Raw genomic sequence first — 121,905 nt, 5'->3', positions numbered from 1 at the left:
ACCGAAGCCGGGAACCGCGTCTGTGTCCAGATGGCACCTGGTTTATCCCCCTCGGCCTCGGAGATCCTCCTTCTAGGGACACCTGAAAACTTCCCAGGCCTGTCGCCGGGTGGGGCTCTGGGAAGGCAGCCCTTCCATCATTCCTCACAGTCCCTGGAAAATTCCAGAATCGTTCCCAGGCCCCGGGGCAGCTGGCTCCTGGCCTGACCTCGGTGGCACATCTCCCCAGCCTCCTGGCCTGTCAGAGGGCTGCTTGCTGCCAGACCAGAGCCAGGGCTGCGTCCTGCCACCCCACTGTGACTCAGAGCTGGCGGCAGGGACGTGGGTGGGGTGGCACACGGGGGCTGCCAGGCAAGATCCCAGAGCCGGAACCCGTCTCATCCTCCGTGCGAGTCAGGCCTGGGGCCGTGAACTGTGGGAGCCCTTCCTCGGCCCCAGCGCAACCCCAGGCTCAGGCAGAGCCTCTGCGGGGGCCCCCTGTCATGCCCCGGTGGGGGTCGGGCTGGGCACTCAGTGGGTCCATCCCGGCACCCTCCACACCCCCGGGAGAGGAGCCGTCGCCAAGCCCTCAGAGGGGCGGTTGAGGAAAATCACCTTCAAAGAGGCCTCTTCAAGTTCGGTTTGGGTTATGTGGCCATAAAAACTCTGATTTCAGAAACATTAGACAACTACTTTTTTCCCTGAAGTTTTTACGGAGATGATGACAGAGTGACGAGCAGTCACAGGACCAGGACGGAGAGGGGCCTCCTGGGAACTGCCCCGTGTTCCCTGAGGAGAGCGGTTTGCCACCGTCCAGCGGCTCCAGCAGGGGTCGGCGGCGATACGGTCCACTGGTCTCTGACCCAGACTTCTTCAGTCGCTTTGCACCCTGTGTGTGTGTGTGTCCAAGTGTGTGTGCGGTGTGTGTGTGTAAGCATGTATGTGTGTGTGTGGTATGGCGTGCGTCTCTCTCTGTGCATGTGTGGTGTGTGTATGTGTGTGTATGTGCGTGGTGTGTGTAAGTGTGTGTGGTATGGTGTGTGTGTGTAAGTGTGTGTCTCTGGGGGTGGTATGGCGTGTGTCCGTGTGTATGTGGTATATACGTGTGTGTGTGGTGTGTGTAACTGTGTATCTGTGCGTCTGTGTATGGGTGTATGTAAGTGCATATGTGTGTGGTATGGTGTGTGTGTATAAGTGTGTGTGTCTGGTGTGTATCACCGTGTGTATCTGTGTGTCTGTGTATAGGGTGTGTGTCACGGCATCTGTGTGTGTGGTGTGACATGTGTGTGATGTCTGTGTTAGTGTGCGTATGTGTGTGTCTGGTGTGTATCACCGTGTGTATCCGTGTGTCTGTGTAGAGTGTCACTGCATCCGTGTGTGTGGTATGGTGTGTGTCTGTGGTGTACGTGTAAGTGTGTATGTGTGTGGTCTGTCTGTCTTACCCCATGTCTGTGTGGTGTGTGTGTAACTGTGCGTGTGTGTGTGCGCACCTCGCCGTGCACTGTGTGCAGAACCTGGGGGCTTGGGTGCCCACCACCACAGGGAAGACACCGAGCACCCCCGGCCTCAGGGATCCCCGTGACCCTTCCAGAACCCTAGTGCGCTCCCTCACGCGTCTGTCACCGGCCCCTTGTTCTCAGTCGCGGCAGACACTGATCTGTTCTCCCGCAGAGCCGTCGTCCAGGGACACCGCGCCATGGCACCATGCGGCCCGTGTTTCTCCTGCGTTGCTGGTGGAGACCATTGGTGCACAGTGAAGCTGTGCTGCTCTCTCCCGCCATTTCCCACCCCCACCGGGAACGGGAGGACCCAGTTTTCCCAGCCACTCGCCAGTGTTGGTGCTGTCACAGCTTCTCCCTTCAGCCCTTCTGATAGGCCAGTAGTGATGCTTCGCTGTGGTTCTGATCTGCGTTTCCCTAATGGCCACCGAGGCTGAACAGCTTTGCTTGTGCTCATATCCGTCCGCATGTCCTCTTGGAGCGATGTCTGTTCATGCGCCTTGCCCATTTTCTAATTGGATGGATTTACTCTGTTGACTTTTGAGAGTTCTTTATCTATTTTGGAAAGAAGCCCTTGGTTGGATACGTAGCTCGCAAGTGCATTCTCCCACCAGGACACTCACAGCAGGAGTTAATTTTAATAAGGTCCGGTTTATGAGTTTTTCTCTCATGTGTAGTGTCCGTGGTGTCAAGTTGAAGACTTTGAGGTCCCAAAGATCTTTACGGTTTTTTCCTAAGAGATTTATAGTTTTATGTTTTACATTTAATTCTACAATGAATTTTGAGTTAATTTGTGTGTGAAGATGTGAGGGTTGGGTCTAGGTTCACTTTTTTCTCCCCTGTGGACATCCAATGATTCCAGCACCATTTCTTGAAAAGCCTGTCTTTTCTCCCTAGAATTGCTTTTACCCCTTTGCCAAAAATCAGTTGGACATAATCACCTCCATCTCTTTCTGGGGTCGCTGTTCTGTTGCTCTCTGTGTCTATCCCTCTGACAGCATCACACTGTCTTGATCACTGTAACTCCATAGTAAGACTTATTATCAGATAGAGGGACTCCTTTCCCTTTGTTGTTTTTTCAAGATTATTTTAACTATACTAGGACTTGTGCCTTTCCATAGAAATTATATTTATTTTGTTTGTCTTTGGTTTAGTTTTCCAAATTTTTATTTAAATTCTAGTTAGTTAACATAGGGTGTAATATTGGTTTCATGAGTGGAATATAGTGATTCATCATTTACATAGAGAGCCCAGTGCTCACCCCAAGTGCCCTGCTTGATACCCATCCCCTATCTAGCCCATCCCATACCCACCTCCGCCCACCAACCCTCAGTTTGTTCTCTATTGTTAAAGCCTCTTATGGTTTGTTTCACTCTTTCCCCACGCCCATACGTTCATCAGTTCTGTTTCTTAAGTTCCACATATGAGTGAAATCATGGGCTATTTGTTTTTCTCCGACTGACTTATTTCTCTTAGTGTAATATACTATAGCTCCATCCATGTCATTGCAAATGGGAAGATTACATTCTTTTTGATGGCTGAGTAGTATTCCATTGTGTATATACACCATATCTTCTTTATCCATTCATCAGTTGATGGGCACTGGGCTCTCTCTATAGTTTGGCTATTGTGGACATCACTGCTATAAACATCAGGGTGCATGTGCCCCTTCAAATATGTATTTTGGTAAACTTCGGTAAATACCTAGTAGTGGAATTGCTGGGTCGTAGGGTAGCTCTATTTTTAACTTTTCAAGGAACCTCCATACTGTTTTCCAGAGTGGGTGCTCTAGTTTACATTCCTACCAACAGGGTAGGAGGGTTCCCCTTACTCTGCATCTTTGTCAACACCCGTTGTTTCATGTGTTGTTAATTGTAGCCATTCTGACTGGTGAAGTGGTATCTCATCGTGGCTTTGATTTGCATTTCCCTCATGATGAATCATGTTGAGCATCCTTTCATGTACCTGTTGACCATCTGTTATGACTTCTTTGGAAAAATGTCTATTCATTCCATACAAATCTCAAAATAAACTTATTTGTTACTACAAAAAAAGTCACTGAGATTTTGATAGGGAGTGCTTAAATCTACAGATCATTTGGAGAGAATAGATATCCTTACTATGTTGAGTCTTTTAATCCATGAACGTGGTATTCCATTCATTAGATCTTTGATTTCTTCCATCCAGCCCACAGATCCTCAATCTGTTAAGTGTATACCTAAGTAGCCCATTTTTGAGTGATTGTAAATGGTATTTAATTTCAGTCTGCAGGCTTACTGACAGTATACAGAAATATAATTGATTTTTGTGGCTGATCTTGCATCCATGGCTTTGCTGAAGTCTTTGATCATTTCTAAGTGTTCAGTTTGTGTTTGGGTGACTATGGGTAGATTCCTTGGGATTTTATTCCTAGGGGATCACACCATCTGCAAACAGATAGTTTCATTTCTTCCCTTCTCATTTGTATGCTATTTATTTCTTTTTCTTTCCCGTTTCAGTGATTAGAACGTCTAGGACTATGTTGAGTAAGAGTGTTGAGTAGACACCCTTGCCTTGCTCCCAGTCAAAGGGGAAAGCATTCAGTCTTTAAGTATGACATCGGCTATGGGTGTTTTCTAGTTGCTTTTTTTCCCCCAAGTTGATGTAACTCCCCATAATTGCTAACTTGCTAATAGTTTTTGTCATGAATAGCTATTGGATTTTGTCAAATATTTTTTTCCACATCAGTTGATAAAATCATACGATTTTTCTTTCTTAGCTTGTTGTTAGGATAGATTACACAGATCGGTTTCTAATGTTGAACCGACCTCACTTAGTTGGAATACACCGACTGGACTGGATCATGGTGCTCAATTCTTTTTTATATATTGTTGAATTAGATGTGCTGCTGTGTTGCATCTAAGTTCGTGAGAGATACTAGCCCCTAGTTTGTGTGTGTGCGTGTGCACGTGTATGTTGTCTTTGACTTTGATATCAGGGTAATACTGGCCTCATAAAATGAGTTGAGAAATGTTCAACCCTCTTTCATGTTCTGGAAAAGATTGTGTAAATTAGCATTAACTTTTCTTTTAAAACTAGGTGGAAATTTCTTTTTCTTTCTTTTTTCTGGGGATTTTAAATTATGAGTTCAAGTTCTCTGATGTTTATAGGGCTATTCCAATTGTCTGTTCCATCTTAGTTGAATTTAGTAGTATGTGGTTTTTGAGAAATTAGACCATTCCTCTAAGTATTCACATATATGAGCATCAAGTTTCTCATGGTGTTCTCTAATTTCTCTAGATGTTTGTAGGGTCTGTAGTTATAGCTGTTTCACTTCTGAGGTTACTTCTGCCTTCCTGCTTTTAATTGTCACTTTTGCTCTAAGTTTTTCAGTTTCATTGGTTTTTCTCAAAGAACTAGCTTTTTGTTTCATTGATTTTATTTCTGCTTCCCTACTTTCAGTTTCACTGATTTCTGCACTTATTTCCTTCCTTCTTTTGCTTTGGGTTTCTCTGGCTCTTATTCTTCTAGCCGTCTGAGGTAGGAACTCAAGTTTTTGATTTGATAACTTTTCTCACAGTTATGGTGTAAGTTAATCCAACAGATCTCCCCCCAAGCACCACCTTGGACGAGCCCCACATGTTTTGATATGTCGTTTGTTCATCTTCACTCAGTTCTATGTACTTTTAAGTTTCTTCTGAAACTTCCTTGTCGGCCTGTGGATTAGTTAGTAGCATGTGATTTAACTTCTGTGTGTTTAGAGATTTTCTTGTCTGATGTTGATTTCTCACTTGATTCCTTTATGGTCAGAGAACATACCATCTGTGGTTTTTTAAAAGAGTTCCTTTAGATTTGTAGGGATTTATTTTATGGGCCAGTCTACGGTCTGTCTTGGTGAAGGTACACAGACCCTTCGAAAACAGTGTGGACCCGCTGTTGTTGGGTGGCATGTCCATAAATACCAGCTGGTCCTGTCACTGGGGTGTGGCCCCAAACCCCCATCTCTGCTGGTTCCTGGACTAGTAGTTCTGTTGGCTGATGGGAGGGGGTCTCGGGGTCCCCGATAGTAATCTATTTCTCCGTTCAGCTCTATCCATTGTGGTTTCATCGACTGAGGTTCTGTTTCTTGGTAAGAAGTAATACTTTTGAAATTTTAATGCCAAATAATGTTTTAAAGCTACGTAATTGCCATAAAATCTTGGAGAATACACACACCAGGTTTTTAATCCTGAACCGCTGTCCACTTCCGCATCCTTCCATCCTCAGTGCCGACTCTGGAAGGAAAGACCGGGTCCACGGGTCTCAGAAACCGACTCTCCTCTTTGACCTGGTTTTGAAATCTTTTTTCATTATGTCCTAATGTGGAAACATGAAGAAGGGGAAGGGCGGCCCCGCGGGGCAACAGTCTAAACTTTCCATTGGAACACTTGAGAACCATGAGGGCTGATTTTCGAAAGCAGGGATTTAAAAACAGAACGTCACAGATGAGCGTGTGGACGAGAAGCCGTCCCCTGCTTCCTGAGCCAGGGGTGAGTTTCACACGAGGGACCGGGGCTGTGTGGGACCCCAGGCTTGATAATTCCACCACTACCTTTCTCCGCTGTTGAAGAAAGCCTCCAAGAATGTGAGGAAGAGACAGAAATAGGAGGAGACCTTCGTCTCCCACTCGCATTTTAAAAATGAAGTCGCTTGTGTTACCACTGCTGCTGAGTGGCCCGAGCCGGCTCGCGCTTGATGTGGTTGTGTTTGCGGGCATGAGTGGCACCTGACGTCAGCATGCTTCCGCGTGACGCCCCCATGCCTGCCGCGGAGCAGTGCCCTCGCAGGGCGCAAATGGTGTGTGAGGCCGGGGTCCAGCCTCCCCTACCGCTGCCCAGCCGCGGGCTTGGGTGTTCTCTTCATCCCACCCCAAACCCCCGGAGCCTTCCCTTACAACCTGCCCCGGCTGAATCTTGGGGCTGCCAGGAAGAGGAAACAGGATCCTTGCTGGGGGAATTGCTTCTGTGGTTTGGTTTTGCATAAGCTTCCAGTAACAACTGTGATATGATAAAAGTGGTGAAACGTTTTCGGTTTTGTCTCCAGCAGGTGTGAGGGGCTCACAGTAGCCGGAACGCTGACAACCAGCCGAGAGGGCTGGCTTACCCCACAAGCCCTCCACCAGGTGCCCGACTATGGTCAGGGCTTCCGTGCCCCACGAGGTCCAGCCCAGCAGGGACACAAGGACCAGGTAAGAGCACAACCGGTGAGCTAGGACTGGGTCCAAGAACCACAATCCTTTAATGCACCATAATCCAGCCATGACTGTGTGATCAGATCTGCCTGCGTTACAGGGCCCGGCCCTTGGTAATCATACGCAGAAGAAGCAAATAGCCACAGGAAGACATGTGTTGAAGGGATAAGATGGAAATGGAGTTTACTGAGGATCTTCAGACCAGCTCCAGGGCGTTTGTCCAGTAAATGGGCCTCCCTGCCAGTCGGTCGTGACTAATCTCTGAACCACGGGACATTCTGGCCCCTTCTTTGCCTTTCCTTCATCTCTGGGACTCTTAAACAGCCTCAGGGCAGAGCAGGGACCAGAACCGCCGTTCGTGGGAAGCTCTGCTCGAGCATTTCACATAGGATCCCTCTCGTTCCTTGCTCAGCAGGAGCGGGACCACTCACCACCAGTCTGGGCCGGGTGGACAATCCTCAAAAAATATACCCACACACCTCAGTCTGGGGAGGGCATGGACTGAAACTGACCAGAGGGCTGTGTCGCAGGGCTCCATCGGGGGCCGGTGGTCATGCTGGTGGGGGATTGGGAGGACGGTGGGAGTGGGGGTCTGTGTGCTGGACCAGCCAGCCTTCATGCTCAGAGAGCACAGAGGCCCGAAGCCGTTTCCTCCTCCTGCAAGAGGTGAGTCAGCAGGGGTGAGTCAGCACCCCAGGAGGGGCTGGGCCAGGCTGCTCACCAAAGGGACCGGGCTGCAGACGAATGGGGGGGATGCTCAGTGCCCACTTAGCCATGCTCCAACCTGGCAGGGCAGCCAGCAGGTGAATTTCAGACCTACCTGCTGGGAGTCTGGAGAGACTGAGCAGGCTTTGTTCAGACCCGATGGGTGCTGAGCTGCGTGGGGGAGGGTCACCTGTGGCTTGGCCAAGTCGGGGAGGCTGGAAGGGGTGACTCAGAAATGACAGACTAGATATCAGCTTCCCCGTCTCTCCCTGCTGGTTTTAAATTCCTAGGCAGCCATGGCTGGGGCTGGGTACTGGCGTTTGGAGCCCTGCTCTGTGGAGGGAGTGCTGCGCCCCAGCCTCATGTCCGTGAGCAGGATGGGGACAGCTGGAGGGGGGCCACGTCAGGGAGTGCCAGTGGGTCAAACCAGTCACGTTACCGAACTTCAGTTTTTAATCAGAAGGTGCGATGCTGCTGGTGGTTGGGTGAATGGACACCTACGTCCAGAGCAAGTGGAGATGGGCGTCACCGTTGTGGAAGGTGATGCTTTGTTTTGAGGATCTCAGAAAGAGGAACGCCTGGGGGGTTCATTCACTGAGCCTCTGCCTTTGGCTCAGGTCGTGGTCTCAGGGTCCTGGGATCGAGCCCCGCATCAGGCTCTCTGCTCAGCGGGGAGTCCGCTTCCCTTCCTCTCTCTCTCTGCCTGCCTCTCTGCCTACTTGTGATCTCTCTCTCTCTCTGTCAAATAAATAAATAAAATCTTAAAAAAAAAAAGACCCTCAGAAAAAGCACCTCTCAGACCTAGTAAATCTACTTCAGGGGAGGCCCCGAAAAAACAGTCCTAAGCATGGAGAGATCATTCTGCACGAAGATACTCGTGGAAGCGATCCTAGTCGTCGTGAAAAGTTGTCAACGACCCAGATTACCCGCAGTGCGCACAAATCATTAACGAGTCGGATATTGCTGTGTGATGTAACATCGTGCGGCCGTCACAGCTTATTTTATTCAATTTATGGAATAACAACACGGGGGATCTTCATGCTGTGACGTTAAGTCAGAAAGAACAAGACAGAAAGGTCTACGAACAACTCAGCCCCAAGAAGGAGGAGAAACAGCAGTGGGTGTCACTGCGCGGTGAGAGGGTGAGTCTCCCTGCCTGGCATTCCGATTTCCTAGTCATTAAAATATATTTTTTAAGATGTATTCATTTATTTGAGAGAGAGAGAGAGAGAGAACGAGCAGCGGGAGAGGGGACGGAAGGAGAGGGAGACTCCCAAGCCGAGTCCAAGCTGAGCGAGGAGCCTGACACGGGGCTCGATCCCACGACCCTGAGATCGTGACCTGAGCCAAAATCAAGAGTCGGATGCTTAACCGACAGCCACCGGGCGCCCCTGAAATGTTTCTACGATGAGCATCCCTGACTATAATCCGAAATCCTTTGTTTTTATGAGTCAACTGGAATGATTTTTTTCTCCCCCCAAAAAAGAAAGAGGAGAGCTCCCCTGGGCCCCTCGGCCGGTGAATCAGTCATGCGGGGTGGGGGGTGTTTGACCTTGGAGTCACAAGGCCACGCCCTGACATGTTTGCCCCGAGGCAGGCTTCCTCGCACCTACCCTGAAGTCAAACACAGACCCGGGGCTGGTGTGGGGTGTCAGTTATCTCGCAGATTTCAACAGTCCACGCAGCGAAGACACACATTCCTCCCCAGTGAGTCCTCGTCCCACCCCACACATCACAGCGCGTGCCAGTGAGATGCCGACTTGCTCGTGCAGGGAGCAGAAACGGCAAGAGTGTGGGGCCTCGGCACGCTGCCCTCCCCCCAGCTGGCCCCACGGCAGGTGCGGCACCCTGATCCCCACCACCCTGAGCCCCGGTGCGGGGCTCCAGACACGTGTCCAGCCCCAACCATGGCCCCCGAGGAATGAAAATGTTACGATCATCGTAAATTATTTCTTTGATGACTAATTATTTTCCGTTCCCTCCTGCAACGTGCAGGCCCTCGCCTGTTGCCTTCGAAGGATGCTGCGTTCGTGCGCTTTGCTCCTTTATCTCGGGCGGCTCCAGAGTTTTAAATTCGACCCATGTGAGAGGTTTCCGTCGTGACGTTCCTAAACCTTTGTTCATCCCCTGTACTCTAAACTTTATATTTTTAAAGTATTTTTGTACCCAAAGTTACAAATATTTTCCGCCGTGGAATTCGCTCTCCACCTGCTGATGTTATATCTCTTCGATGATTTCTCATGACAAGGCTTCGGAATACCTACACCTCCAGACGCTGCTTAAGCGTTTGCTGAGATTTCTCTAATTTGCGTGAGAGGTAGCTGCCGGAGGGAGCTGCTGGGACAGCCGGTCAGGAGGTCAGGGCTGTGCGTCCCAGCGTCCTTCCCACTGCCGCTTCCTACTGCCCGCACCTCAGCTGGACGTGGTTCCTTCCCGGAGAGGGTGACCCGAATCTGGGTCATTGGAGGGAGGAGAGCCTCCGCTCGGTCAGGGCAGAAGGCCGGCCTTACGTACATACACGGCGTCGTTTTTGAAGGGACTCCGCTGTAGAATGAGAGAGAAAAACAGAAACATTAATATAGGTAAATAAGGTGAAATATTCTAAGATGTTTTCCCTTTTTTTTTCTTTTTTCCTTTTTGGGGAGGGGATGCGGAGGAGCAGAGGGACAGAGAACCCCAAGCAGACCCCCCACTGAGTGCAGAGAGCCCGAGTGGGGCTCGATCCCATGACCCTGAGATTACGACCAGAGCCGGAATCAAATGTCGGATGTTTAAGGGATGGAGCCCGCCAGCATCCCCACGCTTGGGTTTTCCATGTCAGTACCAGCGGGAGGGAGAGCCCTTCCCCTCGCCCCTCCAAGTCCGGCCGCCGTGGAAGGCGACCCCGTGAGCCACTGTTGACACAACTGTGCCTTTTGGGGCAGCTCTCCCATGAGTCACCCTTCCGGGAACGTAATGTTGACACCTGCAGGAGGGTCCCCGCTGCGGTTAGCTGTCGGGCCAGGCCTGAGGGACAGGAGAGACCTTGTGAACCTCAAGTCCTTCCTTCAGGATGATTACGTCCCACAGCTCTCGCCCGTATCAGCAACTCGTTTAATCAGTGGAGATTACCTGGAATAGAAGACCGGGGGGGGGGGGGACCCTCCTTATGCAAATGTTAGCCAGCACTCGGCAAACAGAGCCCGCGCATAAAATGCAGGGCCTGCCCGGGGTCCCATCCCTGACGCGTGGTCTCCCCCAGAGCAGAGAGCAAGATCACGGCTGCCATGGAGCCCAGGGTGGTTTGTGTTCTCGTGCTGGTCTGCATGCTGACCCTCAGCTCCCTGGCCCAGGCCGAGCTCGGTAAGCGGCCCCCCCCCCCGAGACGGTGCCCGAGCCACAGTCCCTGTGTTTGAGCCGAGCGCGGTGCTGGGTGCTGGGAGGATTTGGGAGGGTGAAGGCCGGCGGAGAGCACCGCACGGCCACAGCCACGGAAGCTCCGAGCGCCACCGTGAGCATGTGGGTGCCCTGGTCGCCGCAGGCCGTGTCCGGCACCCAGTGCCCCTAGTACCAGCTCTTAAGGGGTGGTCTTGGAGGTGTGGTGGGAGACCAGCTCCCCAGATGTCTGAGTCGGACTCTGGTCCAAGCCACCCAGGTGCTCAAGGGTCCATTCTGTGGACAGGTGTCGCCTGAGGACACCCGCGGGCTCCGTGGTCCCAGCGGGCGGGTTCCAGGGGCGCCACAAGGACGGAGTGTGCCGCCCTCTTGAGCCGCCGTCTCAGCCCCTGGACAGAGGCGCTGGGCTCGGGGGGCTCGGGGTGGGCCGATGTTTTCAGAGAGCGCCTTGCAGGCTACCCTCTGCTCCGCGTTACTTACTTCGTCAAATGCTGTTGTATAATTTCCCGGGTTTTCCAAACCAGGATTTCCACAGAGGTTTGAGGAGAGGAAGCTAAAACCGTGATTTCTGTGCATCTCAGGTGCCTTCCGATGACGCGATGGGTCCCTCAGAAGGTCCCCAAGGCAGGGACAGGCTGAGGCTGAAGGGACACGTGGGCTTCGGGTCAGGAGTGGACGTGGCTGGGAAGTGGAAGATTCTGGGAGTGTGGCCACGTGTCCGCCCGCAGGCCTGGCTGTGGCTCCCTCTCCCCCCACCGCTCGGCGCACCCCTTCTCGGTGGCTCAGGGATCCTGTCACACACGCACAGCCCCGGCAGGGACCGGATCGGTCGAGGTCCGTCCCGTGCGGGGAAAGGGGAGGACAGAGCTCGGAAACCCGGAATTCCTGATCAGCAGCGTGAGCTGGCAGGGGTCTGGCGCTGGCGAGCCCCCGCCGCACCCCGGCTGCAGGACACAGAGCCATGTCTGAGCGTGCACGAGCACACGCACGCCCGGAACACCCGTGTGCACACACAGCTCCTCCTGACTTCACAACAGCCCTGGGGATGGGCAACGCCACCTGCCTTCTGGGGCGGGGGGCAGACACGGGGACACTGACGTCCTGCGGAGGCCACCCAGCCTGTGGGGTAACAGGGTTTGGCCCCTTCAATTCTCCTGGGTAGACCACATGGGAGCCCTGCCTCCCAGCGTGTCCCCCCACTGTGTGTTCCCCACCGTCCTGACTCCCATTGTCTCCCTCCGCCTCCCCCGTTAAAGCTGCTGATTGGCTGAAGACACCCCCCCCCCATCTCTCTGTCTTTCCTGCAAACAGACTACACCTCCTGAAATACACCTGGTTCTCTCTCGACTGCCTGGGAACCCCTGCTCCCTGTGCAGGGTACAGCCATTGCTTCATCCCCTCCTGGTCAACCCCCTCCCACAGGAAGCCCTCCGTGCTTTGTTCTGCCTTGTCCTTGTCCCTCCTGTGTGTGCCTTCAGCTCCCTGGGACGGCCTCCCGGGGCTGTTCTGCACATTCACTCGCTCTCCTCCTCCATTAGACTACTAGCTTCTTAACGACGTCTCTATTTTTAATTTCTGGGTCCGTCCCCTGGCCCGGGGCCACCATGAGCTCGGTCCTTGAGCAACCTTCACTGCCTACTTTTGCTCTGCTAATTTCTGTTTCTAGCACACGCAGATGGTGTTCAATAGATACGTATTGGTCGATAAAAGCTAAATGATTGTTGACGTGAACGAATGTGTGGGTAAACAAGGTAGGGAGGTGTAACGTTTGCAAATCCCGGGCCCCTTGCTCTGGCCCTGAGCTGAAGGGGTTTCGCATCAGAAGATGAGGCTGGGATGTCCCTCTCGTACCTGGAGCCCCAAGTCCCCGTCCGTGGTGCCAGGTGGCTGCTGGCTGCACTGGAGAGGAGAGAGGGACATCGGCCAACGACTTACGTTCCCTCTTGCCCCCGGCACCTCCAGAGACCTGTGTGGTGGCCCCGCACCACAGGACGAACTGTGGCGTCCCAGGAATCACGCCCGACCAGTGCAAAGCCAGAGGCTGCTGCTTCAACAACACTGTTAGAGGCGTCCCCTGGTGCTTCAAGCCCGTGGCTGTGGACAACCCTCCTGACGGTATGGCCACGGTGGCTCCGTGGGGTCCGAAGGTGTAGGGTGTGGGGGGGACCTCATGGGGGCACTGGGCCCTGGTCTGCACGTCCCGCTGTTTGCACTCACCCTGGGGGCTGCGGGTGCGTGTGGGGAGGTGGTCCAGCCTGCATCGGGCTGGTGTCGGGATCGGGACACAGAGACCAGGCTGGGACACCGCTTGACAAGGAGCCCCGTCTGCCCCTGTGTTTCTTCACATCGCTCGCTGCAAGCCCGTGGAGAATCCTGGTAGCTCTTTCCCTGCTTGCGTGGGAGTGGAGGGAGGAACTGAGACAGGAAGGCAGGGTGTGTCTTCTAAGGGATTTTCCTGTTGGTGCCGCCAAGTCGAATCTCCATAGTTATTCCCAAGTGAATGAACTGTGGGGTTTTCATCTCCTCATGTCTCCTTCTCACACCTCACAGAGGAGTGCACCTTCTAGACGCACTTCAGGGGAGCGGCACCAGGAGCCGGAATGGCCTCGCCCAGCAGCCCAGAGCCTGGCCACGTCACCGGCCGGCACTCGGGACCCTCCGCGTCCGCGCCTCGGCGGGCTTCGTGGGCAGATGGCACACACCCCTGGAATCAAAATTGGCTTAACGATTAAAAGAGATGAACGTCACTCATGCTTTCATGGTTGTTTTTTTTAAATTGCCAATGATTGTCCTTTCTTGGATAGGGAGGTACACCATTTCCACATGTGGCCTCTCGTCATGCGTCTTCCGTGGGCTCACCCCATCTTGGGCAGGCATGAAGGTCAGAGGAGGGAATGAGGCCGTTAGATCGTCGTGGGCGGCTCGAGCGTCCCGGGGAGTACAGCTGGTCTAGTCCCCAGCACCAGGCAGGTGGGCTTTCCCCGCTGACGGGGAGCCTCAGGCCTGTTTTTGGGTACCCGCTACTCATTCCTCACATTCTTTCTTACCTGACTTCCAGTCAATAGAAAGGGGGGCACTCTTGCAGCTGGAGGCGTCTCTAGGACTTCGTTCTGACTCATGAGGCGGGAGGGCATCTACTTGGAGGCTCTGGGGAATGACTTTTCCTCCTTGGAAGAAGAGCTCCCTCTTGCTGCCCCGGCCAGCCCCTGCAGCCTGCGTTCAGATATTGTGTGGAGTTGGGGCGCCTGGGTGGCTCAGTGGGTTAAGCCGCTGCCTTCAGCTCAGGTCATGATCTCGGGGTCCTGGGATCGAGTCCCGCATCAGGCTCTCTGCTCAGCAGGGAGCCTGCTTCCCTCTCTCTCTGCCTGCCTCTCTATCTACTTGTGATCTCTCTCTGTCAAATAATAAAAAAAAAAAAAAAGATATTGTGTGGAGTTAGAGTGTGATGCAGTGCTTCGAGCAGCCGTTTTGTGCTAATGAGAAATAGCCATACAACTAGAGCCCTGACTCCCCTGAGCTACTGATTTGACTCACCCACCTTGAGACTTCATGTTGAGTCCACTCAGATGTCCTGATGGGTTAAAGCATGGCCAGCTGGGTTTTCTGTTCCTTGATAACACATTACCAGGGCCCAGCTACCACTGGTGGGGACAAACTCTCACTCAATGTGAAACTGCTTAGGCTGAATCCTCCAGGTTGGCCCCTTGAGCTGGTAAAGGAATGTGGGCAATTCATTTGTTCCCTCCTCTGCACCTGGCAACTTCTCCCTAAGCCACCTGTGCAGCTCAGGCTCTCTCTCAGCTGGAAACCTTGGGCTCAGCATTAGGAACGAGCCAGCAGCAGAGGGAGGTGTTGTTCGGAGAGTCAAAAGGCATGTCTATGTTTTTGAAACCAACTCGCTTCCAAATGCTACTTCATCCTTATCTTCATCACCCCTGCCCGCCCTCGTAACTGGAGAGAACGGGGCCAAAACTGTTAACCTGCTCACCCGCGTGAGCCAACCCACAGCCTGACGGGTTCAGCGCCCCCTCCCAGCATGTGACACAGAGGGAAATCCGGGTCTGCCCTCCGCCATCCATGGACCGTCCAGGTTGTGTGGGTGCGTGATCTCGGCTCCACCATCTGAACCAAAGACCTAGAGAGAGCCTGGGGATTCGTGCCGGGACAGCCCTGCCTCAGGCTGGTGGGGACACAGGTCCTTCTGTCCCTGCCCGGGAGGTGGGGCACAGGGAAAGTTCTATGCCCCTTGGTCCTTGTGGAAAATCATAACCTTCCCCAAGAATCTTCCAGGGGGCTGCAGCCGAGTGGAGGGGGAGAAAACAGTTGGGCAGCCAGGGTGGGGGGCGGACAGAGAGCCGAAGGGTGAGGCGCCCCAATAGCTCCAGGACCTGAGTGCCTCAAGGAGAACTCAGGGAAGGTGTCCCGCATCTGGCCCCTCTCCCTTGGGCCCTCTATTCCTTAGGGGTCCCAGCTCCTGGAAGCTTGGCTGCGCAGGCTGCGGAGCTGGAGGCTGAGGCTGCACGAGTAGGTGCAGAGGCTGGTGATGGGGGCAGGGGCACTGGGGACGCGCGACTTCCTCCAGGTTTCAAGGAGCGAGAGGAGGGTGTCGGCAGGACCAGGAGGTCCAGCGGCAACGTGAGGGGCTGTGTTGTCAGCTGGGGACGAAGAGAAGTCCCCGCAGCCTGTGGGGTGGACCCCTGCACAACCTCCTGCCGCCCCAGGCCCTTCCCAGCCACCCTCTTGACCCCTTCCTGACCACCACCCTCCAGGCCCCCTTTGGTCCCCTGCCAGCTCCCTCCCAGGCCCCTCCTGGCCTGCTCTCTTGCCCCCTTCCAGCCACTCTCCAGGGCCCCTCTCCCAGCCGCGAGAGTCTGGGGTGGCCAGCTGGCGGCTACCTGGGGCCCCTTGAGTCCTTGAGGTGCGGGGTGGGGGGGTGGGAAGCAGGCAGCTGTGACAATAATGCGCCTTCGCAGGAGCAGTTCTGCTGATAAGGCACGAGGAGGGACGTGTCTCTCATACGCATGCACACACGTGCGCGTGTGCGTATGCACACACACACACGCACACACTCGACTCTTAAAGGGCCCAGGGAAATGGGCGGAAGGGGGCCGTGTGGGGGTAAGCCCCGCGCACCTCGCCCCCTGGAAGACAGGAGCCCCGAGAACTGCTCTATTTGAATACACGGCCTGGCGGGAAAGTGTTACATAGTCTCTATGTCTCTATTTTGTATTTAGAAACAGGCTTTCCACCTCAGAGCAACACGATGCCGCGAGGTGCCGGTTTAAAGTCATCTTGGTCTCACTAGGCATGAAGCTGACATGCTGACCTGACCCATTTAACACCGGGCAAAGCTGTCCGTGCCGTCCTGCCCGGCTCCTACCAGCCTGAAAGCGGCAACTCAGGGGACCTTCTAGAATTTTCCATGTCCTTGAAGGACTTCAGACAGAAGTTCAGACGTCTCTCTGGTTGGGGGAGCTCCATGTTCCGGGGGGAGCTGTGGGTCTCCTAGGTAACAGCCGGTGTGGGAGGGAATGGCATCTTGGTCAGCCCTGGGACAGATTCGGAATCTCAGAATGTGTGATCGAGGAGTTTCCAGGAACGGAGCAGAGGGGAGGACAACAGAGAGGGCCCAGGGCAGCATGGGAGCACGTGCTGACCCTGAGGCAGGTGCGCTGGGGCTCCAGATACTAACCCGCTCCCCGCTTTCTCTCTTCTGGTGTGAGTGGGTGTGCTCATCAGCCGGTAACACCACCGGCTGTGAAGGACCACGCCCAGTGTGGCTTCAGCCACAGACATTGATTGTCCCCAAGCTCCAGAGGCTGGAAGTCCAATGTCTATGTGTTGTCAGGGCTGCTTCCGTCCGAGGCCCCCATCCATGGTGTGCGGTCTTCTCCCCACACCCTCTCGCGGGCGTCCTGCCATTCATGTCTGTGTCCCGTATCTCCCTCTTTAGGACACCTGTCTTGCTGGATCAGGGCCCACCCTACTGGCCTCATTTTACCTTCATCACTTTTTGGAAGATCGTATCTCAAGTCAAATCACATTCTGTCTACTGGGGGTCAGGACTTCAACATATGAATTGGGTGGGAACCCAGTTCGGCCCATGACAGCTGGTGTCTCCTCCTTGCTACCGAGGAGCTCTAATCGATGTGGATCACCAAAGAGCAGGGGTCATGATCATCTCCGATAGCTGAGACTCATCAATTTTTCGATAATGCTGGGGAAACAAATGTGATGGGTGAAACTGAATGTGTCAAGTACAGAGAGTGGGAAACTTGTGGCCTGTGACATGTGGGTGACATTCCTAAGATGTCTTACATGTAGAGAGTTGGTCACCTGTAGGATGTTTCACATGATAAAAAGGAAGGAATGAGCAGAAATGGTACTATAGATAGGCAAGGATGGAAAGGCCAAGCCATCAGAAGTGGACCGTGCATGTCCAGGCTGAAAGTTCAGATACTTCTAAACCAGAGACCCATCAGTGATCCCTGTCATGGCCCAAATTAGGCCCCAGAAACACAGACTGTCATGGCTGCCCTGTGGTTTACCATGGGCTACAGCTGGGTCAGCAACGCTTGCCTTGAGTCTCTCCAAGAAAGCTTGAGCATGGTGGTCCCTGGTGCCATCTGTGTCCTAGCCCCTTGCTCAAGCGCCAATGCTGGTCTTAGTTACCAGGGAAGGTTGAGAGCAGGACAGGATGTGACCAAGGATCCAGGTGTGTGGTCCTTCCACCCACCTGTACCCCACACAAAGCATTAACTTGCCACTTCTCCCATGGTTTCCACACGTGATATCCGTGGATTTACCATACTCTGTGGTCTTTCTGTTCTGTGGCTGGTCTTGTACTTGGAGGCTCCATCACTTCTGGATAATTTCCACACAACAGGATTCTGTTCAGAAAATGTTGATCTAAGGATCAGACCAGGAACCGGTTCTTGAAGCCAAGTTGTGATTTAAGATCATATTTGTAAGGTCACTGGGAAGGATACTGTTAGTTTAAGAAAACTCCCTTGACTTTCTTTGTGAGTGTGGGGAGGGGCGGTCAGTGGAAATGTTTAATGCCTGCGACCCTGATAGGAAACATCAACTAGTAAGAGAGAGACACAATTGGCAAATTCAGCACGGAACTTATCGGAAGGTATCAAAGGCTCCTAGGGCACGGTCACCTTTTTAAGGGTCTAAGCAGTTGGAAGTTACAGTTAGTAACAGAAAAAGAAATACTGTTAATTTTTAAAAAGATTTTATTTATTTAGAGAGAGGGAGGAGGAAGAGGATAAAGAGTGTGTGTGCTGGGGGAGGGGCAAAGGGAGAGGGAGAGAGAGAATCCTAAGCAGACTTCCCACTGAGCAGGGAGCCCAATTTGGGGCTTGATCCCACAACCACGAGATCATGGCCTGAGCCGAAATCAAGAGCTAGACACCCAACTGACTGAGCCACCTAGGCACCCCAGAGACAGTATTATTTTTAGAGGTATTTCTCAATTGTTGTTCTTAGTTCTTAACATTGCCCTGAACTGGACATTTTGGGGGTAGCAGATTAAATCGGGCAAAAACTTACATAGCTGCCTATCTGTGTGGTATAAGGAGATCGAGTGAACTAATAAACGGCAATATTTATTCTAAAGGCAAATGCTGGAAGGACTTTTGGTCAGTGTGGAGAACTGGGAAGAATTGATAGTTTACCTTCCTTGCAAGCTGAGAAACTCCCTGATGCTGGCAGAGGACAGGAGACTCCTGGTTCAGAGATAAAGGGCTTCATTACTCATGGCTTAGCCAGTGGCATGGGCAGCAGCCTCTTTGTGTCAGTTCCCTTTGTGTTGGTTCCCTTTGCCTCCAAAGGGGTGACATGGATGGGTCCAGATAGATGCCAGCAGTGGTTTGCAGCACAGGAAAGGAGCCCTGACCTCTTCAGGGGCTCAAATCTTTTAAGGGGGTAGGAAGCTTGCCTGCCTTTGCTCTGGGAGGAGACACCGTATCTATCTTCCAAGGTTGTTTGCTACACAAACACTGGTTAGCTGAGATCAAGAGAAGTTGATGAGTCATATATGCACAGCCTGGGAGTCGGGAAAAGACATTATACCACCTGGGGACAGAAGGAACCAGTAGGGTCGTGGCAGGAAGCTTTGTAGGAACGAGAGGGTGGAGTGCCTTCAGGAGGTTCCCACAGGAGACTGTGGTTGGTCTGTTTGAATCATTCTGGTTGGGGAGTGAAACTCACTGCTCAGAGGTGACCACAACTGTGCCTGGTCCCTTGATAAGGAGGGTTGTTTGACAAGGGGTCATATCTGTGTGAGCAGAGCAGGGAGGGGAATTTGTGGTTAGGTCACTCAAAGCCCTCCGATGTCACCAGACGTCAAGGCAGCACACATCCTTGAACCTTAATTTAACCCCGTGTGGATAGTTAATGCCTCAGTTATATGCACAAATGTGAGAGACTTGAGAATTGTCTCCCAACAACCAAGTACCAAATGTATTGTTTTCAAGACCGGATTACCAAAGAGGAAAGAAAACATGGCGGCATGCTCTCATAACATTTACTTAATAAATAAAATAAAATAAAATACAAGATTTCGCTCCATCTTCGTTTTTTAAATTCACTGTTAGAGAAGTTTAAGACTGTAATACAGGAGTATGCAGATTTTTTGGTAAAGGGCCAGATCTTGTGGGCATAGTTTCTGTCAGAACTACCCAGTTCTTCCATTGTAACTTGAACATAGCCAGAGACAATATGTAAATGAGTGGCTATGACTGTCTTTTAATAAAGTTTTATTTAAAAAACAGGCAATGAGCCTATGGGACATAGTTTGTGAACTTTTATTACACTGTATTATTTTTCCTTGGCGTGTGGTAACTTGAATGGTTCAAACATTTTCACGTTTTAATATCAGCCAGATCATGTCTTGTCTCAAACAAAGCACCCACTCAGACACCAAAGAGACAACTTAAAGTAATTTAAATCTTGATGAAAATCAGAGAAGTTCAACGAGGACGTTGACAACAGAGAAGTTCATCAGCACGACACCCTGAAAAATGTCCTTAAATTTATGTCTGTCCAGTTATACCCCTCAAATATAACTTATCAAAACATCTCCAATGTCATCCCCTCCTGGACTCAATATCAAAATTCCCATCAGCATCTGTTGATTTCCCTATTTCTTCTCCCAGCTTCGGCCACGTTCTTTATTATGTAGATACATTTAGTTGTGGGCTCTAAAAGATTCTGTTATTCTACCTTATTGACCTGCACAACCAAACTGCAGAAACCAAACCAAAAACTTACAATGGAAGGGGATGTGTTGGGGGAGGGAGGCTCTGTTCTTCTGGATTTGGCATGATTATGCATATAAATGTTGGAAATAACACATTTTCTCCCGGTGGTAGCGTAAAAATGAGATATTCTATGACACAGGTTTTAGAAGGCATGTGAGACTTTGAAAAGCACTCAAAATTCCTCATTCCACCTATCTTTTGTCAGAGGACACTAATCAGGAGACAGAGGAGGTTCACCTGCTTTATTTGTATATATCCATATTTAGATATTGTTTTATGAATTACAGAAGGTAATTTGGGTAAGGGGCAACACTAGATGGCAAGTTCAGTTCCCCGGGGTGTAACCCACTTGCCCAAGCCCCTCACCGAGTGTGGCGGTCATGTGCACACACTAGGTCAGTTTCCCGGGATACAGCATGCGGGACGCAAGGTCTCATTCTCACCCTACATGCACTCGCTATGCTACTTGGGCAAATCCTTTTTACGAATCATGAAAAGGGATCATGAAAAGGGGTTGAAATCTTAGCCCTGACTTGGGATTGTTGTAGGAATGAAATGAGACAGAACATGTGAAATCCTTAGATCACCTGGCACAAAGTCAGCCTGTAATGCACGGTAGGGTTCTCTTTAGTACCAACAATAAAGGAACCAGGAACATGGAAATCCACTTCAGGTGCAGGTGTAGGTACGGTTGTGTGGGGTAGTGGTGAAGCGTGCTTGTCTTTACTCTGGTGAAAGGGAATTCTTCTTGGAAGGGGCGGCTCCTGAGTTAGGAGCTGAAGGACTGGTAGGCTGAAGGGTCACAACGCGTCTAGAGAAGCCAAAGTTGCTTATGCAGTCAGGGGAATGAACCCGGCCGGGTGGGAGAGAGCTGCAGCCCCTGGAGGACTCATGCCCTCCGCTAGAAGAACATCCACGAAAATTCTTCAGGCAGCAGGTTTGCAAGTGGCCGATTCTCTTGGCTTTTGTCTAGAAAAAAGAGTATTTTTGAAATCTCTGTGCCTTTTTCTGTTCCATTTTGCTGTGAACCCAGAACTTCTCTGAGATAAAAGCCACATCTTAAAAGAGGATTTTTGCTTTTATCATTGAGGGATACACTCACTGAGTATAAAATCCAGACTTGATAATGGGTGGTTTCTTTTCTTTCGGCACTTAAAAATTGTCCTTCTGTTCCTTCCAGGGGGTACCCTTTTGGCAAGGCGAGAAGTCTGCTGTGTCACCCTGTATGTGGGGACTTCGGGGGTGGTAAGAATTCTTTCCATCACTTATTTTCAACAATATGATCATGCTTGGTCTTGATATGGTTCTTTGTCTTTATCTTGCTTGGAGTTTTATTTATCTTGCTTGGAGAAGCTTGAGCTTCTAAGATATATGGGCTTAAGCATTTCACCAAGTTTCCCCCCAAATTGTCCATTATTTCTTCAAATACTTATTCTCTCCTCTCCTGATGGCACACCAATTACATGTCTGTTAGACCCCTTGATGTCTCCTGGGGCCAGAGGTTCTGTTCATTTTTTTCAGCCCCCTTTCTCTCTCAGCTTCAGTCTGCAGAGTTTATACAGTACTGGCTTCAGATAAATCAGCCATTTCTCCCACTATCTAATCCAAAGCCCGCACAGTGGATTTCATCATTTCAGACACCGTGTTTTCATGTCTGGAATTTCCACTCGGGTCATTTCTAGACTCTATTCTCCATTCAGATTTTAAAATGTGTTCCCTCATTATATTTTTATGTTTCTTTAAATGTTTGAACATTTTAATGCAGCTCCTGGGTCTATTTCTATTCACTGTTTTTTCTCATGACTGTGAGTCCTGTTTTTCTGCTTCTTCACACATCTGGTGATGTCTGGTTTTGTGCTGAACATCATGGATGCAATGTCGTGTGTCTGGGCTTTCTTGTTTTCCTTAATAAAATAATGAGTTTCATCCTGTTAGGCAGTTAATTTACTTGCTGGGTGAATCTGATTCTTTAAAGACTTGTTTTAAAGTTCTGCTAGACTGGACACGGACTGACTTTCCTCTAGAACTAGATCAAGTCTACTTTGATGGCATATTGTGGGCTGAATGCTTGTGTATCCCTAAAAATTCATCTGTTAAGGTCTTGATGCCCAGTATGGTTGTATTTGGGAGGTAATTAGGTGAGGTCATGAGGATGGAATCCTCATGGTGGGACACCAGAGAACTTATTCTCTCCCTCTCTCTCTCTTTCTCTACCGGGTGACGACACAGTGAAAAATTGGCCTCTGCAGACCAGGTGGAGGGCCCTCCCTGAACCAGACCACATGGGGAGACTGATCTTGGAGTTCCAGCCTTTACAAGTATTTAAGGCACCCTGTCTGCGGCATTCTGATGTGGCTCCCCAAGCCACATGACAAGACATGACACGGCCTTCTGCGTCCCTGTTGAATGACCATCGTGGCCAACAAGCCTACTTCCCCATGGCTGCCAGAGCTCAGATGGTTGCTGCCCCACTACTTGTCTCCCCTCCAAAGAGCACGTTCTTTTCTGGAAGCTTTTGCCACCTGCTCTTACCTTCATGGGCAGCTAAGTCTTTGCCTAAAATGCCAGAGAGACCACTATTCATGTTTCTGGAGTGCCCTCCTCTCTGGGACCCTAGCCTGAAAATCCCTTGCCTCCATGGCTTCTAATTCCAGCCTCCGTCCCCACAGCCTGGTGAGCCTGCCTGCTCAGTGTGGTTGCCTCCATGGGCTGTGGTCCAGGTAGAGCACAGGGTGACCGAGGGACTCCCGCACTGCTCCATCCTCTCAGCTGCCTCTGTCTGTTGCTCGGCGTCTGAACATTCTCTGTCCCATGCATAGATCCAGTCACTTAATGCCAAGGAGGGAGAGTCTGGTCCTATTTTCTCCATCATTGTCAGAAGCAGAGGTCCACACGGGTAATGTCTGAGAAAGTTCCCATTTGTGGATTTCTGTCTTCTCTGTGAACTGATAGAAAATATCACCCCCAGAGTTTGCAGAAGGATGGAGGGAGGAAGACACAGGTGTGATGGTGCTCACAGAGGGGAAGAGAGACACCGAGGCAGTGGGGGGCCTTAGCATTTGAAGAACAGGTGTGGCGGGAGTAGCAGAGAAAATGTTGGATGCTTAGGACACCCGGAACAGAAAGAACATTAGCAAGTCTTCTTTCTGAGTAGAGGCTGAGTTCCAAGTGTGGTCATGGGAGACACGCAGCGACTTGGAGAAGGGATGGATGCTTCTAGAGATGAGGAGGAAATGGAAACCCGGGTGACGTGAATTCGGATGAGCCATTCACTGGAATGCAGAAGCCATCCGGGAGATCTCTAAGTTGTGGCGTGACGAGGGACACCGTGAGCTCAGTGCTAAAGTTCTTAACAGAAGTGACAGGCAGAAGGTTGGGAGATGACAGGAGGGCAGGGGCATTGGAAGTGGTCTGGTACACAGCCTGCATCTCCGAGGAGCGTGGCTTTGCATGCACGTGGAGACGTGGGGCACAAGGCCAGCGCCCACCCACCCTGGCCTGAGTCCGGGTGATGGGCGCGTGGCCACCTAGCAGGGCTGCGAAGGTTGTGCTGTGCAAGGCTCCGAATTCAGGGTGGGGGGTCACGGATGTGGGAGACGGTGCATCCGTTATTATGATCCGCCCGCAGCTCCAAGTCACCCATCTTGAAAGAAGCAGCGTGTGGGTGGTGGGGGCCCTGGCTGGGGCCTGAGCGCTGCTCCTGGGAGGAGCACAAGGAAAGCGTGTCTGGGAGGCACAGGTTTCTGCAGGCGCCAGGCGGGGCTGGAGGGAGAGACATCAGGGGCTCAGCGTGGACGAAGAGGTTCTTCAGGTCTCCTGGAAGGGTCAGGATGGGGGCAGCGGGAGGAAGCAGGTGGGGAGACAGTGGTCGCACGGGGCCCTTTGTCTGGCGGGTGACGGAGGGTGGTGGAGACGCGGGATGGGGAAAGTCGACTTTCCAAGGTTTCAAGGAACCTGGTGGCTGCCCAGTGGGTCAGGGACCTGGACTGGAGGGGCCGGAGTGGGTCAGGCAGAAGCTTTCTAGAGCCCGAGAACACTGGGTTCTGGATTCTGTGCCTCTCGGGGTCCCTGGTGGCTCAACCCGTAATTCACAGATGGGGCCCCTCCTTCGAGGCCTCAGGGGCTCACGGCTCCTCCCAGCCCCAAATCTTCCCTCTTCGTCCCTTGGGATGCCCCCCTCTCCCTCCTGTCCCCTTTCCCTCCATCCCGTCCGTGGGCTCTTCCCCGGACCATGGCGCCCCCAGACATGTGGGCAGGCTTAGGTCTTTAGGAAACACACGGGGCTCCTATGGAGGAAAAACAGAGGCGTTTCGGGGTTTGCTGAAAGTAGCTTGTGATTTTTACCCATCAGCCTCAAGCCCTTGGAGCTCAGGGGACACAGAAGACCGGAGGCTCACAGAGGCATCCACACCGACCTTGAAGTATGGTCTTTTCCTCCCTGCGGGCTGGCCTGGTCATTTTCCCCAGTAACCTTGGGTCTACTGTTAAAAAAAAAAATCATGTGATAACATACTTTATCAGGAGACGTACCTGACTTATCCCTTCCTGGGTGTGACCCTGGGGGGGCTGCCCAGTGCCAGACGTGCACGTGGCCTCTTTTCCACGTTGGCACCCTGGCTCGACCTGGCTCCCGGCCCCGGAGCAACGTGGGAGCCCCTGCCGGAAGCCTTGCCTGCAGGCACGGCCGCTCGGTCTCTGCCCAGTGGCCTATCTCAGCTCCTTTTCCCAACAAAGGACCCGAGGGGTTGGTGCCACAGGGGACAGAGAAAAGCTATTTGCACTTGCTGAGCAAACAGAGAGGACGTTATAAAACAGCTGACGGCAGCAGGCGGTGCACATTCTGTAGGTGGCCCCGGCGTGCGGCGCGGACATGGGATCTCCAAGCGTCCAGCTCCTGGCCGTGCTCCTTGTCCTGGGGCTGTGTGCCCTGGCGGGGGCCCAGAAACCTTGTAAGTGACCGCCCACATGTCTCCCTGTGCAGCCCAGCGTCTTGACTGGGCAACGGAGCATTCGGGCCCACGAGCCGGGAGACGCTCCCAATGCGACGGGGGTACGCTAGTCCCCTGCCCTTGGTGGGGCTCCGCTCTTGTTTCCTCAAAGCCACGGGGTGGAATGACGGGCTCACTGGGGTGCAGAAGTAGCGAAAAAGGCATCCTAAGCTCTGCGATGGGGCTGATCGCCCTCGTGCATCCTTCCCTGCCATTGAGGAGGGACTCCCAGGGCTGTGTGAGACCTCCAGAAGGGCCTCCTTCCCAGAAAAGATCAGGGTGACCACAGGTGTTGGGCGGCCGGCTGGGGAGAGGGGCCGGGGCAGGAGGCCCCCAGGGCATCTGGAACCCACCCTGATCACCTTCCATCTTGACTTTTCCGAGGTCCACGGTCCACCGTCTTTCCTGAAGTCTTGTCTTGTCTTGTCTTGTCTTTTCTATCCTTTCCTTCTTCCCCCTTTTTTTTTTTTAAACTAACAATTTCCGCAAAGCCCTGTTTGTCCCTCAGGATGTTGCATAGTTCAAATCCAGGCGAGATGAGACTTTGCGATGCCCGTGTGGCCACAGGACCCAGGGAGGAGTCTGAACACACCCCGAGAGCAGGCAGGGGGCATGGGAGGCTCTCGGTTGACAAGGCTCTCTCCGCAGCCCCCTGCCAGTGCTCTCGGATCTCAGTGGAAAACAGGAAGAACTGCGGCTTCCCGGGCATCAGCCCCGACACGTGCTTCAGCACTGGCTGCTGCTTCGACTCCAAAGTCCCCAATGTCCCCTGGTGTTTCCACCCCCTCCCGAAGCAAGGTAACTGGCCGGGGAGCTGCCCCTCTTCCCGTCCCCAGTCCGGCCAGCCAGAAGGGAAGAGACGGCAGCCCCTGGCCTGCTGTCCATACCTGGAGCCCCAAGTGTGGTTCAGTTAAGACTTCCAGAACTTTCTTCCGAGAATGAGGTTTACGGCCGCGCACATTCACGGGTGGAAGGTCATTCATGCCTAGGTGTGCACAGAAGAAAGTGTGGGTGCACAGCACGCTGTGGGGGTGGGGCTCGGTACCCACGGCCGCCAGCGCTGTGGGTCACAGGCTCCCCGGGCTCCAAAAAGGGGCGAGACAGACGGCCGGTTACTAAGTAGGGCCCTTTCTCTAGTGGAAACATTGCTGGCTTGTTCACGGCACTCACTGCCCCTTCTCATCAGGGTACGGCGATCACCCATTTTGCAGATGGGAATATCGGGTCCAGAGAGGCAAGCTGAGTCTCCCAAAGCCCCAGAACATGGGACCTGTGGCGTCTGTGCAGACCCACGGGCGGCCAGTCCTTAACGGTCCCCAGGGGCTCCCCGACACGGGGAGGCTGACACCCAGTGGCATCCCCGCGGGTGGGCGGGCAGAGACGCCGCCGGCTCCCGAGCTGCCCTCACTGAGTGTCCGCGGTGCTGCTCCCCAGAGTCGGAGCAGTGTGTGATGGAAGTGTCGACCCGGAGGGACTGCGGGTACCCGGGCATCAGCCCCGAGGAGTGTGCATCCCGGAAGTGCTGTTTCTCCGACAACATTGTCGACGTGCCCTGGTGTTTCTTCCCCATCCCCGTGGAAGGTAACGTCCTGCAGGACGGCGGCTGAGAGCCTGGGCTGGGGCCCCTGAGCCCATCTGAGGAGAAGGCAGCTCTGAGGGGTTCTCTCCACGGTGACGGCTGCGCTTGGAGGCGCCGACACGGTGGCTTGTGTGATGGCCGCAGAGAGCAAGTCACCTTAGGCGCCCCCCCGGGATCCCGGCCCAGCTGATGGTACCGCCCAAGGGACTGCCACGCGGTTGGCAGTGCCGCTGAGGGCCACACGCTGTGCTGGGCACTGGGGGCAGACGGGGACTTCTCCCGTTGGCCTCGCTGGGGACCTGGGAGCATGAGGGACAAGTTCTGCCCGGGACGGCCTGCTCAGGGCCCCCCCGTCGGGGTGGTGGTGGGGGGATCTCTGGTTGTCCTCTCCCCCATAGCCACAGTGCGTCTCCTGACTCTGAGTTGTCAACACCAAGGAAAGCTCCAGCACGTCCCCCGAGATGGGCAGCGTGCCCTTGCCCCTGCCGGATGCTTTCCCTTCCCCGTTTCCGAACATCGGGGTGAGCCAAAGAGCTTGGCCTTTTTTTTGGACACTTGCGAGTGATTTTTGTGGGACCTAAAGGTCTCTCTGAACAACTGCCAGTTACACCCCTGAGAAGTGACCCCCCCCAGGAGGGCAGACTCTGGGCCTGTCAGCGCAGGGTCCCTTGGCCCGACGCTGTCACCCATCCGCGGGCATCTCCCACTTCTAGATTGCCATTATTAGGAGGAATGCCTTCTGAGAACCCGCCAGGCTCCCCGGGTGTTTGGAGATGAAGACTTGCCATCGCGTCTCATGTCTGCAGAGTTCCTGGGTTTCCTTAATCTGCTTTTTATCCTGCTTCAACAGACAGGTTCTTCAAATAAAGTTAAAATCTGCTGAGTTTCCTTTCGCCTTCATTGACATGGAGGTGGAGAGACAGAGGGAGAGAGGGAGTGTGTGTGTGTGTGTGTGTGTACAGGTGTGAGTGTGCGAGCGGGGGGAGGGGAGAACTCATGTAGCAGGTGCACACCCCCCGAGCAGCGAGAGGGAACGGAGGACGCACGACCACTCCCATTCCCAACCATTTGTACAGAAACTCAAATGACTTTGCCCCTGAAAACCTCTCGGAGTAACGTCTGGTTTCAGATCGCAGTTACGAAACCGCCTCGCTGTTCCCAAATACAGCCCAGACCACGGCTTCTGCGGGCCCTCGCAGGGGTGGGGCGGGGTGGGCTCCGACACTTCTGTCTTCCACTCGAGAGCAGCTGCGTCGTGCCCAAGTCTGGGCCCAAAGAGAAGGTTGCCGTGTTTTGGAAACGGCCTTTGACACGCACGTTCTGGGATGCATGATGCTTCCATCCCGACACCTCTGGACGGAGAGTTTGGGGTTCTGTTCTTGGCAGTGGTGCCGAGGCCGGCTGGCACGCTGGCTTCGTGCCCTCCTTGGGCATTTTCTGGTCCTCGGCACCACCACCCCCCCCCGCCCGCCATCCTCAGGCCGTGGGGACCCACATCTGCAGGGACAGGCCATTCTTCCTCAGAGTCCTCTCCTCACGCGCCCTCCCCAGTCCTGCTTCCTTGACAGGAGCCTCCCTGGTGCCGAGCGCCCCGGCTCCTGAGCCGAGCCTGCGTCTCCCTTCTGATAACCGAGGGCAGTTTTGGAAGAGCTGCGGTGGCCGTCACCATGGGCCTCGGGGTTGGGCAGATCTACTTCTTGTCGGATACTGACTCCTGTGGGTCATAGGTCGCTGCATGCCACTCCAACACGCCACCCCCTCCTTGAGCTGGGCCACCCAAGCGTCCTCGCTGCCCTGGCAGCCACAGCCGGTGACCTTCACACCCACCCTATCAGAAAAGCCAACCTTCCTTCCTCCTGAATTCCCTGGCCTGCTTCCCTTTCCCTCCGTCTGGTATCCTCCGAGGGAACCCCGCTGGTGGGGGAACAGGGAGACTGGTGTCGGGGGTCTGGCAGCAGTCGCCCCAGACTGGAGCAGGGGCAGGGGAAGGCCAGCTCTGCCCCTCAAGCCCACTGTCCCCGTCTCCTGGATCCCCAAGGTCATGCAGTCCTTGCCTGGCTGGCTCAGGTAGAGAGATGCTCCGAGAAGATTCCTTCTGGAGAGTCTGGGCAGACGTGACTCTGCTCTCCTGCCCCGAGAGGACCGGGCAGGGACGTGTTGAAAATCCCCTTCTGCGTGCAGAGTGGTGCGGCTGCGTCCAGAGTGGGGATGGAGCCCAGGACCCCTGCTCACTCCTTACATTCACCCTCCACGGACGGTGGCGTCTCTGAACAAGGCAGTTGTGTTCTGTAACGTCACCGACACTGAATTAGCAAACTCGGAGCCATCGAGACGGGGGGAAAGGCAAGGTCAGGTTCCCGAGCGCCTCATAACCGAGTTATGGTCAGTAGGTAACCTTGCTGGATGTGCGTTTCTGTTTCGAGACCATTTACGTCATATCCATTATTGATGCACTGACATTGAATTCACGGCCACCAGCACCGTGACGCATGCTGGACGCAGCTCACGCACACGCACGCACAGCACGTCACAGCCTGCTCGCCCTGGGCCACCTAACCCCCCTCCCCCCCGTGCATGGGAACCATCTAAAACAGTAACATCAACAGAAAGCACAAAAACGGGCATAAAACGAGGTACAAACAGGCCACGAAAAGATGCCTGCCTACGCCCTGAGAGCTGAAACAAGAAGGCAGAGCCTCCCCTTGTTGGACTCCGGCTGGCAAAGTCCGTGTGTGTTTGCAAACGGGGATCTGTGGATAACGGAGATCGGCCATGTAATCATCAGACGTATTGTGTGTGTTGTGGGGGCGAGGTGCATACACACAGATACCCCAGCTCTCATTTCGGGGCCCAGGGACCCAGCCTTCCTGTTGACACCCCTCCCTGCCCCCTTTGCCCCAAGAAAGAGAAGGAAAGACCGTGGCACGCTCGCCCCTGGAATCGGGGAGTTGCAATGAGAGGTCACGAATCCCATCTCCAAAACACAGATGCCAAGTTTACGTTCTAAATGCTCTGACTCGAGCTTACTTCCCAGCTGTGTACCCAGAGCAGGTTACTCAGACGTTCTGTGCCTAGTTTACTCATGTGCGGAATGAGGGTATTAACAGGGTCGTTTTCTTAGAGGTTCGTTGTGAGGATTCCATGAGTTAATTTAGGAGCCGAGCCAACAACAGGGTCAGGCACGTAGCGAGTGCATGGTGAGAACGTAGCCAGTCCAGGCCTCACCCGCTGGGGAGAGGAAAGTGTCCCCACTGTCTCGGGACACCATTCTGGGACCACCCACGATCCCGCCTGCTGATGCAGGAGGCCAGTCCCTGCCGAGGCCCCTGCCCAGGGCTCCTCCGGTGGCTCTGGCCGTGCTTTGGTCCCAGAGAGCTGTGGTCCCTGTCCCAGGCTGGCACATTGCTGCTCTCCCTGTCCTCGGGAAGGGCTTGGCCAGAGGTGTTCCAGTGGAGTGGGAACTTGTCAGCCCATTGTGTCCCCCTTTTCCCAGCCCCCTGTCCCTTGCCCAAGGCTTGTCTGCATCTGTGTGAATGGCTCTGGGAGGTTTCCAGGGCATTCCTGGGAGTTTCCTGAGCTTCCGGGAACCCAGATGGATTGGGGGCAGAGGAGTCACCTTAGTGCACGGTACCTGCGAGAGCCTGATCCGCACTCCAGCCCAGCCAGGCCCCCCAGCCACTCAGACAAGGACGTGCCGATCCCGTGGCTCTGGGGCAGTATGACCAGCTTTCCACGAGGTCCCGTGGGTGGCCATTCCATTCGATTTCCTGTCATTCAGAGAGCACGGAACTTCATAAGTTCTCAGACTTCATCTAGCACAGTCAGAAACGTGGCTCCAAGGAGAGGAGGACCCTGTTGAGCGCGTCCTCCTTGGGACCATTGGCTCAGGGATGCGCAGGCCGCTCACACGCCTGTCCTCAAGTGCCCTCTGCTGGCCACGCTGGGAGCGGACCTCCGCAGCCTCCACAGGTTGGGAGCCATGGGTCTCCCCGGGCAGCGAGGGTGCGGTGTCTGACCATACTTCCCCTCCCAAGGTCCAGAGAGTCATCTCAGTAACTACTGTAAGTTACTAAACTGATCATGTAAGTCAGGTGGGGCCAGGTGTATTGATGTGGGCGCAGGAAGCAGAGATTCTGCATTTAATGATGCAGCTTGCGGGGTCAGAAAGGGCTTTCTTCTGGCTGGAACATCTGTGGCTTCACTGGCCTTTGCTTTGTGTGCAAATGGAGACACAGGGAGCACAGGAAGGAGGGGGGTTAGGGGGAGGGAGAGAGGGAAAGAGGAAGGAAGGGAGGAGGACAGAGGAGGACAGAGACCAGTCTCTCTTCCTATGTTGACATTAATCCTCTTGCTTAAGGCAAGGGTTAAGGTATGGGCGGGGAGAGGAGAGGGCCCCTGGCTGGCCTCTTGCAAGCGCCAGAGCGATCAAGAGATAAGGAAACAGCGTGTGTTGGATGTGGAGAAAGGGGAACCCTCTTACACTGTTGGTGGGAATGCAAGTTGGTGCAGCCACTTTGGAGAACAGTGTGGAGATTCCTCAAGAAATTAAAAATAGAGCTTCCCTACGACCCTGCAATTGCACTGCTGGGTATTTACCCCAAAGATACAGATGTAGTGAAAAGAAGGGCCATCTGTACCCCAATGTTCATAGCAGCAATGGCTACGGTCGCCAAACTGTGGAAAGAACCAAGATGCCCTTCAAAGGATGAATGGATAAGGAAGATGTGGTCCATATACACAATGGAGTATTATGCCTCCATCAGAAAGGATGAATACCCAACTTTTGTAGCAACATGGACGGGACTGGAAGAAATTATGCTGAGTGAAATAAGTCAAGCAGAGAGAGTCAAGTATCATATGGTCTCATTTGTGGAGTATAACAAAGAACATGGAGGACATGGGGAGATGGAGAGGAGAGGGAGTTGAGGGAAATTGGAAGAGATGAATCATGAGAGACTATGGACTCTGAAAAAGAACCTGAGAGTTTTGAAGGGGCGGGGGGTGGGAGGTTGGGGAACAAGGTGGTGGGTAATAGGGAGGGCACGTATTGCATGGAGCACTAGGTGTGGTGCAAAAACAATGAACACTGTTATGCTGAAAAGAAATTAAAAAAAAAAACAAAAACGAGAGATAAGGAAGGGGACCCCCTGGCCTCGGCCGGGAATCTTTCTCTTTGGCGGCTACAGTGTATCATAGAAAATGACCAAACTCAAAGAACGAAGTCATTCAGGGGTTATCAAGTGCCCACGCTCAAACCAACACGGCCCCAGAGACTCAAGACCACAAGCTTCCCGGCCAGTTCTCAATAAAACCCCACACCTGGAAGCCCTCCGTGGCAGCCCATTCCGGGCCCTCCCACTCCTCGGAGCTTTTCCTTTCCTTTCTGCTCTCGCCTTATCTTCTGTGTCCGTGAGATTTGTTCTTCCACTCTGCGAGACAAGAACCCTGAGATCCAGCAACACCCAGGTCAGGGTCATACAGTTACGACCTCATTTAAGCTTAATTACATCTGCAGAGTGCCCCCCCTTACCATCAACCTGGGGGTCGGGGTTTCAACATACGGACGGTGGGCGGGTACAACTCATCACAGCATCCTTAACCGGCTCACTGTCTTTACACTGGTAACACTGATAATAGTAACAATTATGTTAAAGCTTTTTCTTAAGTTAGCTCTGCTGAGGGCACTGGGTGGCTCAGAGGGTTAAGCCTCTGCCTTCAGCTCAGGTCATGATCCCAGGGTCCTGGGATCAAGCCCCGCATCAGGCTCTCTGCTCAGCCGGGAGCCTGCTTCCTCCTCTCTCTCTGCCTGCCTCTCTGCCTACTTGTGATCTCTCTCTATGTCAAATAAATAAAATCTTTTTAAAAATTAGCTCTGTTGAAGTATAATTTAATATAATTTTCCCGTTTAAAGTGAATTGGTTTGTTGAGTTTTGAAAAACGTTCCCAGTCATGGAGACTCTACTGCCAAGAAGATGCTGAGTTCCATCTGCCCTTCCAAGGTCACTACGTCCTCCCAACTCCAGCCGCAGGAGGCCAGTGATCCTTTCTTCCTCTACAGTTTTGACCCTCCTGGAATTCCCACAAACGATCCAGCGGCGTGCGCTCCTGGGCCCGTCTTCTTCCACACAGCACCACACTCCCGAGTTGCGGCCTCTGCGTGTACAGGGGATCCCCTCCATCACATCCTGCCTCTCCCCGGTCCCCAGCAGGGACATCTGACGCCGGGACTGCCCGCCACTGATAGACGTCTTGGCAGCTCCCAGATCTTCAGTCTGAACCAAGCTGCGATGGATAATTACGTGCAGGTCTCCCTGGACATTAGGCAAATACTGCCTCTCCTGGAAAAGATCCCGGGTGAGACCTCCGGGTGGCACAGGCGGGTCACGCGTCAGTTTGTAAGAATCTAACGAGTCCTTCTCCCGTCATGGTTCTGCCCTCCCAGTGACATTGTGCGAGAGATCCAAGGGTCTGCACCCTCTCCCGCACTTGGATCACTGGTTTTTCAAGGGTAGCTAGGTTCGCATATGGGACACCATGTTTCGATTTCATTTTAGCTCCTATTTCCCTAGCAGCTGGTGACTTGGGGTATATTTCCATGGGCTTATCTTTGTCTTACGTCTTCCCTGCGAGAGCCTCTGCTCAGTCTTGACATCATTTTACACAGGGGCTTTGTTTTCGTCGCGATGAGCTCTTCGTCTGTTCTGCAAACAAGGCCTTTGTCAGGTGTTCGCTGTGCAAACACCCGCCCCTCCTCCGTGTCTTGCTTTCCCAGTTCCTTAGCGGTACCTTTTGAAGAGCAAACGTGTTTCCCTTCGCGGAAGCCCACCCTCTTTACGACTCACACTTTATGAGTCCCCTGGTTTAAAATAATAATAATAATAATAATAATAATAATAATAATAAAATCTGCCCGATCCAAGGTCACAAGTGTTTTCTCTCACATATTCTTCCAGAAGTTTCATAGCTTCAGCATTAGCACTTTGGGATCATGACCCTTCTCAGGTTAATTTTTCCGTATGAATTGGGATATTTTCCTTTGTTTTTTATTCTCTGGAGCCATCTCTGGAGCCAGGGGAGCACTTGTTGTTTGCGGCTTTGTTATTATTTCCCTGAGAGCCTTTGGGCATGAAGGACAGCACAGGCTTGCGCCTGGATAATGTGTTCTGTTTCTCTTGGGGTTTATTTGAGCTTTTGGTCTCCACTGGGGTAAATTTGGGGGAACCATGCTTTTCCTAGGGACTTATCCATCTCGTCTAGGTTTTCCAAATTGCGCAGAATTGCATAAAGTGTTATAGAGCAGGGTCATACGATTTTTAAAGTTTCCTCTGTTTCCAATAGGTGTTTCCCTTTGTCAGTCCTTATTTTGTATATTGGGGTTTCTCCCTGCCTTGACTAGGTGAGCTGGTGGTTTGAACTTTTAGCCGTTTGTTTGCTCGCTCGTTTTAAGAGCAGACATTCTGATTTATTACTTAATCGGACTCTTTCCCCTTAGCTCCTTCATCGTTTGCTGTATTTGGGCTCATGTTGTCACTTACGCTAGGAGTTCAATCCGCTCTTTCTCGATCCGTGTCGGAAGCTGTCCATTTTACTGTCATCGATATTTTAAACATTCTTTGTAAATTCAGAAATATGGTGTTCTTATTATCATATTCTAAAAAGATTCTGTAATTCTGGTTTGTAGTTTCTCTCTTTGCCATGAATGTTTCTATTTAAAGGATGTAAATATCCACACGCAAACACCTTTTAGAAATGTTGTTCTGATTTCCTAGCTTTGTTGCCTTTGCCCACAGAGTGACTGTAAGACTTCCACTCTGTGGGACGTTGTGATTTCTTGGTGAACTTTGGCGGTTCTTTCCTGTGGCCACTTCATGGGTTGCGTTGTCAGGACTTAAAGCCTGATGTGCCTGTGTCCCTAAGATCCACCCTACTCATTACTTTGCTGGAGTCCCTATTTCCTCCCTTAGTTTTCTGTTCCCATGACTTGTCTTATGCCCAGCATGGTGTCCCCAACATTCCTCAGTTGCGGTTTTTTTTTTTTTAAGATTTTATTTATTTATTTGACAGACAGAGATCACAAGTAGGCAGAGAGGCAGGCAGAGAGAGAGGAGGAAGCAGGCTCCCCCGTGAGCAGAGAGCCCGAAGCGGGACTCAATCCCAGCACCCTGAGACCATGACCTGAGCTGAAGGCAGAGGCTTAACCCACTGAGCCACCCAGGCACCCCCATCAGTGGTGTTTTTATCTGTTTTTGCCTGCGTGATCCATTTTTTCTGGTTTGTAAAGCAGAATACCTTTGCCTAGCCTTTTATGGGTACAAACATGTTCATAACGGTTGTATCCTCATCGTGACTGGTGGCTTGTAAAGTGTCCTTCTTGGTCATGTCTGAGTGCTTGGGCCTGAATTCTATTTTGTGGAATCATTGAGATGGGTTCCCCTACTCAGTGTCCTGTTAGATAAATCCCTTCTGATCATCAGTGTTTTAAAGTTCTATATTTTTAGCAATTTATCGATAAATTCCAATTATTCTGATTTTCAGTCATGACGACTATTGTTTAAAAGCAGAAAGCAGGGGTGCTTGGGTGGCTCAATGGGTTAAAGCTTCTGCCTTCGGCTCAGGTCATGGTCTCAGGGTCCTGGGATCGAGCCCCGCATTGGGTTCTCTGCTCCGCCAGGAGCCTGCTTCCTCCTCTCTCTCTGCCTGCCTCTCTGCCTACTTGTGGTGTCTGTCTGTCAAATAAATAAATAAAATCTTTTAAAAAATTGTAGTAGCAGATGGAATCCTGGGCAAGAAGTATATGAAGTGAATGAGGAAAATCATAATACAATTAATTAGAGTGAAAATCCATCTTTGGACTTCGCCAGATAAGTTAGCTGCTGGATTGACTTAAAAATCTTGTTGAGAGCATCCACATTCCTCCAGAAAGTAAAAACAATATTAAAAAGAAAAAAAAAGAACTGGGGGTGCCTGGGTGGCTCAGTCATTAAGCCTCTGCCTTCGGCTCAGGTCATGATCCCAGGGTCCTGGGATGGAGCCCCACGTCGGGCTCTCTGCTCCACGGGGAGCCTGCTTCTCCCTCTCCCTCTGCCTGCTGCTCCCTCTGCTTGTGCTCTGTTAACTAAATAAAATCTTTAAAAAAAGAAAGAAAAGAAACAAGACCAGAACATAAACTCTTGTGTTTTTAGTGATGCACTTACCAGAAGTAAAATATTTGTCTACCAACTCACTTCACTCTACACCCCACATTGTTACTACCAATTACTTGTTGTAATTCGTACAAAAGGGCTTGAGGCTTTGTTTTCTGTGAGAAGCGTCCACAGAAGGGAGGGTTGGGTAGCGTGGCTCAGCGTCTGCTTTTATGTTGCTAACTGCTCTTGATCCTCAGAACCACGCCTGAGATCTTTATTGGCTCTAGAATCTGAATGCCCACTTTGTGGCTACTGTTTTGCAAAATGACCCTTGGGGCACTGAGTGTGTTGACTTACATCCAAAGGATCCTTATCACAGCAAATGAAACCAGGTGGGTTCCGGTCTGCCCGCTCTCAGTTTGCTTCACCGGGGTCCCTAAAAGTTCAAATGCTCAGCCTCTGCTTTTCATTCATTCAGTAACCTCTGGGGGCTTGTCTAGAATGGTGGTTTGCTCATCACTGACTTCTGGCCTCAGCGGGGAGCTCTGTGTTACAGGCTTCCTCATCTACAAGCCTCAGGCCAGGGTCCACCTGTTTTAGTCCCTTCACTGATCCGTCCTGTGGCCACAGACTCCGGAAAGCAGGGACTACTGTTCTCCTGCAGGACGGAACTGAGCAGCAAGCAGCTCCCAGCTCAAGAGAGGAGCAGGAAGGTCAACTCAAGTCAGGGATCTGCTCCAGGACCGGTCAGCAGCACCTCTGGGCATAAAACTCGGGATTCTGGGTTAGCAAGTTCCAAATCCCACGGGACTGAGTCAGGGGGACCACAGATGGCTATCGTCTGTACCCCAGATCATCACAATCATAATAAAGCCGTCACTGCATAGGTCTCAGTCACGCAGGCAGCAACCCCTGCTTCCGGGAAGGGGGGATGGCACCTGTTAGACTGCTCTGTGTATCAGTGCTTGACTCACACCGCCTTGGAAGGCGTCATGGTTATCCAGCAGGAAACTCCAGCTCAGGAGTCCAGGGACACCTGCTGGAGCTTGAATCCCGGTCCCTGTCTCTAGATCAGCTCAATCGTCCCACCCCACATAAAAGGCCGCAAGGGACCTGGTCATGACCACTCTGCTTGGTTCTTGCCATCTGGAAGCCAAGCACCGGGACCCTCTGTCCCCGGCTGCCCAGGGTATCTTCCACCACATATGCTCTGAGCCTGGGGACGTCTCGCTCTGCCCCGATGCCCAGGAAAGAGGTGCCTTCTTGCTGCCCTCTTCATGTTTAGACAACCCCGCCCCCAGGGACTGGCTGACACCCCGTCCCCCTGCCGGAGCCCACTGCAGAGTCTCCTGTTCCTCCAATACCGCCTCCATTGGAAGAGTGATGGGCTGACGTTGACCCCTGACGCCCCATAGCTTCCTCCCACAGTCTGCGTGTGTCTGTGACCTCGCTTGTGAAACCAACGCATTCGCCTGCCGGATCCTTCTCCGCGTGCCAAGCCACTGGAGGGCAGTCGCCGCAGCGGTAAGGAGGCGGCCGGGATCGCACAACGTGGCTTTGACTTTGAGTTTAGGATGCCCTCTCCATGACCGCGGTTTTCTTATCAGTGTTGACCTCATCATCTTCTTCCTCTAGAACCTCCCACGGGACCTGGGCGGAAGCCTGTGCACACAAAGGATGTTTGGTAAATATTGACCGATCATCCTTTGCTCAGGAACTTATCCACCTGCAGGAGCTCAACAAATATTAACACTTTGGTAAAAGCCCTCAAGACGTTCAAAACAAGATGTCGTAGGGTGCTATGTGGTCCGCATCACCGGCGCACGAGCCACAGTATTAGCTTCTCGCCATTTGACATGCAAAACAAGTTATGGTGGATCTTTGGCAAACCTGCTAAACGTGCCTTCATAACCAAGCACGGCGGGGAGGCATGGGCCCCTGCGGCTGGCGCTTGCCTGTGGTGCTGCCCCTCTGTGTGATCTCACACCTGGTTTTCAGGTTCCTAATGGATTACAGACTCACTGGGGTACACCCGCCACCGCAGGGCAAAAGCATTCTTCGAAACGACGTGATGGCGAGTCCCGAAAGAGCCAATGTGAGAGCTGTACTGGTTTCGAAGCCAACACTTGCCCAGGCGGCTCCTTGAGCAAGAACCACCCAGAATCCCTGAGTGCAGCGGCCCTGGAGAGGTGCCTGCTGTGAGGAATTTCTCCCCTGCTCAGGGGATTCTCCCCGCCTGCATAGACAGATACCAGGAAGCATGTGGAGAATCTGGCCCGGGCCATCTTGAACATTCTCTTGGCAGTTTGGATGGTCCGATGTGGTTTTTTGCTTTTGGCAAACCATGCGTTCCTCAAGGATGGGATCTGCTCTCAATTTCTTTTGAGTTTCCTAAAAACGACCGCAGCTGCACTGAGACTTGTCTGGGGTGGGGTGGAAAGAACCAAGTACAGTACAGGGTTGTGTTTTAGGAGACATAGGATACTTCCAATTCCGATCATTCTTACGCTATGTTTTAGTGAAAAATCCAAGGGGCCATTTTTTTCTAGAAAGTCAGAGTCATGGTCTGTAGCTGGTTCTCTCTGATGGACTTGGGGTGAAGGGGGACCCTTCACCCAGCAGGGGACCCTCCGGCAGCAGCCTTCAGAGGTTGGTAGCGTGAACCCAGGATGGCTCACTCGGCGCTCCCCGCGGGGGTACCAAGTCACGCTCCTGCTCGCTCGTCCTCCCCTCCCGGGACGTAGTCAGGTCTCCATCTCTAGGAGCTTTGGCAAATCTGCTAATATGGAGAGAAAGTTGAGATCGCACAGGAGAGGCCCCAGGAACTGGGCATCAAAATCAGAAAACTCAAAATGACTGGAGACTTTACTAGCCTTTCGGACGGATGCTGGATGGGATTCTGGAGCCGTCCCTCCTGCACCCCAGACCCGGTAAGCCTCTTCGATATGGACCAGGCATCTCCGATGGAGCGTTAACATGTTTCCTCCAAACCAGGACCCCAGGATTCGGACCCCCGAGCCTCAGAGCCGGCTCCTCCCAGTCTTGGCCACTCTCAACGCTTTCCCCCCTTGCTTCCCAAACTGCGTTATGTTACCCAGATTTTTTTAAATGAACAATTTTCAGCAGCCAGATTTCACACCCTTCTCCTTGGATAAACGGTACGTAAGTAGTGCTCTGCTCTACCCAGATTATCCATGCCGGACGTTTGTTTGTTTGGCTCAATACCTCTCATTTTATAAAAAAGGAATAAAACGAAGAAAGCGCCACCTTTACCCATTATTTTCCCTCCATTCCTGGAGGTAACCGCCATTCTGAAGTCAGTGTGTATTATTTCCACATGTGCCCATAAACAGTATGTGGTGTTTTTGTTGTTTTTTATTTATTTTTTATTTTTTTTTATTTCTTTTCAGCATAACAGTGTTCATTGTTTTTGCAACACACCCAGTGCTCCATGCAACAGGTGCCCTCCCTATTACCCACCACCTGGTTCCCCCAACCTCCCACCCCCTGCCCCTTCTAGACCCTCAGGTTGTTTCTCAGAGTCCATAGTCTCAATAATCAGGAACAGTATTATAATAGACAGGCTTTTGATCTTGTATTTTACACTTAACTTCTGAAATTTATCCCTGTTGATAAAAATAACTCGATGCCTTCATTTTAATGTGGAATGCATTCCCCTATTGATAAGCAATCACGCATGTCATTCCCAGTGTCCTCCTATCAAAACAATATTGGGGCGCCTGTGGGGCTCAGTGGGTTAAAGCCTCTGCCTTCGGCTCAGGTCATGATCTCAGGGTCCTGGGATCGAGCCCTGCATCGGGCTCTGCTCAGCAGGGAGCCTGCTTCCCCCTCTCTCTCGGCCTGCCTCTCTGCCTGCTTGTCATCTCTGCCTGTCAAATAAATAAAATCTTTTTAAAAACCCCAATATGCACTGGTTCCATTTATCAGGTTTTGACAAAACGCTTGCCCAAGTAGCTGTACTAATTACACTCGGCAACTCTGAGGAAGAGTTCCTTTCTCTCTGTACCCTTGTCAGTATCTCACAGCATGCGTGTAATCCCTGTGCGCAAAACGGTGTGCAAATGCCAGTTTCTTTTGTCATTCTCAACTATGAGGGAGGTTGGGCCCCTTTCCATCCTTTACCGTCAATTACTTCTGTGTGTATTTTAAAAACCGTGTCTGTCCTTTCCTCACTGGTCTGTAGAAATTCTTTATGTATCCTTGATAGTGATCCTTTGTCAACCGCGTGGGTTTCAAATATCTTTTCCTAGTTTGTGGCTTGGCTTTTTTTATTCACCAGTCCCGTCTGGCTGAGTGGGTAGTTTGAATTTTAACTGAGTCAGACCTATCAAGTGTACCTTCACGACAGGTATGTTTTTTAGAAAATCCCAAGAAGTCTTTAAAACTACAAAATTATAGGATACAAAGTTAATGTGAATTGTGGTTTTACAGCCAGCAGCAAACAGTTGGAAATAAAGTATCCCTGTGAATAAAGGCAATCTTGCTTCTTCTTCTGTGATCTTTATGACCACCCCCCCCCCCCCACTTTATTACATCTATTGGAAGCACTTTTACAACGTCGAATGGAAAGGAGGGTAAGAAACAGGTAAGACTCGGTCCCAGGCTTACGCGGAGAATCTCACCATGAAGAATGGCTCTGGGGTGTTTTTCGCTAGGTGTCGTCTTATTAGCTGTGGAATGCTCCCCTCGATTCCTAGCTGAGTCTTTACAACGTGTGAGTATGAGCTTCATTAAATGCTCCAAACGTGTTTACTAAAATGACACGTTTCTTATTTTCATTTTTTCTACCAATGTCTTGAATGCTCTGACGGATTATCTGACGTTAAACCTACCTTGTCATCATTGGATAGACCCTTGTCATGCATGGTGTGTTACTGCGTACGGGGCTGGGTTCAGCTTGCCAGCGTTTTGTTAAGTTTTCCTGAATCCATGTTCGTGACGGTCTTTCATGCTTCATAATGTTTTCACCCGGCTCCGGCAGTAGATTTCTGTCGGCCCCATAAAGTGCGCCGGGCCGTCCTTCTTCGTCTTCTTTCTTAGTTTGCGTGAGACGGGAGCTCTTTCACAGAACAAAGCCGTGAAACGACCTGAACCTGAAATTTACTTTGCGGGAGGGATTTTGACAGTAACTGCAAATTTTCCATAGAAATCAGGCTGTTTAGATTTTCTATTTATTCTTGTAACCGCTTAGTAAATTGTGTTTTTCAAGGAATTCGTCCATTTTACCTGAGGCCTCAACTTTGTTGGTATAAATATTCTTGAATTTATTCTGCGTTTTACCTGATTTTCCTCTTGGTGCCTGCAGGACTCTAGCCACGGCCCACCTTTCGTTTCCAACATTGGTGATCCGTGTTCCCTCTCACTGTTTTCTTGATGGGTCTGTTAGAAACGTATCGACGGTGTTTTTACATTTTCAAAGATCCAGCGTTGTTAATTTCTTCTTTTTTCCTTTCTTTTTCTATTTCACTTCTGTTAGACCTTGTGCTGCTGCCCCCATCCCGGTCCTGGAAGCTTTGTCTCTTTTCCACCTTCCCCCTCTCCTCCTCCACCATGCGGGTGGAAACGTGTGTGAGCCGGAAGGGAGCCCTCACCGGAAGTCGACCACGCTGGCCCCATAAACCCTGACTTCCGGCCTCCAGAGCTGTGAGAAATAAACCGATTGATAAGCCTCCCAGTCCATGGGCTTCTGCTGGAGCAGCCTGAGCACGCCGAGGGCCGGACACATGCACTCACAGCCGCACAGCAGTGTCCCATCAGCACACAGCGCGTACATCAGACGCGGTGGGTTGTTGTGCGCTCACGTCTCGCCGCAAGCTTGTGTGGGTCCAGAGCTTGGAAGAGTTCCTGTTCCCGTGCTCCGTCAAAACCACACGGACTCGACAATGAGTGCCACGGTCCGGCGGGATGTCTGCTGGGCAGGCAGGCCTCCTCCCATGGGCTCAGGATAATCCCCTTTCACATGTCTCCTCCGGATATAACCAAGACTAGAGCCCTGTAAGCTCTGAAAAGTGTCCCAGTTTAGACAACTCATGACACAGTCCCCTCCCGAAGGGGCCTCCCCCGGCCCCGGCTCAGCTTCGACCAGGATGTGGGAGTCTCACAAGTGCCCCCCGGCCTGTGTTGTCTTAGCCTCCCCTGAGACAAGGAAGTGAGAACAAAGTGCTCCTTGAGGGTTATTTGGGTGAGGTGTGGGAGAGCAGGAGAGGTTTCCACAAACATGGGAGATTGATTACCTATGGCCAGCGGTCTGTAGAGACCAGAGATCGAAGGTGACCAGGGAGGACAAAGGCAGGTGCAGGACAGGGTGGATGCCCGGGGCTGGGGTTGGCAGGATGGACAGGGTCCCAGGTGCAGGGCACCAAGCACTAGGCGGAGGTCCTGGAAAGCCCAGTCAGGGTGGGAAAGGGAAGGTAGGTCCCGGGACACAAGCGCCCCAGGTCTCTGACTGTGTGCTTTCTTCCCCCTTGCGAGAAGATGCAAATGAAGGTTGATCCCAGAGCTAGAGGTCCCTTGAGCGGACCAAGGCCATTGAACTAGGTGGTCCCAGCAGTGAGACCTCTTCCCTCGCAGTCTGGGGGCCAGAAGTCTGAAATGAACGCGGTGTAAGCTGCACCTCTCTCCCCCCAGGACGCCGGGGGAGGGTCCCTCCTCTCTCTAATACCCCCGCGACCGCAGGCAGTCCTTGGCGTTCCTTGGCCCTCTGTGAGTCACCTCAGCCCAGGCCTCCATTATCACATGCTGTCTCCCCGAGTCTCTGCATTTCTGTCCCTACAGGGACACCAGTCAAATTGGATTATGGGCCACCGCATTCCAGTCCAACCTCATCGTCACTTAAATAATCACGCTTGCCGCAGCCCAATTCCAAATAAACTGTGCTCGGCGGTTTCAGGAGAGATAACGACTTTGGGGAGGACACTATCCATTCCAGCACCCTTGGGAAGTCACTCGGTGACAATGGCTGGCTTCATAAGGACGAGCACTGTGGCTGGCTGAGGGCCACCTTCCGCCTTCCCTGGCTGTCCTCCTGGGACACAGCTCAGGGCCGCGCCAAGGGCTGGCAAGTGGCAGGTGCAGGTCGGGGGCGTCTCCGCCTTCTGTATCAGGGCAACTGCCAGAGCCTGGGCTTCCTGCTGGAGCTGGTCCAGCTGCTCCAGAAAGGCCCATCCGGGTCTGAAAGGCGGGGCTGGCCATGCGGGGCCTGGGGCCCCCGGCACATCTGCTCCCCGGCTGTTCGTTCTGTTTAGTTCTGACTTATCTCTCTCGGTGTCCTGGTCATCGGCTCCCTTATTCCTGGGAAACTTTCCCAGCAGCTGGACTGATGCAACAGCCCAGACTCCGAGGAGCTCTGGGGTTAGCGCTCCTGTGGCTGAAACCATCGCCGTAGGCTCCGGGCTAGACACTGGTTCCTCCAGAACACCCAGGGGCTCTCGCGTGCCCCCGGATATAGTAGAACAGACACTGGCCCAGTATTTGTGGGGGGGCGGGAGACACAAGCTCCGTGTCCGTCATGGCCTCTGTTCTGACTCACCCTCTGTCCTCCCCCAGATCAGGTGCGGGACTCATTGGCACAGTTCTACCCTCCCCCAGTGGTCCTTGGCACAAACCCCGCCAAGGACAGGAGCCTCCAGGAAGGCTCTAGAAGCCCCTCTCCAGGAAGCAGGAGGAAACTCTGCGCAGAGCACAGAGGGAGGGGCCCACACCCAGGGCAGCTGCAGAGCGTCTGATTGACGGTCAATAACACCGGGGGTGTGAGCCCGGGGCTAGCCCAGGTGCACGGATTAACCTGACTCTGTATTTCCCCATCCGACTCTCCACTGGCTTGAAGACCCCGGAGTGACCGTCTCAGTGAGCTGAGAGGAGACTCGGAATCTCTCAGCCCGCGTAGGCCACGTTGACTCTTGGGTTTGGCTGAGTCAGCCGTGCCCGCCTGGGACACCCTCGGACCCTCACCCATCTATGAACTCCTACTCCCAACAAGAAGCCTGCTGGCCAGCGTCCCACTGGTCCTCACCATGTCACATCACTGTCCACATGTCAAGACCTGCTCTCCTAGCTGGCCCGTGGGCTCTGAGGCCGGGGCTCTTCCCAGCGTCCTTCGGGTCCCCCAGCAGCGGGCCGAGCATCTCGCTCGTGATCCACGCTCCGTCCGTGCTTGGGGCATATACGTGCCAACGGCCATGCCCTCTGCAGGTCAGAGTTTGCTGCCCCAGCACTCGGGGCCAGACCGCCCAGTGCTCGCAGCCATCCGGGAGAACCTCACCTTCCCTGGGACATGGGCACACAAAGCCCCGGGCAGGCGAGATTCACAGGGGAGGGATCCCAGGACCGTCCAGACACGGGGCCAGGGAGACAGTGGCAAAAGAAGGAGAGGGCCCCCGCAGGAGCCAGAGTGCGCTCGGCCTAGATTCCGGGGCACCAGGGCAGCCCCTCGTCAGGGTAGGGCTGTGGCCAGTCCTGGGGCTGCAGCTCCTGCCCTAGTTTTCTTTCATTCCTGGGAAATGAACGTCCCCCCCGCGCCGCCCAGAGTTGCTGGAGGCTGGGGGAGGCCACAGGCCCATGAGCTCCCGAAGGCAGGGCGGGCTCCTTGGACCCCATCCTTCAGGACAGAGAGGAGGAACGCTCAGGACATCCCCCAGCCCCCACAACATTTACCCAGCGCTGTAGTGCCCAGGACCAACTCAAGCCCGCTGTCCTCTGAGAATCCGTGCTGTCTCCGGCCGGCAGCCCCCACTCTTCTCCCGCTGACCCCAGACCACGGCGGCCCTACCAGACCCAGGGTTCTGGACCCTCTCCGGCCGCAGCTGCTGGCCACCCCCGGCAGATGCCTTACTCAGCTCTGCGTTGCCTGCTCGTACAGCCCTGTGAGTGAGGTGCTCTGGGACAGGCGGGGAAACTGAGGCATGGGAGGTAAAGGGACTCGGGCCAAACCTCTCAGCTTCCCATCAGAATCCCAACATGAACGGGTCTCCTCACGGGGACTCTTCAAGGGCAGGGATCTGTCATCTCGGCGAGAACCCTGGGCTCCGCTGACAACGGCTGAGTTGAACCGAAGCTGAAGGCCTGGCGGTTTTCCCCGTGGCGGTGGCTCTGGGCGCTGGCTTCGCCCGCATTCATTGGAAAGGCCTGCCCAGGCCGGGCGGGCAGGGGCAGCTCCTCAGGGAATTGCAAGATTCCAGCCAGGTGGAAACCAGGGACCTCCAGCAGCCTTCAAAAGGGTGCCCCTTCTGAGCCCGACGCCGGGGCGTCTGCACTTTCCCGGAGCCTGGTTCAGCTCCACAATCTGGCCGGGCCTGAGGATGGTGTGGGGGGCGGGAAGGCAGAGTCTGTCCAGAAATGGCTCCCAGGGATTCTCTCTATGATGACCTTTTCGTAACAGACCTCGCGCCATCGGTTAGCTTGGAGACACGCTGTCCTTCTGGGAGCAAAGCAAAGCCCAGGAAACAGCACAGACATGCCTCTGTCTCAGGCTGAACTTGTCTTGGAAGCGGGGAGCAAAGCGGAGGGTGAGGGTCGCCTGGGGTGGGTTCCCCGTGGGCGAGGGCTGGGCGGTCACAGGTGGGACCCAACCCTCCTTGCCAACGCCTGCACAGCCAGACCCCATCAGTCGCTGGGCGGAGGACAGCTTTGTGGACAATCTGCGGGGTGGTTCGCGACCTCTCCAGCCCTGCAGCCCCACGGGGGGCTGAGGTGACCAGACAGGTGCACCTGCTTCTGGGTCCTACACAGCTTCCAGGATCCTGGCTCTGCCAGACCCACGAGAGGAGACCCCGACAGGCACCTTGCACTGTGAGCCTCAGTTCATTCGTCTGGACGATGGGCATAACTGTTCCCGCCTCGTTGGTAGACTGTTATAAAATAACGTCCAGGATACAGCCTTCATTGAAAAAGAAAAAAAAAAGCAAGCTGCAAAGATGTCTCGTGAGTTCTTGTTTGGGTTAAGAACGTGCTTAGATCTAGAGAGAACGTTTCTGGAAACATAGCTAAGAAAGTATTAGACACACGGACCACACATACCTCTGGACAGGAGAGGGCTTTTTTGGGTTTTCTGATCTTCAAAAACCTACCGTGTGTATTCTCTTTTTATCAAAATATTACAATTTATCACACTCAGTTTTGTTAAAATAGTGAATAAGTGTATCGAATACATTTACGAAAGTGTACTTAATGATAAAAAGAAGTCTTGCCATTAACAACACAAACAGAAAGGACGGGATTTTCCAGAATTACGAGGGAGGAAGGAGATCTGTGCACACAGCGGGCCTTACCCCCGGAGGGGACCCGCCTTTCCAGTCCCCAAGGCCAGTCGGGGATTCTGGGTTCTGCAGTCACTGAGGAGGGAGCCTTCTAGACTGCTCCTGGCTGGGTTTCTGGCTGCCGGCCAGCCCCACGCTGAGCCTCATCCTCTCCCCCAGGCCAGGCTAGCCTGGGACAGACAGCCCTGGCCCCCGGAGAGGAGCATTAATCCAGAGACTGGAATCTGGCCTCCCCGCAGGCGTGCTACCGCGGCGGTGGGGTCAGGCTGCCCGTCCCCCTTCAGGAAGACGAGCCGCTGGGGGCTTCTCAGTCCTGCGCAGGGAAAAGTAGGTGCGGTTCGGAGCTAGAGGGGAGGGCCACCCCCAGGCAAACAGAAGCCAGAGCTCCTGTACAAACACGGGAGTATAAATGCGTCTTCTCGGCTGACGCGGCAGGTTCTCCGAGTAGACGGGTCCCCAGAGCCCACCTGCCCGTGACCATGGAGGCCAGAGCGCTCTGGCTGCTGGTGGTGGTCCTGGTCCTGGGGTCCTCTAACAGGGCAGCGGCGTACCAGGGCCTGTGTGAGTACTGCTCTGACCTCCTCCCCGCGCCGTAGGCAGGAGGGCGCTGGTCGCAGGCAGGGAATGATGAGGATGAGAAGAGACCCAAGATCTAGGCTTGAGGGGCTGTGGGGAGGTTTGAGGAAGGTGACCAGACCCCCACGTTGCTTAGTAATGGCCATTTACCAGACGCACGCGGTTCCTCCCAGTAGCTCCGAAAACTGAGTCTCGCTGTTCCCATTTCACAGATAAGGAAACAGAGACTCAGAAAGTTAGTCGCTGACTGCAGGCGACTCTCCCATTTGGTGCCGGAAGCAGGTTAGAACCCAGGTCTGCCTGGCCTGGCTGGCGGCTGCGGCCGACCCTTCCCACCCCATCGCCTTCTTGGCGCAGGTTTCTGGATTACCAGAAAGGTCTCGGCACACTGTGTCGGTACATTTACCCAACAGAGAGCCGGCGAACCCTCTCTTCTGGAATATTTGCAGCACACACAGCCCGTTTCCACTTGCCCTGGCCCTGCACCTGCTGGAGGGGGTGTGGCTCTCCCGTCCACCCTCGTTTGAAGAAATTAAGGTGCGGTTCTTATCAGGCGCCAAAGGCGGCCTAGGGTTCCCAGCTGGGGTGCCCGCCAGAGTCCCCCAGACGGCTTGGCACGCCCTGCAGCCCGGGACGGGGCCCCCACGCCACAGTGAATCTGGGATCCCGGCGCTAGGGAGGTTCGGGAACCCCTGGAACGAGGACTTAGCGAGTGGCAGGGGCAGAAGAGGATGTCAGGGGTTCCCTGTGGTTTCTGTTTTCCTAAGGAAAATCCCGTTAGGTGACGAGGGAAACACCGCAGAACTTGAGATAACGTAGGCTCGCTTCAAAAGCGAGTGTTGCGGCCGGAAGGATGTGCCGGGAAGACGGGGCATAGCAAGCAGCTGGGGGACAGGGAGCCGCGGGAAGGAGGGAGAACAGCACACGCTGTGGTTTTCCGTTTTGAGTGTGTGTCTCGGATTACACCGTGCGCGTGTTTAGGGGGGCAGTTCCTGCGGATGAAACAGTGACGGGGAACTTCATTTGTGGGTTCAGGGGCCCACAGAGGGTCCCTGGTTCCTGCCAGCGGGAGGGAACCGTGGCCGTGGACCCCTGAGGGGACACTGGGGATGCACAGTGCCAGGGGCCCCCACAGAGGCCAGAGCTCCCGCGGGTAATGTGGGAAGAGCGACCTCCTCGAGCAGGTGTTGGGGGGAGGGCGGGGGTCACGTGCTCTGAGCTCGGAAGCGGGGGAGGCTGCGCGCTGGCCAGCTGGGGTCAGCGGACCCACGGGGCCAGCCAGGGCTCCAGCGCTGACCGGGTGCTGTCTGGGACAGCGACGAACCTGTGCGAGGTGCCACCCAAGGACAGGGTGGACTGCGGCTACCCCGAGATCAGCTCCGAGCAGTGCACCAATCGCGGCTGCTGCTTCGACTCCAGCATCCACGGGGTCCCCTGGTGCTTCAAGCCTCTGCAGGACACAGGTAAGCCGTCCCGCGTGCAGGGCATCCTTCTTGGGTCCCCGGAGGCCACGCACGCCCCTGCAGGACCCCCAGCGCCGTGGCTGTCCACCGGTGGAGGCCTCAGTCGGAGGAGTCACGCCCAGGGACGTCAGCGGCCGGGGGCTGTCCCCTGCTGTCCCTTTGCTAAGGGGTTTGTGCTGATCCTAAAAGCCGTTGTTTGGGAAAAGGTGTTCACAGTCAAGGTGCTACGTGTGTACGTGTTGCTGGTCGAAAAACTGGCCTGGAGAGGAGTGGAAAATGCACAGGTTAGGGAAGCGGGGCCGGTGCTTGAAGCCACATTCAGCAACCGAAGCACCGTCGTCCGTGACGTGCTCCTGGTGGGATACATAGTGGCGGCCCCAGCACCGAGTCGTGGTGCCTCTCCGCACCCCCCCACCTTCCCCCAGCCCGCCTCCTCCCGGGGGGCACCCCCATCCTTCCTCAGCAGTGCAGTGGGGTCAGGACAGCCACCCCGGGGTGTCAGCCGCAAGCAGGTGTTGCCCACGCGGTGGGGGCGGGGGGTGGGCGGCCCTGGCTCTGTCCTTCCAGCCCCACATCCGGGGCGTGAGGTCTGCTGGAAGCCACCTGGCAGTCCAGATGCCAGGTCATCTTCTAGGAAGGACATAGGCGCCTTCCTGAAATCGGCCCGCGCCCTTTGTCCCCCAGTGATGAGGGAGTGGGGCCGCCTTCCAGCTGATGCCAGCTCCCAGATGGGCTGGGGCCCCGCCCACCGCCCCGAGCCTCCTGCCCTTTCCTGGCAAATCCAGGCAGAGGCCCAGATAAGGCTTCGGGACCAGGAGGGAGTCGGCCTCTGCCTCTTTGCTGGCTGTCCCCGTTCTTTGGGGCCCCTCAGCGGAGGCGCGGGGAGGGGCTGCACCTTCTCCTCTGCTGCTGACAGCGGACCCTGCCGAGGCCCGTCCTACCACCTGCCCGACCCCCTAGCTTCTGGTGGGCTCTATTCCCCACAAGGTCAGACACGCAACACTTCCCCAGGGACTTGGGGAGAACCCAGCACGAGGCACTGACCTTGGAGCCTGTCTTGACCTTGAGAAGCCTGGCACCTGGGGGGTGAGGCCGAGGCTGGTCGTGGGGACGCAAATGCCTGTGCTTTGTTTCCAGAATGCCGATTCTGAAGCCGCGTGCGCTGGCCCCGGACACGCCGGGATAAGACCTTCTGCCCTCGGGTCCCCACCGCCTGTGTCCTCTGCCGGCTGCCCCCTGCCCCCTGCTTTTCTCCCACCTGGCTCCCGGCCGCCCTCTCACGGAGAGCTAGAGTCTTAACGAATAAAGATCCCGTGCTCAGCATGAGGGCCGTTCCTCGTTCCCGAGACTCGAGACTCGAGACTTGATGCTCCTGTGTCTTATTTCGGCAGCGGCTCTCCTCTCTCAGCGTCTCCCCGATGGGGGCTGCGGGGACGGTGGGGGGGTGTGAGCGCCTCCAGCCCGGGGCCTCCAAGCCCTCCCCCCACCTGGAGCGGAAAGGTGACCCCAAGGGGCACTGTTTGCATGAGGTCACAGGTCTCAGACCAAGCCCGACACGGCAGGGAGGCCCAGCCCCCTGCTCAGTGGCCGCCACGTGCTGCAAAATCAGAAAAGACATTTCCAATGTCCGTTTCAAAAAACAAACGAGATTAATGTCCTCGCGAAGAGAGCAAAGCACAACAGCCGTCTTGCCCTTGGCACGTTTGCTGTTTATTTGCAAGTCAGGTGTGACCCTTGGGACACCCTCGTGGCCTCCTTTCGCTTTTCCCGCTGAAAACGGACGCAGCGTTGTGATGAAAGGAGCTGGTCTCTCCATGAGGGCTCTGTCTCGGGTCCTCGTGAAGTCCTAACGGCCCCGCGATGCAGGGCGGTTCCTTCCGTCCCTGGCTTTCTAGGACACGTGGCTCCCGACTGACGTCGCGTGGGGCTCCCAGGTGTCCCTCCACTCAGGCCTGGATGTCCCACGAGCTGTTTCTGCCTCCTGTACCCTCTGATGCCCAGAGATTCGACTCCCCGCACGCTCCAGCCGTCAGGAAGGGGTGTAGCTCACAGAAATGAGGTCTCTTGGTCTGAGACATCGTCCTACCGAAAAGAGACACCAGCAGCTCCCATCAGAACTATTGGCTTTGTCTTGGGGCCAGGTCCGCCGAGCTGACAATGTCCCTGCAGGTGAGGTTCCATTACCCTTGCCTTACAGATAAGGAAAGAGAAGGAAAAAGACTTGAAAAATCCCGTGCAGTGGGGTCTGCTCCGAGGGGCCACGACAGGACGCCCAGGCTTCTGGATCCAAAGCCCCGTGTGCTCCTTCTCATGCCCAGCCACGACACCTGCCAGGCCTAGGGAGCGACCCTTTCTGGAAACATCTCAGGCCACGCAGCAGGTGCTGCCCAGAGCAGTGCTCACGGGGACGGACCCCCCTTCTGCCTTTGGGTCCGTTTCTCCTTACACTCCAAGCCCAGCCTTGGAGACCAGGCTGGCTCTTAGCTGGAGGGGTTTGGAGGTCACCCTGGTGACGGGGCCATGTTGTCACTGTCCTCCTTGCTACACACCTGGCTCCTTCCCCCAGGGCCCGGCTCTGCGGCCTCCTGCCACACAGCCCCATCGATGGTGACAGCCCGCGTGTCTCTGCCTGCCTCGGCCGAGCTTCGGCGCCAAGCCGGATGTCCCCTCCCTCTGTGCTCCCCACCTGCCCCGAGACTGCCTGTTTGCTCCTGTGCCCTGGAGGGATAGGGTCCACCCAGAGCCTGCGGCTGGGGACCCCCTTCCTCCCCCCGTCCCTTCCTCAGTTACAACAAGGCTTCGGGAATGTTCCCGATGGGTCAACTTTGGCTCTCGCTGTCCCGTTGGGAGGGGGTTGAGTTTGCTCCCATCATTAGGTGGGCAGACGGGTCCCTCGAGCTCCCAGTGGGAGAGCAAGACCCCGATTGACGCAGCGCATTGTCCCCGCTGAGCCAGTCCTCACGCCCGGCCCGGCCGGCAACCGTCCTCCAGCTGCTGGTCTCCCAGCGCTCGCCACGCCCTCCCGCCAGCGAGGGGACACCTCCCTGTCTTCCCGCTGACGGTGCTGAGTCCGTGTCTGTTCACCGAGGCTCCCCCGACCCGCTCCACGGGTGAGATGAGCACACAGCGCCGAGACTCTGTGGGGCCACCTCACCCCCCGGGCTCTCAGCGCAAGTTCCGTGGCCCTGGGCGCCCTGGACCTGGACCCGGGCCCATGACCGCCAGCTGAGGAATCACTGCCCCGCAGGCCGACGTCCCAGGGGGACTCGCTTAGGGCAGGGGTGCAAAGAGTGGCTGCGTCCTCTGCGTGCGGCCTGCCGGGATCACTGTCCGGTGACCACACAGGCCCTCGGGGACGTGCAGCTTCCAGGCATGGTCACACATCTGCGGAGTGAGGAGAGCGCTGAGGCCTGGCCAGGGACAGGGACAGCCCCCAGCCCCACGGAGGCACGAGAGTCCCCAGGCCTCCGCATCCCGCGCTTCTCGGATGCAGCCATCCCCCCTCACAGACACCGCGCTTGCCACCTGCCACCCCATTCGTGGGCTGGATCGGAGGCCGCCTTCCCCATTCCAGCCCAGACACCACCACGGGGGGCGGTCCTGCCCCCCACCCCAACCCCGGGCGAAGTCTTCTGTCCCCTCCTCGTGCATTGTAGTTTTGAGAGCGTCTTCCCGGGTAAATAGGGAGACCCCAGGCCAGACTCAGACGTGGAAACCACCTCCCCCCAGCACAGGGGCTGGGGGTCTCAATCGTCTCATCCTGGGGCTCAAAGTTTTCTCCCCAAACTTCTCTCTGCAGTTCCGCAGGGGGCACGGGGGATCTTCACATGGGTCACATTTGGACTGTCTGCTCCCTGGGGGTCCCGGGCAGCGTGAATGCTAACCCCCCCCCAAAGCCAATAGCATCACAACGTCTTCAAGGAGGGACTCTAGAGGCTACAGTCGTCTGGGGAGCTTCTGAGGCCTCAGTCTGCAGGGTGGGTCCCAGCCAGGACACGGGCCGGCCGGGCAGAGAGACGGGCAGCTCCCTCTGTGGGGGGCAGACGCCCAACCACGAAAGCACGTGGGCTGTCGGGGAGGAGAGGATGGCCACGTCCGAGGTGCAGATGCTGACCCAGGCCCCAAGCTGACCTCTTCCCCAGCCTGGATCAAAGCCAAAGGAGCAGGCAAAACTGCGTCTCTGGGGGGATCAGACGACCGGGGGACCCTGCCAGGCCACTTTACAAAATCACTCCAGTGAAATACTTTTTACCTTGATCGCTCCGATTCAGGATTTCCCCTTCAACGTCCGGCCTCAGCCTAGCCCTGACCCGAGCCTAAGGGGCGCTGTGGTAAGCTCAGAGACGAATTCACAGACCGCCTGCAACTCGCCAGGCCGCGGACCCCCATGGAGGGAGACACCCAGCCCCAGCCAGGCCTGGACCCCAGGGACCACCAGCCTCCCCCCACTGGCAGGCCCGTGTACGGCAGCTCCGACCCTTCCCAGCCGCCGCCCGGCTTCATTCCTCCCCCTCCCAGACAAGGATTTACTGGGATACCCAGTCTCTCAGCTCCCTCTGCCTCCTGCCGGCACCCAGTCCTGAGCCAAGTCACATAACACACGCCCATCGAGTCTGTCCTCGCTAACGCCGTCTTACCGAGATGCCCCAGTGTGCACGGCGTCCCTGGACGGCTCCTGTGTTCCCGTGGTCTTTGGCAGGTGGGCGTCGCCAGGACTGGGCTGAAGAGCGGGTGGGGTGATGGGGGCCCAGGGACAGGCCAGTGGTTCTCGGCCGGGCCCGGGGCTCCCTGCCTTCCTAGGTGGTGCTCTCGCTGGGGGATGGGGGTGCAGGGTTCTGTGCAGGGGCGAGCGTCCACGCCTCTGACACCTTCCCCCAGGCTGTCATGCAGAGTGCGGGCACACGGAAACATGTGGTGTCCCTCCAGCCGCCATCCCTCTCCCTCTACTTGTCCCATTTTATACGGCGATGTGCGTCGTGATCTTACTTAGTGTGCACACATGTCACTGAGTATAAAATTATTAAGTCTGACTTCCGTTCAGGAGATCCAAAGGGGTCTTGTGAAATAAGGCGGCGGGCTCTGCGGTGAAGAGACTCATCTCCCGGTGAGGTCTCCTGCCTCTTCTCGCCTGGTACCCCCGAGCAGGGCAACCCCAGGACACCCCTGCCCCCCTGGCCTCTGTTTGTTCCCATCCTTTCCATCTCAAACCTGAATCACAGCTTTTGAATTTAAAAAAATCCTAAAGGCTGGCAGATGTGTTCTCTGTTCCCGTCAGGCCATCTCCCGAAAGCCCCCTCCCCCTCCTACCCGGGTCGGGCGGGGGACAGTCACCGGGCCCACAGAAGCGGGGATAACAAGACCTTGGCTCCCCCCTGCCCCAGCGTTCTGCACCCTTACTTCCCGTTTAGGGGCTCTGCTCCTGCTTTCTGGAACAATCCATTTCTCCCCAGTATCCCAGCAGCTCTCGAGGCTCAGGGGATAAAGCCTATAGTGTCAGGCGCTCCCACCCTGGCGAGCCCGGCCCCGCCCAAGGCACAGTGCTGGGGGACCCCAAGGCGGGCACCTGGGAAGGCCAGGTCTGTAGCTGGGTCTGCCCCCCTGCGGGGCTGGGATGAAGCCGGCCAGAGCCCTAAAGCACCGTGGCCCCCCCTTGTGAACAAGGACTGCCTGGTCCCCCTCCTCCCCGCCCTCCCTCTCTCCCCACTGACACCACCAATGTGCCAAAGCACCAGTTCCGATTCCAGAAATCCTGGCGCCGACCTGACCTGCGTGTCAAAGACCAGGATCCCCACAGGGGCGAGCCACACCCCCTCACTGCCGCACTTACAGACCGACCTCGGGTCTCCATCAATTCAGGGAAAACATCTTTGCCAACATTACAGAGTTCTTTCTCATTCTCCTTTTCCTGTGGTTGAGCCGAACTCCGGGTGCGGTCCGCGCCCTCCATTTCCCACCCCCAGAGAGGTCTCCATGCTGCCGGAGAGACCCGGACTGGAAGAGAGGAGGGTCTCCGGGAGCACTGGCTGCCCTGCCCCCTACACATGATAAAGGGGCGGTTCCGGCTCCTCTAAGGAAGGCTCACGGCTGTGGGGCTGTCTTTCACGCGTCTTACGTCGCGGGGCCCCGCAGCAGCCCTGCGAGGTATGGATTACAAGGGAGCGAGGAGAGGCACAGAGCATGAGGTCAGGAGTCCAAGGTCACACAGCAGAGAGGGGGACGGGAGCCGAGAGTCTGGCTGGTTCCAGGGTCTGCAGAACCCGCAGAACCCACCCCCCCATCCCCAGCAGCTCTAGGCTCTCAGAGTGGAGGAGGGGTCGTGCTCAGCTCCTGGTCAGCGCACCGGCAGGATGGGGGAGACTCTGGGGGAAGTGGGGAGAGAGCAGGGGCCCCCGGTGCCCTCAAGTCAGTGAGTAGCCGTGGCCACGTGGCTGCTCGGCGTCCCACCAGAGAGAGCTAGAGGCAGGTCTGTGAACTGCAGGGCCCCCAAGTGTCTGGGACCCCCCCCCCCAGGGTGTGCACTAGCCCAGGGGAAGCTGGAGGGACGAGAACCCATGTTTGGAGGAAGCTTGCAAAAGTCCGGGCCACCCACCCCGGCGGCCTGGACGCACTGAGAAGTGCCCCCAGGGCAGACCAAGCAGGACCCTGTCCCCTGTTAGAAGCCAGGAAGCCCACAAGCCCTCAGCACATGGAGCAGGAGACCCCAGACTGGATTTACCCGCGAATGCCTGGGTGGGGGCTTGAATGCCTGGGTGGGGGCTTTAAGTTCAGCGACAGAGAAAGATCAAGTCACTGTTTTGCACGAGGAATTTTTGAGTGAGGGCGAATCACGTGTTTGCCTCACATTTCGTGTGTCTGCCCGAAGCCTGCAGCTGCCTCTCATTCCTTGGGATCCGTGCGAAGGCTCCCCCGCCCCGGGGCAGGAAGGGGGGCCTGGGGAGGGACGCGGTTCTCGGGGGAGCCCCCTGTCTGCAGCTAGATTGGGGGGTGCTGCCAGCCAGGGGGTGGTGTTGGTGACCCCGATGGGCCGTTCTTCCCACGTGCCACCAGGGGCTTGCTGTCCCTCTGGAAGAGCGTGGTCGGGTGACGGGCCTGCCACGAGGGCCATGCTGCTCTTCTTCGTGCTCCCAGCCGCAACAGACGCAGGGCATGGGGGGAGATTGCCTCGTTCCTGGGGCTCAACCTCGTGTAACGGTCCCACAGTGACCTTTACACACAACGCCGTACCCTAAAGACACAAACGCAGTGATCTGAAGGGGCACGTGCACCCAAATGTTCATAGCAGCAACGTCCACAATAGCCGGACTGTGGAGAGAGCCCGGATGTCCAACCAGAGACGAATGGATTGAGAAGATGTGGTATTTATATACACACTGAAATACTATGCAGTCATCAAAAATCCTGAAATCTTGCCATTTGCAATGACGTGGATGGAACTAGAGGGTATTATGCTGAGTGAAATAAGTCAATCAGAGAAAGACAATTGTCCTATGACCTCCCTGGTATGAGGAATTCGAGAAATAAGACAGAGGATCACAGGGGAAGGGAGGGAAAAATGGAACAAGTTGAAACCGGAGACGGAGACAAACCCTAAGAAACTCTTAATCTCAGGAAACAAACTGAGGGTTGCTGGAGGGGAGGGGTGCGGGGGGACGGGGTGGCTGGGTGAGGGACACTGGGGAGGGCATGTGCTATGGTGAAGGCTGGGAATTGTGTAAGATTGATGATTCACAGACCTGTACCCCTAAAACAAATAATACGTTCTATGTTAATAAAAAAGGAAAACCACAATGCTGAAATACACCAACTAAGTCTGAGCAATTACTTCTAATTACTCGCTTGCCAGGAGCCCCAAGTCCCCCAGCGCCCAGTTCTTTCCCTGAGTCCTGCGGCACTGGCTGGGGGTCTCCCGGGGGGGGGCGGGTCTTCCTCAGGATTTTTAAACAGTGTTCTCGGCGGGGCACCGCCGCTGTCAACGGAGCACCCAAGAAAGCGCTAACCAGTGTTGAAATTGGGGCTAGGACGCGTGGAGACCCGTCTTCCCTTTTACTCAAGCTGCTGTGAGAAATCACGTATTTACTCTTTACCAATGAGGAAGTGGAGAGAAATTTACTCAAGGACACAGCCTTGCTGAGGGTCAGCGCTGGGACGTTCTGGAAGCTTCTGTGGGGCTGTGGGCAGCGTGATGCCGCTCTTGGCCCTCTCGGGCACCCTGGCTGCTCAGCGGACCCCAGAGGGTCCCAAAGGGCGCCCATTACACCTCCACCGGCTGGTCACCCAACAGAGGCTCCGGGTGAGTCACATAATGAATTGGGTTCCACAGGACCCAGGGCTCGTTTTGACACTGAACACCTTCCTCAACAACTTGCACACGGTGCGCGTGTGGAGAAGCTTCCAGAACCCGCAGAACGAGAACGTTGTCTTGCCGGGGGGAAAGCCAGACTTCCTTGCTGCTGGTGGGAAGGGGACATAAATGCTAGGCTCTCCGCTGCCTTACACACACACTGTGGCCACTAAACCTGATTATTACTTCCTGTCGCGTGTACGTGCGCTTCCCCATTCTTCAGTCCAGCTGGGCAGTACGAGTGTGCCTTTAGGAACCCTCTTCCACTGTCGGTGGGAATCCAAGTTGGTGCAGCCACTTTGGAGAACAGTGTGGAGATTCCTGAAGAAATTAAAAACAGAGCTTCCCTATGACCCTGCAATTGCACTGCTGGGTATTTACCCCAAAGATACAGATGTAGTGAAAAGAAGGGCCATCTGTACCCCAATGTTCATAGCAGCAATGGCCACGGTCGCCAAACTGCGGAAAGAACCAAGATGCCCTTCAACGGATGAATGGATAAGGAAGATGTGGTCCATATACACAATGGAGCATTATGCCTCCATCAGAAAGGATGAATACCCAACTTTTGTAGCAACATGGACAGGACTGGAAGAGATTATGCTGAGCGAAACAAGTCAAGCAGAGAGAGTCAAGTATCATATGGTTTCACTTATTTGTGGAGCATAACAAAGAACACGGAGGACATGGGGAGATGGAGAGGAGAGGGAGTTGAGGGAAACTGGAAGGGGAGGTGAACCATGAGAGACTATGGACTCTGAAAAACAACCTGAGGGTTTTGAAGGGGCGGGGGGGTGGGGTGGGAGTTTGGGGAACAGGTGGTGGGTAATAGGGAGGGCACGTACTGCATGGAGCACTGGGTGTGGTGCGAAAACAATGAACACTGTTACACTGAAAAGAACTTTTAAAAAAATTAAATAACTTTTAAAAAGAATAAAATAAATTTTACATTAAAAAATAGAGTGTGCCTTTAACATTTCTTATTTGGCAGTAGTTCCTTCTGTGTGGGCTGCGTGGGTCTGTATCGTCCCAGAATACGTTGGCCGGTCACCGGAATTCACCGCTCCGGTCTAAGAATCCTGAAACTTTCCAGAGAGGAAGGTGGGTGGCCTGTGGCACAGCGACTGCCCCAGAAAAGTCTCCCTCACTGTGTGTTTGCTCTGAGGCCCTTCAGGGTCCTGGGTGGCAGAGGCTGGAAATTCTCCCCTCGGGCCTCTGGTCTTCAGCGGTCACGTTCTGGAAAGAGTTAGACATCCTCTCATCCTCCACGTCCCCATCGGCAAGCTGGGGACAACGGCTATGGCTACATCAGAGGGCGTTTAATGGCTGTGACAGCAAGATGCAGACTCGGGGACACCTGGGAGCTCAGAGCCGGCACACTTCGGGGGGCCATAACCTTTTTGGGGGACGGGGTGTCTCCACCTTTCTGAGCTGGCGCGATGCTTCTCGTGCGTTGTGTGCTGCTCGCCTGTGCCTTCTGCCAAGTGAAGGCGACGTGTACGCGACCGCACCCACATGATGGGCCCAGAACAGGTACACCCAGGGGACAGGAAGTCAGTTTGTGGCTGCGGGGGGCTGGGAGGAAGCAGGTGCGGGGGAGCGACTGGTGACGGGCTCCTTCTGGGGAAGACGAGAATCTTCTGGAGCCAGAGAGTGGTGGCAGCTGCAGGATTCTGCGAGGACGCTGGGAAGCGGTGAATTGTGCACTTCAGCGGGTGCGTTTCCTATGAAACGAGCGCTCTCTCCTTCCATTCTCGGTCTATAAACCCGACTGTGATCGTATGTCTCTGTTGATTTACTGACTTTCTGCTCCAAGAATGGAGCTGCCCTCTGAGACTTTACCGCGGGCCCCATGCGGGGCTGGCTCATCTCGTCTTCAAAGCCACTGGTCCTACCAGATGGCCTCGGAGGGGGCGTTGCCCCTTCCGGGTGTCGGACCCGCCTCTACCTACAGCAGCGCGGGGCACGAGAATGATTAGCCACTTCTCACCCGGCAGCTGCCTTTGCCCCTGTTGGCCTGGATGCTCCAGCCTTTCTCTCCTTGGTTTTGTGGCGTCCAGGTGCCTCCCCCTCCCGCTTCTCCTCCATCCCACAAACCTGCCTCCCTAAGGCTCTGTGCTCCAGGACTCCTGGCCGGCGGTGCGCAGTCCCAGTGCCCGCTAGAGGGAGCCCCTGGACACCGGCTCCTGCCCTCCCCTGGCTTTGGTCCTAGTTCTCACCCGCCCCCAGGAACTTTCTGTCTTGGGATGTGCAGAGATGCCCTCTCCTCCTGCCACCTGCTCTCAAAGATGACAACTGGATGAAGGAATCAGGAGAAACGAGTCAAGTTCTGAGGTCACCGTGCCAGCAGACGAGGCTGCCCGCACGCCTCCTTGTGGCCGGATTAGCGTCTCCCAAGTGCGGCAGCTGACCCGTCAAGAACGGTGTCCCGCTGTAAGGTTTGACCTTATTTCTTATGTCGTCATCTCTCTGGAGAATGAGGTTAACAGGAACACGGACTTGGACTGCCAAGGTCACAGCGATCAGCAAAGATTAGCTCCCGTCGATGGGGTAGGACCCTCTTGGGCTAATCTTCCCTGACAACATCACGAGGCCTGGCAGCTTTGTGAGGGTTTCCCGTCCCCCCACACACCTGCAGCCCCCAAGAGTCACGGTGTCCAGATGTAACGGGAGGCCAGAGGGCTAGGGACAGAGCGTCAGCCACGTGGGACTGTCCTAAAAGCTCCCTCGGGGGCACCATGGGAGTGAGGGGACACACAGGGCCGTTGCCTTCTTCTCTAGGCGCCCGTTTTACTCTTTGGATTTCCTTCCACTTGCGTTTCCAGAAGGGCTTCTGGGATTCAATCGTCGGTGGTCAGGATGTCAGTTTAAGATGTTTTCCAGATTTTCAGATTCGTTTTGAAGCCTGGTGGTTATTGTGGAAACAACCACAGTGTCTATCAGAAGGCAAAGGGCAGCAGGGATTCTGGAACATTCCCACGACGGTGTACCACACACCCCGGTCTGGAGCGCCGTCTGCGACACCGTGCGGGGGAAGGCAAGCGAGGGATGGAGGGCTGGGGAGACGCCGTGTCTGTCTGTCTGGCGGTGACCACGGGAGGGCAAATAAACGGCTGTTTGCTGTCGACTCTGGGAACCTCACGGGGCCTGCCCGGGATGGGCTGGGGACCGGCTTATTCACTTCTGTATTACTCGTTAAAATGAACACGGAGAATTTTTGTAACTTGAAGATTCTAATACAGAAAAATCTGGAAAAAGTGTGGAAGGAAGAGAGATTCCGATGGGGGAAGGTGGCGAGTGGTTTGGGAGCACAGCACAATGTCTGGGGGCGGAGAAGCTTGGGCAGGAAGAAGGGACGGGAAGCGCCGAGTCATGGGACGGTGGCCTTTCTCTCTGTGCGTCCCTGCGCGCACACCTGCGAAGGTAACCCGGTCCTCCCCATCACAGTCATGCCCAGGCGAGGATCCCGGAGTGAAACCTGCACCCAGGCCCAGCCTGAACCCCAGTGCAGACCTATACGGCGTCCCCAGAGCTGACTCCTGGGGATACTCACCCATCATCTTGCCCCTCGGCAAAGCACCTGGAAGAGGTTTCCTCTGGTCGTGGGGGATAGGTTTCCCCTTAGCTGTGACCAGATGGGTTCTCCTCCTTAGCTCTCAGTCCTACAGGGTCTTCTTCCCCTGGCGGGAGGGTGATGAAGGAGCCAGGAGCCCAGCCTAGACCAGCACCCTCTGAAGTCAGCTTCCACCCCTGCCTCAGGCAAGTGGTCTAATCTCTCAGAGCCTCGCTTCCTCGCGGGTGAAATGGGGCAGGCTGCTCTCTGGCCCCGCCCCAGGAGGGCGCTCAGAGACAGTCCGTGAAAATGCACTTGACCCTGTGCTTCCACAGACAAGTGGAGGCTGGCACAGCACCCCGTCACTCTTTTCTTCCCAACTTCATCCAAATCTATTACAACGCTGACCCAAGCAACTGCTCCATTGAGCCTGAGGCTTCCGGGTCGCCCAGGGAGTGTAGTGGGTTAAGCGTCCTGCTCTCGGTTTCAGCTCAGGTCGTGGTCTCAGGGTCCTGGGATCGAGCCCCAGGTCAGGCTCTGCGCTCAGCTCAGAGTCTGCTTTGGAATCTCTCTCTCCCTCTCCCTCTGCCCCTCCCACGGCCTGCTCCTTCTCTCTCAAATAAATAAATATGTAAAATCTTAAAAAAGGAAAAAGCGTGAGTCTCCCCCAGTCCCCAGGCCAAGTTCTCCCGGCGCGTGTGAGGGCTGGCGTTGTGGAAAGCAAGAAGGAGAGAGAAGTAGAAGTCTGAAAATAACAACGCTTTATTTGCTTATTGTCACATTTTTCATAAGTGGCGTCTAATTTCAGAAAACAAAGTTCAAGTTTCTGCAAAAAATGCAAATACAAATCTTCTAAGGAGAGAACTACAGAAATATGTACAACAGGATCTCGGTCTGCAAGGTGCAGTTACAAAGCTCCCATTCTAGGCTCTGCTCGGTCTCTTGTTCCAGCGGAGCGGGACGGCCGATCAACAGGCACCCGAGAGAGAGGGGACGTTATTTTTAAATATATATGTGTATACATGTGGCGTCTCTCTACAACAGTGCAAAACTCTGGCGAGTGCAAGCGACAGGATTCGCTAAGGAACAAGGCAAGATCGCTGTAAATTCGTCCATCCAGGGTTCTAAACAGCGCGGATCATACAGTCACAGCTTAGACAGATACAGGGGTGTGTGCACGCATTTGCATGCGTTTGCACGTTGATTGAAAATGTTACTTGCATTGACTCTTGCTTTGGAATAACCAAGGGATGACACGAAGTAGCGGTTCATCTAATAAAAGGCAACAGTTCCCCCCAGCGTCTCTCTCTCCCATCTGTCTACAAAGGGAGCACAGACAAATGAGAGGGACATTGGTTGGTTATAGAGAGTAACTTCTTAAACAAATTACATTTCACCACTTCTGCAGGGATCATGAGACTCTAAAAACGGAAAGCCCCCTGCCTTCCTCTGGTGGTCCATTTTGTTAGTGATTTGGATGATAGGACACTGGCCATCATTTTTAATTGGCCAAGGACTTCAACAATGAGACATTTATAATTAAACTCAGGCAGCCTGTATTCCAAACGTCACAGGAAAGAGACCTTTGGGGTACATAATGACAGAACTATTTTTTTTAAAATGTGAAACTAGAACAGAAGAGCTACCATGACCATCGAAATACTTCCAGAAAAACTAAGACCCAGCTTGGATCACAGCCTGGGATCTCCAGGAACCTGGGACTATAGGGCTCTCAACCTTGACCCCGTGTTCCCCACGACTCACCTCTCTCTCAGGCCTAATGGATTTGCCCAGCAGGAGAGGGCACCTTCAAGGCCCCCCAGGAGGGGAGGTCGTCTGGGTAACCCGTGTTGCAGAAATAGGCAAGGACTCTTTCTGGAAGCTGCCATGCTACCGCATGGCTGGGCTGGGTCTGCTGCCGGGCCAGCATTGTGGGCAGGGAAGGCTGGAGGAAAACCGTGCACCTGTGTGGGGGGTAGGAGCAAGGACCCTCTACAGTCTCCTTCCTGGGAGACTGGTCTGGGGGCCTTGAGCACCAGGCCCAGGGTCACGACACCCACCCACTTGCCCTCAGCATCTCACCAGCGCCCCCTGCCCTGAGGCATGTGGGAGCGGCTTGGCTCCCGCGTGCAGAGCTCAGGGCAGGAGGCTGACGGTGGACGGAAGGGAAAACCATTTAACTGTGCGCAAAACCAGGGCCACGTTCACATGCACGTGGAAAGCGTGGGCCAAAGGCACCCAAAGGCGAGCAGCGGGATTCCCTCTTCCACTTAAGCAGACGCTCCCAGAGCGAGAGCGAGCTGCTGCTCTGCCGGAAAATCTGAGCTGAATGTAGTAGTTTGGGGTTTTGCTCCTTCTTATTGATGTGGCTTGGGGCACGTGCTATTCCCCAAATTTGATTCCTGCATGGGGGCTGGAAGACCAGCTCTGAAACCACGAGCCCAGGGAGAAACGCTCATGTGCCTGTGGCTGTGTCCTTGGCTTGGGCTGCCAGCCTGGTGGTTGTGGGGTCTTAGGGTGTCTCCCGGGAAGGAGGGGCAGATCCGGGTAAGCCCAGCCCTCCAGCTGTGGGAGGGTCCCCAGGCGGGCTCTGCCACCCCTTCCCTGCAGCCTCAGAAATGGGAGCCCAGACACAGCCGGGGAGCTCTGTCCCCCACCCCAGGCTTGTGATCAAACAGGGACACCCTTATGTCCCTGTTCCCTCCTGTTCAGCTTCACAGTGGTCTTATTGCCCCGGAAAGCCCCTACACTCTGCCCCCAGCCAGGGCAATCCTTCGATCTGTCGTACCTAGTCTGCACCACCGTTTTCTCCTTTTGGACGCCCGGGGACTATTTTGGGGACCAGGGAGGCATTAGGGGCTCTGAGCACAATGGATACAAACCAGCTCGTTTTTATAACGCGGAGCCGGCTTCCTCAGTGGGCCTCTGTGCACTCGCGACATCAACACATCTGTTGGGGGAATGATTCCAAGCTGGCGTGTTCAGAGGTATCGTACAAAATTGGGCTAAGGCTACACCCTTCTGCTTGCACAAAGACGAGGAAAAGGAATGGGAAGAAGGTACAGTAGTTGTGGGGGGAAGCCAGCTACCCCAGCAGAGGGTTTGAGGGTCACCTTCACCCTGCCTTCCTGCCCGGAGGCTTGGGTGTTAGCAAGAGGCTGAGCTGGGCTTGCTAATGCGCACTGGGGTTTGGTCCCCGGCTCTGGCTGCTGCTGACCCCCAGGAGCCTCCGGGTACGGGCTTTGCGGAGGCCGATCATTCCAGAGGCATCTCCCTGACGTGAGAGGTCAAGGACAGTGACCCAGAAGGACGCTGGCATGAATGGCAGCTGGGTCACGGGCCAGCTGGCCAGTCTGCAGGGGCAGGTGTGGAAGGAGCAGCAGAGGGAGCCGGCGGGCACACGGCGCCATTACGAGCGGGTTCCGCACGTGGGATGCCCTCCAGTTTTGCAGACGAGTTTGAAGGCCATGCCCCTAGCACCACTGTTCCTGGAAGTCCTGGGTCCATGGAGCTGAGGCAGCTCATAACACCAGGATCCTTCAAATTCCTGCTCATGTCCACTCTGGGAACCCAACCTCAGGAGGACCTGTTTTCTCCATCACAGCCGTCTCTGCAGAGACCAGGCCAGTGAAGAGGGTTTCCAGGAGCATGAGAACAATGAGCGAGGGATGTCCCATCCCTCTGAGGAGTCACTGCCGGTGCCCGTGTCCCCCGAGCCCCCTCGAAGGCAGAAGGGACAGGAAGGGACAGAAAGGGAAGGCTCTGGCCTCAGCACATGGGGGTCTTGGCAATTTCCAATGTTGTGACCAACATTAACAAGGCAGGAGGAAGCGGGTGGGGAGAGGGAACGCACAAAACTTGAAGACAGTCCCTCGTAGCACATGAAGGTGTCCCAGAAAGAAAGGTGATTGTACAATTGGGGGGTGCCAGACCAGGACACTAAGTAATAACGTGGAACTCTCACTAGACGTACAACAAATATGTTCAAAATGCAAACTAAAGGCCCATTTTGCCCAGTAACAGTTAAGCAAATAACTTTGACTTTGAAGCATTTGACACTGAACACAAGTCAAAAGTTTTATATAAAATATTTATTAGGGGTCTTTATTTTGTTGAAGTGTCTAAGTTTATAGTCTCACACTCCGCACCTCTCCGTCTTGGGGGTTTGGTTTCGCCCTTTGTCACATTCTACTTTCCCCAGCGTTGGACGAAAGCCTCAGTGGGGTTTGACTAGCGCAGCAGGCAGGAAGGGAGAGATTTTGTCTTTCCTTCTGGGAGTAAAGGATGATGGAGCACTTAGAGACAAAGCAAAGACCACAGAACTATGGGAGCCCAAACCTGGATCGAGCCTGCATGTGTGTGCACGTGTACACACACACACACATGCACGCACACACACACCAGCCCTCTCTAGACCGACCTAGTCCTCATGTGTGCTGTGTTGAGAAGCCAGGACCGGGCAAGGGCAGAGGATGGCTGCTCTCCACCAGGCAGGAGTCAGCGCAGCCTTGAGGCCGGTAGGGGGCGGGTGGGGACGTGGGCCACCCTCCCATCTCAGCTTTCCGTGTGGTGACAGCAAGTCCACGAGTCGCCACTAAAATAGCTTTGTGCCTCACGCTTAACCAAGAATTTTCATGTGTATTTGCGCATTACCAACAGGAGGCAATATGGCAAAACAAAACCGAAGGTCCCGGGGTCAGACCGTGGCTCGAATGTCGACTGTGCTCTTCCCTGGCGTGAGACCTGGGACCTGGGGCTTCGCCCGCCCTCCCCCAGCCCCATGCTCTGCAGCTGCAGAAGGAATGTGACCCCCCCCACCCCCGCTACACTGGCCACTGTGGCCAGGCCACATCTGGGACAGTCCCAAGCTTGTCAGGACCGCCAATGGCCACGTTTGCTGAATTAGGGGATGGACAGAGGACCCGCACGGGCCCCAGTGCAGGGCCTGGGACCCCCAGGCAGGGAAAGACACTCAGGACACTGGGGCTCGGCCTTTTCTTCTCTCAGCCCAAAACCCAAGGTGACTCCACCTGTCCTTGAGCTCCTGGTAGTGCCCTTCTCAGGGTGGGAACACAGCATTTCTGTGGGTCTCTAGGATGGGCTGCTATCTGAAAATTTAGGTTCCATTTCACCCACGGTGACTGCGGCGGACTCCAGCCTCTTTTCTGTGAATGTTTACATGGGTTTCCTCCCATGGCACCCACGCAGGGCTTCTCAAGGACTGATCTCTCTGGCTGACACTCAGCGAGGGCAGGAGCAAGGGAGGCACAAAGTGCTCTGAATGTGGGTGCAGGTGGAAGGCTCCCAAGGTGGGGCTGCCGCCAGAGCCCAGGCCTGCAGCCGGAGCTGGAGCGGGAGCAGGTGCAGGAACTGGATCAGGTGCAGGAATAGGAGCAAGAACAGGAGCAGGTGCAGGAGCAGGAACAAGAGCAAGTGCAAGTGCAAGTGCAGGAGAGGAACAGGAGCAGGTGCAGGAGCAGGAACAAGAGCAAGTGCAAGTGCAAGTGCAGGAGAGGAACAGGAGCAGGTGCAGGAGCAGGTGCAGGAACAGCAGGTACAGGTGCACGAGAGGAACAAGAAGAGGAGCAGGAGCAGATGCAGGAGGAGGACCAGGAGCAGGTGCAGGTGCAGGTGCAGGTGCAGGTGCTGGAGTAGGAGCAGGAGCAGGTGCAAGAGCAGGAGCAGGAACAGAAGCAGGAGCAGGAGTAGGACCAGGTGCAGGAGCAGGAGCAGGTGCAGGCACAGGTGCAGGTGCAGGAGCAGGTGCAGGACCAGGCACAGGTGCAGGCGCAGGTGCAGGAGGAGGACCAGCTGAAGGGGCAGGAGCAGGAGCAGGTGCAGGAGCAGGTGAGGGGGAGGACCAGGTGCAGGTGCAGGAGCAGGCGCAGGTGCAGGAGCAGGAGCAGGTGCAGGAGCAGGTGCAGGAGCAGGTGCAGGTCCAGGCGCAGGCGCAGGTGCAGGCGCAGGTGCAGGTGCAGGAGCAGGAGCAGGACCAGGTGCAGGACCAGGTGCAGGTGCAGGAGCAGGCGCAGGTGCAGGAGCAGGAGCAGGTGAAGGGGCAGGAGCAGGTGCAGGAGCAGGTGAGGGGGAGGGCCAGGTGCAGGAGCAGGCGCAGGCGCAGATGCAGGTGCAGGAGCAGGAGCAGGAGCAGGAGCAGGTGAGGGGGAGGACCAGGTGCAGGTGCAGGACCAGGCACAGGTGCAGGTGCAGGTGCAGGATGAGGACCAGATGAAGGGACAGGAGCAGGTGTAGGCGCAGGCGCAGGAGCAGGCACAGGCACAGGAGCAGGCACAGGTGCAGGAGCAGGTGCAGGAGGAGGACCAGGTGCAGGAGCAGGAGCAGGTGCAGGAGCAGTATCTGAGCTTCTCCCCCTCTCTCCTGACAAACGTCACTTAAAAGCGACATTCTTTGGACTTCTACTTTCGCCTCTCCTCACAAACACGGGAGAGGCTGCACATCTTTTGGGCAAGATTTGGTTCTTCCTCCTAAATGAAGAATCACGATCCGAGATGCAGGGTTGAGGCAGTCTCTTCAGAAATTCCATTTGGAAACGAACTCTGGCAAGCTGGCCTGCTCTCAGGCCCAATGTAGGAAAGACACGCTCACCTACGTCTTCACCACAATGATTTAGAAAAACAAGTCAGTAAGTTGCTCGGACATTAGCTTTGGTCATTGGGAACAAACGTTTTCTCCGAGGGCCCGGAGCTGCAAACCACACCCTGTGCATCACTGCCAGCAGGGGGCGCTGCCCTTAAAGAGGGAAGGGCCGCATCCCGGCTTCATAAGCAGAGCCTCTGGCCTGGCTGCTCCCTCCCTCCAAAGACCACCGTATTACTTTGTCTGGGTCTCCCCTGAAGCTGCCGACAGCCCTCACGCCACCCAAGATCGGCCCCTCACTCGGTTCCTCACCTATCAAAGGGATGGCGGTAATTTATTAACAGTGGAAGATTGAAATGCGGGGCGCATGAGCTCCCAGGGAGACTGGGTTTTCTGGGATTCCCTCCGAGGGCGCAGGTAGACTTGGAAACCAGATTTTCAATCTCGAGGGATCTCACCGTTTCCTTCCCAAGTGGCTGAGACACGGCGGGGTGGGCTCAGGGCACAGGATGTGAGCTGCTTGTGGGGATGGGCTCAGTCCCGCAGCGCGGCTCCTGGCTGGCCCGTCCTTGCCGGGCCACAGCGGGAAAGAGGTCTCTACTCCTGACCACACGTGCTGGGAGGCCAGGTGTGATCACAGCCATCCCCACCCCCATTTCACCAGCCTGCTCCTAGGTGGGTCTTCCTCCCTGTGACGTCTCGCAGGCAAATCTGTCTCGAAACTAAGTGAGGACTCTTTATAAAGCCCAAGTTCGATCCTGGGTAAATGACATAATCTGGAAGGCATTGCTACTTTTGTTTGGAAAAGTGAAACTCAAAGTTAACAGTTTAATATGCTCAGCGCGTTTACTACAAAGGACGGAAGGATTAAAAAGGGTTGTAAGCATTTGCATGTCAAATCTGTATGTGAGTAAAATGAGACTCTTCCCATTCTCTTTAAAGTGGGAAACAGAAGTTTTGGGAACAGAACTGGGGAGTCAAAGACCCCTTTAGGGGTGACGGCCGGGCCACTGTTCACAGCGGAGGAGATAGGCTCAGACAGGGCGTGAGCGCACCCACGAAAACAGGCTGTTCCTGGGAGACCCCCGCCCCCCGGCAGGGAGATTCCAAGTGGGGGGCAACTCCATTTCCCTCCTTGGCCTCCTCGGACCTGCCGCTGGGTCGCACGGCCTCTGCCAGCTGGCAGCACACGGCATCAGGACAGAAACCAGAGGCAGGTTACCCCGCAGGTATGCCCGCAACTCCTGCCCCACAGGGATTTTGTTCTGTGACTTCATCCCTGGGAAGGAGGAGCTTCTGGTCTGTGTCATCTGCAGGGGCTCAGCACCGAGAAGGCGGAGATGTCACAGCCACTGGGCTCGGGAGGTGGCCTCGAGCACAACCCTGTGCACCGTCTGAACAAGCCACAGGAGCCGGGGCTACGCAGACTGTGCCGGTTGCTTGTAAGGCCTTGGGGGCCGCGAGGTCTGGGCGCCGCCCCCCACCGCTGGTGGCTCCCTTCCTGTGGCGCCTCGAGGCCCTCGCCGGTCCCCCTGGCTTTGCCACCTGTCCAGCTCTCCCAGCTCCCGCGGAGGTAGTCGACGTGACACGAGAGGAGAGGGACATGTGTGCAAGAAATCAACAAGGCTCAGCTTCTCGACACTTTTTAGGCGAAATTAAGGTGTTCAGAAAGTTAGGAAGAAATAAACAATGTATTTTTGCTTAAAATAAGCAGCATGGGGCGGGGTGAGGGAAAAAGACTTTGGGAAGGTTGGCCAACGTCGCCCTCCAGCTTTCTGTCCGGCTTTTCGGAACACGCGCAGCCCCAGAGCCTTCTCCCTGCCGGGGACCACGCCCACATCTTTCCCAAGTTCTGCCTGAAAATGAGACCAGCTCCGCGCCTTAGTTAAGCCCCTCGTGTCTCTAAGCAAAGTGTGTTATTTACCCTGAATAATTTCCTTTAACAAGTACTAAAAAGATACAGTTTCTTAAAATGAATGAGAGTTATCGGCTTTTGGCTTGGAAATTGACTTCTCCCCGGAGGAGGCGGCAGAACCACAGGACGGCAGCGACCGTCACGAGACCGGGCTGCCCCTGGCGCGGGTCCTTCCTCCCTGGCCTCCCGGCGGCTGTTCTGCTGCCGGTTTCTACGTGCCTGGCCTCTGCGGGGTGAAATTCTGCACGAGGACGTGACACCTTTCTACACCTTCTTCCCAAGTGAAGGAAAGGGAGATGGAGAGAGGCGCGGGCGCGGACACGGGCAGCACAACACCCGTAGACGGAACGCACCGCCGGGGCTGGGTGGCGGCATCGGTCCCCGCGGCTCCGCAAGAGGCCCTGGGCCGTGATGTCTATGTCCGTGTCTCCTGGAGCGCTCGGGTGTTTTTACCTTTCCGCCCGGATTTTGTATCTCAGGACGAAATAGGCGATGAGGCGCAGGGAGATGAAGAAAATGCCCAGAACGATGAAGTCTAGGTAGAGCTTGGCGTCCTCCACGTCCAGCTCCCTCAGGATGGCCTCCGACTTCTGGAAGTGGCACGTTTCATCGATGCCGCAGTGCAGGTCTTCTCGGTCCAGCCCGTAGATGGACAGGATGACCCCCTCGAATCCGTACCTAAAGAGGAAGGTGCCGGCCATCAGCAAGGCCCTCCCCACGGCTAGGGGACCCCGCGCCCCCATGCCTGCCTCCATCTGCAGAGGGAAACGGCACCCCCCACGCCATCCGTGATCCACAGCGCGGCCACGCTGTGTCCCCGAGACCCGTCTTCACGCAGCTGCTTCCCAGCCTCGCAGCAGCCTCCCAAGACAAACACATCCCGCGGCTTGGATGAGGCTTGCCCGATTTTTGTCTCCTCCGGAGCCTCCACCCACCAAACCAAACGGAACGGGTAGGAGCTATTTGTTCAGTGGAGGAAACCAACCGGAAGGCTCTTTGACCGCCTGATACGGCAAATTTTTTCACAGTTCAATGTAATAAGGATCTAATAGCCTTCGAAGGACTAGAGAGCCTTTCAGTAAAACACTCCCGGGCCATCTCTCATTCCAGGCCAGCCCTACAGTGTCCAAAGAAAAACACCAATTTTGAGAAGAAAGACACGGGTTTCTGATTTCTTGGCGTTGGAACACACACAGATTGCTGAAACTCTGTACAGGCACTTTGTTTTGATTTTGTTTTCCTGAACAATACATCTGGGTCTGAACCGACGTTCTAGAGAAAGAAAGCTTGTTCCCAACTTTGGGTCTTTTGTGTCACGTGGGCTCGCTGGAGCTGGGGGAGAACAGCTCTGGGGATGGGCGCTGCCCAGTAAGGCCGACGTGCCAGGACCCGGGGCAGAGAGGACCAGGTCCGAGTACCGTGGCGCCCAGGGGCCAGGACGCTCTTGTTCAAAGACATTAGGATGTTTAAAACAGGACCTGGTTTCCACGGGATTTACACAGTCAGAACCTCGTTTGAGTGTGGTTCATTCCAGAGAGGGACGAGGGTCATGAGATGGAAACACGCCCCCCACGGCAGCTCTCCGAAATGGGCAGAACGCGGGGTCCACCGCAGCTTCTTCATGGCACAAACCGCTAGTATTTAATTGTGTGTGCACATGTGCACGTGTGTGCGTGTGTGTTTGAGAGGGTGCGGACACACCAGACTTAGGAGAAAATTAAAGGCACCAACAGTCTCGAATTCATGGGGCAAGCACGATGCTGGCCTTCCGCTGGGGGCTGGGAAGTGGTTTTTGTCCCTTCCCTCGTCCACATAGAGCTCCCGAGCGATCCGAGACCCCACACACGCTACCTGACGTAGGAGATGTAGGACATCCACTGCAGGTAAGCTGGGATCGTGTCGAAGCTGACAAAGAACCCCGAAAAGAGGAGGACAGGGATGGCCGTCACGGGTCCCACAAAGGTTGCCACCTGGGGGGACACACAGGGATGTGCTCAGGGGCAGCAGGTGGGAATCCCGCCTGGTTTCCTCAGGTGTCCCCGAGAGGTCATATCCCACGTGTATGGGGAGAGTCACCAGCAGCTGGAAAAGGGCCAGGGCTACAGGCTGGTCACCGAAGGCCAGGACGGCACTGAGCAGCCCCTCTCTTCCAGCCTGCAGCCTGTCTCCGCGCAGGGAGGGGCTGGGACATTGGGCTCAGAGAGCAGAGGGCCCCAGCAGGGGTAGGTGAAGAGAGAGAGCCTCTCGCAGGGGGCAGACACCAAGGTGAGCGGTGACGAGGCCGGGGCACAGCAGCTGTGGGAGCAGAGAGCCCAGTGCTGCCGCCGTGTCCGAGGAGGAAGGGGCAGTGAGCACCCTTCCCCGGGCCCTCTGGGCGGCTGGTGGGCCGAGCGCTCTCCATGCCTGTCCATGCACACATCGCTATGCCTGTCCCCAGAGGAGGGGACCCCCTGGAGGCTAAGCCATCAGTGAGTAGCAGGGGGCTCCGAAGACGGGAACGGAGGGTCCATCACATGCAGCGGCAGGAAGGCGTGTGCCAGAAGGCCTGGCGGGCATCCGGTTCACCAGACTGTGGCTTTGTTTTGGGGGACAGAGCTGCCCAGGGCACCCTGAAACAGCCACAGTGCGGGGTTGGGCAGGTTGGGGGGCACATGAAGCCCCGGGGCAGGGGAGGGGCACAGGCTGCCCTGGGGGGGACAAGGGACAGCAGAGCAGATCCCCCAGAGGCAGCAAAACATACGTGTTGAAAGCTTGGACTCGGAGCCAGGGGCTGCTCCTGACCAGACCATGTTCCCTCTCTGGGCCTCAGTCTCCCCCACTATGAAATGGGAATGGCACCACCCTAGCTCATGGGGTGTCTGAGGTGCAATGAGCTAGGATGAGGGGAGCACCGGGAGCAGCGCCTGGCAGGCACCAAGGCCACCTACGGGCCCCTGCTGTGGTCAGAGTGCCAACCCTGACCGGCCTCGGCAGGGCGGTTCCTTCCCTGAAGCCGGTCTGGGAGGTCCAGGCTATGTTTTGGGGGGGAGGGGCCCCCCTCCCTGTACCTGCAGGGATGTGGAGGCCGCTCCAATGAGCAGACCCAGGGACTGCGCCACCAGCGACGTCATGGTGCCCAGCGCGGCGAACAGCACGAACCTCACGGCGTCAGACGGCTGTGATGTCATCCAGTACACGATGCTGCAGTAGGCCACGGGGAACATGATCTGCAACACACGGCCCGTCAGCCCCCGGGGCCCGGCGTCCCCCCTGCGCGGGGAGTGCGGGGAGCGCGCCCTCCACTACCACACCTGGAAAGGCACGTCGGCCATGGTCTTGGCTAGGTAGTAGGCCTTCAGGCTGTACCAGTAGTTCAGGTGTTCCCGAAGAAATACTCCCATCTCCAGGGGAACTAGGAGACAGACGGAGGGCAAAGGGGTCAGGCCCACCCGGGCCACGAGCCAGGACTCCCCGCAGGCGCGCGTGTGTGGAGCTGGAGAGGGCGAGGGGCATCGGCTGGCGGGGGCCCTCGGAGGCAGGGCTAAGAGCTGCGGACCCGTGCACCAGCCCGGGAAAACCTCCAACCATGACCGTGTTTATAACCCAAAGGGTCACCAGGGGGACAATGGAAGGGTGGAGAACATCTGCTCGGACACTGAGCATTATTGTAGGGATTGGCGCAAGTATATCCTGCTAAGCCAACCGCGAAGCAGTGTGATTCCTTCCATAGGCAAGAACCCCAAGCTGGTCCTGAGCATTCAGGGCCATTTAGGGAGGCCACACTGGGGCAAATTATATGAGTTTACTGTCAGCCCAGGTGAGCAAGGGCAGCGTGCTCGGCAAATAATCTGGAACTGCATGGAAATCCATCCAAAATAGCGTTATTCACTCAGAAACTGTGGCCGCAGAAGGCTGCCTAATGAACGAATGGGGTAACCATTGCAGAGTAAGATTTCAGGGGCTAATCATTAGAACACTTTGGGAATCTCTCTTTCGTCAGCCTTCCACAATGGTTACAGTTTCTCCATTAGAGATTAATTCCTTTGGCTTAAGCATGGTATGGATTTTGTTGTCTAAGAGAAAATATGATCATCCCTGTCAACCAAGAAAATGATACTTCGAAAAACCAAGATATTCTGTGTCAGAAGACTCAACTATGGGCCGAGTCTTGACTGGGGTCCCCCGGGGGTGGGTGGGCGCAGGGTCAGGCACTCACACGTGAGGACGGTGGGCATGAGGGCTGCGAACATGAGGAAGAGCATGGAAAAGAAGAGGAAGCCAGAGTTGCTCAGGACCTTCTTGGCTTCGTTCCCAATCCCCAGGTACAGCAGGCCGATGAGGAGGCCGATTCCAATGTGTGAGGTGATCCGCAGGTGCGTCAGGACCTGGGGCAGACACGGTTCTCGCTGAGTGCGGGGGGTCGGGCAGAGACCGAGGAAGGCATTGGCACCTGATTTCTCCTCTAGAAAAACAAGCCCTGACCCTAAACCAACTCACACACACACACACACACACCCCAGAAGCAATTGCTATTCTCTGTTAAATCTCCTTCATGAAAGGCAGGAAGGGCGGTCTGCCTTCAGAGGGGGGGACAGGTGAAACAGTGCTGGGGGACAGAGAATGGACACACCCGAGGCCCCTCCTTGGGGCGCTCTGGCCTGGGCAGCTCAAGACCCCCGGGGTTCAACGCTGCTCCCAAAGGCCCCACTGGGCACTTGGCCCTCCCCGGCAGGGAGCCTGCCAGGTTGTCCACTAAGTTGGGTGGATGGGATCACGGCTGCTGGTCACTCGCCCCCCTCCTGCCAGCGCCCTGTACCCACAGGGCCTCCTGGAGACAGGAGCACGAAAGCACGAGAGAGTTTGCCGCCCCAGTGGGAATTTTGACAGGCTGCCCTTTGCCATGTTCCAGAAAAGGAGCCGCGTCCCCATTCTGGGTCCCAGGATGAGACACGGGGGGCAGGGCCACCAACCGCTGCCGCCAACACAGGACACCAGCGTGACCTGAATTCACTGTCAGAGCCACCGGGGGCTGTTTGTCACAGCAGCACCGTGAATGGAAAGCTGACCAGGGCGAAGGCAGGGACAACAGCCCGAGAGCTCAGCCAGGATGACCACACCGGAAAACCCCCCTGCGGCTCCCTCTGCCCTGAGAGAACGCTGGCCCACAGCCTCACCGAATCCCTCATGATACTGAGGAACGTCCGTTTGAAGAGGATGCAGAACTGCGTGAGGCAGCTGGCCGAGAAGCTGTGGCAGCCCTCCATGGAGGCGGAGTCCTGCGGGCGCACACGGGGAGGGGGGCCGTGAGCTGCCAGCCCCGCACGCAGCCCCCCGCGGCCGAGCGAGAGCCCCCAGGCGGCGGGTGCAAGGCGCAGCCGTCCCGCGGGGGCCGGGGCTTTGCATTACCTTTCTAGACCCCTTCAATCGTTTTGCCTGCTTTACCTCTTCAGAGGGCCGGTGCCAAAGAAAAGGGTTCACCTCGGCATCCCCCCCAGGCTCTCTCCTGTGGTCAGAGTCACACATGCCCTCCCGGACGGCTCTCACCAGGCGGCCGTTCTGATCACCGTACTCGCCGGACGCGACCTCCATGACTGCGGGAGACACACACGGGTCAGCCCCAGCGGCAACCCTCGCCTCGGCTACCCGCCACCCCCCCGGGGGGAGGAGCCCCCCTGTGGCTAAAGTGAACCCAGGCCTTGGTCATTTTGCAACAACATGGCCATGAGCGTCGCGGGAGTTCTTTGAACGGATTATTGGGGTGCTGTGTGATTGGATGAGACAATTCCTCAGCCCACATTTCGTCAGCTCTAAAACCCCCAGCAAGGCCAGGGATGACGTCAGGACCCTAGAAATGCGAATTCAGATGGTGATGCCAGGGAGTCAGAAGGAACGAGCTTGTGCGTCTGTGAACTTATTCACCCACTGATGTGACTGAACCCCTGCCTCAGGCATCCAAGCCCCAGGATTGGAGCCAAGGGATGAGCAGGAGGGGGCTTGCATGTCCCTATGGGCTCAGCGGGCAGTGATGGCCGCGGTGACAGTGTTTCAGAACCATGGAGAGCGGCCCACGGCCATCGGCCAGCTTGGGACCCTCCGCCCCACCTCCCGATCCCCAGGGAGTGTGTCCTCTGCTGACCCTGTCTCTGGATCCCACAGCCTCTCTGTGGCCCCTGGTTCCACACCTCACACGACGGCCTCTCCTCCCCTCCCCCAACCTGCAGTCTCCCCCGCCTCCTTCCCAGGGCCCCTCCCCTCACTGACATTCGTGCTGAAGCCCAAAGTCGAGGGCCTCAGTATTTTGGCCCTGCCCTCTGGCCACAGCAGCTATCTGCTCTCCTGAGCCTGACCCGGGGCAGCCAAGCCCTCCTTGATTCTGTCCTAAACCAGCACGTGTTACCACAGGAGAACGTCATCGTCATGACGTCACACACGCCCAGCATGGCCGGCCTGCAGGCTCACTCATGCCGGCCCTGCTCTACCGTTCTCCGAATGGCCCCTCCCCCCTCCCCTTCTGCCCTTTCTCTAGGGACGCAGAGGGAACAGCAGCGGCTCCCTCCCCGAGACCTTCCCACAGTCCCACGTGCCCGGTTTCCTACGCCCGAGGTCCTCTCCTCTTCTCAGGCCCTGGACCTCCCCACTCCACCCCTGCTCTGTGGCCCCTGCTCCCACCTGCCTTCTCTCTCTGGGGAACCAGTGTGTGACAGTCATTGGCTCTACTCACTGCCTTCACCACATGTCAAAGCCTCTCTTTAGGTGAAGCTCCCCTCCCCCTTGGCCCCTTCCTGTCCACTGTGTGCCCCCCCCCATCATGAACCACTTCTCAGAAGATGGAGCCCGGCCTGGGAACTGTGTCTCATGGAACACAATTTGGGGAGATGTCTGGGGGGAAACATGGATGAGAAAGGCTGATCCTCTCCCCCCATTCACATCCACCTAGAACCTCAGAATGTGGCTTTATTTGGAAAAGGCTCTTTGCAGATTTAATTTATTATGGATCTTGAGATGAAACCGTCTGGGATTTAGGGTGGGCCCTGAGTCCTGTGAGTGGTGTCCTTACCAGAGGAGGAGAGGACACCCAGAGACAGAGAGAAAAAAGCCATGTGAGGACACGGGCAGAGACCAGTGTGGCCCAGCCACCAGCCCAGGAACACTGGAGCCCCCAGGAACTGGAGGAGCAGGAAGGTTCCTCCCCTAGAACCCTCCGAGGCAGCACAGCACAGCCCAAGCCTTGACTTCCAGCCCCAGGACTGCGAGAGGATGAATTTCTGCCAATTTAGACCACCCAGCTTATGGGGCATCCTTGCAGCAGCCATGGGCAGGCAGAATGTGCTGGCAGAGACTGGACCCCAGCAAGAGGCTGAGGTGGAGGAAAGGGACTAAGTGGTGGGGGGTGGTGTCAAGCACTTGGCGGCTAGTGAATATGAAGCTTGAGAGAAAGAGAAGGCAGGAGGGTTGCCAGGCTCCCTAGCTTGCAGAGCCAGGTGGAGGAGACTTGGTTTTGGAGATATAGTCTGGAGAGGTTGTGTGGCTTGCTGACGGATGTATGGGGCACGGTGTGGAGAAGGGGTGCTGGGCCCAGAGCCCCAGTGGGTGGGGGAAAGTGAAAGCCGACAGCAGCGACATCAACACCCTGGAGGGCATGGCCAAGGTTAGGGCCTGGGGACTGCGCCAGGGCAAAACGAGCCTTGGGGTGGGCTCCTACATCTCAGGGCCCCGGACACAGTGTGCTTGGCTGCCGACCCCGAGACCACCAACCCAAGAGGAGGAGCTCAGACCATCAAGTCGGTCTCCAGACTCTGAGCATCACCTTTTTTGTTATGTTTGGTGGAAACTTAAATCTGCATTTTAATGACTCGGTTATCAATGTGAAAGGGTCATTTTTTATTTTTAAAGGTTATTTATTTTCAGAAATACCTTCCTTTAAATCAGAAACCTAGCACAGCAAAGCACTAGGAAAAACAGTTCCAAAAAACCAGCGTCCTTGTTCTAGGTCCCAGATATCTTCTCTGAAGGAGGGAAAATCTCTAATCTGCTTTTAAAAGCTCCACCACAGGACGGCAGTGGAACCACACGTGCAATATTCAAGGAATTCCAGATTTGGGGGTGTCGGGTAAAAGCAGAAACTCACCAAGAGTGGAAAAGAGCCCCTTGGTCAAGGTTCTACTTACCAAAATCAGCTGGGTTGTGATAGGTTGGGCAGTTCAGACCTAAATCCCTCAAGTATGGTACAAGATTAGAGACTTTTCCCCGGTACACACATTGTCCTTGACTGAGGACATAAAGCTAGAAAAAAGTAAGGAGAAGGAGAACATCAACCTTGTCCTTCTTTGTAAAGCAACAGGAGCTGCCAGTCTGTCCACCCCTCCTTCCATCACCCATCCAACCTTCTATCCACCCACCTACCCATCCATCTACACATCCATCCACTACCTCCCCACCCATCCATTCACCCTCCCATTTATCCATCCATCTACCCACCCGCCTACCTACTAATCCACCCATCCACCCACCACCCATTCAACCTTCCATCTACCCATCTATTCATCCTCCCATTTATCCATCCATCCATCCATCCATCCAACCAACCACTACCCATTCAACCTTCTATCCACCCACCCACCCACCCACCCACCAATTTACCTGACCATCCACCCATCCATCCATTACCCATTCAACCACCCATCCCTCCATCCATCCACCCACCCACCCACTCATCCACCCATCCCTCCACCACCCATTCAACCTTCAATCTACCCATCCATCCATCTTCCCATTTATCTACCCATCCCTCCATCCATCCATCCATCCAACAACTACCCATTCAACCTATCTATCCACTCATTGCCCCACCCACACGTCCACCATCCATCCACCACCCATCCAGCCTTCCATCTACCCACCCATCCATCCACCCTCCCATTTATCCACCCATCCACCCATTCCTCCACCACCCATTCAATCTTCCATGCATCCAACCCTCTATCTACCCATGCTCCCACTCCTCTACCCATCCATCCATCCTCCCATTCAACCTTCCATCTACCCATCCATCCATCCTCCCATTTATCCACCCATCCATCGATCCATCTAATCACTACCCCTTCAAGCTTCTATCCATCCACTCACCCACCCTTTTGCCTATCCACCACCCATTCATCCTTCCAACCATCCATCCGTCTTTCCATCTATCCACTCACCACACATCCACCATCCATCCACCACCCATTCAACCTTCACTTACCCATCTATCCACCACCCATTCACTCTTCCATCCATCCATCCATCCATCCATCCATCCATCCATCCAACAACACTCCCATTCAACCTTCCATCCATCCATCTTTCCATCCATCCACCCACCCACCTACCCATCTACACATCCATCTATCACCCATTCAACCTATTTATCCATCCATCCACCCATCCATGAGTCCATTTCTCTCTCTTTCAGGAGAGTTTTACATTACCTCCCCAAAATGTTAAAGTTCAAAGGGAACTTTAAGCCAGGGAAGATATCATATGCACAAGCATTGCTATTTTATATGGTTTTTCTTCCCCCTCACATGAACCACCTGCTAGGAAAGATTTTGAAGCTGTACACATTTCATCCCTGGGCCTTTCTTTTTTCTTTTTCTTTTTCTTTTTTTCTTTTCTTTCTTTTTTCTTTTTTTGCTTACAATGTCAAAACCTATGATTTATAAAAGAAATGATGTTGTACACATATGAAAACCTCCCATTTGATTGTGTAAAACAGGTGTTCCCCCTTGATACAGGGGTGGGGATAGAAAATGAAGCTTTAGCAAGGTCAGACCCCTTGGCCAGATATCAGCCCCAGGGGGAGAACACGGGCCAGCTCTTTCTACCCTCTCCTGCCCTACCACCTTAGCGGCTTATGACTCCATAGTTTTATGAAATACACCACTTACGGCCACTCAAAAATGAAGACACCCCCAGGAATGACAGTAAGCTGTGAGTCCCTGGGATCTGGTGTCCCCGGGGCCATCACTGCACATACCTGGTCGAAGAGCTCGAAGAGTTTGGCGCTGGGCTGGTGGATGGTGCAGATGATGGACCTCCCTCCTTGGGCCAGCCCTTTCATCAGGGAGACCACCTGGAAGCAGGAGGCGCTGTCCAGGCCACTGCAAGGCAAGGGCCACCGTGAGATGCCTGTGGGACCCCCCCACCAAGCCATGCCCCACAGCACAGTGGGGAGGCCTGTCCTGCAAGCCTGAGCCCATCATGTCTTCTGGAATCAGACAGGGAGAGGGAGGGAAGTCAGGCCTCTGTTCTGGGACCCCGGGACAGGAGAAGAAGATGGGCAGGCAGAGCCCATGCCCCCCCTCTTAGAGATGACTCTAGGAGCCCCTGCAAAATAGCCCTGGTGAAGGCAGGGCTCTTTCCTCTGCTGCTTTGGATTACCTGGTGGGCTCATCGAAGAACATAACTGGAGGGTTGTTCACCAGCTCCAGCGCGATGGCCAGGCGCTTCCGCTGGCCGCCCGAGAGGCTTCCGGTCCGCGTGTTGGCACAAGACAGCAAGCCCAGAGCTGTCAGGATCTCCTTGACCTAGGGGAGCAGCAGAGCCCAAGTGGTCATCAGGGACCACCCACCATGCCTCACCACCTCCAGACCCACCCGGAAACACCCGCCGCCTTCCCCAGCCCGCTTGTGGACACACACGGATGGGTTGCATATCGGGGCCCGTCCCAGGCTGCCTGTGACCAAGTGGGTAGGTGCCTTTCCAAGTCCAAGGTCCTTGTTTGGGCCGAGGAACCTGGGGAGCAAGTGCTGGAGCCGGGCCCCTCGGGACTAGAGGCCCCTTTCTGCCTCCTGCTGGAGACCCGGCAGGCTCCTGCCCTTGCAAGACTTGCTTAGGCCCAGAAGGTGCTCAATGATCATGTGCAGAATGCAGGGCTCTGGAAGGGGCTCAGTCACCACGTGCAGAACGGGGGGTCGGCAGACACACAGCCCGTGGGCGAACAGGGGTCTGAGGAGCACAAGGAGGGGCGTTGTGACGGTGACGTGGGAGAAGCAATGAACACACGCAGCATAAAGCTTGGTACAGAGGAGGCCCGGTAACAACCAGCACCCATTAATGGCACCCTGCGCGGGGCCCACGGCTCCTGCGGACCCACGCTACACTGGCCAGGCTCTCAGGAAGAAGGAAAGCCACCCGCTGGCGCTCGTCACGGGAGACCCAGGGCTCCAATGGGGCCGCAAGGTCAGGAAATGGCTTGACGCAGTTACCACTTCCACGGGGGCCCAGCCCATGCTCCCCCACCCCGGGGAAGCAGGTGGGGCCCCGGGATATAAACAGTCCACTGTGACTAAGCCTCCATGTCCGTTCCAGGTCATTGACCCATGTTGACTCGGGGAACAGAAGTCAGCTGACTTGACGGTGGTGTTCTGGTGTCTCCTGGAGGCAGCCGCTGGGATGGTGGGGGTCTACGGCTACCTCCCTACATCCAGCCCAGGCTCACCTCCCAGGGCCCGCTCTCCCGGTGTTCCCGCGAGAACACGCCGGACCACTTTCCCGGTCCCGGGGGCGGACCACAGTCCGGTGGCTTCTCCGGGGAGATGAGGTCATCCGGAAGGAGAAGGAACTCACAGGGAAGAAAATTTCCACTCTAGCTCTTGAGTTACGAACACACGGTCGGGACAAGATGCAGCCTGCGTGCCCGGATGAGTGGGGACACTACCATCCCCTGGCCGTGGGGCAGGTGGGTCCCACGGAGCTGGGTGCGGATCCCTCGAGGCTTTTTCCTGATCCGTAAACCCAACCCACTGCCCTTCTAGAACGCACTACCTTCGAGGGACCCCACCTGGGAAATAAGGTCGGCGGGGCTGCCCGGGAAGGGCCATCAGGCCGGGGCCGTGAGGAGGGCTCTCTGGCACAGCTTCCTTCCCCGGCGGACGGCACCTGTTGGCTTTCCCAGGGCCACCAAGCTTGCACCGTCTTCTGGAGCCACAGGCCGAACTTGCAGAGGAAACGTCACTCTGGTCGCTCCAGGCTTGCCTTTGGGGCCCCCCGCAGCTCGGCCCATGCCCGCTTCCTTCCACCGTCTGTCCTCGCGGGACTTCCTCCTTGTGGCTGGGTGCCCCTCTGGACAGGATGCCGGAGGTGGAGGCAGACGTCCGTGCCGGCCCTTCTCCTGCCCCGTCTGCCTGCTTCTCCAGCGTCCTCTCAAGAGGGAGGCTCTGTAGGTTGGTTTTGTTTTAACACTGGTCAGAAAGAACAATGTCCAGCCCTGGGGGACCTCGCTCCGGAATAAGTCCCTCGCTGGGAACTCTTGAGGGCTGAGGCTGCTTTTCTGGGAACCGAGGAAGGCTGTCCACAATGCATTCTGTTACCTACTTGAACATTCCATTCTATTGTTTCCATGACATACAAAAAACCTCAGCCTAGGTTCAAGGGAAATGAGTCAGGGTAGACACTCTGCCGCTGTTTCTTCCTTGAAATAACCACACAGTCCTGCGGATGCTTTCTTCAGAGAGGGGGGCCTACACTTAGCTGCGGACTGGGATGGGGGCTTCTGGTGAGAAGCGTGTGCAGGACCGGAGAGCAGCTCCAGGCCCCACGGGGATGGCTCATTGTTGTGCTCAGTCCAGCAGCAGGCAAATCCAGAGACAGGCCAAGGCTCTCCCTCCCTCGGGAGGACTTAGCCACACAGCCCACACAGAAGACCCTCGCTGACTCGAGCCCTTCGCTCTTGTAAACGCAGCTGAGACAGCACGCGTCTGTCTCCTTCCGCGGCTACATGACGTGCACACAGGCATGGCCCACCGGAGACACCTCCTCGCCCTCCCAAGAAGACGGTCTCGCCCCATCCCTTCTGCTAGAGCAGGCAGAGTGGGCTCCCATGTCCTCCCCAAGACCCTGAGCGGCCACCCAATGGCGCAGTCCCCACCCCTGCATGGTCTGGGTTCCAAGAATCTGTTTCATCCCTTGGACCTCAGAGTAAAACTCCCCAGCAGCATGGGGATGTGCACCCCTCTCCTGCCCGCGTAGAGCGGCTGACCCCGGACTCCCGGACCAATCCCGAGGGTTTTGAAGGGTGGTGGCTGGGCCACGGGAGGAGCCCCAGCGACGCCTGGCACTGCCTTCCTGACACATTTACGTCACGTTCATGATTATGTGCCACAGGAAAGGGAACTGACGCCATAAACAGAATTGCTATTAATGTCTCTTAACTGGGCTCGCTGCACGGTTCCGATTTACGGCAACGAGGCAAGTCGCACTGCGTGGGGTAACCCTGTCGATTCTCCTCATCCTGCTGCCGGACCCTCGTCTTCCAAGGGTTTAGGAGACAAGACGGTGTCGCGCACGAGTGGGATTTCGCCCAACTCCGCTCTCGCATGGAAATCCCACCAGTGCCAGTGTAGCCGTGGAGTGGAGGAGGGAAGCTGAGTTTCCCGCAGATGACGAGTAACATAAATGGGTTCCACCTGCTGTACGGGGCTGTGGAGCCGTATGGGGCTGCGGGGACCACGGGGGCCACGGGGGGCTTCCCGGCCGGCGGGGGCTGCTTCCCTGTACCCAGGCCCCGGGCTTTGGGGGAGCAGAGGAGGGGCGATACGCAGGGTTAGAAGGTCTCCAGCAACCTGGAAACTTGTTCGTTTGATTTTTTTTTTTAAAGCTGCTTAATAAAGCGTAAGAACCGAATTTCTTCTTGTGAGTGCGTGTGGGTGGAGGCTGGTTATTTTTAAGGGAATGACTAACCATCTTCACTGTTAGTGTTTTATAAAACAACAATGGGGTACAAAGCATATCGAGTGCCAAAAGGGGCAGAGCGCGTGCCTGGTTGGCCGTCGAGGCCCGTGCGCTCGGGCCACCTAAGCCCTCCCGCTGCGTCCTTGCCGGCTGGCGGCCGGGCCGAGATCTGTAAGTCTCGGGACAAGGAGGCCCCTGCTCGACCAGCTGCCGGGCCGGAGCGCACCCTGAGATGTCACTGTCCCCGGCACAGAAACCTAGGTGACAAGCCAGCAGACAAAACCAGTGCCCAAAGTCCCTCCCCACGCACTCGCCGGGTGGACTTCGCGCACTTCCGGGACACCCTGTGGCCCGAGCGCGCACTCACCATCTCCCTCCTGCCTTCATCCTTCTCCTGGAGCTTCAGATGTGCGGACACCTGCAGGGGGGGGAGCAGAATGGGTGGCAGTCAGAGGGCAGACCTCACGCTGACATGACGGGGACACCCCTCAGGGTTGCGGGCTTCCCAGCCCGCTTGGCTTCACGAAGGCAGGGCCCGGGAGAGCAGTAAATGTCGGGGATGCCTGCTGTCATCTCAGATGGCTTCTTGGCTGTGCCTGGAGGGCACACACCTTTTTTCTGAAGCTCTTCTATTTGAACCCCCCCTGAGCCCCTGGTGCCCTGGTCCAAAAGACTGCATAGAAGCAGGATAAGCTCTTAGGGGTCCCAGGCCGGGTCTGCTGGCGAGGTCCAGCCCAGTGGAGAGTTCTCCCCCTCCAGAACACTCAGTCCCAGGGACAGGGATGAGGACAACCTGCAGAGAGGGCTGGGAGCAGACTGCGTATCCGACTTCTTACCCGCTTCCCTTTGCTGAGATAAGAATCCCCTGGAGTAACCCTTCAGATGACATGCCGGGCAGCCCCTCTCCAACCCCGCAGAGAGGACGCTTTGCCCTGTCCAGGTCAGAGCACAGGGCAAGACCTCTCTCGGCAGGGAAACCAAGGCAGACGCTCATTTACTGACCAGGGCGCCAGGCAGGGCAGCTGAGAACAGGGAGGGCCTGGAGCCCGGGCACTGTCTTTTGCAGCAGGCGAGGAGAAGGCAGGAAAGCAAGCGGCCCGAGCACACAACGTCCAGGCTGCCCCAGACCCCGTCGTGCAGGCGCCCGGGCTCACTGCCACACGGCTGGTGACTGTGTGAGCCTCCGTGCTTACAAAGGGGCCTGGGAGGCCGGGGGTGTGCAGCAGGGGCTGGTTTCACTCCCCCATGACCCCGGCTGGCAGAGGGGACAGAAGACCAGACCCTCAGGGCCCCAACCCAGGCGCCAGGCTGGGGAACTCGGGCCGAGAGCCACAAATAATTCCGGCAGCTGATGGCCCACGGCGGGAGGATTGTGGCCACAGAAGGCGGGGCCATAACCTCCCAAACTTGACCCTGACCCTGCCATCCCGCGCCGGGAGAACCGGAGGTGCTGGGTGTTTGTTCTACATGATGCTGTCCCAACAGCATGCCTAGCGTCAGAGCCCCACTTGGCAGCACGCAGGTGACTCAAGGGGCCGGGCCCCACACCGGGGCGCTGCTCTGCCGAGGGAGGCGGGGTGGGGGCGGGGGCTCACCATCATGGCCTCCTGCACCGTGAGGTGCGGCAGCAGCATGTCGTCCTGCATGATGTAGCAGGACACCTTCCGGAAGCAGCGCAGGTCCCGAGGCAGCCCGTTGATGAGCACGGCCCCCTTCATGCCGGTCTCCCTGCAAAACCCATGCGGCGCACGGTCAGCTCCTCCTCCAGGGCCTCGGGCCGGGGCGGCCCCTCCCAGCAGCTGCCCCGCAGACCGGTTCTGGAGGGGATGCCAGGGGGCCGGAAGGGATGGGGGGGCTCAGAGCAGCTCCAGGACGCGCGGGGAGGAGCGGCGTGGAGAACATGCTCGGGACGGAGGGGAAGGGCGGCCAGACCTGCAGGCACAGCGGCCAGCGGGCGGACATGTGCGTGGGGGCTCCCATCTGTGGCCCCCGGGTTGGACGGACACCCTGGCTCAGCTGGGCTTTGGGAGCTGGCTTCCGAATGATCTCGGCTACACCGAGGGCCCCCAAGGCCAGGACTCTGCAGCCGAGGGTGTGCCCGTCAGAACCAGTTCCGGAGACCCGAGAGGGTTGTGCTCCCGGGGCACAGGGAGCTGGAGGACCGGGCCAGGCCCTGCCTCCCTGCCACCCAGGGGATGCTCCTTGTCCCCTCATGCAGTAGGTCAGGGGACACCAGCCACCTTCTCTCCTTCCCCCTCCCCCAGGCCCACTGTGCACTGCGCCTCCCTGGGCTCTCCCTGTGCGTCATCCCAGCCCCTGGGGGGGCGGGGGTTGGGGGGGCCAAGGCTTTCCCCAAAGGACCCGCCTCCTAGATGTCCCATAGCACAGAGACGCCAAGGGGCTGTGGCGACCAGCGAAATCCCTTCTGGTTTTCAGCTTCGTCTTGGCCAGTACAGCGACCTTGGGATCTTTCCTCCAGGGGAAGCACTGGGATCCCTCAGCCGCCCTGGGAGCCAGGCTCAGGCCCAGGCACCTCGAGGCAGCGGTCAGCGGCCCCAGGCTGCCGGAGCACCCCCAGGCCAGGCAGTTGCTGTGCGTGTGGTTCTGCTGAAAGTGGCCGTCCCTGTCCCCGCCCCCGCCATGCGCCCCCTTGACACTGGGCCTTGGCCTCAAACTTCTGATGTGAATTCAACAGGCAGAAACCTGCCGTATGGGAGGTTTTTAAAAATCCTAATTCCTGGCATTAAAGAGTAATTCAGAGGGCATAGGGAAAGGGGTGACAGGTGTCCTCTCTCCCGGGAGACGAAAGTGTCACTACTGTTAGCAGAATTTGCTAACGTCGGCAAGTGGGAGCCCAAGAGCAGACGACCGCCGGCTCTAAGACGGGAATTTAACATGTGGAAAGGTTCCCCTCTCCAGCCGCTGCCCCGGGAGAGATGCTGGAGGGACTCGGGCGCTAACACAGGCCTAGGCTAGAGCACAGGGGCCCCAGGCCCGGTTTGACGGTTCTCCGGCAGCTTACCTTATGGTTTCTTCAATCTTTTTTTTTTTTTTCCCCTTAAATTAGAGAGAAGGTGCAGTGGGGAGCGGGAGAGAGGACTCTCAAACAGACCCCCTGAAGCGCCCGGAGTCTGACACGGGGCTCGATCTCACAACCCCGAGATCATGACCCGAGCTGAAATCGAGAGTCAGACGCTGAGCTGACCGAGCCCTCCCATCCTAAGACCCCTTCATGCTCAACCCCCCAGGCCTCCCCGGAGTCGTACAGAACTTACGAACAACAGGACTGACCCAGGGGGCCTCGCCTTTCTGGTGGCTGCCCCAGGCCAACAACAGGCTAGAACCCCCTTCTCCGCGGGAGGGGACCTCACCTGTACCCGGCCAGAATGTTCATGAGCGTGGACTTCCCGGCCCCAGAGGGCCCCATGATGGCCACCAGCTCCCCGCTGTTGAACTTGCCGGAGATCCCCTTCAGGAGGGTCTTGTATCCTGCAAAGAGCACACTCGTTCCCAGCCACCGCGGGGGGCGTGGGCTGACCCCCTCGCAGGGGGGCAAGCCCGCACCTACGCTAACGATATAACGGAGGCAAAAAGCAAGATTTTTCATGCGCGGTGTAAAACGCCAAGTTCTGGGCAAGGATGTCGGCCTCCCTGTGCCTCCTCTGCATCCCGTGGGTTCCCTTCGACGCTCCCGGCTCGCGGGCGCCCCCACGGGGTTCACGGGCCGCTCGCACGCGGGTTCTCTGGCCTCTGGGGAAGCCACCTCACTGTGGACCGAGGAGGCAGGTGCCCCCCCAGGACCCCACAGCCAGGGTGAACAGATCTCAGCCCAGGGCCAGGCCACCGGACATGCCCCCTCCCCCCCGGGATGGTAAGCAAGTGCCTTTATTAATTAAATGATTCTTATTTTGTGTATTTATCATTTATGCACACATGAATTATTCATTGTAAAATGGATGCATAAGTCATTATCTTATAATTAAATAATTAAAGTAGCGCTAATTAATTAATAATCAAGAGTTTACTATTTTGCAGCCACATGGAGTCGCTCTGGAATTTCTGCCAAGTCTCCCTCCCAGAGCTCCGTCGAAGGGAAACCTGTCCCGTCGCACAGCGAGCCCCGTCAACCTTCCTTTGAGGAGACACAGCAGAATCAGAGCAACTGCACCCACAGGAAGTGACTCCCGGTTCCGGAACGTTCTCTCAGTTCCTGAGAAACGCCCTCCGAGGAGACCCTCCAAGGACCACAGTTGCGCAAACAACATATTTGACCTCCCACACCCAGCGGCGCAAGGGGCGGTGACCACGGAGCCCCCTGTTCTAGACTTTCTCCCGGGTCACTGACCCCGTGCTCCCTGCACCCCCGCACCTGCGCGGGCCTGAGGAGCTCTCGCCCAGTGGTCTCCTCGTCTTCCACAGGTGGGACCCCTCCGCACCCCGCCTGTTGCCGGGTGCCACCTGGATATGGATGGGGCGTCCCCAAGGACTAGTTTCATCAGGCAGAGAGGAGCGGAAGCAGAAGGCAGGAAGCTTGTGGCCCAGCGATCCGCCTCATTACGCAGAATGACAGTCGCCTGGGGAGAGCTGGCGTCGCCGGGTGGGAAGGGGACAGAGGAACGAGGTGCGCACGGAGTCTGGAGGAGGAGCTCACACGCCTGCCCCTGGGACGCAGGTGACTCGAGTCAGCAAACAGGCACCAGAGCCAAGGGAGAGAAGTGCGGGGAGGGGCCCGGACCCCAAAGCACAGAGTGTGTCTGCCCCTCAGTGGACAGACACGTGGAGAAGCCAGGGGACAGCAGAGGCTTTCTCCTCTGCAAGGTGAAGCCCCTGATGCAGGGGCTCTAGGCATGCAGCCCGGGGCCCGGGCCACGGGGACCTGCACGACATCACCGAGGGAGGCTTCTGCCCGGCAGGCGTCTGTGCGTTCATTGTGGGCCTCCTGGCAGCTCGGGTCAGGGTCGGGGTTACTCACGAGCAAACCCTCCCTTAGGCTGCTGTCCTGGGAATCAGGAACCGCCTGAGGGTGCAGATGAGTCCCTGAGATGACCACGAGATGACCGTCGGCCGTTTGGAGGCCAAGGGCGGTCCTCTGGCCTGGGGGCAGCCCCGCACCCGGGGGCTCTGAGAGGCCCCTTCCTCAGAGCAGCGCCCACGGGGGATCCTGTGACAGCACCCGGGGCTGTCCCCTGGTATTGGGGGGCACAGGCTGCGATGCCCAGGGCCAGCTTGCCAGGAAGCCCACCATGGGAGCTGTGAGACCAGCAGCCGTTTCAGAGGAGGAGGTGGACCCCCTGCGGTATAGCCTGGGGTCTTGTCATTGACAGCCAGCGAGGGGCACGTGGGTCTGCCCCTGCACCCCCGAGCTGGCCGCAGCAGCACACGGCCAGGTCCCACAAGGCCTGGGACTCGTGCCTCCGGGGGCGACGCTGGCTCCCAGCACAGCCTGAAAAGACAGGTGGGCTGTGGCGGGCTGGACGGGAGGGGTCCTCCCGTGTGGGGCCTGCATGGGCCGGGCAGCCAAGACGGGGCAGGGCCGGGCTCAGGGCTGTGCCTCTTCTAATCTCAGGAACCTGCTTTTCTTTAGAAAAAACAAGCCCACGTTTGGGATAGAAGAATCGTCAAAGCGACGGTGGAAAGTGAAGAAGTCACTTCTCTGTCCTCCTCCCGGACCTGCAGAGGTCCACGTGCCCACGTGGAGGTGGGGACCTTGGTGTGGTGCTGGGGGGCCGAGAACCCCCTTAGGGGGGGCTTTGAGGGTCCCACCCGTGCACAACTCTGTCTTCATGTCACAAAATCGTCCTTGGCTGCAGAGCCTTGTGCGTGTCCCCTTCTAGAAATACGAAACGGAGGCGAGGCGCCCCAACCCCCTGTCCTACTTCCCGCCCAGGAGCTCCACCCCCCACCCAGCTCTGGGCACCGTGGAGGGGCCGCTGGCTTCCTCCTCCATGTGCCGTGGACGCTCGTTCACACAAAAGCTTGTCCTGTGGCCTCCGGTTGGGGATGTGGTCGTGACGCCCCGGGGATCCCAGGAACAGAAAACACAGAGGGGGCGGGCCACGCAGGGTGCAGGCAGCCCATCTCTAAAACAGGCCAGGAGCCAAAGCAAAACCCAGACGGGAGAGGAGAGAGGAGGAGAGACACACAGAAAGGACAGTGTCCGGTGTCTCCATCACAGGGACGGGGACCCTGCTTGGACACCGGGTCTTCCCATGTCGGGGGATGCTGGCAAGCTCTGGCACCGGGACCTAGGTTAGCGGGGCTTCGGAGGGACACAGTGTCTGTCGCGCCAACAAGGTTCGGAGAACACACAGCAACACCATTTCAGCTGAGTGGGGGGGCACACAGATGTCTCCTTTTGTAGAAAGGAGCCCTTAGAGGAGACGCTCGGGGAGCAGCCCCGCTCTCGGGCAGTGTCCGCTCTGGGTGTGCTCGGGGCGAGCCCGGCACCAGCGCGCTCACGTCTTCCCCTTCACGCCCCACGGCAAGCCCAGCACCAGGTGCTTCCCCATAAGCTGCAGGCGAGCAGCCAGGGCTCAGAGAGGGTTCATGGCCTGCCCACCGTCACGCAGCAGGTGAGCAGTGGACCGGCCTTCGCACCTCGCTGCCCAACCTGGGAGTGTCTTCCCCCCGGGGCAGGAGCGTCTGCCCTGCCCAGGACTGCGGAGAGGGGAGGGGACCTGCGGCGTCTCCTGTTCACAATCAAGGTCAGCCAGACTTGGGGATGTGCCTTCAGTCTGCTGGGCGGAGATTCCTCCCGGAGAATGGGAAGCCAGGACATTCCTTCCCTCCTCAAAAGACTAAATCCCCCATTGCCGGAGGCCAAGGATGCCCCCCACCCCGGGTCATGTTCTGGATCTAAGGCCAAAACCCCTGTGTGCATCCAAACAGCTCTGAGCAGGTCAGAGTCTCCCTTAGCCTCCAGGGGCTTTGTTCAACTGTGGGGTGCGGGAGGGTGTTCTGTCACCGGGGAGGATCCTGGCTTCTGTTCGGGACCCGGGTGCATGTGGGAGGGCGCCCGTGCTCTGACCGGAGTGGTGCTCCCTGAGGCCACCTGCTGAAGACCAGCCTCCTGCCTCCCGCCGCCATCCGGCCCAGCGAGAAGGGGCAGTGCGGAGGGGGGTTCGGCTCCTTGCGGGCAGCACCGGCAAACCGGGCCCTCTCATCTGAGCCCTCGGGACCCATTAGGCCCCTGGCCCTGGTTACCTGCAGAAAATAATAAGCGGCCTGTCCCGCAAACTCCGGCAAGCCACCGGTTCCCTTGGCTTTGGTTTCCCGAGTTGTGACTTCAGGTCTGGCTTCGGAGCGGAACCAAGCAAAGGCGCACTGTCCCCCTGGGCCGGGCCGGGCCGGGTGGCAGACAGGAGCAGTGGGTGCCCGAGAGAGCCGGGCCAGGTCTGCCGTTGTCCCAAGGTCAAGGGCCAACCTGACCATTCAGCGCACTGAGCCCTCCGGGGAACACGCCCACCGCAAACATAACTGGGGACAGGCGGTGCCTGCAGGGAGAGCCACAGAGGGCCCCCCCGCTCACGACAGCGCCAAGGCGGCCGCCCCACGCAGAATGGGAACCGCCGGGCTCTGCGGTTTTGCCACCGGACCGCTGGACATGGTCACATCCCCAGACAACTTACTAGGAATGGAGCAGGGGCCGCAGGCGGTGAACCTGCCCTGAGAGCTTGGGAGCGGGGTTCGCCCCGGCAGCCGGGCAGCTGGGCTCCTGCCACGTCACGTCTCTCGGGCAGGTGAGCTCGCACGGTGGAGGCAAGGGAAGGTAAGGATGGGGCGCACCTGCTCAGGGGGAGAATGGGGGAGGCAGCTCTGACAGGAAGGGGCCGGGAGGGGTGGGACATCACCCAGGAGCCAGGGGACGCCGGCCAGACCCAGCTCCGTAGGAGGGGTGATGTCCTGTCAGTGCTTGCTGATGGACGGCCTTAGGGCTGCTGCTCCCCATCGCTGCCAGAATTCATCCTAGCCAGGAAGCCACGCTGCTGCGGGGGAGGGGAGCATCCCGGCCACCATCTCCAGAGTCACCCACAGGGGCCACCTCCTCACGAGCAGCTGCCATCAGGGGCCCCACTTCCATGGGAGCACAAGGAAAGGTGACCTCAGGGCCCATTCTCTGATAGAAGGTTCCAGTTCATGTCACCAAAGCTCACCTAGGTACAATAGAAGCGTGTTCCTTCAAACCAATCCCCACTTGCCCTGGGGGCTTTTCAGGCCTTGAGTGTTGGGGGGTTGGGGTGAGAACTCGGGGTGGATGGAGGTCTGGAGAGAGGCGGGGATGGAGGGATGGGGTGGGGCATGGGGAGGGACGGAAGGGGATATGGGAGGTATGGAGGGAGGCAGGGACGGAGGGATGGGCATGGGAGGATGGGGGAGGGAGGGAGGGATACAGGATGGCGGGAGGCAGGGAAGGATGGCGGGATTTGTGCCCACTCCTGTAGCACAGAATAATAACCCCAAAGATGTCCACATCCTAATCCTTAGAATCTGTGTTACTTGGCAGATGGGATTGAATTAAGGATCTTGAGACAGAGATACTCTTCTGGATTATCCAGGCAGGATCCCTCTTTCTAAGGGAAGAGGGAGGCAGGCGGGGCAGGGGCGGTGCTGGGAGACACAATCAAGGATGCCGAGGTCGGGACCAGAGATCCGAAGATGGCTTTGAAGACTGGGGGAGGGGCCACAAGGCAAGAAGGGCCACCCTGGAAGCTGGGAGAGGCGAGGAGAAGATGCTTCCTGGAAGCCTCCAGAAGGAGCACGCCCCGAGTTCGGACTCCTAACACCCGGCACTTGAAGACAATGTGCGTGTGTTGTCTAGCCTCCAAGTGCGCAGCGATCTGCTCCAGCGACGCCCGGACGCTCGCACACTCAGCCCCGCCCTGCTCACACCCACTCACACCCCACCTGCGCCCCTCGAAGACGACTCCCCCCCAAGCCTTCATAAGCAGCGGCTTGATGGACGGTCTGCCCTGTGAGATGGAAACCCCGGATTGTTCTAGAAGACATGCCTGCTGCCATTGGGCAACCCTTCCAGAGGGAGTCCTTCTATCCAGGGTCGTTCTGACTTCCTTGGGTCCTCCATGTGGCGCAAAACCTGGTTAGAACACGACCCCAGCGTAGACTTCTCATAACGAGGTTCAAGGAGCAGATGAAACTCTGCGCCATTAAACGTGACCAGGAAAACGAGGACAGGGAAAGGCCACCCACCAATCCTGGCCTCAGCTTCCTCTGGATAAAACCCCTTCTGGCCCTAGAATCCTCTAGATGTGACCCACGTGCAGACGTCTCTCCCTAGACTACCAGATAGTAGCTGAGGCTCACACGAAGTTCCCACGGAAACGCCACGGGCTCCTGAGACAGGAAATGCCCTCGGCAGGGGCTACGCTCACGGCCGGTGTCGGGTCCAAGTTCACCACCGTGCAGAGTCTGACACAGCCTCTTCCCTCGGACTGAGCAGGGCTCTCACTTCACAGAGATGTTCTTGGCCCCAAGCAAATTAGAAAGAGCCAAGTAATAAACAGATCATTGGCTATTTTAAAATCAATACGTGATTTTATCCTCTGTATTTTTCAGAGGTTAAATTCTGCACCGTGAACTCCCAGAATCCTAGAGCTACATAGACACTTTCTCACTCTGCCGGGCAAGACTCACGCCACCCTGGTGTGCAGTCCCTCTGACCACCAAAGGTGCAACTCCCCCCCATCCCCCACAACTGTGTCCCATTGACGCTGTCCTCTCTGCCACAAGGGGAAACGCAGTCATACCTTCCGACCCGCCTGACGGAGGTCAATGCCGATGTCCCAGAACACAAAAATGACACCAGTCCCAAGCCTGTGTGATCTGGTTAGCACCGAGACGCTCCAGATCATTCTCAGAGTTCGGAAATCAGGAAGAGCCAGTCCGCGGGAAGACAGACCTCACGGAGCGGGCTCAGCCCACGTGCCCGTGCTCCCTCCGTGGGAGGCTTTATTCTCAGGAAAGCCTCTGCTAGCGCAGCGGCTGGGACCTCGCTCCCATGGTGCAGGCAGGCTTCTCCGGACAGGGCACCGGTCATGGCCAGGCTCATCACATCCCAGAGTGGGTGAAACGCTCCTTTGTCCCTAATTGAAACCCATGCCCCTGAGGTGTCTGGTCTGGTTTCAGTGTCAGAGTGGCTCCGAGACCCAGCCCGGTAGTGCTAGCTACAGGTCACTGTGGCCCCGGTGACCCGCATGACTTCGGGGATGGGCCATGGTGTCCCTGTTAATATCCCACGGGATTCTCTGGGATGCTCTCCCGCTAAGATGGCTATGGGGTTGGACGGCGTGAGTGGGGCCGAGCACAGACCCCGCCGCCAGGCCACGAGGACGGAGATACATGCCGGTGAGGCTCTCCATCCCAGCCACCGCGCCTGGAGCCCAGCACACGGTGCCCACGGTCCTCCGTGGACTCGTGCACGGCAGCCTGAAAACCTCTCTGGCCGCGGGGGGTGAGACAGAGTGTCCAGCCGGTGACACCATCAGCATCTTCCCACGTAGCTGTCACGGGCCACGTGGGAGCTAAACCCTTTGCATAGGTCACCGAATCTGCCTCAGTGGCCTCGGCAGCCCTGGGAGGGAATTGATGTCAGAGATGGGGGCCAAGAGTTGCAGGGGCCGAGGGCGAGAACAACATGAAACAAACAGGAACAACGATCAGAGTCTCGGAGAGTCACTCCCTGATTTGTAGACACCCGCGCCTGCGTGGTGAGAGGCTCACACATTAAATCCGGATTCCATTTCGACTTTCTGCGCTCCCTCTGTAATTCGTATCCGCGGGAGCCCTCACAGTGAGGACCCGTTGCGCGCCCAGGAATGTGCATGCACCCAGGAATGTGCACGCGCCCGTCTACGCACACGCACCCCGTCCACTGCGCACACCCCAGTTACACAGACGCGCTCATGCCCCAAGCCCCAGCACACACACAGACACGCACACGTACCCCCACCGTGTACACACACCCCCCACGCCCACACTGGCCCCTGCCCCAGCGCACACCGGAGAATCAGATGGAAGTCATTTCCATCTGCCTGTCAGGCATGAAGCAGGTGTTATTTTTGTACTTCTAAAAGCAGAACTGGTCTCTTTCACACACTTCTAAACCCGGCTAGAACAATGAAGAAAAAAAAATCCTTCTGATTTTTCAAATGATGCCAAAAGTGCCAGTAAGGTACCAAATAATCCCAATTGTCACACTGCGCTCATCCCAAAACCGCACGCGGACCTGCTTTCCGCGCCCACGCTCTGATTCTTCTCTGGACACTGGTGTTTGTGAGACAAGCCCGGTTGCGCAGCTCCTTCCTCTCCCTCCCCCCTCCTCCCTTCTTTCCTTCCTCCTTCCCCTTCTCCCCTTCCCCCTCCCCACTACTCTTGGCCCCAAAACTAAAAGGAGCTCTTGTTGAAAACTGACCCTCATTCTCCAGACGCTTCCTCCTCCCTCTCCAAGAGCAACTTCAAGGCAAAAAGGACCAAAGTCCATATTCCTATGCACCGGCCATTTCATTTTTACCCTGCCGGGTCCTTCCCTCAGATGCCCAAGGGCCTTCACACCCCCGTCCGGGTTTTCCCTATTAAGGGGCAAACCTCCTTGCCCTGTTTTGTGCACCTTCTGAAACACCGGGACGGCTTTGAACTGACGCCGACGGCAGCAGCTGGGCATCGTACGGTGAGCTAGGACTGAGCGAGAGTCACTCGTGACGGGAGGACGTTATCATGTGTCCCCAAACCATGGAAATGCCACTGGCGTCCCCTCTGCCACTCCAGGTCGTGTTGGGGCAGCAAGCCCGGTCCAGCTTCAGAGCAGCGCTGTGACCTGTCTGACCATGACCATGGACCGCTGGCTTTCCTGGGGCCGTGCGCCCACCGCGGCAGGCGAGCAGACAAAGCTCTGCTTTCAGAGGCCTTTCCTCGGGGTATGACCCTCATGGCCTCAAAATGGTCACCTGCCACGGTTTGGGAGGCCTTTCCACCTTCCTTCCTTAGAGCCTCTCGGTGTCGTTGTCCCAGGTCAGTGGTCTCCCTCACGGTCCATGTCCCTCGTCCATCTGTCGGTCTGTCTCTGTGTCTGCTGCCCCAGCCCAGGGCCCTCCGGGGTTCCACCTCTGCCCAGCTCTAGGCAGAACCAGTTCCCTCATTCTTTCTGCCCGCCCGGGTCTAAGATTTTAAACTACAGTGTCCACAGATGCCATGCGGGATGGCGCTCAGTGCCCCACGAGCACCCCGGGGGAGGGCGCGCCGCCCCTCTGGTCTCCCGCCCCAACAGTAAGGGGCAAGCCCATCCCCTTGAAACACCGCTGCACAACGCCGGACCCCTGCCTGTCCCTCAAAGTCGAGTTACTCCGCAGCCTCGGAGGACAGCAGGGCATTGGGGGCCCCTCGGCAGAGTCGCTAAAGTGCAGTTCCCTGTTCGTGCCCCCCAGGAGCCAGTCGTGGCACCAAGAGCGCTCGTCCAGCTCCTCTGCACGTGGGGCTTTGGGCCTGGAGGTCAGTGGCATATGGACACCGCGAAGGCTCAGATGAAGGCGTTTCTCCCTAACGGGAGCCAACGGGGCCCTAGAGCAGAGGGCTTTGGACAGGAAAACCATGAAACAGGCATATTATCTCGTGCCTGCTGAGCCATGCCTGGCATGTCCCGGCCTTCCACACCTTCTGACGCCGCTGGGAGTGCTCGCCCCCAGCTCAGCCCGGGTCCTGTCCTGTGACCTGCTCCGGCATCCGCCCCTGGAGATGCTGTCCTTGACCGGGTGCCTACAGCACCCCACTCGTCTCGTGGGGTAAGTCAGTCTCATGAGAGAAAGCCCAGTGCCCTCTGGACCCATGGGGGTAATGGGTGGCACCCCGAGTCTCTCGGGGCCCCCTCTGGATGAGGCCCCATGATCTCCATCCAGGATCGACTCCACGGGCTCTGGCCTCGGGTTCAAGACCTTCCTTCCCACCCATCATCCAGTAAGTACTTCAACTGTCCCCGCACACCAGGCCACTCTGCGGGGCTCCCCCAAACGGGCCTTGGCTGGAGCACTTCACCCCAGAGAACATCCTCTCTGCGCTGGCTGCATCCTGGTCCTGCCGGTCATGTGGCCCGTGGAGAGCAGAGCGACCCTTCTAGGCTGACCGGCCATAAGTCAGATCCTAAGCCTGCCCGTGCTTATCAGATGGCAACTAATGTATCTTTGTGTGCCTCGGTTTGTTCATCTATAAATTGGGAATAACACCTGCAGGTGCTGCTTGGAAGTGGAAACGAGATGAGGACAAGGGGCCTCCGGTGCTGGGCCGGGCCTCAGGGAGCACAGCCCCTCCCTCCCCTCAAACGTCGTCTTCCTCCCAGCCGCTGGGCCATTTTCTTCGGTTTCCTCCCGTGTCAACTCTTCACCGCCTTGTAAGTCAGAGCAACAGGCCTGGAGGCCATCCGGTCGGGCACCAGGCTTGTCTTCCCCCAGGCTCCTCCACCACGGGGACAGGGCCATCCAGCCCCCCTCGGCGCCAGCGTCGGGGTCCGGTGGGGCACGGAGCCCAGCAGCGCGTCGGCGGTCGGAGTTAGTGATACCATTGCCGTGGCGGTGTTCCTGTTGCCAGCTCTGGCCTCGTGTCCCCCGCAGGCGGCTGGTCCCCCTGGGTATGCGGGAGACTCCGACACAGACACGCGTGTGTGCCAACAGCACGTGGGACCCAAGCAGTCAACTGTAAGGACCACGCGCGGCCACAGGGAGAACTCCGGAGCGGGCTAGAGACGGGGCGCTGCCCTGGACAGACGGACTTGCCCTCTGGACGCCCCGGTGCCCATCCTCAGTGCCCTTCGCAGGAGCTAGCCTAAGAGTGGCCACTGCCAGGCCCCGGGCAGCCCGTAGTCCTCGTCTCTGGGCAAGACACCCACGGGCATCCCCAGGAGGACAGACACCGGTGAGGCAGCCAGCAGGACAGGGAGAGCAAGGGGGGTTTGAGTCTGGCTCCTGACCATTGAAATGCCTTCGAAATGTGGCCTGAGGCATGACACTCCCCCATCCCCCCGGCCAGTTCCCCCCAGCAGGGTGGCCGACACCACCGGCCAGTCCCATGGTGGGTGCCAGTCGGGAGAAAGGTGATTTGCCCAAGAGGGGCTCATGACACCGCCTTCCACGTATCTCCCTTCCTGTTGTCCTTCCCATTGTCCCCTATGGTCCAAGGTCCCTCGGCTTGCAGTGAGGAATCCTACTCCACGTCCCAGACACGCACATGCCTGCCCTCCCTTAGGGGGAATCCTCTGTTCTGTCTCTCACTGCCCTGCGGTCCCAGGCCTCCTGCTTCTTTCTGGACGTGGAACGGCTTCTGCGACAGGACGGTGGTGACCGCAGCGGCCGGCGCTTCCCCAGGCTTGCTGGGCCCCGTGTTGTCCTCGGCTCCCACACGTACTAACGTATCTGATTCCCACACCACCCTCCGTGGGACGTACTCTAATGCCCCCACTTTACAGATGAGAGAACCGAGGCATGGAGAGCTAAATAACCTTCCCACGGTCCCGCAGCCAGCAGGTGGGAAGCCAGAACTTCAGCCCCATGGCCAGGCGCTCAGCGGGGCCATCCCAGCGGCTCTGACCCCTTTCTTTTCTGGGGATCTGGGCTCATCACACATCCGTCCCCTGCCCCAGCTTCTTCTCGGTGGGGCTGATGGCCACCCGCTCTGCTCCCAGTTCCCAGGATCCTTCCCGCACACCCTCCCACCCCCCATGACCCCTCTCCCAGGGAAACCTAAACTCCTCGAGGGCCATGCTTTATCCACATTCCCCACCCCCAACACTTAGCAAAAATACTTTGCTTGTAACAGAAAATTCATAAGAAATTTGTTGAATAATGGGGCACCTGGGTGGCTGAGTGGGTTAAACCTCTGCCTTCAGCTCAGGTCATGATCCCAGGGTCCTAGGATCAAGCCCCACATCGGGCTCTCTGCTCAGCGAGGATCCTGCTTCCTCCTCTCTCTCTGCTTGCCTCTCTGCCTGCTTGTGATCTCTGTCTGTCAAATAAATAAATAAAATCTTTAAAAAAAGAAAAGAAAAGAAATGTGCTGAATGATGAGTACATGCTTTATCCCCTGTCATGAGAATAGGGAAAAAGTTCAAACATTTTCTACACTGAAAATCACTCCGATGGGGAAGGAAGCAAACTCTCCAAGAAGCAGAAAAAACGTCGGCTAGAGATTATTTCTTGAGAGTGTAGAATGCCTCACATCTCTTACCTTAGATATTCCCGCTTGCTCTGAGGTAGAACGGGGTTTTCCCAGTGTAGTTTAAAAACCATGGTCACGTTTCCTGTCTTACAATCCCAGGCTTTGCCACCCTCCCCCCTTTTCTTAACTTATCCTAAGCGGAGGCTTTAGGACCGACCGTCTCAATCATACATCGCCTTCTCCCTCGGAACAAAGTAAATGTACGCAGAGGAGATATGAGTTTGGATGTGGCTGGGATGGTGTGTGATCTCAAAGGGTGATTTCCCTTAAACCGAACTCTGCCAGCCCGGGGCCTTCGTTTTCTGGAAGTCTGGCTTCTGCGAACCTTTCCATCCTTTCCCTGACTTGGAAAGAAATACCCACGTAGAAATACAAGCTTCCGTATACAGGTTACACCGGCGAGCAAGAGCGTCTGTCACTGGATCTCCAGACGACAAGTCTCTCCGTAGGCAGAAATCACGAGAAAGAGACGGAAAAAAGCTCTTGAGATGGCCCGTTCCGTGCCGTCAGGGAGTCGACGCCTTGCCTGATAGGCTTCTCTTCGCCCCGCAGCTCCGTGGACACTTCTGGCAGGAACTGAGGTCCCTTTATGCAAGGGTTCGTTCGCGGGTAATTTATTAGGGCGGCCGTATTGTTCTGCCAGTATCGTAAGTGGAAAAGGCCTCGAGAGCCATACGTCCTTCACAAAGCTATTTTATACCCATCGATGACTTTCTCCGTGAAAGTCCCCATGTGGACTCCCTCGAAGCGCCGGGTGGCCCAAGCGGATATCCGTGGCTGCTGGGAGCCACTCGGGTGTTGGGGTCACTGTCCCTGGAACAGTGACCTGTGCCCCGCCCCTGTCCCCCGCGGCCAGCCTGCTGCATCCCCCACCCGCCCTGGGCTCTCAGGGCTTTCCTGCCAGGACCACGTCCCTGAACTAACTCCAGGATGCTCCTAGGGAGAGGATGTGTGGGCACGGGTTCCCCTGCGGCTTGTGCACCCCAGTTCCACCGGGACGCTCAGCTGTGGAGGTGCACTAGGACGGGTGGAGCCCAGGAAGTCATAGGAAAATGCTTGAATTGCCTGGTTTTCCCGGCGGGCTGGCCCACCCGGCCTGGCCACATCCCAGCCCTCAGCGTCTCCCTCTTCTCTGCCTCTGGTGAGGCCCCGGGTGCCTGCCAGGCTCATGTGTCTCTCCTGGCCGCACCCACAGCCTTTGTTCCTGCTCTGCCCTCTGCCCTGACCCCTTCCCGTCCCCTAGTTGGTCCCTCCTCTGTGCCGGCTTGTGGGAAACGAGGCAAGCCCCGCTCACAAATGAACGGACCCTGCTGTCCACAAGAGTGTCGGGCGGGCAGTAGCGTAAAGGGAACTGGGCTTCAGCAACCCTCTCTGGGTAATCCCTTTATGGACACCTGCAGTCAGCTGGAAAAGAGGGCCACTTTCCAGCTCCCTCCTAACTTTCATGACTTCAAAACCCCAACCCAACCGCTTCTCTGTAAATCAAGTTTATCCACAAGCCAATAAAAAGGGTCAAGTCTTCACATAAATCCCATTTCCTTTGACTTTTCCATCTATGAATTTCCAAAGCCCTTCTGATCCTCAAGTTTTGCTCTATCCTACCCGCTCTGGCACAAAGCACAGGGCGTCAGAAGGGACTGGATTGAGCTCCAGAGGGGGTCCGGGGGACCCAGGTTCCGCAAACACAGCTCCCAGGCTCGGTCTGATCTGCACCTGCGGGGCAGGGCTGGGCCGATGACTGGGGGACCCAGGAACTGCCAGGCACAGGTCTTCTGACTTGGAAGTCACCCCCAGCTGGCAGGTCGGGAAGTGAGGGAGTTCACACTCCGGTTTCTACTCGGCCCTGCTGGTGTGACTCTCGCCAAGTCAGCTCCGCTCTCCAAAACACCCGCTCTGCCAGCAAGCCGGGGGTTTTCTCCGCCTCCAGGCTCTCTGCGCGCACAGGTGCTTCCCCAGTGGTAAAGGTCACCACCAGCTCTTGTAAGGTTGTTCCAACGGAGACACTTACAGCATCAACTATTTTGTGTCAAGGAAATGGACGTCATCCTAACAGCCCCTGCCCTTGGGCACAGAGGGGAGAAGCCTTGGGATCACGCCTTCACGCTCCAACCCTGAGGACCCGCTCTGGGCTCCCAGGATGATTTTTAAAATCACGAATTACAATTCTGCGACTCGGAACCGACCATCTGTGAGCCAGGGAGGACGCTCAAGTTCAAGGAAGACGCTCAGTTTCTTTGCTGCAGAGGGAGTGGGGATTGCAATGGAAGACAGCGTCTATGGGGAAGCAGCGCGGAAGGGAACGTGATTCGGAGGGCTGTAAATGCACTGATTACTGGGCCAGCGATGTTTCTTACCGAGTCCCTAGAGCTGGTGCGGAGGATTTTGGAAATGTGACTTTATTCTGATCAAGTATTGCTGAATACTGACAGATGGCTCGGGTAGGCTCGTGTTGGAGCCCTGCACCGGGAGGGGCGAGGAGCTGCTCGGGGTCCCATAGCCTGTCCTGCAGCCCCACAAACCCCCCCCTCCACCCCGCATCATGTCTACTCTGGCCTCATTCTCCCACCAGAGGCCTGTGCCTGGGATCTTGCAGCGGACCGAGGTCCCTTCACACGGCCCTCGCTCTAAGTTTCACGGTGGAACTGACCAGGGCAGGGACCCAACAGCGACAGAGCTCACAACAGATAAAGCCTTTATCTGGGCTTGACACATAAGCAGGAGGAAACCCTACCTTCTTTATCCCGCACAGACGATCTCTCAAACCAGCGAGCGAGCACACGCATGCACGCACGCTTGCACACACACGTGCTAAAACACCAATCTCCAGATCAAATGAAGATAAAAATATAACGTGTCCTCCTTAAAATAAGAATAATAAATTTGCTGAATTTACCCAGCATCCTGAAGCCAGCTCTCCCTGCAGAGATGCCCCGGAGGACGGGGGCTTTCAGTCCCCAGTGGAAAACAGGGACGGAGAGGCTCTCTCGGGCCACGTGGGGCTCAGAAGCCTGGGCCTGGCCCTGTGCTGCACACGGAGCTGCCCCAGCACCCTCGTCCCACCCCGCTAAAGCCCTATAGATTTCCAAAACCCCAACAGGAACACGGACCCAACGTGTCCTCCCTTTTCAGGTGACAGCGAGCTCACTGACATGACAATGAAGAATGCCCATTTTGCACGAGTCTGCATGAAACCCGGCTGCCCAGCGTCCTGGGGGGCAGTCACTTACGAAGGTGGGCAAAGCTGTCACACCGAGTGTAGGGACGCCAGATGGTGAAAGTGGCCCTCCCAGGCTGTCCCGGGCCCCAGACCCCCTGCTCTCCACTGACACAGTTGACAAAGCGGCTGACTTCACCCCTCCTCCGCTGCCCAACTCTCGCCCCCCACCCCGGGTCATGCGGGGGAGCGAGGGCCACGGGCACCCGCCGCCAGAGCTGTGCACACTCCTAGGAGAGTCTCTTCTGACCACAGTGTCTCATTCTCCCCAAAACAGGGCTTTAGGGCACACGCGTGAAGGAAGGAAACATTTTCGTGTAGGGAGTTGACGAAATGTGGCCATGGGCCTGGGTGGTCACCGGATCTGCTTCATGGGACCAAGGACAAAGAGGAGGGACGCGGGGGTCGGCCAAGAAGGCCTCCATCCCGGCCAGGGTCTCCGCAGCCCCTGCAGGAACTCTGAACCTGTCGCTTACACGGTTCCGTCATCGAAACGTGGATGCGGTGCCCCACAGGACGGTGGGGGCATAGCGAGGCAAGCCGTCAGCCTCCTGGCCTACCCACCTGGAGCCTCACAGCCCGAGGTGGCTTCCCAGGCACAGCCCTCCCTCCAAGACAAGACCTAGAACCTGTGACCATGGCTGTCGCACGGGGCTCCCCTCCCCTCTCCCCTGGGGCCGAGGTGAGGGTCATGCCAGCTCACAGCTGGGACACGTCACTGAACGTCACCGTGAACCAGCTTGGCTGCCCTTCTGTTTAAAGCCTCGATTTTTGCCGCAAAGTTAGTTTTAGAATGATAACCACACAGCTTTGATCCTGCCTATTATTATATCACACATATATAACCATTCAGAAGGATTGTAGCTACTGTTTATTAAACTCTACATGCTGGGGGGGGGGCCCAGGTGACTCAGTTGGTTGAGCTTCCAGCTCGTGGTTTTGGCTCGGGTTGTGATGTCAGGGTCGTGGGATCGAGCCCCGTGTCCGGCTCCACACAGAGAAACGAGTCTGCTTGGGATTCTGTCTCTCTCCCTCTGCCTCTGTATGTCCCCCCACTCTTTCTCTTCTTCCAAGTAAATGAAATCTTAAAACAAACAAAACCAACACTACATGTCGGGCATAGTGCTTCCTATGTATGAAGTTATCTGATCCAATGAGATGGGTGAGACGATGAAGGGATGACAATGGCCTTTCACAGAGAGGGACAGGAACCCGCCCAGCTGCCCGGGTCGTAGGTGGTAGAGCGGGGCTTTGAACACACACGCCCTTATCCCGGAGCCCACATTCCCAAGCCCAACACTCCTCCACCGACAGTGTGTTGCTAGAAGGCGCTGGACCTGCAGTCCTTTTATTAAAAGGAAGAGAGAAGGAGAAAGGAAGATTCTCACGAAGCCCCAAGTATCAACCAATTAGTCTTAACCTCCGCCTTGTTACCCATTCACTTATGACTCAAAGGAAGGAACATGCATTTTTTTTTTTTTTTTTTACAAAACTACTGCCTAACAGGATTTCACACTTACTGTCTGCAAATGCAAGAACAAGGTTTATATGCTGGTGATGCAGCCGCCAGGCTGAGACCACGGCCCATCACCACCCACGCCTGAGAGGCCACCGGCCCCACCGTAGCTGCCTGTGCGCCAGCAGCAGGCACAAAGTCCCTAGTTTGCAGCCATGAAAATCTAGCCACAGGACTAACATGTCCAGCACCTGATTACATCCCACACCCTTGCCAGAGAGCTGACATGAACCTCGCTCCTGAGCCGAATTCTGAAGTGTAACGTTGCCGGGAACACGGTTCCTACAGTGGAAATGTCCATCCTGTCACAGCAGTGTAGACGCTTCCATGTCAATAATGTCATCGACGCAACCTGCTTCAGCCAGCGAGCAGGACGTTCTGGAAAGACCCCCCAGAAATAACGGAAGTTCTGCCTAGCTCACCCAGGAAACACACGAGCCTTAAAGAAAGTGCCTGCTCGCATCCCTGAAGGGATGGGGGTCAGTCCTGATAATAACCGTGAGTAGGAAGCCCAGATGCCTTCGAGAAGGGACAGCACAGAAATTCCCCTGGGCACATTCCCAGGGCTGGTCAATGGTCTTCCTCAGGGCAGAGAGCCCAGGGCGTCGGGATGCGAGATCGTGGGTCCCCAGTAAGGGAGGGCAGTCTGCTGCGGGGACAGGGGACCTTGCTGCTCTGAGCCACAAGGGAATGGTAAGGAGAGCTTCCCGTGGGGTTTGCTAGGAAGACAAACACGCTGGTATCATTGTTCTTATTTGTGAGTAAGATCCTCGATGGAGCCAAGAGCAAGAGCCTAGCAGCCAGCACATGGGCAGTCTGTCCTACGGCACGGAAATGCACCCGGCTGTGAGCCTCAGCCATTCCCCGCTCCAGCCCCCTGAAGACGGTACTCTCCTCACCCCATTCCGCAGATGTGGGGACTGAGGCCCAAAGTCACGTGGCTCATAAGGGGTTGACCCAGGATCCAAGAGCAGGCTGCCTGGCCTGGCCCAGATTCCAGACTGACCACCACCCAGCCCGCCAGCCTGCCCCTCCAGGATGCCGTAAGGTGAGGCCCCAGGCTGGGCCGACCCAAGGAAACAGCAGGCAGCCCCTGCTCCTAAGTGGTCGGCCAGACGTGGCACATGGACTCCATTCAGCGAGGGACGGTCCAAGCGTCCCACCTCCTCGAGGCTCCTGCTGTCCCGCGATCTCTTCCAGGGTGAACCTATGGAAGGTTCCTCTACGGTGCTCCTCTATGGGACCTAGGCTAGTCCATTCATTCCATTGGCAGTGAGCGCCCACGGAGCCAGGCCCAGGGCAGGATCCCAAGGATAAGGGGTTACTGGCATTGTCTCCATTTGGAAACGGAGAAAAAGAAAAACACACAATGGTATGCTGAGTGCCAGGACCGTGGGGGCAGAAGGGCACGGAGGCACAAGCCGCAGAGGGAAGGATGGGTGCGGGAACGCTTCCCCCACCTGGGGAGACAAGGTAGGCTCCTGGCAGGGGCCACGACGCAGGGCAAGACCACGCAAACACTGAGAGTAGTTGTGCCCGGCTACGCCGGAACAGAGGCCTCCGAGAGAACCGTCTGGAGACAAGCAGGAGGGGGAGCCCTTGAGACACACCTAGTTCCAAAATCGAGACGCCCAGAACATTCCTGTGAACAGAGAAAGATCAAGAGGGTTGTGACCGTCCTCCTCTCTGAGCCTGATAAAAATGAGAGGCAGGAAAAGTGGGGCGCTTTGGCCCGGAGCACGTGGCACATTGGTTAACAACGTAAGGGAAGCAGGACCAGACACAGATTAGGTTAGAAGGCTCACTGCTCGCACCACTGAAGACACCGGCACTTTCTGGACAAGCTCTTAGAAACAGGAAACCCTCAAGCTTCCTTTGCACGTCCATTGGGCGCCCCACTTTTCAACCAGACTTTTTATATGGCATGATCTTATGTTCATAACATGCACGGTTACTGTTCACGACAATAGGACATCTCAGTTATCAGAAATGTGCGCTTCCTTCTCTTTGCAGAAGTTTTTACCCTCCATACCAGCAAATCCCCCAGAAAAGGTGAGAGAGAATTTACGGTGATGAAACTTACCCACCACCGTCTCTGACTTCCTGTGCATTCTACCTTCAACCCAGCGAACCTCAGAGACTTGGGAGCTCTGTAGGTCCCTTTGTCGGTTTGCAAAAATGTCAGCGCTACAGTCACAGAATCAAATAAGCAACGCAGTAAAACCCAAGACTGTGAGAAAAATCGTTAGTCCCTAGTCTCCTTGCATTGGGTCGGGAGCCCAAAAGGTTGAGCAAAGCATGAGTGATGGTGTTTAATGTTTCATAACACAGGGAAAGGCAGCCCCAAGGAACCAGAGCCGCATGTGTCCGGAGAAAGCCCTGGTCCTGGGGGAGGGTGAAGGACGGCACCCAATTCCACTGGCACTCCCAGGTCCAGGTGCAGAAGCTGTATTTACCATCACCTTTGTGGGTCCCTGAAACACGTGTACTAGATGCTCCAGCAAACACAGGGTCAAGTTCAGCTGTTACTTCTTGCCGGGCTGACGCCCAGCCTGGAAGTGACTCAGCAGCCTGGGCCCTCCGGATTCCAGCCCGCTTACTGGATACCCCGCTCCGGATTCCTAAGGGGGAATTCCAGGACTCCCGAGGCCGCCCTGCTCATTTTTAAACACTGACCTGAAGGTAGGGAGGGCGCCAGGTCTGGGGCCAGGTGCTTCCCGCCCAACCTGCCGGCCCCACCCTCTTAGCGCCCCACCTGCGGGTGAGCCTGAAACAAAACAAGACAAGAAGCTTTTATAGGGATTCAGAAGTCGGGCATCTCAAAGGGAACGACCTAAGGGCGCCACCTTCCACTTTCAATAGAAGTCTGGAAAATTCGCGCACCCTCCCCAGGCTGATGATGAAAGCCCGGCAGGGCGCAGACTCTGCACGGGACACCCGCCGTTTCCCTGCGGATGGCCCTTCTCCATGTCTGCGCGCTGGTCCCGGAGCCCCGGGTCGTGCTTAAACCGACAAAATAACCGTCATCGCCCGAGGATTCTCTCCTTTCATCAGCTCCATTTCGGCCGCGCTCCGGAGGCGAAACCAGGCTCCGGGAAGGGGCGCGCGCGGCCCCGGCGCCGGTGTTCCGCGGGCCCCGGCGGGCACCGCGTCTGTGCGTCCGGGGTCGGCGCGCCCGGGGTCCCAGCAGCAATGGGGCGCCGGGCCCCGGGATGCGGAGACCCGGAGACCCGGCCGCCCCGGGGGCGCAGCATCCCACCAGCGCTCGGCCATCAGCTCCCGCTTAGCAACAGCGCCCCGCGCGCAGCCAATCGCGCCGAGCCGCCGAGGTTACCCGCGAGCATTGACCGATAGTAACCCCGGCGCGGGCGGCGGCCACGGCGGCGGCAGCCACTGCGCACGCGCGGCGGCGCGCACCTGCCCCGCCCGCATCTGCGCGCGCGCTAGGGCCCTGGCCATGTAGGACTCTAACTGCGGTTCCCAAGGCGCGGTTCCCAAAGCACGCGAAAATCCTCGGACGTCCTCCCGGCAGCCTCCACCAGACCCGCGGCCAGATCTGCATGTGGGCGCAGGTGCGGCCGGCCGGCCGTCTCGCAGGGACCAGCGCGCCCCTCACCCCCCGGGGGCAGCCCCCTGCGGAGTCGGCCTTGGCACAGCCCAGCCGAGGAGAGGGATGGGTTTTCACTCCGTGTTTGAAGCCCGCTGAAGAGCCTCCTCTAGGCCGGCGGCCAGAGCCTCACCTTGCCGAGAAGGCGCAGGTGAAAATTGGCCAGAATGAATTCGTTCTTTGGTAACAAGCCAGTCTCGCAACCCTGGGAGGGAGCGGGCAGGCGGAGGGCAGGTGGCCGGACACCCCCATCCTGGAGGGTGAGGGCGGGCAGAGATGCTCAGCCCAGTCCCCAGCCAGGAGGCCAGAGTTCCTACCCAAGCCAGAAAAGGAAACTGCCCCCTCCCCCAGCCTAGCCCAGGTAGGAAATGTGGGAACCGCCTGGCCAGGGAGGCAGGGAGGCCTGTGGTGCCTCAGCTGTCACCAGGGCCTGGGGCTGTGTATGTCACAGGCAAGAACGTTTCGAACAGTTTGATGTGGGCCTGGGAGATGACAAAAGGAGGTGAGTTCTCGGTGGAGCTCATTGAGAAACAGGTGAAGGCTTGAGGTTTAAACCTGAATCTGAGATCTGTCTCCCTGGAAACCTTCTTTACTCCTGGGTGAGATGTCCGTGCTGATAGGCCCCCATGACCCTCCCGTGAGCCCTCCAGGAGACAGTGTGCTAAAGCCAACAGCATGGGCTTAGGGGACAGTTTTCTTTTTATTAAAAAAACAAAACAAAACAAAAAACACTTCTCCTAAAAAAGTGGGAGGGCAGAAATAACAACTAAGAAATCCCATAAAACTCCCGCTAAAAAGATTCAGTTTCAAGATAGTCCACTGAAACATGAAGGCAAGGGACTTTTCGTTGCCTTATGACAATAAAAGAAACAGAAAGACGGCCTCACATCCTCCTCGTCTGCGAAGCCCCACTCCTCAGTTTAGGGCTGGAGAGCGTGAGCTCTGCTTGCTACCGTGCCCCCAGGGGTGCCATGGTGATGCCCATGTCCCAAGTGGGACTCGAGCCTCCTTCCCTCCAGGGGCCCGTGCTTCTGCGTTTTCCTTCTCAGGTGACCCTGGGTCTTGAGGCACTTGGTTATTTTTTGTACTTGGTGAGGCTTTTCTCTTCCTAATTTGTGAGCTTATTTCAAGACCAAGACTGCAAGTATTTTTGCGAAGCTCCAAAAAGCAGAACTGGGATCAACAGATGAACTCAAAGTCAGTTTCAGCGCAACAGACAGAAGCCTTTTCTAAGAACTACACTGGGTGAGCGACGACCTGACTACCCGGGCAGATGTCAGTCCCTGGTTGTCGCAAGTGTCCAGACAGAGGCTGGCATCCTGTTGGCGGGGATGAGGCAAGAAGAGTTGCTCCACCGGTGGGAGGTCAGACCAAGGGAGCTCAGAGGCCCCGTGGGCCTCCAAGATTCGGACTCTCAGTCTAGGTCTCAATTGGGCATAATAAGAATCTTGAAGTCACTCTGGCGTGTCCTGATGTTGACACGGAATGCCGTTTACCCCACAGAGCCACAGGTGGCTGACCGCACAGCTGCGGAGTGAGAAGGGAAGCCAACGGCGGGGGTCACGGGGCCCCCCTGCAGGCACACCAGCCTCCACCCTTGACTCTGAAAACCCCTCTTGGTGCCTCTTCTCGTAGGATGAGCCAAACACTCAGTATCAGATATATTTCATCGGAACGGAAGCTTCCCGGAAAAGGTTTTGGAAGCTGGCCAGCCTGGATTTGATAGAAAATGCCCCGCCCCCTTTCTCCAAACTCCTGGATGGGGCAGGTCGGCTTTACCCTGACCACGTGGTTACCTTTGTTCCTTCAAATAAGCAAATCTGTTGATTCCAGAACTGAACTCAAAAAGAACGGGTGTATGGTTACTAGACGTTTCTTTCTGCCAATTGATAAACAACAGGAATGGTTTCAGGTTCAGCAAAATGTCACCTTGGGTTATTTCTTTGCCTTGACAGATTAGGTTTGGGTTTAGAGCTCAAGAACGTGCAGTTCTCAAGATGTGAGCGTTTCTGGGGTGTTAAAGGAGGGCAGGAGGGCACCCACCTGGCAGGTGAAAACGAATGTGGCACCAATACCTTTAAAAAAGTGAGACAGTGGCACCAGCGCCCCACTGAGAAGGACACAGCGCTGCAAAGTCTCCTCGAAGAGACCAGATGGCTCAGGGACAAGCGGACTCTGGGAAAATGACAAAAGGTGAGTGTGCCCTAATAGAAAAGCCGCAGAAGGGAAAGTGACAGGGTGGCCGACATGGAAGCGGAGGAGGAAAGGAAACCTCAAGGCCAGTGTTGGCTGGGCCACCAAAGCTGTGTCTGCAGGGGCCGTCAGCCTGACGGTGCCACACCTTGTCCTTGGGCACCTGATGGCAGGTCCCAGCTGGTGATGGCTGGGCTTCCAGGCCGGCTGCAGAAAGGGAGCATGGAGACTCTTGGATGTTAACATTCTCCTTGGAAACTAGCACCCCTCTGGTGTTGAACATGGTCACTATGCACCCCTCCGTTATGATTCTGCGGGAGAGCCGTTCCATCCTCAACATGTTTTCAAAGCCCACGAAGCAGAAGATCAAGACTGTTCCAGAAGACCTCATCACCAAAGGGCCTGAGTGGGCGGCTTGCCTGCCTGCCCCAGGGAGCCACCAAGGACTGAGGACCAAAGAACTGTCCCCAGAGGAGAAGAGAGGAGCGCTCTGGCGTCTGGGCTCTCCATGGCAACGTAGGGCCACTGGGCTTCCTTTGTAAATGCCCCAGCCTCAAGCAACGAGCCCTTGGAGCAAGGTATAGATAGGTTCATCCCACTGCCCTAGAAGGCTAGCTACCGTCTCTAATAAAGACAAAGGCAGAGTATTAAAAACCATCTTCTTTAGTACCTACCACCCCTCAAAAATCCACTTTAGCCTGATGGTTCCCAGGGAGCACACAAAACTCATTCATTCGTGCTGGAGGCTATCTGAACCCCCCGGAACCTGAGCAGCCCTACACTTCTGCGAGCCCACAGCCACCACGAGAGCCCCACAGTCCTCCTCTTGCGACCTTCCCTCCCCATCCCTGCCCCTGTGGGTTGCACTGAGCCGGCCAGCCCCGGGTTGGAATCCAGTCTTCCCTTAATGGAATTCCTGAAAGGGATTTATTGGTGGCACATTCCACTCACTTTAGCCCGTCTGTCATTGTGGGCCCTGGGAGGCAGCTTTGGAAATTAAGAGAAAGCAAACTCAATTCAAGAATGCGTTTTAAAGCTTAGACGCAAAGCAGGACGGATAATTCGATGTGGATCCGCCCAGAAGGTTCTAAGTCCTTCCTGGTTATTTAGCGAGGCGGAGGCTGAGAGGTAGGGTTTCAGAGTGAGCCCACACGCTGGTCCATGCACCAGAATTACGGTGCTGAGACGGGTACCAGGCCGCAGCGTGGTGGAGAAAACTCTCTAGCGCCCCAGGTAGGATTCCTTTCCTTCTCGACCTGAATTCTGCCACCAGGTGATCATGGGAGGCGTAGTTAATTTCTAAGAATCATGTCACCCGTTTATGTGGAAGCAGCCATACACAGCAACTCACCTCCCCGGTGAGGGGACAGGACAGCTGGAGCCTGTCCCAAGGCCGAGGAGATCCTGTCTGGGTCCTTAGGAATGGCAAAGGGGACTGGCATCCCCACAGGTCCGTTAAAAGGGACATCTACCAGCGTTGAGAGTCGAGGCACCGCCTAATGGCTTCATCAGATGGATCACGACAGCCCCAGGCCACGGTGGTCTGATTGTGCGTGGCCTCGGGGCCAGGGGCTTACCAGGTTCCTCGTTGGGCCCTGGCCCCAAATTGTACAGACCCGCTTTTCCATTGCCATGTTCTGTGCCCCTGGGACTCTGGGCCTATCTCGGAACCTCATGCATCCCACAGGGAGAGAGAGAGGCCAATCAGAGTTGGCCCCTGAGCCAAGGGGCCCCATGCATGGCTTTAATTCTCCAGACAGAAACTAGCCGGGTTTCCTTGGGGAGCACTGCTCTCCGGTACCCCAAGTTCTCTCCTTGTTCCTCGTGATGGGTCACAGCCTGAGGACAGCGCCTGTGTGACCCAGCCCTGAAAGCCAGCAAGTGCTACTTAAGTGTGAGATGTCCCCGTCACCTTCCGCGGTGGCATGTTCCCCTGAGAATTTCGTGATGGGGATTCTGTTCTTAATCGGGGGTCCTGAACATTCCCAACACGGTATCTTCTTTACAGGTACAGAAGCCACTTTCAAAGTGAGTCACAGTGAGGGTGAATGAGGACCTCCGGACCAGACCGTCCCGACACGTCCCCGACATGGGGGCTTGTGTGTGCTCATGTCCACACTTCTAGATCATCTGTCCCATCCGCTTGTGCTATGTGAGTACATTCCCTGGGGGGAAGTAATTACCACATCAGAAGCCGGTGAAATTATCCTTGGGGTGTACTCGTTCTCCCGAGAACACTTCCTTTCACAATTATGTTCTCTACTAGGAATCTATTATATGACCTGGTTTTTCCTCCAAAGACATCATTAATCATATGGTGAAAATGTTACGACAATTGAAAATGTAGAGATGTTTGTTCGATGCCATATTCAATGCTTGGCAATCGTCCCGCTTAAGGGTTTTAAAGAACCAGCGCCTGAGAGCTTCCCAACGCTGCCACCTTTCTTGCGAGGATTGGGACGCTCTCTTTAAAACGGTCGTGGAGGAGTTTCTAACATTATTCCAATCACATGGCCAAGCTTGACTACCACGTTCTGCGTCGAGCTGGGTCCCAGCGCCGGGTTCTGGGAAAAGCCGTGGGAGGGAGGGGCTGCTCTGGAACATACAGGGGGCCCGGTGTCTCTGTGACGGGAAGCCAGCTGGAGCAGGAGTCGGACCGCGGGTCCGGCCTTGGCTCTGACCTTGCACCATCACTGTGGCTCCCTGGAGCCGGGCCCTCCAGGAATTCACGTCCCGGAAATGCCAGGGCATCCAGGCCCAGCGTGATGGCTCTGGGGAGCTCAACACAGAAAGCTGAATTTTAAACAAACCCCCCTCCCCACAGGGCGCCTGGGCCGTGCAGTTGGTGAAGCGTCTGACTCTGGGTTCCAGCCCCGTCATGATCTCAGGGTCACGAGATCGAGCTGCATGTGGGGCTCCACGCTCACCGCGGAGCCTGCTTCGACTCTCTCCCCCCACCCCACGCTTACTCTTTCTCTCTCTGAAGTAAATAAACCTTAAAAAAGAAAGTCAGTGAAACTAATGTGCTGAAGGAAGTAAGAGAAAGAGCCCTCGCCCCGAAGGTTGGCCACACGTGGCCTCTCACAGAGGGGATGCCGGACATGCAACGGCCCCAGTGAGAAACGGGCCGGCGGAGTGGCTGGGTTTGACTTCTCAGCTTAGCTGAATCTCGGCCGGGCGCCGCGGCAATCGCCAACAGCCAGAGGACAGGACAGGACAGGATCCCGCCCCGAGGGCAAAGGAGCGGGACCCCAGGAAGGAGGGGGCTCACCCGTGAGAATGTGGTGAACGGGGTGGGAAAGGCAGATCGGGGTGGGAAAGGCAGATCGGCAGGTCCCCGCCCAGTGACCTCCCCCGGGGCAGCCCAGATGACCGGTTCCAAATTTCACGCCTACTTTTATGATTTGTCCTGGGGGGCTCTTAGTTGGGGAGACACGGTCCCCACGTTCTGAGCCTACGGGGAGCTCTGGGTTTCCCTGGCTACAGCTCGCAGCCTAATGGAGCAGCCAGCCCGCCACGCCACAGGGCCAAGACCCTGTGGGCACCAAGTCTGGGGGGGCAGTGCCGTCTCCCTGCTGGCGAGCTCAGGTTCCCAGGCAAGCCCCTCCACCGCTCTGTTTCCTTTCTGTTCAGGGAGAAGCATTTCCCACCGTAAATTCATGGGGAGGGGGAAGCCATCTAAGTTCCGAATTTCAGGGTACCGAGAACAGAGGAAATGATGGGGCACCCAGCACCCCAGGGAAGGGCTGTGGGAGCAAAGCAGAAACAGGTGCTGAAGGGGGGGCAGGGAAGGAAGCCAGACAGATCGTGCCCCGCTGGTGCAGAAGCCAGCAACTGGGACGCAGCAGGCCCACGCTGCCCTTCTTCCTCTCTGGCCTCAACCATCTCTGACTCACCGGCAGGTCCCGCGGGGCCCACTTCCTGCTCCTCCCCTCCAGAGCCCACAAGGGTTACTGTAGGGCAAGCTTCTGTCTGGAGGCCACCGGGGCGGAGCTTCCAAGGAGGCGGCTGGGGAGGGGCAGGCGTGGCCCCTCCCTCACTAATAAAGAGGCCGTCACCACTGGCTGACCTGGACAATTAGCGCGACCAGTTCCAACACAGAGAGAGCATGGGACCCACAAGCCCCTTACTTGAACAGGAAATGCTGTTCCCCACTTTGCAGGCCGCGAACACTGGCTGTGTCCCATGTCAAACCGAGATTCTCTCCACCATTTTCTCCCGTGTCTGCTCTGCAAGCCACCTTCACCGTCAGGGACACCCATCCAAGCCTCGTGGCCGTTTCTGCAGCCACAAGTCCCAGACGTGCCAAAATCGACCTCGGCCCCTCGCCGGCCCGCCACAGTCTCTGTCTGGACCAACCAAGCCAAAGCAATGAGGCCCTCCTCGTGGCTCGGTGAGGTTTTCCCTAAGTTTTTTCTTTCACTGTGAGAAGGAAAAGGCTGTGAGGAAGCCCGTGTTGAAACTTCATCGGGCTCACACAGACGGACCCAACCCTGAGCCCGCCACAGGCTTGCTTGCCTTACAACACTGGCCGGCAAGCTCTGACAATGCGCCTATCCGATGGCAGCGTGCGGGCGGCCACTGATAAGACTAAGGACATGTTCCCGGTTGTACAAACAGACATAGTCCTCCGGCAACCGGGTGGCGAGCAGGTCCCAGGGGCCAGTCCGTCAAGGGTCCAGCACCGGGGTTACAAGGAAGCCCGGGGCGTCCGCGCCAACAATCTCAACAGCTTAGCGTCCAGGGAGTAGGAGAACAAAAGGAAGGGAAGAGTGGGCAAAGACAAGAAAATGAACACTAAAAAAGTTGTGTTAGGTCATCCTGGAAAAGGAGGAGCGGCACCTGGGTCACTGTCCTTGTTCCAGATTCTTCACAGACGTCCCTGTCCTGGTAAACGGCTCATTAGAACCCATGGGCTGCTGTTCCTGGGGGGACGTGGGACATGCCCTCTACGAACCGGCCCCCCACCCGCCTGAAGGAGGGGTGCAGGATGGGCGCTCGGAGCAGGGGGACACAGGGAGGTAAGGTCCAGGGGAAGAAATAGGTCAGGCTGGAAAAAGAAACAGCAGCTCAGGGAAGCATTAATTCCACACACTTGGGAAACCCAGAGCCAGTACAGGAGCATACAAGGTGCCTAAGGAAACTCCAAACAGCGGCGTCGGCCACCACGCCCCCCGAACACACAGCAAACCACGGCGAACCCCAGAGCTCCCGGTCCTGTTGTCCTTTCTGCAGCTCATTGGACAATGGTCTATTCATAGCCCCTTGTCACCACTCATAATGTAGACGATTGGGTGCCAGAGAGGCCGCGCTCGGTCACCGGCTACTTTGTACCACTTCCAACTTGGGAGGGAGCCTCTGCCTTCCTTTCCCTCCAAAACAGTCAGAAACCATCCCCTCTTGAGAGACCAGCATCAAGGGCACCCAGCGAAGAGGGCCGAGCCCACACAGGCAGCCAGCACACGCGGACGCGACCGAGAGTCTCTGTCATCATACCAGGACGGAGAGCCACCGTGAATCGGGAGTCCTCTCATCCAGCCTGTTCACGTTAGAGGCAAGGACATGTCGGCCACAAAGCCATTAAAGAAACTGGCTTCAGTAGCAGCAATGGGAGTGGGAAGGCTCCCGCCTCCTGAATTCCAGACCCCGATGGTTCCGCCCACCTGTCGTCGCCCCCGCAGGCTCCGCCCCCTCCTCCCGCCCCGCACAGCAGCCCTCCCTACCTTTCTTCCTCCACCAGGGACCTTCGGGGACCGAGTAGGAGAGGTCCTTGAATTCAATGTTCACAGCCGCCCTGCGTGGCAGGGACGAGAAGCGCTGGGCCTCCGTGAGGTTGTTGTCGACCTTCCTCAGATGCCCGTTCAGCAGGTCGGTCTCCGAGGCCTCCGTGTTCCCCGAGACCACCTCGTCCACCGAGACGCATACGGACTTGGGCTCCGTCATGGCTGCGGAGTAACTGCTAGCATTCTAGAAAAGACGGGCGGGAAGCACACATGAGGTGAGGAGCTCCGCGAAGGGAAGGGCGCCAGGGACTGGCCATGGGGCTCGGGGTCACCTATTACCTGCGGCAACCCTGGGGACGTGACCGCCCCGCGCTGATTGGGAAGGGTTGGTCATCTCTCGCTATCACTGCTTCTCCTGTTGCATTTATATCTATATGCCTAAGGTAGAATATTGAACTATCTACCAAAATCTCACCGCGGAATCCTCAGATCGACTCTCGAAACTGTAACAAACGACTGGCTTGTCTCAACAAGTCAAACACTGGCCACCGTGAAAATGACGTATTTACACAAATTCCACTCATGCGAAGACCGGGTACAGACGCATGGGGCCCCTAAGAAATGTGTACTCGGGAGCGTTTGACTTAAAATGAGCTCTTTGAGTGACTTCCAGTGGAAGCTCGAGAACATTCCCCAAGGGCCGAGGCTCCACGGGGAGGGAGCGCTTGGTCAGGCGGGCGTCGGCCTTGTGTCTTCCTTGGGAACTTCCCAGTTCACTTCCAGCTCTGCCTTTCCCTGTCTCCTCCTCATTGCGGGGGACGTTGGGAGGGTTGGTTGCTCGCTCTCTCTGTTGTAGGCACGACAAGATAGAGACTCAGACACTCTTGCCGCGAGCCCTACCGTCAGGCGAGGGGCAGAACTGATCCCCGAACGGAGTCCTCGAAAAAGGAGGTGTTCCTCCCACTGCAACCAGAGGTCCTGATACTGGGTAGCAGCGTCGGCTTCTGGAAGCTTCCTTGGGAGTCAGCCCACAGGTATGCCAAGAACCGAAAGTATTTATGCACAGAAAGGAATATCTTTATCTAAGAGCTTGGCGACCCTGAGCAGATCGATGGGCTTCAGGTACAAAACACAGAGGAACCCTGGAGCGGGCGGAGACTGCGTGCTGCTTTTCCTGGCTGTCTCTCGAGTCCAAAGAGAACGTTGCAAGGTGCCAAAGTGAGGGCCTTTGGTGCCTCTCCTCCATCCGGTTGAGTCCCGTATTGGGAGAGCCCATCGATCACCGTCGCCGATGATCCTGGCCCTTCTGCCCGCGGGAGGACCTCGGACACCCTGCTCTCCGCCACTAGAGCGCCCTCTTAGGGTCCCTGACTGCACCATTGAAAAGCCGGCGTTATTTCCATCACAGCATTGAAAGCCTCAGAAATCTCGGAGGCCTGGGGCAGCTGGGTGGCTCCTCTGGTTAAATGTCAGACTCTTGATTTCAGCTCTGGTTATGATCTCAGGGTCGCGAGATCGAGCCTCACATCGGGCTCCTTGCTCAGTGGGGGTCTGCTTGAGATTCTCTCTCTCTCTGTCTGCCTCCACCCCTCCCCCTCTCTAAAATAGTACACAAATACATCTTTTAAAAAAGTTTCGGCGGGCTCTAAGTTTCCGACTATTTAGCAGCACACGTCGGGCAAGGGGAGATGTGGGCACACGGATTTCGGGTTCTCGTCATGTTTGAAAATGTTGCTTTGCTGTTTAAGTAAAAGACACACACAGCCCTCCCGGGCATCTCCTACCTCTGAAAAGCTTAACCAAATCAAAACTTAGCTCACTGACTATAACATTCTGTGGATAAAAATTCAAGTGCCAAGTAAAACTGAGAAAATTAAGCTCGGTTTGCTGCTGGCACTGAACATGTGAAACATTTCGCATGCAAACAGAAGTAGGTTCCCGCGGTCCCGAGGCCGAGGCCGGGAAGGCTTGCGTCTGCCTGGCCGTGGAATCCTCAGGGTCCCCCTGCTCTGCGGTGGGGGCCGGAGGGAGGGGGTGTGCTGTGGGACATGGCTTCTGCCTTGGCTCTGCCCACTGCCTTCCATGCTGGGGCCCTTGAAGGAATGACCGCAGGCCCTGCCCTAGCTCAGCACACACTTGACTTTGGCCACCGGGCAGACACAGGCAACACCGCTCCAGCACGGACAGCGGGCGCCAAGCGCCACCCGTCTGCTCCAGGCCTGCCCCCCGGAGCCTGTGCTCCCCTCACCAGCCACCTCCGAGGAAAAGCGAAATGTCTGCTTCCAAACCCACATCCTACGGGCAGCCCCAGCTCCAGCCGTGGGGGGGTCAGCTGGGAGCAGGGAGATCCAGCGGCTCCCCACCAGAGGTGGCTCCCAGGACCTCCACTCTGGCATCCCGGCTGCCACGGCCCATCCAGACTGTGCCCCTCTCCCTGGCACCACCACAGGGCTGCAGCAGGCAGACTCCAAGCCTGTCTCTTCTCTTGCTCGCCCACTCGGCCAGGAATGAGAGCCCCCAGCGAAGCCCTGGGGGTCAAGAGCCAGCCAGGCAGACAGCAAGCTCCCCATTCAAGCAGAATGCTGCGGGCAGTCACAATGCCCTGAGGCCAGAGCCGGAATGAGACCAGGTGGGGTGGGAGGAGAGTGCCAGCAAGGGAAGAGAATGTGCAAAGGCTCAGCGGCAGGAGGGAGCAGAACATCTGGATCTGAGGGACGTTCAGAGGCTGGAGCTCCGATTCCCGGTGGGAGGGAGGGAGGGGGCTGGGAGGGCCAGAGGAAACCGGAGATGCATGGGGTCTGTGTGTGAAACACTTGCAAACCCTGGGAAGGATTTTGCACTTTATCTAGAAGTCTGGGTGAGGGGGCACCAAGGGTTCTGAAATAGAGGTAACGGACCAGAAACTGTAATTACAAACCATCTCCTGCGGCGACATGCAGCTGGGAAGGAGATGGTGGCCTTAAGCAGCTAATGGCGGTGGGGAGGGAGGCAAGCGGACAGGCCAGTAGGACAAAGCGGGGTGACTAAACTGATCTGGGAGACAGGGTGGGAGGAGGCAGAGTCAAGGACTCATTATTTAAGTATTAAATAATGCCTCCTGCATCCCAGGTGAGTGATCACAGACAACAGTGACTATGGACCCAAAAATGCCCTGGACCCAGGAAACTCTGGGCTGCAGAAAGGACGCCTCTTACTATCTCCGCAGCAGAGCAGGGATCGCCGTCTCCCACTCTGTTCGGGATTGGGCTCTAAGACACAGAGACGCCTCCTGCCCGAGACCCATGGTTCATGAGTAGTCAAGCCAGGGTCCAGCTCCTGTGGCTTCCCCTCTGTGCCCTGCTATCCCAGTGTCCTTAACAGCACTCGCATGTTGCTTCCCTTTCTAGAGGCAAGTTGTACATGACCCTGGGTCATGCCAGCCCCTGCCCATTAGAGTAAAAGCCACAAGGAACTGAGGAAACCAGATAATCCCACCCCCCCCAAATACTGACACCCAAGCTGTGCATACCATTACCCACCTTTCTTCCATGGATGTCCAATGACCTTGCCCAATTAATAAAATCATGAAACCCTGGATGATGGGAGGCAGTGGCTGTCATTCTGAAATAGACCAGCTCTCTGGAAACGGATCCGCACACCAGAGCGGCCAGCAATGTAGGTTACAGCTATACAGCTAGCTTGTCCTCAGCCTCCTGAGCTCATTAAAAATGAAACAAATACATCTTCCCTCCCCATTGGTTCCCTTTCGTTGTATGTTTCCCTATTTTTTTCCCAGCATCTGGGATCTTTGACCTCCCCGTCCACACACAATTTGTGCCGCATAATAAGTGGTAAATAATAGTAAATCCATTCATGGGTGTTGAATGCCGAGGAGACCTATCTGGGATTGTTGCTGCCTGTCGTTCCTGAGAATATTTTCTTGCGTGCTGATTTCACTTGAAATGCAAGCATACAGAGATGCCTGTTTCACTGGGGAGGGTCTCTAACAGGCCCCCAAGCCGCTGTGAGGCTGGTTCACGCTATTTACCCAGGGACACGCAATAAGAGATAGAAACTTCTTCCCACAGCTCATGGGGAAGGGAGGAAAGGGAAGAGGAAGATGCACGCGGCAGGCATTGGCACACGCTTCTCTCTCAGTTCTCTCTCCCATGTGTCGCTGCTGGGCTTGGTGCCCACCTAGACCAGTGGACCCTTCAACTGAAGGGCAGATCCCTGCCGGGTACCCTGGCCACCTGAGAGGAAAACACTAGCCAAGAATCTTCAAGGCCACGGCCATGAGGGAAATAATCCACATGTCACACCCTTAACTAAGCCAAAGGCAGGTACTCCGTGTGTGGTCACTGAGACCGATGACCTCATCACCACTGAACCCCATTTCAAACAGCCCCGAACCCCACCATCCTGCTAGAACCTTGTGCCTGCCCCTCCCAGCCCAGCACAAGGCCAGGTGCTTTGCCCAACCTCCAAGTCAGCTGTTCCAGACTCACACCTGGCAGTCAGTCCCAGGTGGGACCCCAGAGAAGGGGGTGAGGGAAGGCTCAGGATGCTGGGGCTCTCTCAGGGGCTCTTTGTTTACGACTTGGGTAGAATGTTTTAAACTAAAAAAAAAAAAAAAAGTACAAGATTTTTGAGGAGGAAAATGGTTTTTCAAACAAAACAATGTTCCCTGAAGAAATAAGCCCAGCGGTTAGGGTCTCCACGTGAGCACAGAACAGTGGGGTCTGCACCAAACTAAGATAGCACTAAAAAATTCTGACATGAAAAAAAAATCTATACCTTAAAACATTCCAATTCGTTGTTTTTTCACACGTAGAAGCCACTTTTGCAGCTTGGAAAGGACTTCAAGAGTTACCTGGCACCTAAAAGGTCTGAAACCTTCCTTACCTACACCTACCCTAATAAACCTCCCGAATTTCCCATTATCAGCATAATTTAGGAATCCCAGAGCGATGCACAAATGTGAAAGGAAGAATGGCCAGGCGTTACCCGAACGTTGGACCAGATAAAAGCAAATGTCAGGAGGAGGGGCTGCCTTTCCTGGGGTTCCATCCCCCACCTCCTGCGTGAGAAGACAAGGAAGGAAGGCAAGGCACGCCCGCAGAGGGGACCTGGTCGGGAGTCCCCCTCCCCCCGCCCCCCGGCCCTGCTCCACCAACGTCCTAAGCACGCCTGCAGCCCCATTCTATCGGTTTACACAAAATCATTATATAATGAGCCGGCGACGCTCGGTATGTGTTCTACGGTAACCTGTTTGGAGGCCTGGGATGCGGTGGTGAGCGAGCGCATGCGCAGACAGCCAGCTACGCTTTTTTTTTTCCTTGGGCTCAAGGCGAGAGGTAACTGTCGGTCAAATCCTGCCGAGCCCTGCTGACTTCAAACACAGGATGCTAAAAATGAAATAAGGCGAGGGGTGGGGGTGGAACCCCGGTGCGTGCTGCGCGCTGTGGGCTCCCAGCCTATGGGGAGTAATTAGCAGGATAGTAAATCCATAGGCAGACGACGACGACGGAGAGAGGGCTGCAGCGGGAGGGCGAGGTGGGCTGGGATTCGGAATACTTCCAATTTGTACTTTAGATGACCCGAGATCTAGTCCGTAAGTGCTGACCTGCAAGGTCAGGGCGCCAGGCAGAAAAATAAAAGGCCCCAGGATGCATGGGTCGGCGGTTAGTGTGTTGTTCTGGGTATTTGGGGTTGTTTTTTTTCCTAATGTGAGTTTATGGAGCTCTAAGAAAGGGGCAAGAGGAGACTTTGGACCATCCCTGGGACGAGCCTGTGATGTCACTGTGTCTGGCACTCATCTGCCGGCGCCCGGGGGTCCCCTACGGATCTGGCACCCTCAGGAGCGGGAGACCCGCGTCCCTGTCCCCACCCTGGTCTCTGTCCAGGGTGCGGAAAAGGTGGCCTGCAGGTATCCAGGCCGGTCCCTGGGCTGCCTCCCCGGAATCCGCCGCCCCCTCCCCAGCAGATCCGGGAGAGCTTGCTGTCCCCCGGGGAGCTCCAGGGGCAGAGCAGGCTCCGGTTCTCGGGGAGCAGCTCCCTCTTTTGTTCCCCCAGACCGTGCCCGGCGCTCCGGAGGGTGGCGCGAGAAGTGCCGCTTCCCGAGCCCCGGCCGCGCGCCGGCAGGGAGGACCCCCGCCCCTTCCCTCCGACCCAAGCTGCCACCTCCCCAGTGCGCTCGGGAACCCGGCCCAGGCCCCTACCCGGAGGGGGCCGAGGGGGGGCCATCGTGCACTTGTGGGGCTGCTGGCCGCCCCCCGCACGCTCCCGGCCCCTCCGCCTGCACCGCGGCCCCTGCGGGCGCAAGGAGCACCCCGCGGCTCCAGGTGGTCGGGGCGGGCAGTCGGAGCCGGGCTTCGCCCCGGGGACCCAGGGGCGGCCGTCAGGGTGAGGGTGCGGGTCTTTGTGCGCTCCTGGCTCTGCCGGAGGACGGAAGCTAGCCCCGCGGGCGGAGGATGCGCTCACTCACCATGGCGGTGCCGACCGAGAAAGCGGCCATCAGACAGGCCATGCCCCGGGGGCGGCGGGCACGGGCGGCGGGCGGCGGGCACGGGCGGCGGCGGCGGGCACGGGCGGCGGGCACGAGGCTGCGCTCGTTCTAGGCTGGGCCGCTGCGCCCCGCGCCGGCTCCGGCTCTGACTGCCGCTGGGGCTCCTCGGCCCCGCCCCGCCGCGCCGGCCCCGCCCACGCCCCCGCGATTGGCCGGCGCGCGGGGCGGGGCGGAGCCAGCAGGTGCGCGTGCTCTTGTTTTGCTCCCGCGGAAGTGCCAGCTGCCCGGGCCGGCAGGTGCTGCGGGTCCTCCCCAGCCCCGGAGACCCCCGCGCCCAGAAACTCGAGGGGGGGGTGGTGGACCAGCCGCCCTGAGCGCCCGACCGACAGCGGGGTCTCCCTTCAGGACGGCCGCCTCCAAGCCCGCACGGCTGTGTGCGTGGTGCCGGGGGGGGCGTCGGGGAGACTGGAAGCGGAGGAGGCAGGGTCTTTTCTTTTCTTTTCTCGTTTTCTCGTCTGCCCTTCTTCCAGGTAGGAGCGTGAGGACTAAAGAAGACCACCTGGCTTCGCCAACGCCCCCCGCCAACCACAGCTCCGTATCTGGGGTGACCCCCCCACACGCACACACGCACTGAGACAGTGCAAACACTCCTTCCTGCAGCACTGTCGTGGCCAGAGGCAGGACTAAAGGCTGGGTAACGAGGGGACGCTGGGTGACGGTGCCCAGGCCTCTGCCCTGCCCCCCCCGCCCCCGCCCCAATAAAATAAAGGCTTGTTTCCAGGGCGGGGCTCAGTACCTGGCCCACCGCCGTGTTCGGGTAACTGCATAAGGAATGGACCTCCAGACACCCTCAAATCATTTGGCCCCAGCTGGAATATCAGATGGCCTGGAGTCTTCTAAAGCCCTTATTATATGTAAGTGGGAGCATTTCCTGGTAACCGTGGTGACAAGACATTCTTACCCCCAGTCTCAGAGGCCAGCGCCTTTGTTCAGTGGTTTGCCTGTTGGGACCGCAGGTAGGAACACGTCTTCCCTCACCTCCAGCACACCTGGCAGGTGGACTTCGCACCCGGAGGTCTGACAAGCATAGCCAACTTCTCTCAACCCAAAGGAGGGAAAGGAGGTACAATGTCAAGTTCAGGGGGAGGAGGGCCCTGCTTTTGTCTGACTAGTTGCACTAGGAGATCAATGCATTACCTCTATTCTGTCTTTGACAGAGAGGAAGGAAACATGACCACTGTATTTTCAGGGGCTGCTCTGCGTACCCAGCCCAGCAGGCTGTGTGTTGCCTTCAGTGTACAGGGGAGCCAGAAAACTACAAAGGTGCTGGAAAGAGGATTCAAATCCACAAACCTTCTGGGGAGAGATGAGGCCAAAAGGCAGGGAGAAAGTGCCTCACTTTTGGGGTCCAGGGCTGGTGGCTTGTCCAGCAGCCCACCGCCTACTCCAGAGGCAGACAGGACAAGAAGCAATCAGAGGAAGACGCAGAACACAGCAGGGGAGAGTTTTGCCACAAGCATTTGTCTGGACGCTGCCCAGTTACGTGATCGGGGCAGGAGATGTGACATCATAGCCTTGTGGTGCTGGCCTCTGTTTTCTGTCCACTGCCAAGTCTCCTCACTCCCACGTATGAGCGCAGAATTTCCCTCCAGAAACCTCCTGACCCCACCCCCCACCCTGTTCTGTATGGTGTGATTTATAGCAACGGTTGGTCAGGAGTTAGAGGTGGAAGGCAATGCCTGCTGGGCTTCTGGGGATGGCCAGGGGGACAAAGTGTAGAGCCTGAGTGTGAAGCCAGAGAGGGAAGACAGTGGGA

The 121,905-nt window shown here is 56.4% G+C and overlaps 4 protein-coding genes and 1 long non-coding RNA gene across 6 annotated transcripts; 4 read left to right on the top strand and 1 right to left on the bottom strand.

The window, feature by feature from the left end:
• Positions 1 to 10,654: 10,654 nt before the first annotated feature.
• Positions 10,655 to 13,514, top strand: TFF1 (trefoil factor 1). The gene is made up of 3 exons (XM_046003291.1): positions 10,655 to 10,734; positions 12,730 to 12,882; positions 13,318 to 13,514. Exons 1-3 carry the CDS (start codon positions 10,659 to 10,661, stop codon positions 13,332 to 13,334), a joined length of 246 nt encoding a protein of 81 aa, XP_045859247.1. The 5' UTR covers positions 10,655 to 10,658; the 3' UTR covers positions 13,335 to 13,514.
• An 11,361-nt stretch (positions 13,515 to 24,875) lies between these two features.
• Positions 24,876 to 27,383, top strand: TFF2 (trefoil factor 2). The gene is made up of 4 exons (XM_046003290.1): positions 24,876 to 24,985; positions 25,673 to 25,822; positions 26,459 to 26,605; positions 27,317 to 27,383. The coding sequence occupies exons 1-4, from the start codon at positions 24,907 to 24,909 to the stop codon at positions 27,328 to 27,330; spliced, it is 390 nt and encodes a 129-aa protein (XP_045859246.1). The 5' UTR covers positions 24,876 to 24,906; the 3' UTR covers positions 27,331 to 27,383.
• Positions 27,384 to 46,407: 19,024 nt separating this feature from the next.
• On the top strand, positions 46,408 to 49,401 carry TFF3 (trefoil factor 3). The gene is made up of 3 exons (XM_046003887.1): positions 46,408 to 46,563; positions 47,895 to 48,041; positions 49,179 to 49,401. The coding sequence occupies exons 1-3, from the start codon at positions 46,482 to 46,484 to the stop codon at positions 49,190 to 49,192; spliced, it is 243 nt and encodes an 80-aa protein (XP_045859843.1). The 5' UTR covers positions 46,408 to 46,481; the 3' UTR covers positions 49,193 to 49,401.
• Positions 49,402 to 66,272: 16,871 nt separating this feature from the next.
• ABCG1 (ATP binding cassette subfamily G member 1) lies at positions 66,273 to 120,229 on the bottom strand. 2 transcript variants are annotated; one of them, XM_046002165.1, is made up of 15 exons: positions 120,069 to 120,229; positions 113,603 to 113,846; positions 85,508 to 85,625; positions 83,732 to 83,864; positions 82,504 to 82,554; positions 78,846 to 78,991; positions 78,442 to 78,565; positions 76,595 to 76,709; positions 73,833 to 74,017; positions 73,601 to 73,702; positions 72,643 to 72,811; positions 71,738 to 71,838; positions 71,495 to 71,653; positions 70,299 to 70,417; positions 66,273 to 69,125 (listed from the first exon to the last, which is right to left on the bottom strand). In XM_046002165.1, exons 1-15 carry the CDS (start codon positions 120,108 to 120,110, stop codon positions 68,897 to 68,899), a joined length of 2,037 nt encoding a protein of 678 aa, XP_045858121.1. In that variant the 5' UTR covers positions 120,111 to 120,229; the 3' UTR covers positions 66,273 to 68,896. The 2 variants fall into 2 exon arrangements, with proteins under 2 accessions (XP_045858121.1, XP_045858122.1); XM_046002166.1 differs by having other exon boundaries at positions 66,275 to 69,125; positions 73,869 to 74,017.
• LOC123939971 lies at positions 104,864 to 110,840 on the top strand. The gene is made up of 3 exons (XR_006818019.1): positions 104,864 to 105,651; positions 109,888 to 110,031; positions 110,704 to 110,840. It is a non-coding gene; the product is annotated as an uncharacterized LOC123939971 (long non-coding RNA).
• Positions 120,230 to 121,905: the final 1,676 nt, after the last annotated feature.

Source organism: Meles meles, chromosome 4 (genome assembly GCF_922984935.1).
Source record: "Meles meles chromosome 4, mMelMel3.1 paternal haplotype, whole genome shotgun sequence".
NCBI lineage: Eukaryota > Metazoa > Chordata > Mammalia > Carnivora > Mustelidae > Meles > Meles meles.
This window is presented reverse-complemented; position numbering and strand designations above follow the sequence as displayed.

Bases quoted from the DNA above. Each gene is read 5' to 3' on its own strand.
- TFF3 (XM_046003887.1), top strand. From the start codon at position 46,482: ATGGAGGCCAGAGCGCTCTGGCTGCTGGTGGTGGTCCTGGTCCTGGGG. The intron at 46,564-47,894 runs GTGAGTACTGCT...TGTCTGGGACAG, and splicing joins AGCGGCGTACCAGGGCCTGT to CGACGAACCTGTGCGAGGTG.
- TFF1 (XM_046003291.1), top strand. From the start codon at position 10,659: ATGGAGCCCAGGGTGGTTTGTGTTCTCGTGCTGGTCTGCATGCTGACC. The intron at 10,735-12,729 runs GTAAGCGGCCCC...CGGCACCTCCAG, and splicing joins CCTGGCCCAGGCCGAGCTCG to AGACCTGTGTGGTGGCCCCG.
- TFF2 (XM_046003290.1), top strand. From the start codon at position 24,907: ATGGGATCTCCAAGCGTCCAGCTCCTGGCCGTGCTCCTTGTCCTGGGG. The intron at 24,986-25,672 runs GTAAGTGACCGC...CTCTCTCCGCAG, and splicing joins GGCGGGGGCCCAGAAACCTT to CCCCCTGCCAGTGCTCTCGG. The intron at 25,823-26,458 runs GTAACTGGCCGG...GCTGCTCCCCAG, and splicing joins CCACCCCCTCCCGAAGCAAG to AGTCGGAGCAGTGTGTGATG.
- ABCG1 (XM_046002165.1), bottom strand. From the start codon at position 120,110: ATGGCCTGTCTGATGGCCGCTTTCTCGGTCGGCACCGCCATG. The intron at 78,992-82,503 runs GTGAGTGCGCGC...CTGCTCCCCTAG, and splicing joins ATGAAGGCAGGAGGGAGATG to GTCAAGGAGATCCTGACAGC. The intron at 78,566-78,845 runs GTAATCCAAAGC...CTTGCCTTGCAG, and splicing joins TTCTTCGATGAGCCCACCAG to TGGCCTGGACAGCGCCTCCT.